At 39.7% G+C, this 125,792-nt stretch overlaps 14 protein-coding genes and 6 long non-coding RNA genes across 30 annotated transcripts; 8 read left to right on the forward strand and 12 right to left on the reverse strand.

Moving 5' to 3' along the window:
- Nucleotides 1-3,057: 3,057 nt before the first annotated feature.
- Nucleotides 3,058-3,780, reverse strand: LOC110186069 (uncharacterized). Its single transcript, XR_015273504.1, has 5 exons — nt 3,604-3,780; nt 3,499-3,542; nt 3,369-3,444; nt 3,266-3,314; nt 3,058-3,199 (listed from the first exon to the last, which is right to left on the reverse strand). It is a non-coding gene; the product is annotated as an uncharacterized LOC110186069 (long non-coding RNA).
- A 5,058-nt stretch (nt 3,781-8,838) lies between these two features.
- Nucleotides 8,839-9,794, reverse strand: LOC110185990 (uncharacterized). Its single transcript, XM_020955017.2, has 2 exons — nt 9,147-9,794; nt 8,839-9,095 (listed from the first exon to the last, which is right to left on the reverse strand). Exons 1-2 carry the CDS (start codon nt 9,772-9,774, stop codon nt 9,004-9,006), a joined length of 720 nt encoding a protein of 239 aa, XP_020810676.2. The 5' UTR covers nt 9,775-9,794; the 3' UTR covers nt 8,839-9,003.
- A 5,660-nt stretch (nt 9,795-15,454) lies between these two features.
- LOC147644767 (uncharacterized) lies at nt 15,455-16,577 on the forward strand. Its single transcript, XR_015273503.1, has 3 exons — nt 15,455-15,638; nt 15,694-15,946; nt 16,489-16,577. It is a non-coding gene; the product is annotated as an uncharacterized LOC147644767 (long non-coding RNA).
- Nucleotides 16,578-17,972: 1,395 nt separating this feature from the next.
- Nucleotides 17,973-20,324, reverse strand: Muc26B (Mucin 26B). The gene is given in 3 exon segments (XM_086840997.1): nt 17,973-19,076; nt 19,079-20,244; nt 20,309-20,324. Coding segments are annotated over 3 exon segments (2,286 nt in total).
- A 2,584-nt stretch (nt 20,325-22,908) lies between these two features.
- On the reverse strand, nt 22,909-23,694 carry LOC110186060 (uncharacterized). The gene has a single exon (XM_020955097.2). It carries the CDS (start codon nt 23,588-23,590, stop codon nt 23,009-23,011), a length of 582 nt encoding a protein of 193 aa, XP_020810756.2. The 5' UTR covers nt 23,591-23,694; the 3' UTR covers nt 22,909-23,008.
- An 11,920-nt stretch (nt 23,695-35,614) lies between these two features.
- Nucleotides 35,615-35,967, reverse strand: LOC110186066 (uncharacterized). Its single transcript, XR_002319821.2, has 3 exons — nt 35,910-35,967; nt 35,785-35,851; nt 35,615-35,723 (listed from the first exon to the last, which is right to left on the reverse strand). It is a non-coding gene; the product is annotated as an uncharacterized LOC110186066 (long non-coding RNA).
- Nucleotides 35,968-37,056: 1,089 nt separating this feature from the next.
- LOC110186054 (uncharacterized) lies at nt 37,057-43,749 on the reverse strand. Of its 4 annotated transcripts, none has more exons than XR_015273505.1 (5): nt 43,626-43,749; nt 37,640-37,768; nt 37,472-37,582; nt 37,241-37,414; nt 37,057-37,186 (listed from the first exon to the last, which is right to left on the reverse strand). It is a non-coding gene; the product is annotated as an uncharacterized LOC110186054 (long non-coding RNA). The 4 variants fall into 4 exon arrangements; XR_015273508.1 differs by lacking the exons at nt 37,640-37,768; nt 43,626-43,749 and adding exons at nt 42,107-42,268; nt 42,526-42,661; XR_015273507.1 differs by lacking the exons at nt 37,640-37,768; nt 43,626-43,749 and adding exons at nt 42,107-42,268; nt 42,353-42,494.
- A 1,703-nt stretch (nt 43,750-45,452) lies between these two features.
- Nucleotides 45,453-51,207, reverse strand: LOC110185926 (uncharacterized). 2 transcript variants are annotated; one of them, XM_020954939.2, is made up of 2 exons: nt 50,958-51,207; nt 45,453-50,881 (listed from the first exon to the last, which is right to left on the reverse strand). In XM_020954939.2, the coding sequence occupies exon 2, from the start codon at nt 50,852-50,854 to the stop codon at nt 45,578-45,580; it is 5,277 nt and encodes a 1,758-aa protein (XP_020810598.2). In that variant the 5' UTR covers nt 50,855-50,881; nt 50,958-51,207; the 3' UTR covers nt 45,453-45,577. The 2 variants fall into 2 exon arrangements, with proteins under 2 accessions (XP_020810598.2, XP_020810597.2); XM_020954938.2 differs by having other exon boundaries at nt 45,453-50,902.
- Nucleotides 51,208-60,197: 8,990 nt separating this feature from the next.
- LOC110185819 (testis-specific serine/threonine-protein kinase 3) lies at nt 60,198-61,758 on the forward strand. Its single transcript, XM_020954824.2, has 4 exons — nt 60,198-60,454; nt 60,510-60,906; nt 61,033-61,343; nt 61,396-61,758. The coding sequence occupies exons 1-4, from the start codon at nt 60,418-60,420 to the stop codon at nt 61,650-61,652; spliced, it is 1,002 nt and encodes a 333-aa protein (XP_020810483.1). The 5' UTR covers nt 60,198-60,417; the 3' UTR covers nt 61,653-61,758.
- Nucleotides 61,759-62,153: 395 nt separating this feature from the next.
- On the forward strand, nt 62,154-64,987 carry B9d2 (B9 domain-containing protein 2). Its single transcript, XM_020954795.2, has 3 exons — nt 62,154-62,368; nt 62,438-62,789; nt 62,848-64,987. Exons 1-3 carry the CDS (start codon nt 62,281-62,283, stop codon nt 62,939-62,941), a joined length of 534 nt encoding a protein of 177 aa, XP_020810454.1. The 5' UTR covers nt 62,154-62,280; the 3' UTR covers nt 62,942-64,987.
- On the forward strand, nt 62,944-64,987 carry tctn (tectonic). Its single transcript, XM_020954794.2, has one exon. It carries the CDS (start codon nt 62,944-62,946, stop codon nt 64,885-64,887), a length of 1,944 nt encoding a protein of 647 aa, XP_020810453.2. The 3' UTR covers nt 64,888-64,987.
- Nucleotides 64,988-65,461: 474 nt separating this feature from the next.
- WDR79 (Telomerase Cajal body protein 1 homolog) lies at nt 65,462-67,503 on the forward strand. Its single transcript, XM_020954575.2, has 3 exons — nt 65,462-66,464; nt 66,527-66,715; nt 66,775-67,503. Exons 1-3 carry the CDS (start codon nt 65,578-65,580, stop codon nt 67,448-67,450), a joined length of 1,752 nt encoding a protein of 583 aa, XP_020810234.2. The 5' UTR covers nt 65,462-65,577; the 3' UTR covers nt 67,451-67,503.
- On the reverse strand, nt 67,462-68,308 carry Arpc4 (Actin-related protein 2/3 complex, subunit 4). Its single transcript, XM_020954576.2, has 2 exons — nt 67,606-68,308; nt 67,462-67,549 (listed from the first exon to the last, which is right to left on the reverse strand). Exon 1 carries the CDS (start codon nt 68,110-68,112, stop codon nt 67,606-67,608), a length of 507 nt encoding a protein of 168 aa, XP_020810235.1. The 5' UTR covers nt 68,113-68,308; the 3' UTR covers nt 67,462-67,549.
- A 1,138-nt stretch (nt 68,309-69,446) lies between these two features.
- On the reverse strand, nt 69,447-102,582 carry stai (stathmin). Of its 6 annotated transcripts, XM_020954562.2 has the most exons (8): nt 102,226-102,582; nt 101,414-101,643; nt 100,233-100,321; nt 72,672-72,841; nt 72,370-72,555; nt 72,169-72,315; nt 71,415-71,570; nt 69,447-71,302 (listed from the first exon to the last, which is right to left on the reverse strand). In XM_020954562.2, the coding sequence occupies exons 3-8, from the start codon at nt 100,258-100,260 to the stop codon at nt 71,216-71,218; spliced, it is 774 nt and encodes a 257-aa protein (XP_020810221.1). In that variant the 5' UTR covers nt 100,261-100,321; nt 101,414-101,643; nt 102,226-102,582; the 3' UTR covers nt 69,447-71,215. The 6 variants fall into 6 exon arrangements, with proteins under 6 accessions (XP_020810221.1, XP_086697154.1, XP_020810220.1 ...); XM_086841028.1 differs by lacking the exon at nt 71,415-71,570 and having other exon boundaries at nt 102,226-102,367; XM_020954561.2 differs by lacking the exons at nt 100,233-100,321; nt 101,414-101,643; nt 102,226-102,582 and adding exons at nt 86,981-87,064; nt 93,248-94,081.
- Nucleotides 74,168-76,344, reverse strand: LOC110185612 (uncharacterized). Its single transcript, XM_020954559.2, has 2 exons — nt 76,206-76,344; nt 74,168-75,895 (listed from the first exon to the last, which is right to left on the reverse strand). Exon 2 carries the CDS (start codon nt 75,889-75,891, stop codon nt 74,287-74,289), a length of 1,605 nt encoding a protein of 534 aa, XP_020810218.2. The 5' UTR covers nt 75,892-75,895; nt 76,206-76,344; the 3' UTR covers nt 74,168-74,286.
- On the forward strand, nt 77,927-78,776 carry LOC110185614 (uncharacterized). Its single transcript, XR_002319799.2, has 4 exons — nt 77,927-78,106; nt 78,167-78,286; nt 78,341-78,436; nt 78,491-78,776. It is a non-coding gene; the product is annotated as an uncharacterized LOC110185614 (long non-coding RNA).
- LOC147644768 (uncharacterized) lies at nt 93,753-95,748 on the forward strand. The gene is made up of 2 exons (XR_015273509.1): nt 93,753-93,889; nt 95,093-95,748. It is a non-coding gene; the product is annotated as an uncharacterized LOC147644768 (long non-coding RNA).
- A 723-nt stretch (nt 102,583-103,305) lies between the features above and the next one.
- LOC110185718 (guanine nucleotide-exchange factor SEC12) lies at nt 103,306-105,596 on the forward strand. The gene is made up of 4 exons (XM_020954696.2): nt 103,306-103,751; nt 103,807-104,736; nt 104,793-104,955; nt 105,020-105,596. The coding sequence occupies exons 1-4, from the start codon at nt 103,608-103,610 to the stop codon at nt 105,103-105,105; spliced, it is 1,323 nt and encodes a 440-aa protein (XP_020810355.2). The 5' UTR covers nt 103,306-103,607; the 3' UTR covers nt 105,106-105,596.
- A 407-nt stretch (nt 105,597-106,003) lies between these two features.
- Nucleotides 106,004-125,266, reverse strand: Kr-h1 (Kruppel homolog 1). Of its 2 annotated transcripts, none has more exons than XM_020954791.2 (4): nt 120,616-125,266; nt 108,890-109,611; nt 107,408-108,828; nt 106,004-107,338 (listed from the first exon to the last, which is right to left on the reverse strand). In XM_020954791.2, exons 2-4 carry the CDS (start codon nt 109,592-109,594, stop codon nt 106,996-106,998), a joined length of 2,469 nt encoding a protein of 822 aa, XP_020810450.2. In that variant the 5' UTR covers nt 109,595-109,611; nt 120,616-125,266; the 3' UTR covers nt 106,004-106,995. The 2 variants fall into 2 exon arrangements, with proteins under 2 accessions (XP_020810450.2, XP_086697155.1); XM_086841029.1 differs by lacking the exon at nt 120,616-125,266 and adding an exon at nt 110,302-110,443.
- On the reverse strand, nt 110,700-110,945 carry LOC110185789 (uncharacterized). Its single transcript, XM_020954792.1, has one exon. It carries the CDS (start codon nt 110,943-110,945, stop codon nt 110,700-110,702), a length of 246 nt encoding a protein of 81 aa, XP_020810451.1.
- Nucleotides 125,267-125,792: the final 526 nt, after the last annotated feature.

Consider the following 125,792-nt stretch of genomic DNA (forward strand, 5'->3'; position numbering starts at 1 on the left):
TGGGTCAGTGAAATTCGATTTTAACAGTTTCCCTGATGGCTCGCGGCCCTCCGCTATCTCGCCCATTGCGCCTCATTAATCAAATTAAATTGCTTGAGAAATGCCGGGACGTATCTCGGCAATGGGGGCATCATAGTCCCTGGGTTAGCGGAGGTCAGTCGATGCGCCCGCAAGTAGGCAACGTTGCGATGCGATGCCCAGAGCAGATAGTGGAGAGAAGAGGTTGGAAACATCCCCTGCTTATGTGGAGCAGGAGCAGTGAATCGCAAAGATTCTGACACAACTTGGGTCTCTAACGGCCTGTCACTTATTAAAGAAACATTTACTGTGTCAAGGCCCTTCAGATGGCACAACTTTAAGAATATTTATAAAGATATATCTGTCCTAGATTTCATAGAGAACTATAGATTCAGAGCTGCTTGAATGATTTCATCTCCTTCCTGCAAATTGCAATTATTCGCTATATAACCAACTTGATTTTCTCTTTCCATTACTCCATTTCTTACCTAAAGTCCTCTTTATTTACCTTCTCCGAATGAGAACTAAATTAAGGCCTTTGCCACCTACTGTACCTGCTCAATAGCCTTGTACTGGTGTTGCTGCTGTCTTGGCACTTTCCTGGAGAGTCTCTCACTGGCTTCCACTCCCATTAATGGCGTTAGCTTGCCAGCTCCGAAGCGAAGTTCCTCTAAGATGCCACCCGGGTGTCAATTGCTAATTGCTTTCGTTTGGAGCGTTCTTGCTCTCCGCAGTGCCAGCGCGCACTCGAGACTTTTAATCAACTTGGGTGAGCCGCCGAGGAACCTGGGCTATCATTGAGCGGGCTTTCACTGGGGCAGCAACAACATATCATTAATGCAATCAACTTGAAGAGCCCGCCGTGGAAACTTCCAAGCAGCCGGAGCTGGGTCGTCCGACAGGTGGCGCCATCTACTCCTTAGCCTGACTTCCTTCGCTCAATTAGGCATCGTCTCTCGTCTCGTCTCTCCTCCCCTGGCAGCATCTAGCTTCACCCAGCATCTCGATTGTCTTTGCCTCGGCGTTCTGTCAACGTGTGGTTACTTGGAGGGACACCTCCTCCCCGGTGGAGCAGAGCTAGCTGCTTGCCAGGCACGCGCGTGTCGCATCGATTACAAAGTCTGCCGCCATCGCTGCATCCCAGCAAACTCGACATCCCAGCATCCCGGCAACCCAGCATCTTGTTGTGTTTTGCATGTAAATACTTGTAATTTGTCATTTAAGTCAACCTGTCACGCCCACCTTTTGTGAAACGCCCCTCTCCTGACAGGTTTCCTTCAAAACGCGACGGTAAACAGCTTTTCAATGGGTCATTGAGTATAGGCAATGGGTGGAGTCAGCGGGAAATGAAGTCGCTAGCTGAAAGTGGGTAAAAGGCAAGTCTAAAGTAAAATAACCAATGAACGTGCAATAAGCAATTATTGATTGATGATTTTGACTGATTTTCCAACAGGTTTGAAAGTGACTTAAAGTCTATCAACTGGAAATTGAATAAAAGTAATGCTTAATCAAATAATAAATGGTAGTTTCTAGGTAAATTCTAACAAGTTTTATATAAGTTTTCAAAGTGCAGCTTTAAGTGCTGCCTGTAGTACTTGGTATGTATTTTCGTTTAAAGAAAAAATCTTGAGGCATTTTGTAGGAGTTTTCTTCACACACGCAAACTTTTAAATCATTTCGCCGCCACGCAACGTCTGCCACATGTGGCCAAACCCCTGATGTTGCCCCGCCTCCGGGCAAAGACTCTTTGCCACCCTACTCACAGCATTGGCATCTGAAGATCGCATGCCACTGAGTGCGAACAGCGGGGACTCCGACCCAAAACTCCCCTTTGGCCTGCAGTGTCAAAACATGCCAAATAAGAGTGGAGGCACTGGAGAACGACATGCTGGCAGGGCCATGGGCTTCATAAATTCCCGCTGTCCGCGCGAATCGTATCTGTATCGCATTTCTTCCGTATCGTGCCAGCAAAATATGCTGCTAATTGAATTGAACTGGCCCTTCCACTCGTTGCCACAGTTCGATGAGTTGCTATTCTTGTGATTTTCGCTGGGACGAAGTGAATGCCATTTCTACTTGAGTAGACAATGCCGGCGGAGCAAGTGCAGTATCAGCCGGAGACTGAAGTTTCCCCCCAAATGAAGGGGCGGGATAAACATGCCTCTTTCAGTTCGCAACCAATTAAACCAGTTTCCTGTGTCGTCTCGTTTCACAGAATCACATACGTTGCTGATTGTGATGCCCTGAAAAAAGGAGTGAGACTTTCCCTCATAATGATTAAGCCATTAAATTACCAAAAGTATATGAAATTCACTTGGTAAATAGAACTACGTTTCATATATATATTTTTATATATACATAGTTCATATATTTAAATACTGCAAATATCTTACTCGAAGAGTATTTAAAAGTCAGCTTGCGATCGCAGCCTGGTGAAATAACAAGGCAACATCGCAGCTGCGTGCACATCAGTGACGCCCTCATAATCAAAGGGGATCCCCACTCCCAAGCCAAGCCAATCCTCCCAAGACTCAGCTTTTGCGCAGTCGCAGACATCGCAATCAACACAGAGATGAAATTGAATAAAAAAAGAGCCACAAAAAAGCCAGCAGCACTTAAACGAAAATTATTTAACGCAAAACGTGCGAATGTTTATTTAAAAGCAAAAAGCAGAGCAGACGACAAACAAGAAGCGAGTCTGCCAGCCAAGTTCAAGTGGAGACGCCTGATATATGGAGATACAGATATAGATGTTAATTGGACAGAGTTCAATTCTTGGAATACGATGGGGAGAGTATTAAAGCCTCGATTTTGGAGTGGAGAGACATCAAATTGGAGCTATATTGTTATTTATGTATAAGCTTGAACGAAATAACTATTGGGTAAATTCACAATTACACCAATTCAATATTAAAAAACAACGTGATCGAATTAAGACTACATTTTTAGTCAAATTTTGACAATTTTAACGATAAATATTTAATAGTAATATTCATTTTAAAGGCAGTGCCCACCAAGAACCAATGAACAAATAAGCACTTTTTAGGTGTAAGTGTATTTTTATTATAATAAAAGTTGCTATATTATTCATTTGTTTGTATGGTGCGTCTGCGTACTGGTCCGAATCCTCGTCCGCGTCCTTTTGATGGAATTTGAATCCAATTTGATGTCATCGGTGCGACTGCAGGGATGATGAATGTTAATGATTTCCCGCCTTACTTGGTTTTCTCTTATTAATATTGTTTACTTAATATTGTATCCTTTAGTGGCCAGCACAGCACAAAAATATCAGCCGGCTAAGAGGGATAACTAGTTAGGGATATTGTAGGAATAGGGATCATCGGTCTTACCATGTCTGGGTAGGTGGCAGATAGTTTTTTTGAATGGTCATACCCGTTATATTGTTTCATAAATATTCTTTTAATTCTGAGAGGGATCACTTGTTAAGGCTTTTGTGGGAATAGGAATTATCAGTCTTACCGTCTTCGTTCTTCAATGGTGTGTTTCTCAGATACTCTCTCGTCCTAAGAGCGCAAAACTTAGAATTAGAATCTTTAAATAAAAAGGTATTCCAAATATTCTTACTTCTTTTTTGGTGACTCCTTACTGCTAAATGAAAATATGTATAAAGTGTTATGCTTAATGCTAGAATAAAAAATTATCACTTTATGCTTAAACCTAGCCGAGAGATATTTTTATATAAATATATTATTTTTGTACTGAGCTGGGAACTGTTCTCGCTCTAGAATTTGGAATTGAACTGAACATTCCAAGCAGCGTTCATAGTCAAGTCGAATTTGGTGCCTATTAGAAAATCATGGACTACTAGTTTTCTTATTTATAAAAAAGCAAGCAAAGAAAGTCGAAATTCTGTACCCTTGCAGTGAAAATCCATCATAACTCAGTCAAAAATTAATTTATTTCCAATCGGAAAGCTTTTCTATGTTTTTAATAAGTTAATAAGTTAATCTGCATACTCAGTTTAAAACCTAACGTTTTTGCAAATTTTTAACAATCTTAACGATGTAACCCCTTATAAAATTTTCAAATTTATTTTCTTCCGGATATGGCTAGATTGACGCGTCAGTTGATGCTGATTTTTGGGGTCGGAAACAACTCCTTCATTGCGTTGCATTCTTTTGACTAAAGTTATAAAACACTTGCAAAGGTTAATATGTTGTTTTACTATTTTTTTATATTACCAAGTCCAATAATTTCATTTTTAATACAAAGATTTAATATAAATAGGAAAAGACCGAAACCATAACTCATTCAGTTAGTCCCAAACTTGTCAGAGCATCATAAAGCGTAGCCATTGGGTTGGAGGGTCTGTGTTGCACGCAACTAAGGGCCAAATCTGAGGGCAGTTTGATAACTGTTGACCAAAGTAAAGTAACCATATGTCCCACCCCTACCCCTCTCCCTTGACATAAAGATCCCCCTCACTGCACCCCCCCGCTTTTGGCTTATTTCAATCAAAATCAAGTGCAGATCTCCATCCGAGCCGTGTTCGTGGCTTGCATGGAAATTACACGCACAAAACACACAAACTAATTTTCCAACAAATTAGACGCGCAAGTAGATGCCACACCCCCTGAACCGCCCACCCCCTGCCAGCGTGCAGCCCCTTGTTCATAATTTATTCGCCATTCTTCTCCGCTTGCTTTCTCTTTTTTTTGTGAGCTTTTTTATTGTCCAGCGCAATTCGTGTGCGTAATTTGCCTCTGTTAAGTTTCATTCGCTTTCCTTTTGCCTGGGAAAACTTTGCTTTGATGGGGTGCGAGGGAGGTCAGTGGGGGGTTACTCCGGCGGCATGCTGATTTTGGGCGCTTGATAATTGCCTGGGAAGTGGGCAAAAGGACCTCGACCTACCCTCGCAGATGTCGTCTCTGGGCAAATGTGCGTGAACATGCGTCGAGACTCTGGATTTCTTTTTGGCCGAAAAGCTGCATTTGATGCGAGAACATTTTCCGGGAGCATGCATGGCCGCACACCCAGGATGATGGGGCCTCGAGTGCAGGCCGGGTCACGTGACCTTAATTAGACCTGCCAAAAACCAAGAAATAAAAAAAAAAAATACAAGAAGAAGGGAAAACAACAAATGCTACAGTCGCAGAGCTCGGTAACCCTTCGGCCGACTCCAGCGTTCCTTTGTGCCGCCTTGCGGCATGGCCTCCTTTGTGCACTTTAAATGGTTAAGCACAATTTCCAGGCGAGTTGCCTGGACTTGAAGCTGGAATTGCCTCCAATTACGGGTTTATGCAATTAACTGCGACCAGCCGCGTTGCCACTGAAATCAGTGGATGCCATCACAATCATTTCATCGAGCTGCGCTTTTCGTCTTCGCTCGCTTTGTGCACCTCCTCCTGGAGAGGGCACTGCGAAATGTAATAAATTTCAATTATTTACTTAAATGCACATTAAGCTAAATTGCCACCGTCTGTCCATGTCTGAGTGGCGCGGAAATGTCTGATAATGAAAACTGCGACCGGTTCAGGCTTCGAGCTTATTATTAAAAGGTTATTTGCATTCAACGCGGCCTGGGGGCAGAGCCTGGTCAAATTGGAACATAACAAGTTCATTAAAGCTAAAGGGGAATACGAACCTATAGTTTGATCGAATTATAAAGTAAATACTATCAGTCTTTCCTTCATTGCTATTAAGCTATTTTTGAACTATTTATTTAAAACAAGAAAGTGTTAGTAATCAATATTCTTAATACTTGCTAATTGTGAATATCTAAACTTATTGACTATTACTAACAAAGTTACCAGGTTACCTGGTTTGGATTAAATTCGAAACCCTGCTCTTCTATTTTCCATTTTCTCTATCCTTTATTCTTTACTGCGTAATTCCAAGGACATAGAAGCAGATTTACGCTTAATCACACACGAAGGATGCAGATTTTTGTGGGCCAACTGAAGAACTCATTCGGAACTAAAGTACATTGGTGCAAGAATCCCTTTTACTTTCCTCTGGAATCTATGTAATAATCGAATAAGAACATAAGTTCTAAATATTTCTTACTAATCAAAATTAACTTCATTTTAAAACTAGAGATATATTAACGTTCCTAGAGGACTCTATGCCATGTTCTGTCTTGAGTTTTTTTAAATGGCCTTCCTTGTTTCTAACTATAATTTATTTTTATAAAATCGAATCTAAGCATAATATTTTTCAATGTTGGAACAAACAAAAAGTGTAATTGATTTTTATCCAGTGTTCGCAGGAACCATGCTGTTTGCTGGCAGGACGAGGTCCTTACCTGGTGGAACGGTTGCTCATTCGCATGCACAAACGCAGACGCTGACTTTGTTCATTAGAAGCTCCATAAGAGCACCATGCTTAACCCTTGTTTGCGTCCGTGTCCGTAGCCCGTAACCACCGAAACGCTCTCAGATTCATCCGTGGTCCTTGCGGTGCTTACAGTTTTTTTTTCTTTTTCTGGGGGTCCTGCCTCTTTTTCGGGCACGAAACGGACTGCCTGCTGTGAGCACTTGGGGCTTTCCCGCCCGCTGTGTGTGTATGTGGCCCCATTAGCCAAAGGATTTATATTACAAGCTCACACATAAAAAGCACCGCAAGATATTTTATTTTATGTGAATTTAATTGTAATTTTACTACGAAAGACGGAGGTTACTCAACATATTTCCACTTGGCTTTACTTCCTCAATCCTTACAGTATATTAATAGGAATGCGCTTTTCATAATAAGATATTTAAGCCCCAAGTATCAGGCAAGGGAAAAGTCGGTCATAATCGAAAAAAAAACCAAACACAAGAAATCTACCAGGAAAGGGTCTCCCAAAACACATCTATAAATTGAAGGGTTCAAAGGATAATTACATATTAAACAAACTAGGTTAGATTAACGAAAATAGTACTGTTTTCTTTTAAATATTTAAAGGAAAATCGGACAACAAAATGAATCATTTAATCTTCTAGGTGCAAGAAAATACAACACAGCAATAATTTTGTTGTTCAATTTCTAATTTGTCTAATGACAGCTATATAATAAACTCCACTATTTCGAAATTTCCATCTATTTAGTTTAAACACAGAGAGAATAGCTTTCTTAGCAACGAAGATTATATATAATTTTCTACTGAAATGTATGGCTTTGTGCAATGACCACTAAATGTTTTCATCAAGACCTACAATGAGTAGAAAATATACAAGTAATAAGGGGTCAGAAAGAATTTTTTGCATACACTTCCGGTTGGTTCCCTAAGCACCCTTCAATGTAGTAAGAAACGACTTATTTACTTGCTCGATATTTTTCACAATAAATATATGTATGTATATTCTAAACTATTTTGCCGAAGAAAGTTACTGCCGGTTACTGATAAAACCACACAAGTAGCACCTGTTTCTTCGGACAGTGAATTTCTTAGAAAAACTTTTTTATAGCAGAAAAGGAAAGCTTGGAAAAGTTTTTGAGTAGAAATATCAACGGAAATATGGAAAACGAAGAACCTCCCTCCTTCATCACAGCCACCCACAAAGAGGCTCAAAGTGCGCACATCCTGCTTAGCCGGGTTTTTGTAATGTGTCCTCGTTGTTGTTCCTGCCGCTCTCAGGACTCTCACAACCACACACACACACCCACACACAACCACGTGGAAAAGGGACAATTTGTTTAAAGGTAACAAACAATTTTGGCGCTCCCAATTTTTTGCGGTGAAGAGAAAGGGAGTTAGCCCAGGGTACAGTCGGAATGCTTTGCATAAAGTTAAGCTGCAAAAGTTGAAAATATTTGTTGCCGCCGAGATATATACAATATTCATATACCCTCAAATTTAGCCTAATGCAGCAACAATAACAAAAGGCAAACAACAAAGATAAAGTTCAAAGGAAATGTGGCACAGGAAAAGGCAAACTGAGAGAGTGAGAGTGAGGGCAAAAAAGAAAAAACAACAAAAGAGGAAGGAGATGAAAAGTAAAACAAAATATTAAGAAAGTTATGCCAGCAAGATGAAAAGTTGTCCTGTGGCCTTAACTTTTCCATATTTTTCGAATGATAAAAACGCATCAGTTGCACATGCATTGGGTCACACACGTGTGGAAAATCTATAATTTAAGGAGACAAAGATGTCCTTTCGCAGAGCTAATTCAAATAACAAATCATATGATCAATATCCTATTGTTCACACATCAATAGAATATTTTCAATATTATTGTGAGATATTACATTGTGTTTCCCAATTATTTTCTCTGTGTATATTATGTGCCTTCATTCACAGTCTTGATTTCCTTCCATAAACAATTAGTTGAAACCCAGAAAATGGCCAACATAAATATTTTCACTTCGCTTTCATTCAACATCTCTCGCCGAGCTGAGTAAATAAAAATCAAGACAACAAAATAATTTGCATATTTTAGGGCGGTATTTTTGGCGCGCTACTTTAAATTGATATTACAAGAGCAATTTGTGTTAGCCGACGGGGAGGAAAATCGGTGGAGCAGGGAGGAGGAGGAAGGGAGAAGGGGGAAGTACATGAAAAAACTGTGCCACGACTCTGTTTGTTGTCGCTGGCGCAGCGACGATGTTATTCCCACTTTTCGTTTCGTTTCAGTCGCTGGGGCGTGTTCATTCATTTCCTGTTGCGCCCTAAGTTATGCAAAGCGTATGGCAAAGTGAGCCAGGATGCGGATGTGGATGTGGATGTAAATGTGCGAGAGGATAAGGCACGGGGAGAACGGGCATTGCCGCCGGATGAAAGCGGAAATGGATGCGATAACATGGATTTTATAGCAACGAGATCTTGGTTAAGGCTTAAAGACAAAGATCTTTAAGGTTGTGGAATTCAATATCAGAGGGTTTAATTTGTTTGTTTTATTTAGTCGGTACGAGTTTAAGGTGATTACAAATCACTGGTAAATTGTAATCTTTTACTTCATTTTATGGGTATATTTCCTCTACAATAGATTGATTTACACATCAAATTCCCTAGTTCGAAACGCGCTCTTTCTTTAAGTGTACTCCTCATTTCCAGTTATGATTTTTGAAAATCTGGTTCCCGGTGAGAAGCTTCTTTGCTATATTCCTGGTCATGATACTGCTTATGGTATCTAAGGCTGTTGAAATGATCAATTTTGGTTCCAATCCCAACAAGAATTCCTACTTACAAGGAATCTTTGCTCTCGAAGAAGCACCATTTACGCATTCGTCCATTAAACTACATATGCCCAGACGGGGAGTAAAAATTCTTCTGTAGGAAAGCTCCTCCGCCAGAGGAGGAACAGGCGCAGTCTCGTGAACTTCAGGCTGACTTTCGGCTTCGTCCTCCTGTTCTTCCTCGGAGCATTCTCCACTCGCATCCTCCTTGAAGAGTGGCATGTAGATATCGACTGCACGTCGCAGCCCCCGAGAGGTGGAGCGCAAATACAGTCTTGCCGGTTTCACATTTGCCGCCTTGGCAACCCGGGCCGCCCTCTTCTCGGCCTCGAGTGTGGAGGGTTTGCGACCCATTTTAAAGCCTATACCAGTTCCTCCGATGGGAGAGTTGCCCAGTGTTGAAGCTGGAGAGCTCACCTTCTTAATCAGGCCGAGAAAGGAACTCCGCTGGCTGAGGACGTTCGGACCAAGGGAAGAATCCATATTGGGTTCAGAAAGTGTAACAATATATTTAACTGGACGATTTTCGACTGGGCTAGGTAGAATTATAAAACTTAATGATACATATACAATTTTGAGATGACTTTTGAGCGCTGATGTGCTTTTCAGATTTTTTAGGAGCCTAATTTTTAATAACATTTTCACTGAGTTCGTGATAGCTTCACTATTGTTATGTTATTTTTACCCACCACATAGTCATACAGTTTATCTCCGTGTAACGAAACAAATTAAACTTCCTGCGGCCCAGGACAACATTTTGTAAGCTAGAAAAAATATGTCATAGTTGATACCCACCAACTAGGAAATTAAAAACCATTAAAATGAAAGCCATAACAATAATTCAAAAGCAGAACGCCCTCAGAAATGGCTGACAGACCCATCCGATCCCCTTGATTAGCATACGGCGAAATCGCAATAATAAAAGTAATTACTTTGATTACATTTCTAACGGACGCTGTGTCAGTGGCTGACGGTGGGAATGTGAACTGGAGAGAAAGGGGGAATTCCAGGACCCTCAAAATTCAACGGGAGAGACACGGACGGGCAGACAGACACATGTATAAATAATAAACACGGCGGCAAAATGAAGAAGGAACAAATGCAAAATGAAGAAAATGTTTCCGCAGGCGGAAATTGGGCGGAGAACACTCACACACACACACACACCCGCCGCTCGCATCAACATTAAAAATGTATTTTAATGTGTCGCCTGCTTTTGCCCATTTCGACTGCCTGCTGTCGGCGTTAATGTCTTTCATTTGGCAGGCAAATATTCCAGAGCCGCGATGGATGGGCGAGCGACCCCACCGCCGACCTCCAAAAACACCACCCACCTGTCAGGCAGGAATAACAGACCATTAGGCCAACAATTTTCATTGCGTTTGTAAATCATAAAATGCTGTCAAATTCCTAAGCTCGCCCCACCCCCTGCCTTTGTGTGTGCTGCCGCCATGTTTGCCTTTGACTTTCAGCTAATTACTTGTGATTTAATTTGAAATTGTAATTAGCCAGCAAAATGTCATTTTTTTGACGGCTCTGACAGGCGGCGGCGTGGCAGTCGAGGCACTGTCTCATATGTTTCTGGTTTAACGCCTCGAAGTCTTTTAATTAGACAGCCACAACAAAAAAAAAGGGAAAAGGGTCTGCAGTGTGGCAAGGATTTAATAAAAGGATTTCCAGAATTTTCCGCACGAGCAGCAGCAATTTCTTGATATTCGATTCGTGCTTATACAGAAAGTTATTTCGTTTCCATTTTGTTTTTAATAAAGTTACATTAATTTTCCGATAATGCTGTTTGTAATATCCTAAAATCAGAAAGGAAGGGTCTGTCTTTGGTTCAGGACTGATAGGAACGCATCAATCGGCAGGGAAAACAAAACATAGACTATGGTAACGGTGCCGCATTGAGACAGAGTCCTGCCAACTGCAGTTGAAACGCCATGGAAATAAATTTGACTTCCACCATGCGATTTTACTGACGAAGAGCAAAGTCCCTTGACGTGCCTCGCCCGAGGCAACAAAAGCACAGCACGAGCCATCGGCTCCTCCCAGAGAGGAATGTGCCCACCTGGACCCCCATCCTTCGGGTCCTCGTCCGAGATAGAGCCAAGCCAAAGCTGTTGATAAAGCGCACATTAAAATATATACGTATCTAAGTATCTCAAAGATACAGCTTTGCTCAGCTCGGGCAGGTGAGGCGGCAGTAGAGCGTCCTTCATCCGCTGCTAGGGGGGAGTAAGGGGCATGAGAAGCATTCAAATAAAAAACCGTGAGAATCAAAGCAGCAGACAAGTGGAGCGGAAAGCTTTCAGTGCGTGGCGTGGCCAAGGACCAAGGACCAAGGGGAAAGCCAGATGAAGTCTGTCCAAACCAAAAAACTGTCGGAGGCACTGAAGCACTCCGGCGATTGTCCGGCGAAGGAGCCGGAGTCACCGTCGTTCGTCCTCCTGTCTTCTGGCGAGTTGTTAAGTTTCGTCCTCTTTCTCTTTTACGTTTCATTTATTACGCAGGGGTTTTCCTTTCGTTCCTTTTTGTAAATTAAGAATTTCCCTGCAGCTTTTTACAGCTTCTCAATGACTGACTATGCCCGTCCCATCTGGCCGCTCATCCCGGAGTCTCTTAGCTGACTGTTGGCGTTATAAAAGCCCAACGCTTCATTGCACAAACATAGTCGAGGACCGGAAGGCAGCCAGGCGGGCATCGTCGATTCCAAAGGCCTAAGGGGACTGAAACAGGAGCAGGGTGTAGGTAGCAGGGAGCAGAAGCGGGAGCGGGAGCGGGAACGGGAGCAGAAGTGGCGTCGGGAAGCGTTCACCACTTAACAGGGCACACAACTTGGCCCACAACTCGGCTCAAGAGTTGGCGATATCGTTTCTGCGCACGTGAGCATAAAATACTTCACGGAAGCCTCTCCCCGGAGTCTGTGGCAAAGACAAGAACTCAAAATGAAATTAATTAAAACAATATAAACAATAAGCGAAAGACATGCGAGCGCTCCCGGTAAAAGCGAAGCGATGAGCATGTAAGGCAGACATGGTGCCGTGATTTCGCTTTACCACATCTTCAGGTTACGTAAATGCCTTGTTAAAGCCGAGTCAATATAGTTATAGAACTTAGTTTAAATGATAGGATATATAAAATTCAAGTTGTTTAAAGCAACGACTGTTCGATTTACATAATGCTTCTCCAGTATCCCATCCTCTAGTATCCCATCACTCAAGCAAAATCAAAGCAAATAAAATAAGCAAATTATGAGCGAGATAAAATAAATTCAGCTTGGGTCTGGCCAAATTGTTGAGTGCAGAAGATTGGACATTGATAGCCTACGTGGTCAGCCAGCTAAGGAGAGGCACGCTGGAGAGACAGGACCAAAAAGGCAGTGCAAAATATGGCAGGGTAAATATGCTTCAAATATTTATGCGTCCATTCTGCCCTTCACCTATTTTTGTGCGGATGCGAGCACTCTTTGTCTTCGGCCTGACAAAAGCCGCGGGTCCCCACGAAGGCTCAGAGACCTCCTCCTTTTGTTGGTCCTTGCGGTTGCCACTTCCATCAGAATGAAGGGGAAACGTCGCCCGAGACACGTTTTGGCAATGAACACGAGAAAGGAACGTGTGTTTATTTTTATTTGTGGGCCCACAAAAGGTGAACGCCAGAGAAAAGGTGTGCCGGAGACTGCGATGTGTTGGCTCCCGGCGCAAAATTTATGGGACAGCCGGGCTCATAAGCGCCACACAGTGTAGTCCTTGCCGCGGAGCAAAGGATACGTGGAAGCTCTGGCTGGGCTGATTGAATTTTCCAATGCATACTTGCGGGCGGCTGTTGTAAATTCTTTTTTTCCCCATCTAATTGGAAGCCTGAAAGGATCCAAGGTGCCGCCATCTTATTTTAAAAATAATTCACTGAACGACAGAACCATCTGAAATAGTTGTCAATATTTGCATGAAGAGCGGAAAGAGATTTTTAATTTTCTGAAGAAATATAAATATTATCCTGTTCAGTACACTTATATTTAAATTGAAGATTTTCCTGCCATCTGTTTGCTTAAGGAATTTTGATTACATTAGAAAAATAATCATTTTGATTGGATTTTTCAAAACTATTCTAATTTAAAACTAAATAGGACTTGTGCGGTAATTTTTATAAATACAAATGAAACTATAAAGTATATATTTTTTAACCAAATAAAAAAAGTTGCTTCCTTATTTTGTATGCTTGCTAAACCTCTTCCTTTCTCAATGTTTTTCCTTGCAAATATTTGCTCAGGTCTCCGGTTACATGTTCACTCACCGACCGAGGATCTGTGCACATAAAATGCAAAGGTAAACAGAATCATTAGAGGCGAACACACCTGAGAGCTGGTTAGGGTTCCAGGGCTTGGGATCGCTCCGCTCGAGCAGATGCGGGCTATTAACAATGTTGCCACTTCATTCAAATTAAGCACGGACCCACGACTCCTTCGTGCCATTCCCCCTGCCCGTTGGCCTACGTGACGGTTACCGCAAAACGTCTTTTGCCTTTCGCCTCAATGTTCAAATTTTAATCGCATTTCTTGGTCGTGGCTGAGTCCTTTTCACTTGCCTTTCCTTTGGCTTCGACACTTGAACGGGGACAGAGCAGCAAAAAAGGGGTTTTTCTGGGCCTGTCCTGTCTGTCCTGTTTCGTCCTTTGGCCCGCACCTCAGTCAGTCATTTGTCTTTGCCCTTGCCGTTTGCTGCGTTTCCCGCAAAACGAAAATGGAAATTGGTTTTCTCTTGGTTACTTACTGTCCTTACCAGAAGCAAAACCCACCAGCACCGACTTTCCACCCAACACCCAACACCCACTCCTACTCCCACCGTCAACGGCCACAATAACATTCATTTAAAATGTAAATAAAGTGACAAATTACCTGAATTAGTGACACAACGTACAGCGCGTTTACGCTGCTCTTTTCGACTCGTCCTGCCATTTCCATTCCCACTTCTTTCTGCTTCCTCCCAAGGTATTTACTTTTGTTTTTAATTTAAGGCTCCCAATTTAGATGTTGACTTTGGTTGGTGAGTAAGTGAGTTGATGCCGTGAGAGAGCTAATCGGCGGGGTAATCGAATGCAGAATCCTTCGGAGGGAATGCTGCGTCGAGAATCTGTGCTGGGGCTTTAAAGAAGATCCTACCTCATCATATTTCCCGCTCAGCAGAAGGGAAGAAACTTTAAAGCCTTTGCCCAGCCAGCTATTAAATTCAATTATTGCCTCAGCACAATATTGAATCAACAGCAGCCGCACCGACGGAACTCTACGCACTTTCGGATGGCGCCCGGGCCCGGGTACGCTTAAGTCCTTCGCACAGCTGTCGAGTAAATATTTAATTTACAAAATTCCATAATAAAATTTTCGTTCAGCACCGCCGCGTCTTGGCCCCCGTCTCGTTCGTCGAGTTTTGTTGTTCTTTAAGGCAGCTGGGTTTTCATTTCGCATGCCAATTGTTTGGCAAGTGTCAAAATAATAACAAGCCACCCCCCCAAAAGCAAGGTGAAGTCCCAGTTGCAACCCCCTTTGGCCAGGACCAGAGGAGGTGGTGCATACCAATGCCAAGTGTCAGAATATTTTGACAAATTTTTTATGTTAATTTCGTATTAATAAAATAAATATTAAATCAGTGCGGCAAGGGATGGCGCCGAGGGTGGCGATGACAAATGGCAAAGGCATTCGGCCCGATGACTATATTAGAGGGCAAAACCACTAATTTATCCCCAGAGAGTGGAGATCCCGGCAGCTGTTACCCTCATTCCAAGGCTGAATCTGAGCTCGTTGAACCCTCCACCAGCCCGCCGTGTTGGCTTTAATTGGAGCTTTGGCCAACTTCTTTCCCTCAGCCGGCATCGGTTTATATTTCGGAAATTTAAAGACCCAATTCCGTTATTATATTATTTAATTTTACACTCTCGACTCGTTGATTTTTATGGGATCTGCGGCATTTTCCCTGCTCAACTCCTTCATCTGCCACAACTGGGAAACCCTTTGGCTAATTATTTGAGCTTAATGCCGTCGCCCAAAAAAAGTTGTTCGACCATTAACAGAACACGAAGTTGCTTTTTGAGATGTGCTTTAAGTATTATTTCCGTTTCCAGGCGGTGTTTAAAAATGTATTTAAAGGCATTTCCATTAACAATTATATTTAAAGCTCAATATGTTCCTATGACTTGGTTGCTACCTAAACATGATCTATGAAATCATAGAACTAGATAGTTGTATTCCCTTGAAGGCTGTTTAAATTTGTATCTGATAAAAGATGTTATTCACCTTTAACTCAATTTAGAAAATGGTGAAGAAAAGTACAAATAGCAGGCTCTGATCGAAACGTCAAAATGCTAAGCATATGAAGTGCTAGATCTATACCATTCAGTAGTAATTTTTATCTGGAGCTCTCAGGTCTTGCCACATAGAACTGAAAGTAAAAAACACCTTCCAACAAAATTTCCACCTGAAGCTTTTTCTTGGCTTCTTTTTCCGTGAAGTTTTGGTGAGTGTTTAAAGAAATCCTTTTCGATAATGTAAGTGTAACATATTCTTTAAAGGACCAACCGACCCAATCATGTGTGGCAGCTTTGGCTTTGGCTGTGGTCCCTATGGCTATGGTCCTTCAGGACCCTGCGGACCTTGGTGCGGTCCGTGGTGCGGTCCCTGTTCGCTGTCACTGGGACCCTGCGGCTACTCGTGCTGCGGCGGACCCAAGGGCTGTGGGCCATCCGGGCCTGCCTGTTGGCCCTACGGTCTGTACACCTGCTAGGCTTCAGAAGGATTTAAGGAACACATCAGCCATAACCCCAGGTGAGGTGTGGTCTTGGGGGGGGGGGGCAAGGGGTGGCAATAAAAATTTCATTCGCTTCCCGTGGATGGATGCTGGTGCGGAGGGTTATCGCAATTCAATAACTGCACAAAGCGAGACGGCGGCTTCGATTGTTTGGCTCGATTGTAAACAAAACTCTAATTTGAATTCTTGAGCCAAAGAGAGGAAAGTCGCATCAGTTGTGCGAGTGTGCAAAGGGGGGAAAGAGCTGATTTCATTTCAGAGGCCTCACCCGGCGTCAGGTGGCGTTGCCAAGAGGAAACCAACAGGCAAGCAAAAGAGACTGGGGACTGCCGTGTGTGTTGGCTTTATTACAAAATTTTTCGTGCTTTTGCCTTTGTTTATTTGAACTGCCGTTCGGCATGCGGCCCGCCTGCAGCGCGTATGAGGCCCATCATCCAATTTGAAGCCCCCCATTGGCTGGGCCTAAATGCGGGAATGTCGGCCATTCCGAAATTTGCAATGTGCACAGCTTGAAGGCTGGGTAATCTCGTACATTAACTTTATTTCATTTTCTTTGCAGGTGGGTCCGTGATAAGCATATGGAAGGAGTGAAATTTGATTACGCAGTCATGGTGCTCATTAAAATTTGGAGCCAATCCTAATACCTAATACATTTGTGTGCTTCCTCGGAGAGGGGGTTGGGAAACTCATTGGCGCCTCTAAATGATCCCAGCCATGAGCAAATTTGTCGCCTAAGCCTTTAACGGCTCTTGGGAATCCGAGGTCTTAGCGTGTCTGTTCGTTTTGGGGAAAGCCAGTAGGCATCTTGCCTTTCACCCCGTAAACCTGTGTACTTCCCATTTGCAAACATGTCTCGGCAAATGGCTGCCGGCTATGACTTCTCTCCCTCGCCGCCTACGAAAAGTCTAAATGAAAACCGAAAGTCAGAGCTTCTTTTGCTAGTAGAGGAAGTTTGGTATCCTCTGTTTCTTTGTAATGTGTCGCGTTATTTACGAGTTTTTCCAGTCACTGAAAACTCTTTCAGGTATGTCGACTTGACGTTTTTAATTTAACGCAAAAGGTACTCCTTCGGGTGACGTTGAGGCACATAGGCTCTAGGTAAGCAGTCGGCACAGCACCGGAATGGCACAGCCTTTGGGATTAAGCAGGCATTTTATGGGCAGGCACAGACATTGGTATCTAATCCGAGGCCAAAACTATCCCCAATTTTCCCACCAGGGTCCAGCTCTTCGATAAGCCTTAAAGCGCATTGTGGTCAGCTTTGGTGCCTTCTGCGGTCTGCATCACATTGCTTTGAGGTCCAGATCTTGATGGGATGTGTGGGGGCTAAAGGGATTCAAAAGCCCAGGTACCGTTGTGTCATATAATGTTGCCAAACATGGGTTTAATATAGTAACCGAATTTTTTACTAGAGCACAGGAATACTATAAGTTTGGAGTACAAGAATTGTAAGTAAGAGGCAGAGGATATTTTCAGATCATGATAAGCATAAGCAGATTGCTTATGTTTACCGACGCCTCAAAAAGTTTAAATTAATAACAATTCAGCTTTGAGAAGTATAGTTCAACCTTCGGACTGCGTCGATCAACAAGAAGTTGGTTAAGTTAGAGAACAAGTACTGCCATCCTGATAAGGCAAGGAGAGTTTACCATCAAAGTTTTTGCTAATTGGCATATGAGGATTACCAATTCCCTATGACGGTCTCAAAGATCCTTGATTTGCTTATAAGAGAGATCACGAATCCCTTCCTTGTAGAAAGCACTGGATCTCAGGCAGATCTTTAGGATGTAAACACGGTTTAGGCACTCCACCTAAGATCAACAGGATCAACTACTAACAGTGACCCTCGGTCCTACTCAGGCTATCAATTCATAAAACATTTTAATTTTTATAGCTTGTATTAGCTTTTGCTTCTATTAAGACATGGTATAAAGTATAATATTTTAAGACTCGATCGCACACACAAGTCAAGGTGGGGTAAGGTGCTCAATCTAATGGTGTTTTTCTCAGGAAATCCGATCCGTATTAGCTTCTCTTCTTTACTTAGGCCTGGGGCTGCACGCATCGTGTGTTCTCAGGCAGATCGCAGATTCCCTTAAGCGCGTTGAAATACTTGTCGCCGCAGCTTACCTGCAGTGGTTTTCCGTAGCGGCAAACATAGTAGTCGGAGCAGCTCTTCAGCGAAGCCAACATGAAGCCGTCGGGCTTATTACGGCACACATACTTTGTGTAGGTGGCGATGCTCATCTCCTGAGCCTGAGGGGCAACCAGCTGAGCGGCCTCCACTAGGGGTCGGGCAGGTCGGATGGGTCTAGCTGGACGCACCTTCATGGATGAGACCTGAGCCTTAGCGGCAGAGTTTCCGCTGCAGGGAGTGGTTACTTCACAGGGTGTCGTAGTCTCGACCGGGCCACAGGTTGTTGTAGTCTCAGCCGGAACACAAATTGTCGTTGTCTGAACGGGACCACAGGTTGTTGTAGTCTCAACTACTGCTGGAGAGCATGTTGTAGTAGTCACAACTTCGGCTGGAGAGCATGTTGTAGTAGTTACAACTACGGCTGGGGAGCATGTTGTAGTAGTTACAATTACGGCTGGAGAGCATGTTGTAGTAGTCACAACTTCGGCTGGAGAGCATGTTGTTGTAGTCACTACTGCTGGAGAGCAGGTTGTAGTAGTCACAACTACTGCTGGAGAGCAGGTTGTTGTAGTCTCTACTGGTGCAGGAGCACAAGCTGTAGTTGTAGCGGTTGTCGTTGTGCAGGTTGTCGTTGTGCAGGTGGTAGTAGTTGCGGTTGTAGTTGTGCAGGTTGTAGTTGTGGCGGTTGTAGTTGTGCAGGTTGTAGTAGTGGCGGTTGTAGTTGTGCACGTTGTAGTTGTAGCGGTTGTAGTTGTGGCGGTTGTAGTTGTGCAGGTTGTAGTTGTGGCGGTTGTAGTTGTGCAGGTTGTAGTAGTGGCGGTTGTAGTTGTGCACGTTGTAGTTGTAGCGGTTGTAGTTGTGGCGGTTGTCGTTGTGCAGGTGGTAGTAGTTGCGGTTGTAGTTGTGCAGGTTGTAGTTGTGGCGGTTGTAGTTGTGCAGGTTGTAGTAGTGGCGGTTGTAGTTGTGCAGGTTGTCGTTGTGGCGGTTGTAGTTGTTGCGGTTGTAGTTGTGCGGTTGTAGTTGTGGCGGTGGTAGTTGTCGCGGTTGTCGTTGTGCAGGTGGTAGTAGTTGCGGTTGTAGTTGTGCAGGTTGTAGTTGTGGCAGTTGTTGTTGTGCAGGTTGTCGTTGTGGCGGTTGTAGTTGTTGCGGTTGTAGTTGTGCAGGTTGTAGTTGTGGCGGTTGTAGTTGTGGCGGTTGTCGTTGTGCAGGTGGTAGTAGTGGCGGTTGTAGTTGTGGCGGTTGTCGTTGTGCAGGTGGTAGTAGTGGCGGTTGTAGTTGTCGCGGTTGTCGTTGTGCAGGTTGTAGTTGTGGCGGTTGTAGTTGTGGCGGTTGTCGTTGTGCAGGTGGTAGTAGGGGCGGTTGTAGTTGTGGCGGTTGTCGTTGTGCAGGTGGTAGTAGTGGCGGTGGTCGTTGTGGCGGTTGTCGTTGTGCAGGTGGTAGTAGTTGCGGTTGTAGTTGTCGCGGTTGTCGTTGTGCAGGTTGTAGTTGTGGCGGTAGTAGTTGTGGCGGTTGTCGTTGTGCAGGTGGTAGTAGTGGCGGTGGTCGTTGTGCATGTTGTTGTAGTCTCTAGTGGTGCTGGAGAGCAGGTTGTTGTAGTCTCAACAGGTGCTGGAGAGCAGGTTGTTGTAGTCTCAACTGGTGCTGGAGAGCAGGTTGTTGTAGTCTCTATTGGTGCTGGAGAGCAGGTTGTTGTAGTCTCAACAGGTGCTGGAGAGCAGGTTGTTGTAGTCTCAACAGGTGCTGGAGAGCAGGTTGTGGTAGTCTCAGCTGGTGTAGGACCGCACGTTGTCGTTGTCTCTACAACACCAGGAGCACAGGTTGTCGTAGTCGTCGCTGCTCCGGGAGCGCAAGTAGTAGTCGTTTCTCCAGCACATGGAGCCGCAGATTCTCCGGCAACTGCAATAGCCGAGGATGAAGGCTGAACCTCAATGCAGCCTGTGTTGTAGTTAACACATCCCTGGACCTTGGAGTCGAAGAAGCGGGAGCAAGTGTTCACAAGGGCCACTCCGGACTGACACTCGTAGTACTGGGAGCAACTTCCCGGGACGAGGGCGCGGAATCCGTCAGGCTTGTGAGCGCACACATAACGCCTGTAGAGCTGATTGTTGATTGTCTTCACAGCGGGCTGCACACTGGCGGCACTGGTGCTGGCCACCAAAATGGCGACACAGGCAATTACTGCAAGAGGAACACGGGTTAGTCTTGGTTCGACCTGGAGGGTCCGAAGTCCTTGGGTCCATACTTATCGCACTGTTCATTCTGTCGGCAGCTATTCCTTTGGGTGGCTTTTTGAAGCTGCGTTAGACTCGTAGGGAGCAATGGGCTCGAATGATTGTTTCGCAAGTGTCGCTGTCTTTTATATGAAAGGTATTCTCAGATGATATGTACCATTGACTGGTCTTATCAGTACTTCTGATATATAGAAGGAACACTAACTGTGCCTTTGGCGGCGACCTTGATTTTGTCTGGGATGCTGATTTGATGGCGTGCGCTATCTCTTGGATACGGATGTCGGCCCCAAAGATTTTAATTTCTTTAATTGTTTGCGCACGTCGGAACCGGCAACACGGGGAATTTCGTACACACGTTTCCCATTTCCTTTCATTGATCATGAGATCTTAATAGAGTTCGCCACTGGCATATAACATGTCAGGTAGCAAAATTTGCGGTAAATGTGCAAAATCAACTTACTGTGTAAGAAGGAGATCCAGCTTCCCTTCACACCAAAACCCAACCAACTCAAGTTCCCATCTCCTTGGAGTACTATCACGCGTATTTGTGTGCGGTTGGGCCTGGTGACGTTAATTTATCAAAGGCATTTACAATTGTTTAATTAATTAGATGCATACTACAGATGCACAAAGGCATTCAATACATAGACAGCGTGCTAAGCAACAAATAGGGTAGCCATGTTTTCAACTCCACATATTTGACATCTCCCTTACGTTGTCCATGACTGTTTCTGCACTTAATTTTACTTATAGATATATCAAAACTATCGCAATGTATTAAAATAATTTAAATGTAAATACTTTCAAAGTGCTACAAGTTTTGGTAGAGGTTAAAGGCTATCACTCAAGGTTAATTTTCTTCAAAGAAAAAATCATCATTTATTTAAATTAATAAAATTATATATCTGACTGATCAGAAAAGTCGGAATTTGTAGTACTTCCTGTAACATTCATTGTACTCAAACTGCTATACCCTTTTACTCTTTAAGACTGTCGATAACAATCAATGCAGTACTCATACAAACAAAATTTATATACATACATATGTATATACATGACACAACATTTAATTTTGATAATGAAACAAGTTTAAGTGCACGTGCAATTTCGTGATCATATCAATTGTGTGTCGGAATCCGTGATAAGTATTTGCATCCCATGTCAAATGAGATACAATTACAGAAGTCAATAACCTCTTGGGTTTTATAATTCGATATTTGAACTTGAATAACAACATCAAATAATAATATTTAATATTAAATTAATTAAATTTATTATTAAAAAACAAGTCATCAGGCTCAGGCAATAGTTGAACATAAAATTCAGTTTCTTGTTCTTAAAGAATTACACCATATAGTAGTAGTTTAACGAATTAAAAAAATAATTAATTAAAAAACAGAATAAGAAATATTTATGGTGGCTTGGTCACCAATCTTGAGAAATTCTTTGTATATATTCAAGAACTTACTTTTGTCTTTCTTGAAACACCGATTAGTTGGTTAAGATTAGAAATAATGTAGGTATCGCGGATAAGCAATCCGTTGTAGTTATTGATTTCAAATTAGAACTTATTCGTCCCAAAATAAGCTGCAAATGATTAAAAGGCCATTAGCGTCGTCAGGAAAATACAATCCAGTATAAATATTTTTTATAAACAATGATAGAAAACTTGTTAACCTAGAAAATGCGTTGCACATTATTTTTCACAATACTTTTAATGTAAAATAATTTATTTGCTTGGGAACAAACCTTAATACAAAAACTCCATATAAATGTAAACATATTTATACACATCCATATATTATAAGTCTTCAGTGAATAACTAATAATGTTTAAAATGTTTCATGTGTTGCAAAAGTGTTTTGGCGACATTATTTTACACTTGACTTCCCAGTGAAAAAGACAAACAAACAAAAGACAAAAAATTACAGAAAGCAAGAGGAATCCCTTAACCCTTGAACGATCCCGACAGATGCGAAATTGACTTGAATTATCGAATTTCGGGCTTAGTCAGGGCTGCGACCCTTTTACACAGCTTGAACTCAAGTTCAGTTGGCAGAATGAAGCGGAGTCAGGCTAGTCCGGGGCTGAAATCAAACGGAATATAAATCAGTTTAATGATTTCTCTGCCAACAAAAAAAAAATACCAAAGGAATGTAGGGAGACCTTGGGTTTGCCTTCTGGCTTGGCGACCGGAACCGGAAGTCGGCAAACTGTTTGGCAAAAACATTGAAACAAATATAAAAATGCTGCTTCTGCTTTAACATTCCCGCAATCTGGAAATCTGTCTGCAAGCGACAGTCTCAGTAACACTATGGCCCCCAATTAATTTCCTGCACTTGCAAAAAGGTGTCTTGTATTATTTGACAAGCATACAAGTTGTTCCAAATATCAATTATTATTATTAAATATTTGTAATATAATGCTTATTATAATAAGTAATTAGTTTGCAGTGTTTCCTTTTACTAAAATTAAGTTTTATCGCATTCCTCGACGTCCTAACTTACTCAAAAGATATAAATAAAGTGTGATAAGTTATCGGAATTGTCATCCCAAATATACTTAGAATCTTTTGATTCTGATTCTAAAAATAACTTTAGGATGTTACAAATGGTATAGAAATCTGAGATATAATTTTATTTGATTGCTAAAAAATTCTAAAACTTGGACAAACTAACATATGTTTAACCTTTTTGTCGAATTTTCTACATTCAATCATTTTCATGATTTTTCCTTCGCTCTAGCTTTTCCTTTTTCCTCTGCACGTACCGCTCCCGTGCTGTATTCCACTGAGCTAGTTTCCGCTGGCTGTGTTCTTTATGGACATCTACCTGTTTCCTTGTCCTAAGCTCGTGCTTTCGTACCTGGTTTTCAGTCTGCACACAACAAATGCGACAACTTCGGCGCATCAACCGCTTCAAATTGAACTTCTTTCTCCTTTTTCTTAGTAGTTTTTCTTGCTGCTCTACAATTTGCTGTCGATCGGTTTTTGTTCTGAGTAGCCGCTGTATACCACACATAAACAGGATTAGGATGGCAAAGATGGCAACGAAGGCTAGGGCCGTTTTGACCTGGTCATCAACTTCCGGGACTTTCCATTCCCAGGTCAGTTCCTCCTTCAGGTTATGACAGTCTGCGGGAGTAACGAAATCCATATCCAAATAGATCGCCGGGGTATGACAAAACCACCCCATCGAAAGATCTTTCGGTGAATTACTGCCAAGGAGATCTTTACACTTGTCATATGCCTTGGTCATCCATTGCTGGCACTCGGGTCTGTTAATAGGACTCATTGTTTGCAATCCGAGTGTTATTTATGAGTTTTTTAGAGCAAGGTGGGTCTTATATATGAGTGATTTCCAACATCCCACTGAGTTTGATTGGTATTATTATTTAAAGTAAATTGAAAAGATCTGAGATTAGGAAATTAAACATAACCTTCCACCAAATGGGAACTACATTTTTCGGGATAACAAAAGTTCATTTAATTATAATTTGTGGTGAATAAATGCAGTGTCCTCTTTTAGAAAGTTGTAACACCGGCTTTGATTTAATGATATTGTTTAATACATTTAACTGGTAACTTGTAACTTAATTCAATCTTAATTTAACAAAACGTGGTTATCTTAATTTAGAACGTCCAAGCAAAACGAGATTCTGGCGGCGAATGCCTTTGCGAGGAGATGCCAGACTTATCTGCAATCGATTACTCCCTTTCAGTATATTCTATCGAAGGGAATCAGAGACTTAGTATGTGAGTCCGCTTCTGGTAACTTTAGGCACCCTACCAACACTACCGGATCCCACATTCGGCCTTCCTGATGCTTGATTCGACCCGAATGGTTTCATATACTCTGCAACTGTCTTAGTCCTATATGGCCCTTCTCCTTGCCCTATTCTCTCCACGTCGTAACGTCCGTGATTATTGACCTTGACTACTTTGTATGGTCCTAAATATTTTCCTTTCAACTTCAAGCCTGTCCCGTATTGGGTGCGTTTAATAGCAACTAAATCATTCAACTCAAACTTACGTTCTACCTTTCTTTTAGAGTCGAATGCCCTTTTATTTTTTGTTTGAATATCCTGAATATTCTGCCTTGCTATCTCTCGTAGCTTTTCCCTTTCATCCTGTAGCTCAGAAATCAGACAATCTCCGATAAGTTCTTTCAATTCCTGATTACTTGAAACACGCATATCCAATCCAGTTAGCAATTTGAACGGGGCGACTTTCGTGCTCCTCGGCTCAGTGTTGTTAATCGCCTGTTGCACTCTGCCTACCTGCTTATACCAGCACCCTGGATTTTCCTGGCTCAGTTTCGATAGCAGCGGGACCACTATCTGATGCATACGCTCTACCTGTCCGTTACCCCTGGGAACTCCTGTCGCGATTAGCAAGTGCTGTATTTTCTCCTTTTCGCAATACTCCTTAAACAGGTGTGAAGTGAATGCAGCCCCTCGATCTGACACGATTCTGTATGGGTTACCGAAAAGAACTGATTGGCGCTCCAAACAACTCAAAACTTCTTCAACCCCAGTGCTCCGTGTAGGGTATAACCATACATACTTTGAGAAAGCATCAACTATGACGAGAATGTGGTTATAGCGCTTCTTAGTTACTTCCATCGGGCCAACATGGTCAATATGGTATGTAACCAACGGCTTGTCCCCTTTGTCTATCGGAGTTAAAAACCCTTCCTGCTTTCCAGCTTTTGTATTCACTAAAATGCACTCTACACAGCTCTCAACAATCTTCGCTATCTTCTCTCTCACCTTGGGAATGAAATAAGACTTCTCGACCAATTCTTGCGTCTTTTTTGATGAAAAGTGTCCTTGCTTGTGGGCGTTTCGTATGATTTCGTCTTCCATAAGCGATGGAACTACAAGCAACTCCCTATTCGGATCTTTGAATAAGATTCCATTTGATATATAGAAATCTTCATACTCTTTCGTTTCGACAACACTCTTCACGGCCTTGGTCCAATCATCTGATAGCTGAGCTGCTCGCAAACGGTGTATTAAGCTATCTGTCACAACGAAACAAAACACCCTGCTCAACGCATCTACATGTCTCATCTTATTACCTGACCTATGTTCAATTTCATAGTCGAAGTCTTGAAGGTACATTGCCCAACGCGAAACCCTGAGCGGAATCTCTTTCTTTCTCATAGTCATGGCAAACGCATTGCAGTCTGTGACTATTTTAAATCTTTTTCCAAGAACGTAGACTCGCCACTTAACCAAAGCTCCAATAACTGCAAGCACTTCCAGTTCATAAGAATGGTACTTCTCTTCGCACGGCTTGGTCTTCCGACTCATATAGAAAATTGGGTGCCACAAGCTATCTTCCTTGTCACGCTGAAGCAACACAGCTCCGAATCCAAATTTTGAAGCGTCAGAATGAATTTCCGTTTCGAGTGAAGGGTCATACAACTTAAGAACAGGCCCATTGATTAGCGCTGTTTTTAATTTATCAAACGCTTCTACTTGCTTTTCTTTGAACTCAAACTTAGCTTCTTTACGTAACAGATCGGACAATGGCTTAGCAATCACAGCGTAATTTTCTACGAACCTTCTGAAATACGAAGTCAAACCTAAGAACCTTTGGATTCCCTTTTTATCTCGTGGGATCGGAAAATTTGCAACCGCTCTTGTTTTCTCTTCACCTGGTTTTATTGTTCCCGACTCCACGATATATCCTAGGAAATTTACTCTGTCCTTCAACATCTGACACTTGCTCCAATTTATACGCAAGCCACTTTCTTCTGCCACTTTCAATACTCGCTTTAATTTCTCCAAGCCCTGTTCTACACTTTTGCTGGCAATGATCACATCGTCCATGTATACTACTGCATCATCGTTTCTTATCGCCTCTCGAAGAACAGCCATTATAAACCTGGTAAACACTGCTGGAGAATTTGTGATACCGAAAGGTACAAACATGAACTCATACTGCCCATTCATGGTTACAAATGATGTGTACTTTTGAGATTCTGGAGACACAGGAACATGAAAGAATCCATTTGTCAAATCCAAAGTTGTGAAAACCTCTCCACCTTGAAGTTTTTCTAAAACGCAATCCATGTGTGCTGTTGGGAAATTATCTCTGACAATCTTTTCGTTCAGTTTCCGGTAATCGCAGCATAAACGCTTCTTCCCATTCTTTTTATCTACCAAAACAATTGGTGAAGCAAACTCTGACGTACTTGGTTTGATTATTTTTTCCCTAAGCCATTCCTCCACTTGATCATCTACAATCTTTTGATCACAATAGGCCAAACGCCTTGGATGTTGAAAAACCGGCAACTCGTCTGTCAGCAAAATTTTCATTTCTACAGGTGAACGATGGTTTTTCATTGGTTTGTAATTTTCCACCAACAACTGTACTTCAACAGCGACATTTTCCTTTAAATGATCCAATTCCAAGCCTGACTTATGATCTTCGGTACTAAACATACAAAGGCTGCCAAATTCGTTCATAAGCTGCATGCAGGAACTTTCCCTTCCCTGAACCTCTGCTGGCTGCACACTTTGAACTCTCTTTGAAAACACGGTTCCTTTCTTTGTGACCATCATATCTACGTTTTCTAAAATTGTAGTGCCTAAAATTGCATCAAACTTCATGTCCTCATCTGGAATCACGTGGAACTCGATCCACATTTCTATGCCATCGATACTAACTGGTGCTTTGAAACTGCCAAAAGTCAGCACCTGACTTTCTCCAATTCCAGTCAAAACTCTTTGCCTGCCAATCAAACTGCCAACGCCTATATCAAGTTTTAAAAATACACACCTACGCATCAAACACAACTCTGCTCCGGTATCTACAAGTCCTTTGAATTCAACATTCGAACAAAATACGGACTTTACTTCTAAACCACAAGATGTATGAGAATGCTTCGGAATTATTTTCTCCGCCTGAACCACGTTAGTTCTTTCTTCCGTTTTGACTTGAGTCCCTACTTTACACTGCGCTGCTCGATGCCCTGGCTGATTACACTTGAAACATTTCGATTGTACTGGACAGTCTCTCTTCATATGAGACGGATCTCCGCACCTAAAACATTTCCTAACCGACTCTGTTGTCTTTTCGTTGACCGACTCTTTAAATACCTTACTGCTTTGGAGAGTGTACTTGTTGTCTGGCTTATACGAGCTTCTTGCCTTCTGGTATGCTTCAATCTGCCACTTCAACTCTTTCAGATTTCTAGCCTGATATAACATCGATTTATTCAATCTAGCATCTGGTATACCTTCTACGAAGTACTCGAGTAGACTTTCGTCTTCCAACCGTATAGGCTTAGCTATCTCCATTAGGGCATATAAATACTCCTGTAAAGATTCACTTTTTTGCTGACGACGCTTTCCTAGCCTGCGATGAATCTCGGCTGTAGAAACCTGCACTCCGAACTCTTGTAGGAGAGCTAACTTCAAACTTTCCCAGTCCTTAATGTTCCTCTGGCTACGTACAAACATTTTGGCTGCTCCACATAGTAGCTGTTTTGCATAAACATACTGCTGCAAAGGGCTCCACTCTACGGTAGCCGAACAATCTTCCATCTCCTCAATCCACAAATCTATATTTGGGACACCTGAGCCAGAAAACTGAGAAACACTTCCTTCTACATCTTTCAAAGTAAACCACGATCTATGTTGGGAAACTTGGCCATGTTGGTTGTCTACTCTGTTGTGGTGGGTGGTTGGTGTGGCTACTGTTGACCTAAACTGTACGGGCTCACCCTCTGTCTCCGACTCACCCTCATCCATTAACCCAAAATGAGTTAGCAATCGTTGTTGTAATTCAGCTTTCAATCCGGTTGTATTCAACTGCAGCTCTGACAGCATCCGTCGCAATTCCTCCACTCGCAATGCCAAGATCTCGCTTCTCTCCATTTTACAAAAATATCCTGTTGAAAATTACAGTTAATATGATGACAAAATTGTGTTTTAACTCTAATCTTTCTCGATACAATTGTAAACAAACTAACAGTCCTGCTTTTGCTTCTTCACACATACATACAATCAGACTGTTACATAGCCTGCGACGACCCTGTTTCGCCTCGTGCTGTCTCGCTTCTTTTCACGTCCACCGCCTTCTGTAGCGTTCGCCTTCTTCTTCACACATACGATCAGACTGCTACTTAGCCTGCGACGACCCTGTTTCGCCTCGTGCTGTCTCGCTTCTTTTCACGTCCACCGCCTTCTTCTTCTTCACACAGCTACCTACTACTTCGCAATGCCTCCAATTGGAATCCAATTTCTGAAGACTTGCAAAACCATGTGCCTTTGCTATGGCCAATAAGGTTCTGCTGATGTTCTACTGCTCCTGCTCCGCACCTTATCCCGCTTCGCCTCTGCTTGTCGAACTCCTGATCTTCTCTAGCTTGATCTGCTGCTTGATCCTCGTGTTCCAGCTCTCTTCCTCCAAGTCTGTGTTCCAATCTTGACATGCACGTTCTTGTCTGCGTGTTCCTCGAACGCCACCAAGTGTCTTGCCTTTCCTCGCCTTGCTTCTATTTTCTCCAGCCAATCCGCTGCTTCTTGAATCTTTGCTCTTTACCAGCCTGATTCGATGCAATCTACATTTAGACGCTGCCACTCGGTTTCGTCGTCGTCACTCGCTGCTTCCGTCTCACTCGCCCATGTGTGTGTCTGCTTTCCGCCTTTCGAAGAATTTCCTTACGCTTTGTGATGAAATTCTTTGCGCGTCCCTTGCTGTCTCTGTCACTCGTTGACCAATTTGCGTGGCTTTTCCGAACTCTTAACCAGTTCCAAAATGTTCTAAATTTGTCATCCACCTCACTGCACAATGTTTCTCGTTGACCAAATTGCGTGTCTTTCCCGAACTCTTAACCAGTTCCAAAATTTTAATTTGTCATCCACCTCACTGCACAGTGTTTTGTTAATTATATTTTATTAAGGTTCAAGTTGTCAAATGCTGGGCAATATCCTCGGTCGAGCCCCTAAAATTGCAGTGTCCTCTTTTAGAAAGTTGTAACACCGGCTTTGATTTAATGATATTGTTTAATACATTTAACTGGTAACTTGTAACTTAATTCAATCTTAATTTAACAAAACGTGGTTATCTTAATTTAGAACGTCCAAGCAAAACGAGATTCTGGCGGCGAATGCCTTTGCGAGGAGATGCCAGACTTATCTGCAATCGATTACTCCCTTTCAGTATATTCTATCGAAGGGAATCAGAGACTTAGTATGTGAGTCCGCTTCTGGTAACTTTAGGCACCCTACCAACACTACCGGATCCCACATAAATAAGTTATGAAATTTATAATTTGATAAAGTCACAAACGTAATATACTTGTAATATAACATAACTAATATACAATTTTGAATCGATCTATTGATCCAATATAACACTTCTTCGTTTCCTTCTTTGTAAAACCAATAAGATTAATCGTTTTGAAGAGGCTTGAGTAGACTCAATCCTAAGATTATTTCTTCTTTACACATCTCTGAAATCAAACTTGTACTCAAATTTCAGGTACATGTCTTCAAGTTCTAAATACTTAATAACTTTCTTATTTCTTTGTTGGAATAATTAAAGTATATTCAGTAAAGGGAAAACGGCTTTACAAGCGACTCCAACTGACACGGTAGCATGAGAAACAGACGTGTTTGAGTTCCAGGTTAATTTATTATTGAAACTAATGTTGTCGTCTATCAGGGGATGGGGGTGGAAAAGGGAGGCAGGCGCAAATTATGAAACTCCACTTGACAAATGTCAGTGACATTAATTAATCGCTAAGATATGACAGAGAAGGGGAAGTACCACAAGGTGAGCTCAGGATCTGCACAGTGTCGGCAAGAACACCGCACATAGTGATTAGGAAGTTACTTTAAAGTTAAGGGCGTTACATTAAATGTGCTATGCCTCAATATTCACAGTTTAAAGAGATAATACCTATTAGGTATTATCAGGGAATCTGAGATACTTCCGATTTTCTGGGGTGAGGTTGAAGGTATGTAAATTATATTTTTGATTTCAATTGGTGTATAAATAAAGTTACTTAGTTAGTAAATTATACAAATAATGGTACTATTTATACTGATATGGGTTCGCTTCTTAATAACTTTCTTAGTTTTTCCCTGTCATAGTTAATTCCACTAAGGAGGAACTCTATATTTTGTGTCCTTCGAAACATTACTGCTTGATTTGCGTTTGGCAAACGACATTGGCCATATGGAAAGGTTATGATTTATGTCAGGCCAAGCACAATCCATATAAAAACTTATTTTTATCATCCTCTCTCTCGTTTGGAGTCATCAGCATTTTGAAGGCACACAAAGCAAATCCCTTGGCAATATCCGAACCCAAAAATTCAGTTCCCCGCATCCCTAAGATATCCCACTCAGCTTTGCTGAGAATATAAAAAACATGCAAACCCATAAAGCCGGTAAGAAACGTGCCCATACGTGAAGGTGTGCCTGTGTGCGAGTGCATAAAAAGTAACACCGAAATAAAAATAACTGAAATATGCGCAGAGGCCCGCCTTTACGATTGCTGAAGGAGTAAAAATTGTAACGGCCCCAGAATGTACAGTGGTGTGTACAGTGTGTACAGTGGAATTTACACGCTAAATGCGTCCCAAAAGAGAGCAAGCCAAAGTCATTAAATGCTTGTTGGCCAGGTAGGCAAGGGGGAGTTACCAACCACGGGGACTCCCCCGAAGACACACTCGTAGGCTCCCGCAAAAAGGTTTTACATGTCATTGCGGCCCAACACCAGCACACACATCCACACACACACCCGTTATAGTGGGGAGCCAGAAATTGACATAAATACATAATGAGCCACAATTTCGTCCCCCACCAACACATCTGAGCAAATCCATGATGGCCGGGCCTGAAGTGCGTGGCACTGTACACGATATGTCTGAGGCTAAAAAGCGTACTTTTACTTTAATTTCCCGCTGGAATTGACCAAGAAACCGAGGCAGCCCACGGCGAAAGTACAGACTAAGCCAAGAAAGCGAGCTGTCAACATTTTGCCATCAAAGCGCCTAGTTGTATGCAATTAATGTGCTTGACTTCAGGAGGGTTTGGGAAACTACCTTCCAAGATGGGCTATATATGGGCCCAAATAGCACGCAGTTGAACTCAGAATACATCGAACTTCAGAGGCCCTTCCAGAACTCGCAAAGATCGTGTCCGACTAATGTGAACAGAGTCAAGCAATTTATTAAGGGAAAATCTGATTTTTATATTAGCTAATTGAGCTGCAACACCGACCTTATCTTATCGAATCAGAAACTTACACCAAAGAAGCACCGCTCAGATCGATATCTGCTGAATCGAAATATTCATATCAGCATTGGTGCGCTGGCAGCATTGCAGATACTTAAGTCGAATCAGGTTCTTCGGTGGAAATACCCTGCTCGTGTATAGAGTACATACCGCCCACGACGACACGGTTTTGGCCTCTGCTCTAATATTAGGGACAAGTTGTTGGCAGGCAAAGTTCACACGAAGCCAAAGCAGCGAACATTCCCGTGAGACATTTTCAATTATTTATTATTTATGCCGGAGCGGGGGGCGGGGGCTGGGGGAGGCGTACTGGCCATATGTGTCGTGTCTTGTTCTATGTGCCCTGTCAGTTGACAAATTTGCAGCCAGGCACTGACGAGCTTTAATGTGGTCCAGGACACAAGGACCTAAAGGTCCTGCAGACAGCCAGACAGCAGAAACGTGGAAATTTCGTTAAGAAAATTATTTACATTTGCAAATTTTATGAGCTTTGTTCCAACTGGAAGAGGGCGGGCAGGTGAGCTCCAAGCTCCAAGCTTCCAGATCCCAGCGCCAAGCTGAAACACGTCTGCATGTTTAATTTAATGCAGTGTGCGAGCGAACCCCACACCGCCTCGGATTCCTGCCATGCAAGCAGGAGATGGAGATGGAGATGGAGATGCTCCTGGCGCCCACTCCACACGTGTGTCGTGCTTTTTAACCGTATTAAATAACATCCCTGTTGGCGTTTATTAATGGCGCAAACTTTTAATGAGAATGTGCATATTTAATTGGAAAGTCAAGAGAGAGTCAGAGAGAATTTTGGCGCTGCCCTAGCAACCGCTAAGATTCTTTTTGTTTAGCTCGGCGGGGTCACCGTTGCCCCATTTCCTCCTAGTGTGAGCTCTTGGCTTACCTTGGCGCACCTGGGAATGGAATGGAAATAGGAGCCGGCGGGGTGGTGCTACCAGTGGGAGAGAGTATGAAATGGGTTCTGGGAATGCTACTTAGCGGCAACATCTCATCAGCATTAATGTGCCCTGGTCGTCGTCATAATCAGCGCTGAGGTCGCAAACCCAAATTGCCTTACCGTTTCCCTGGCTTTTGTTACGTTTTTTGAGGCAGCTGGCAAAAAATTTAAAATGCGAACTAATTTGAAGGGGATATTAAATCCCAGCGAAAAGGGGTTTCATGCCAAAAATGGCAGGCGTGCATATTTGACACAGTTTTGGGTTAAGGTTACACTTAACTGAGTACACTTGGAGTTAGGGGTTAAAGAGTATGTCCTTTTTAAAATGCATGTTTTGAAAACTTTCAAAGTGGCAGATCAACTAGAAATTTCACTTGTCAAATTTGATTGCCTTCGCAATTAAATTAGATATGACAAAAAAAATGAACAGACCGTATTGCTCGAAGTAAAATGTACTAGTTTTATTAAAACATTCTGCCACGAACAAAATCAACTCTCAGATGAAGTGAAACCCTAGCTTTTAGTTTATTTATAGTTAGCCAAAACTATAATTAATCGAGCTGCAGGTAAAACATTTCCCCCTTACTTTGCTTTGGCTTTTTTTCGTTGGTAAACAAAGTTTTGGAAACCCTAACAACACAACACAACATAACATAATTTTTAAAATTCCTTAAATGTTTCGATGTAGCAAATGAAAGCGCCAATCAAGTGCACAGCTGCAGCAAAAATACGTTGCGGACGACGAGGCGTATACGTAACATTTCAACAAATTCGTTCATGAGTTGTGTTAGGTCTGCTCGGGCACTCACAAAAATAAACTGAAATTGTCAAAAAAGAAAAAAATAAAATACAAATGTATGTATTCAAATTCAAGCCAGAGCAGGGAGCGAGGGGGAGCAGTTGAAAGGAGCCAGGACGAGGGCCGCGGCAAGTATCGCGTTTCTGCTGAAAAGTATGCAATGGTAATGGACTTTTAATGTTTGTATTTTTACGATGCTACGTACTGAATACTCCTGCCTGTGACGGTCGGTCGGTGGTTGGGTTAGTGAAGAGCAACGACTCGCTTGACATTATTATTTTTGTAAAAATATAAATTGTAGAATGGTTTGGTGAGAACCTGGTTGCAAAAAAAATCGAGTACTGTACTTGGGAATATTAGAAAATCAAGCTTGTTCTGGATTTTTTCATGCGATTTATTTGGAATTTGTGATGCACTACCTTCGTATTTTTTTATATCAGAAATCTTCATAGCAATCATTTAAATACTTTCTTGGCTAAAGGAAAGTACTGTACGCATTACGGAGTTTCTTAATAATACAATCCAGGTTGCTGGTGAATATATTTAATTTAAAATTAAGCAGAAGGTTAAGCTGCTCTAAAAATAGGTATTAGATAAATATTTAAATATTGAATGACTGAAATCTAAAATTATATTTTCAATTGCTTAATACTTGGCAACAATTTTAAACTGTAGAGTACGCACTTAAATATTATACGTCTCTTAGCGGATTTCTTCTAAGAACTGGAGCTCAATAAAATATCATTAATTAAATAACATGACCTTCTTGTTAAAACCTAAATAGTATTCATCATTGTAGTATAGAAAGATATTTCGAATAACGTATAAAATAAAGAAATGATACGATTCCATGAACCATTCTTTTAAGAATTATGTATGTATCACCATAATCTTTCTTCACATGAGGGAAACCCCCCACGTTACGCTTAATTAAAAAGCACTTGGAAATTTAAATACCTCCATAAATGATACTCCACCATCACGGATGTCTGTGGATATAAATCCCAAGTCGGGCATGCAGACAAATTACGGCCCTTTTCGACCCGCCAATTGTCAACTCGTTTCAACAGCTACTATTCAGAACCCGAAACGCATCCCGGCCTGAACTCATGTGGCATGGCATTAACCCCACCGGCACCGACATCGCAGACCGGCAACAAAAAAATTGTTTGGCAGCAAAAATTATAAACCACTCGAGCATATTTCGTAAGTCCAAAGAGCAGTCACTTCTCCCACCAGCTTCACCCGTTCCGCCAGAGCGAAAAATGTTTCACGAAAGGACGACGCGAAAAATCGAACGACCAAAAAGTTGCAACGGAAATGCGAACGAGCTAAACGGATCTGAGTGAGGGATATACATAAATATATATATTTTTTTGTATGATGTTTGGTTTTTATATAACTGCGATGCATAGTCCAGACCGCGTCGCGCCAACCGATAAATAAAAGAAATGTGGGTCCACCGTAATTCTCTCGCCCGAGAGCAGCAACAAATTTCCCTTCCTCCCCCACCGGACTCGCTTCGGTATTTGCGTTGGGGTTTTGGTTATTAAACAGTGGGGGCGGCCGACTCCCAGGCAGTCACTCTCGAGACTAAGGGAATCCTTTTTAATATATGAGCATACTTTTTGGCTGCTGACAGCCACAGTGCGCCGGGGGACCGGAAGCGAGTGGAATTATTTGTAAACGCTTGCGCGGACCAGCCAGTGTGTGTGTGGGAGCAGTGCCCGTGCCCGCAGAATGTAACGCTATATTACGAAACAAAAGCTGGAAAAATGCCGAACTGCAGCGCCAAGGCTGGAGGGGGGACGAGACGGACGCCTCAAATGTCAGCCATTTATTAAGTTGGCTTGCAGAGCTCCAAAGGCAAAACGCAGTAGACGGGCAAATGGCAAAAGGCAACTGTCATCCCTAACCAGAAGTCGCTATCACTTAGACGAGACGAGTCCAGTTCAGAGACATTTCTGGTTGAAGCCACCGACAGTCTAAAGATACTTACTAGGGATAAATTCGAATACTACAAAATTTAATATTACTAGTAATTAATGTAATCCTTTAAAAACCAACTACTAACAGATTCAAATTACTCTATATTCTGACAATAATAAATAAACAAATAAATTTTTTAGGTGTAAGTGTATTTTTATTATAATAAAGTTGTTATATTATTTGATTTTTGTTTATTGTTGTATTGAATCAGGAATTAGAATATATAGTATCAGGAAGGTATATCAGGAAGGTATATCAGGAAGGTATATCAGGAAGGTATATCAGGAAGGCTGAAATGAGATATCTGTCAGAATATATCCGTATTAGAGTTGAGGACTTACACTTTGTGTCAGTGTATTTTTTTTATAAGCTGTTGCTGCCAATTATTACAGTTTCAGGTGTATTGATTATTAACTTCCTCCATCTGCTGGATTTCGAATCCCGATTATATTTATTTTGATCATTCTGATCTATGAATATATACATACTGTGTTTGTCTCGATTAAACCTTTATTTTTTTTAACGTCTGGACCCGAACCTTTTTATTTACGAATGCTAAAGAAAAATAATATCAATTTAAGTATATTAAGCGAGTAGGGATAATCGGTCTTACCGTTTCGGTGGATAATTGGTGTATACCAAGATACCATTGTAACTTCATTCGGGATCTGAATTAGAATTTGAATAAGAATCCAACAAAATACAAATGTTCAATATAAGCTTACCTGTTAATTTCTTGTATTTATGGTCTGTAAATTGATTACGACGACAGAGCTTGTTTAAGGATTTATTCTTTACTTGTTTAAGAATACTTTAATTACTTGATCAGGTTTCTTTACTAATTATGTTGGCTATTTTCAAAAATAAAAACTATAAAAAATTTGTTCGACTATTTTATTTTCACTTTATGCTTAAATCTAGCCGAAATATAAATAAATACTTTTAAATGTTTTTGTACTGAGCTAGATGTGCTTGCTCTGGAATTTTGAACTAAACTGATTATTCCTGGTACTGTTCAGAGGCAAGTTAAATTTAGGGACGAATAGAAAACCACAGACTACTTAGTTTTATTACCTAATTAAAATAACATATTTGAAGAGGTTATATTTCTAAAGCCGATAAATAAAATAGCAGGGCTCCTGCAAATGTTACAAATGAACACACGTGAGGCAAAAATACGGTAGAGCGACAGGAAAAAAGTAAAAGGACTGAATTTGATTACCAGGGGAAAAACTTTGGAATTTCCACGAAGTTATTGTATGACATTTCGTATATTGCAAGGCATTTAAAAACAAAGAGTTTGATATTTACATAAAGCAATAAGGAGGACTGACTGAAGTCTTGGTTTAAAAAACTACTCAAAACATATTTATAATGGCATAAAATATATGATAACCTGCCACATAAATAAAACAGCAGGGCTCCTGCAAATGTTACAAATGAACACACGTCAGGCAAAAATACATGTAATGGTAAAGCGATAGGGAAAAAGTAAAAGGACTGAAATTGATTACAACCAGAGGAAAAACTTTGGTATTTCTACGCTTCTTTCGAATAAAGTACAGACAGATAGTTTTTCTGCCTAAGTTCGTACACGAAGTTATTGTCTGACATTTCGTATATTGCAAGGCATTTCAAAACAAAGACTTTGATATATTTACTCAAAACATATTTAACTTGGCCCAAATTCGGATTGGCGAAAATGAAACATACTTTCATTGGATAAATTAATAAACTATTTCTAAATAAATAAACCGTTGTTAGGTGTAGGTGTATTTTTATTATAATAAAGTTGTCATATTATTGTCAGTTACACTTGTATGTTTTGTGTGTATCAATTGTTAACTTCCTTCTGGAGTAATTTTGATAAGCCGAAAGCATTCAGGAAAACTGAAATGAAATATAGAATTATATCTGTCAGAATATATATAAATAAATACATACTTCAATCGTTGGTCTTTCTTAATTTTCTTTTTTTTTCTAACAGATGGAGCTATAACAGATTAATTTAATTTAGAAATATCCATTTAACTATATGAAGTGTGTTGGGATCAGTCTTACCGTTTAGGTGGATAGTTGGTGTAAACCTCAGGTGAAACTTGTGGAGTCTATCTGGATCTGAATTAGAATTTGAATTGGAATCTCTTACAATAAAGGTATTTTATATAAGGTTACCTGATAATTTTTGTAATTACGGACTGTATATTGATTACGATGACGAAGCTTGTTTACGGATTTTTTCTTTGCTTGTTTAAGGATTCCCTCATTGGTAGATTCTTTCAGGATCTGAATTAGAATTTGAATTAGAATAAAACAAAGTAAAATGTGTATATAAAAGCTTACCTGTTCACTTTTTGAATTTATGGACATTTAGATTGATTACGATGACGATGAGCTTGTTTAAGGCTTTCCTCTTTTCATATGTTTTGTGGTTCTTGCTATGGTTTCTTAACTAATTGTGTGAACTATTTTCTAAAAATGAAAACCTTACTCTAAGAATATAAAACTATAAAAAAATCGGTTGACTATATATTTTCACTTTATGCTTAAACCTATCCGAAATATAAATAAATACTATTAAATATTTTTGTACTGAGCTAGTAGATGTGCTCGCTCTAGAATTTAGAATTAAACTGAATATTCCTAGCACCGTTCACAGGCAAGTTAAATTTGGGGACGAATAGAAAAAAAACCACAGACTACTTGGTTGATTATTTAAATAAGAAGTCAAGTTTTCTATCATCGGGTCAAGTGATAATTTTTAGGTTTTTCGGAAATCTTAGGAGTTTATTAAAAATTAGCTTTTTGTGATCATTTTTTATAAGATCGATCGCTGTAATCGATTCGGAGAGTCTGAAATATATTTATCATATTTGTTGTTAACAAAGTCAGTAATGACCCATGCATTTACCACTGATATGTATGAATCAAATTTTTAATTTAATTAATTTTTTAGGATCAGACCATTTGTTAGGACGAACGGGTCATAGTTTCATAATAGGATTCAATCTATAAAAATATTATCAAAGTAAATATATATTATAGACCATTCTTGTAACTGTATCTTATTTTGTAATATTATTTTGTATTGCATAAATTCAAGCCCATTTTTTTCAGTTAAATAATCAGGAGCTTGATTTAAAATCAGCCTTAACGGCTTTGGGAAGTTTTTTTTTTTTTGGGTTTAATAATGGGGGGGGGTTGAAAAAATAAATTTTCGCTGGCCAAATTAATTGAAACTTTATTTGGATTATGAAATTAGCACATGGCCAGTGAGTTCTTGCAGCATTAACCGGTTTTTAATTAGGTTTCACTTTTTTCCAGCGGCTACCGATGGGTCGACGGGGCCGGTGGCTTTTGAAGTGGATCTTTAGGATGAGTGCGCCGGGTGGGGTGGCTTCTGAAAAGTCTTTTTCTCAACTTGCGCCAGGCTTTAATTGTGCGGAAAATGTTGGACTAGAGAAAGCAATTGAGGAAATATAGAAATAAAAACAATAATCAAATTCAATTAAACTTTGACTTGAAGGTAATTCGGATGCCAAATCGAAATGGACGGCACAAGGGAGCCGGCAGTCGAGGCAATCAACCGAAAAATGTAAATGAAAATGAACAGAATGGCAATGAAGTTTCCTTGGCAGAACAAAAATCACTTATGAAATTTGATTGACTGCATCAATGAGTATGTGACTTCAACCACTGACAGATGAACCGAAACTCGCAGGGAAAAAGTTTCGTTTTTGTGGCGGAAACATCCTGACAATCCCGACTCAACTTTTCCCACAGCCGAGCGTTCCTCGGTCCTTGGGAGCCCCCCGCCTGCCATCCTAGCGCTCATGGAAATTGACAATCAAATTGCAAATAGCTTTATCTTGTAGTTTGTTTATTTATTTATATCATTTCGTACACTTCCTGTGCACGCCAGGCAACAATGAGCAGGGCCGAGGGGAGTGCCGGCGTGCCGGAGATGGGACAGCTGGCGGCCATAGTTGTTAAGCTCGTCCTGGCCGCCATTTTGCTCGGTGGGGGTGTGGGGGTGCGAGCGGGTGTGTGATTGCCTGTCCTTTTTGGCCTGTTATCCTTGGCTTATGTTTTCAATTAAATTTCCATACAATTTTCATGACATGATGAAATAGCCAGGGCCAGGAACACACATCCAGCGCCAGATCTCGACTCGACTCGACTCAGATGTGACTGACTGGACAATTGCGACTCTGTGTGTGAGAGTGTGTGTCAGTCAATTTATTTAATAACAAACGCACTGCTTGTATGTGTATATGGGCAGTCAGTCACAGGCTGAATGTTACAATAACCCACCTCCGATCCCAATCCTGTTGCATCATAAAAATCGCTGTGGGGATTTCTGAATATACATACATATATCAAGAGCCAAATATTTTATTTAATTTCATTTCATTTCATTTTCACTTTAATAAAGTATCCGAGCAAAAATTAAATAAAATGAAGAATGCCTAGGCAGACTAGTGTACACTGATCAAAAGTGGAAGAGTGAACCACATTTAGTATTTAATTAAACATATATTAACTTAAAGGTAAATAAGTCTATAATTCAGAAATTTAGTGAGCATCCAAAGGATCTTCCGTAAACTAAATACAACTAAAATCAGTTATATGTTGCTAGGAATAATAAACTATTCCTACTTTTATAAACAATAATTCGAAAGCTAAACAATGTTTAAATTTATTTCATTGTCACTTGTTCATATTTTTATTTCTTAGAATTTCTTATTTCTTTTGATTATTTTTATGATGATTTTTAATAATAATATTATTATTACCTATATTAAAAAGTTTACATACTGACCTATTGTCAAAGACTAGAACTAAAGGACACTGAAATCTTTATCACCTATATTTTTCTTCGGTGTATGATGCTATTGGTTAAAAAACAGTTGACTAATAATCTGCCCACTTCTGTGCGAATATTTAAATTTCTTACTGATAGACCAGCTTCTTAAATCTTTAAGTTCCCATATATTTTATAGGCAGAAAATAGGAGTTCCCACTAAAAGAAAAATTCAAGCTCTGGCTTACAAAAACCAACCAAAAATATCCGACTAAATAATAACTATACTCTCAACCAGGAAAAATATGAACTCGGCAAAGACGTACATATCTACATTTGTCAAAAGGAATATAATCTGAATTGGACATATTAGAGTCTTAGTTTTGATGTTAACACATAAGAGTTATTTCAGACCGGAACTGGCATAATAATAAATTAGTTAATACAGTCTCAATATCACCCTTTGAAAAGGCTATTGCAGTTCGATACTTTTGATTAACTTAATTTAGTTTGTTATTTATGTCAATCAACTTTATGAACACCATTTCGGCGTCAAAGGCTTTTCTTTACCATCATACGCGAATTTTTCAAATGAAAACGTCGGAGTGGGAGTGGCAAGCTGCTGATTGACAGACAGGCTTAATAAAATAATAAGCCCAGGCATGTGAGTTGGCCAAAACCATTATTAAACAAAGGGCAAAATGAAAATAATTGAAATTGCAAAAAGTTAATTTCACTTATCTGAATCATTTGACTGTCAAGTGGAGAAACTTTAATGGACGAGGCAGGCAGAAAAGAATCAACCGGAGGGAGTCTCCGGCGGAAGAATGTGTCAGGTGAACAGCCCCTCCTGCGGGTCTCCTGGCCGAAGCATCCGAAGCATCATTTCAATCAAATGTTCTTGTTTATGACAGCCGCAACGAGTATGAGGCCGAGCCATGATTTATCATTATGCGACTCTGCCCGACCCGGAGTCTGCCACTCCCGGGCCTGGCTCTGACCCGGATGTTATGCAACATAAGTATATGTTCAATATATAATGGCATAAAATATATGATAACCTGCCACATAAATAAAACAGCAGGGCTCCTGCAAATGTTACAAATGAACACACGTCAGGCAAAAATACATGTAATGGTAAAGCGATAGGGAAAAAGTAAAAGGACTGAAATTGATTACAACCAGAGGAAAAACTTTGGTATTTCTACGCTTCTTTCGAATAAAGTACAGACAGATAGTTTTTCTGCCTAAGTTCGTACACGAAGTTATTGTCTGACATTTCGTATATTGCAAGGCATTTCAAAACAAAGACTTTGATATATTTACTCAAAACATATTTAACTTGGCCCAAATTCGGATTGGCGAAAATGAAACATACTTTCATTGGATAAATTAATAAACTATTTCTAAATAAATAAACCGTTGTTAGGTGTAGGTGTATTTTTATTATAATAAAGTTGTCATATTATTGTCAGTTACACTTGTATGTTTTGTGTGTATCAATTGTTAACTTCCTTCTGGAGTAATTTTGATAAGCCGAAAGCATTCAGGAAAACTGAAATGAAATATAGAATTATATCTGTCAGAATATAAATAAATATATACATACTTCGTTCGTTGGCCTTTCTTAATTTCTTTTTTTTCGAACAGATGGAGCTATAACAGATTAATTTAATTTAGAAATATCCATTTAACTATATGAAGTGAGTTGGGATCAGTCTTACCGTTTAGGTGGATAGTTGGTGTAAACCTCAGGTGAAACTTGTGGAGTCTATCTGGATCTGAATTAGAATTTGAATTGGAATTTCTTACAATAAAGGTATTTTATATAAGGTTACCTGATAATTTTTGTAATTACGGACTGTATATTGATTACGATGACGAAGCTTGTTTACGGATTATTTCTTTGCTTGTTTAAGAAATCCCTCATTGGTAGATTCTTTCAGGATCTGAATTAGAATTTGAATTAGAATAAAACAATGTAAAAGGTATATATAAAAGCTTACCTGTTCACTTTTCGTATTTATGGATTGTATATTGATTACGATGACGATGAGCTTGTTTAAGGATATTCTCTTTTCATATCTGTTATGGTTCTTATTATGGTTTTTTAACTAATTGTGTGAGCTATTTTCTAAAAATGCAAACCTTACTCTAAGAATATAAAACTAAAAAAAAAAACGGTTGACTATATATTTTTCACTTTATGCTTAAACCTAGCCAAAATATAAATAAATAAAATGTTTTTGTACTGAGCTAGATGTGCTTGCCCTGGAATTTGGAACTAAACTGAATATACCTGGTACTGTTCACAGGCAAGTTAAATTTAGAGACGAATAGAAAATCAGGCTACTTAGATGCATATTTACAACCACAATTTATTCTCGTATCAAACGGTGACGATATAAAACTCAAGTTTTTTTACCTAATTAAATTAACATATTTGTAGAGCTTATATTTCTAAAGCCGATAAATAAAACAGCAGGGCTCCTGCAAATGTTACAAATGAACACACGTCAGGCAAAAATATATGTAATGGTAAAGCGATAGGGAAAAAGTATAAGGACTGAAATTGATTACAACCAGAGGAAAACTTTGGTATTTCTACGCTTCTTTCCAATAAAGTACGAACAGATAGTTTTTCTGACAAAGTTCGTACACGAAGTTATTGTCTGACATTTCGTATATTGTAAAGCATTTCAAAACAAAGAGTTTGATATATTTACATAAGAAAGCAAAAAGGAGAACCGACTGAAGTGTCTTATGCTGTACAAAATCTACTCAAAACCTTTTTAACAAAGCCCAAAATCCGATTGGCGAAACCATTTTTAAAAAAGAATATACCGTTTTTAGGTGTGAGTGTATTTTTATTATAATAAAGTTGTTATATTATTGTCAGATCCGCTTGTACGGGTTCGGGTGTATCAATTGTTTACTTCCTTCCAGAGGAATTTGGATAGGCCGAAAGCATTCAGGCTGGACTTCCTTGGAAATATAGAATAATATCTGTCAGAATATACATATATAAATATATACATACTTTGTTTACATCGTTAACCTTTATTAATTTTGTTTCGAAGAGATGGAGCAGAAGCAGATTAATTTACGAATGCTAAAAAAATATCCATTTAATTATATGAAGCGAGTTGGGATCTGTCTTACCGTTTAGGTGGATAATTGGTGTAAACCTCGGGTGGAACTTGAGTCTATCGGGATCTGAATTAGAATTTGAATTGGAATCTCTTACAATAAAGGTATTTTATATAAGGTTACCTGTTGAATTTTGTTTTTATGGGCTGTATATTGATTACAACGTCACAGCTTGTTTAAGGGTCCATTCTTTACTTGTTTAAGGATTCTTTCTTTTGATATCTGTTCTGGATCTTGTTGTGGTTTCAAATTAATTATGTGAGATATTTTCTAAAAATGAGAACCTTACTCTAAGAATATAAAACTATAAAAAAAATCTGTTGACTATATATTTTTCACTTTATGCTTAAACCTAGCCGAAATATTAATAAATACTTTTAAATATTTTTGTACTGAGCTAGTAGATGTGCTCGCTCTAGAATTTAGAATGAAACTGAATATTCCTAGCACCGTTCACAGGCAGGTTAAATTTGGGGTAGAATAGAAAATCACAGACTACTTGGTTGTTTTATTTAAAACCAAAAATAAATACTCGTATTAAAAGGTGACAATATAAAATTCAAGTCTTATATCTATTACCGAATTAAATTATTTGTAGAGCTTCTCTTTCTAAATCCAAGAGACTATTAATAATAAGCTCGGGTTAATTTAACCACAAAACATATTATGATTTACATTCAAGCTAGGGTGTGACGAAACGCTCTTGAAGCTTAAACTGCCTCTGGTCTAGGCCAGACCTGGTCTTGGTACAACAAATGCCTTCGTTACTTAGTCGAACCCTGAACTTTGACATGTATAGCTTAATTACGTAGAGTGGTCTCAATAAAATCAAATCAAATGTGATAGAATCTGAAGTGAAATTAAAAATCAACTGGCGTCGTCAATTAAAAAGAGCCAATAGATAAAATGAAACTCCATGGCAGTTCAATGGTCAAAAGGCAAACCTACAAGTGGTGAGAGCTCGGCAGTCAGCCGGACAGACGGGGCCATTCGATGGATGGTGTTTATCCAGGATTCAGATGGAATCAATGGCCGGCGCGGCGCGTTTATTGAATGAATTAGACGGCCATCGCATAGAGTAGCCATTCGAAGGGGATTCCATTGACTGGTCAGCCGGCCCGTAAGCCTAATGTAAACCCTCCCCCCGTGCTCCGTCGCGCCGGCAGATGTCGTTGGATCTACACAGAAAACGTCCATTAGCTAAGCAGATTAATTGCTAAAAGGTATTTAATTCGTGATTCCTTTATATTTCAGCGCGCCATCCTCCGCCTCCACCGAGGAGCACTCATCCAGTCATCCATCGCTCCAGCCTGACGCATTTTTCACTCTGCTCCGCTCAGCTTTTCCTTTTATTCCGCTCTACTTTATTTTTCTGCTCCACTCCGCGCTGTGCTTTTTTGAGCTCCTTGGAAATATGGCGTTAAGAATATCCCTGCTCCTGACTTTATTTTTTGTCACTTTTTAATGCTTCATTAGCTGCTAATGGATTCGGGGTTGGGACTACTGAAGGTCGGGGAAAATGTGGCTGTGGCTGTGGCTGTGTCTGTGATTTGCCTTTGTGTGAAATTCGTTTAAAAGATTGTTCGAAAACGTAGCAATACAATGCGGTTTTCCGAACAATTTTTATACATACCAAATATTTGAATTAAAGAAAGGTTACATACCTTTCTACCAATGACATCTGTCAGTGGCACGAATCACAGTTTCGCAAAAGATGTACATACATCTACATAGTCTGCCCATCCATACAAGACAAGAAAGATGGTAAAAAATAGAAAAAACTTTTGTGATTTATGTGCAAATAAAACAGAAAAGCTAGTTTTATGCCCTGCAAAAGGAAAATGAAAAGAGAGGGAGTGCTATTCAGGTGGCAATGAAGTAGGACATCAGGTAGAAAATGAAAATTACCGCTGCAGCTGCTGTCAAGGCAAACAAGCAGAACGGCGCTGCGAGGACAACATTCCAGGAAAACTCTGCAGGCAAGCTCAGGCGGGAGAGCCAAGTTTAGAGCAAAAAGAAAAGGGAAAAGCGTCAGCTGCGCCTAAAGTGAAAGCTTCTCGGCCAAAGTTCGTCAGATTTCATAAAGAAAAAGAAGGAACTATAAAGTTGGAAAATCTAGAAAACAAACTTTTATAGAGTAGGCACAGATGTAAAGAAATAACTGATATAGTATTGAAGTATATATAGTAAGGCTTGAAAGCATATTATTTAATAGATTTATTGCCACAAAAAATTTAGTAAACAGGAAAGCTTGTCAACTTGGTTAGTAGTTTGTATTATTAACTCTGTTTATGGGGTATGTGGTTCGTAGTGCAATCTGAGGCTCATCATATGACATTCTCGTACATCTTTGGATTGCGCTGAATATTCTCTTCCATGATCTTCTTTTGCTGCACATCCAACATCTCCAGCCTGAGCAGGACATCCGGCAGGACCTCGCGCACCTTCAGGCGACTGAACTCCGGGCCGTCACGCATGTCCACATTGGTTCTGAAGTTATAATTGGGCGTGTATCCATTGATCTTGAGGAAGTGGTCAAAGTAGAAGGGCACAATCTGCTCCTGCATGTTGTCCGCAACCAGCAGGGAAGTGTGCGTTCCTTGGTCACCGCTAAAGCCGTCTTCCCTGAAGGCCCGCACAAAGTTCTTTGTATGCTCGGATATCACAATCTCCTCCTTTTTCGGCGGAATAACCCTCTTCTTAAGATAGAGCCTGGGCAGACGTCCTTCACGCTTAGGCTTCTTGTATGGCGGCTCGAGATTTTTGCGTACCTTTTTCATTTCCATTTCAATGCGACGTTCCACCTGGTAGGCCTGGGCCGATATCTTTTCGCGGTAACGTCGCCGCTTGCGCAATTGGGCCTCCAAGGATCGCACCTTCTGTATATCCAGATGCTCGAACTTGGACAATATCTCCATGATTACATCGCTAATGGCGGCCACCATGTCAACGGTGTTGGGCAAAACGTCGCTTGTGCCCCGCACTGAGTCGGGGACCACGCGACGCCACACCTCGGCCAGCACGGCACGATGCTTGTTGTAATCCTCATCAGCAATGGTTTCTTCAATGGGTTTTCCCAAATACTCGTGAACCCTATTCTCCATATCCATGGCACGGTCCTCCATGAAGAACTTCTTGGCTGACTTGCGAGCGACGTAATCCTGCTTCTCCTTTAGGTCCTTGGTGCACCAATCGACAAAGGTCTCCAGGCGGCCCTGTAGCTCGGTGTGAATGGAGAGCGTGAAATGCATTTCCAGCAGCAGCATAAAGGTCTTGGTTTTCAGATTTTCAAGGCCTTGCAGGAAGGCCTCTGCATCGGGGAACACCTGTAAGATTGGGTGAGTCTTCTGCATATAAACGTCATAGTAAAAGGCTCGAATGGCCCAGGCATCGTCCTTGTCCCGCACACGAATATTAACAATAGATCGCTTGGCAATGGATATATCGTACGGCTCCAGCTCCATGTCCTCCTCGTCCCCTTCTTCGGGCGCTTCAGGCTCCTGCTCCTCGGAGCCCTCATTATCGCTGCCGTGACGCTTCGATTTCGGCACCAAATGTATCCAGTCGTGCTCAGCACGCCAGTCCTGGTCCCCCATCAGGTAATGGAAATTCTGCAACATAATGCACCGGATCCAGTGACCCTCGATGAACACAATGTCCATGTTAAGCATCATTAGCTCACGCTCCAGATTACGATACTCCTGCTTCAGCTTGTCCGTGGTCTCGTAGTACGACTTCACCTGATAGACCATTGTCATGGCCGCGTTGTACTCCTTCTTCTGCCACTTGGCAAACAGAGCCTCGTACAGATTCTTCGTGTTCTTCATATCGATCCAGTGACGCTCGTTCATCCGATCATAGATCTTGGTGCGCACCATTTGGCCCTGAATCAGCAGGGATTCGTACTTCAGCCGCATGGCGTCCTTTAAGAGCTGAATGCTTGTCTTGAACTTGAACGGCTTAATGGTGGCGCGACTCTTTAGCTCCTCGATGTAGTTCTCATCGAGGTCCGTGATCACAGCCCCGTAGTATTTGCGAGTCCCGGGTCCTAGGAGAGTTTGGCGCACATCCGGTACCGGCACTTCGAGTCGCAGGCGAAGGGTGTTTCGCAGACGCGTACTGAAGGTAAAAAACGTATCCTTGGGTCCCAGCATATCGGCTTGCTCCTTGTGCTGACCAGAAAATGGAAGCATGCGATAGGGATCCTCGTCCTCTGCATCCACGTCAATTACGGCGGCATGAAAGCGTCCGCGTCGCATCTCCTCGAATGGTACCAACGGCTTCCGGATGTAGTCCAGGGGCAACTTTGTCTTCTCTCCGATTACCATATAGCTGCCACTGTCATTCGATAGATCTGTGCAAGTCGAGCTACTCAAGGAGCTGAGGCAGTTCTCAATACTCTTAAGATCCTCCTCTAGATCGGCAACTACCGCCCGCCGGTCCACCAATAGTCGCTCCTCGCCCGGATCGATGTCCTTCGTCTCGTAAATGGCCTCTCGGGTCTCTCGCAACAGCTCCAAGTACTGCCTTCTTCCGGGAAAATCCAGTTTCGCCAGCTCCTCTGGATCCCGAGAGTGGAAGACAAAGTCGTAAGGGTGACAAAGGTTATGCACAACTTCGCCAGCAGCCTCCTTGTTGTCGGTCCGGGTGACGGCCAAGTGGTCGGCTATCATCTTATTGAAGTCATAGCTGGGCATGGTCAGATCCTTGTCCACATACTTGCTGCTGGGGGGATTAGCCCGTTCGAATTTGGCCACTATTCTAGGTGGCTTCTTTGCCAACTTGGTGATTTCAGGGACCACAGTCTTTGGCTGGTACTGCACATGCACATTCTTCACCTGAGTCGGGGCCCAGTGATCGTGGTGGTGACGTGCCTCCAAGATGTCCGTATACGGACGCTTCTTGGTACGCACATTAGCGAAGCGGAGTTTCTCCGGTTCCGGCTGCTCTAGCAGTGGCAATGTGGACGTCTTTAAAACCTCGTTGAATATGGCCGATGGAATTCGCTCGGCGGCATAGTCGCGCTGTCGTCGGGGGTGAATCGTTAGGGTCTTCTCACGCTCCTTGGGTGCGGGCATATTTCCCCGATAGCGGGCAGGCTGGATCCCACCACCTGCACGGAATCGTCCACGAGTTTTGACTACGGACCGCTGAGTGATCGGAGATCGGGTGAAGCCATGAAGGCTTGGCGGAGCTCGGTCGCAGCCAGCCTCTAGCCGCTCACTGGATTCGGCCTTTACCTCATCCTCCTCCTGGCCCTGGTTCTGGCCCCCATCGTAAGGAGGCTCAGGAACGGGCACCCAATCCAGGTCTAGCTCCTCCTCCGGAGCCAGACATGGATCAGCCAACCGTAATTGCTCCTTCTCGATGCAGGGCAGGCCAAGCAATTGCATGCGGGCCAGCTTCTTCTTTTGACGCTTTGAGTTGGCCAATTGCTGCTTGAGATTAAGGTACTCCAGCGTGGTGCTCACTTTGTTGGCGTCGAGCACCTCCATCTCCTCGACCGGCACCCGATCATCGGGCACCAGAACCTTCTCGGGAAACACATATCGGATGAGATTGAACTTCCTTACGTTGTAGGCCGGCTTCGGTTTGACGAGCTTTAGGTTCTTGCGCAGCCTGCGGTTGTAATGGAGACCCAAGCGCTGATCAATGAACTCTCGCACTGCACTCTGGCGTTCGCGCCGTCTCATCAGCAGCGGCTCGGGAGGGAAAAGGTCCAGGTTGGGATCGTCAGGATCAAGAACCTTAATGATCCCACGCTCGACATCCAGCTTAATGGGCTCCTTGTGGGGCACCAACTGATTCAGCCACTCATCCCGCGTCAGGCAGCCCTTAATCGTCCGCTGTCCTTTCATGATTTGGTGGCGATGTAGCTTCCCGCGGAGGCCGTCTCCGTGCTTAAAGTGGAAGCCGCGCAGCTGAAACTTGTCACCGATTTTGCCCACCTTCAGGTAGTCCTCATCATCGCTGCTCTGCTCGCTGGGCGTGGAGCCAACGCTGCCTTCGATGCTGTCCTCACAACGCAGCTTCTGCTCCGCGTCCGGCAGGTACTTCAGTTTCCCGGTGCGCTCCAGGAAGAACTGCTGGGTGACCTTGGCCTTGTCGCGGCGCACACAGTCTTCGCGGTGCATTTTCGTCTTTAGGCGCTCCGTCTCCGTCAGCGTCTTGGGGAATACCTTTCGCTTCCGGATGACGGGCTTAAGCTCCACATGCTTCCGAAAGCTGCGCTCAATGGCGTCGTCGATGACGGCTACATCGTCGCGAAGATCCTTCTCGGCCACTGTTCGACCTTCGATTTCTTTGATGGCTACCTCCTGCTTGCGTCGCTCCTGGAGCTGTTCCTCCTCGCGTTGTTTCTTTCGCAAGTAAATATCCTTGTAGCGTGCCGCCCGTCGCTTGCCCTCCTCCTCGATCTTGAGCTTGTTGGCCGGCTTGTCCGGACTGCGGTACAAGTACACGAGGCGAGGGGATCGCGGCGAGACCCGCTCCTCCACTGGCTGATCCTTGATCGTGGTATTGAAGCGCTGCGGCACCGCCAGGCGCTCTTCCCTGAGCTCCTTCTCCACATTTACCTTCGTGTTCTTCTTTGCCTTGCGACGCGCCATGTACCGCTGGACACGCCAGAAGGTCAGGGCATTCTGCTCCTCAATCTCGTCCTGCTCATAAGTTGTCTTGTAGTCCATGCCATGGAAGTCCAGGCCCATTGGGTTCTGCAGGTCAATAACCTCGCAGATGTGCGTATCGGAGGTCTCCGATCCTGTGCTGGCACAGAGATTGTCCCCATGCTTGACCAAATTGCTGATCAGGTTGTATTCCTCCTCCTTCGTCAGCGGCTTGTGACGCATAGCCACTGGATTAATCAGACAGTAGGTTTTGCGCGGATCCTGCGTGAGGAAGAACTTCTTGCGTGCCGGCGTCAACTTGGCCAACTGCTCGTAGTCCTTCGGGCAGCGACCGACGCGAGTCCGATGAGCACCAGCCACAAAGCTGGCCGAGCACGGGCGATTCCACTCATCGCCCTGGAAGTTAGGTGGATGGGTCGAAGGCTGATGAGCCGAGTCCACCAGCTCCTCTGAGCCCGGCGCTCCAACTACCATTGGCTTGAAGCTTTGCTGCTGAAGACTTTCGGCCCGCGACTTGTGCGGCGTACTGGCCGCAGAGCAACTGGTCTCTTTGATCTTAACCGTCTCCACTCCGTGCCTGAAGTGGGAATTGCTGGTGCTTCCAAAATCTCGACCCCTGTCCCGGACCACAGTCTTGCCGCACTCATCGCGCTTGGTCAGTTCAGTGCGTGGGATGTTGGCATCCGGAAACTCAAGATTCTGGACCGTCAGTATGTCGTTGGAGTCACGATTACCAAAGAAGTCAATGTTCCGGAAACTTTCAATGGCTCTCTCCTCCTTTGCCTTCCGGCCCGACTGCTTTCGCTGTGGGCAAACCCGCTTTCCAGGGACCTCGTCCTTGGGCTTTGGACTATGCACAACACTTGCGCTATTTGCAGTTTGAAGTTCAGTAATTCTTACCGTTGATCTTTGTTTCGCAGTGAGTTGTGAATTCTTAGAATATCTGGGGTTTCCAGAGATCCTCTTAGTTTGCGACATTCTGAGATTTTTATTAGGATTTTAGATCTAATAAAAAACGAAAAGAAGCTTCATTAAATGGATTAAGCAGAGAAACCAATAAAACTGATGTCTTAATAATTACCTGTAGCTATTTCTTCAAATTGCATTACAAAATATAATACAGTAGCACAGGGACGATAGTTACAGGGAGGGCACAGGCTAGACAGCGCTAACTTGTCTCGGCCTGTCTTTTGACTTGGACTTAATCGGTGAAATCTAATGACATGGCTACTAGGTTAAGGCTACTAGCAAGAAGAAGAAGTGTCAAAGATATACTGAAATTTAAAACAAGTATAAAAGTTAAAAGCTACATGTAAGATATAAATACTACAAATTAAGGGAGAAAGTGGCAATCCAAGCGCATCTCCGGACTTTGACAGATTTTCTAATCTGAGCAATCAAATTCACTCCAAAATCGATTGTTTTTAAAGTAAATTGAAATTAGAGATGAAATTTATTGTTTTATCCATTCCATTTTTTACTTTAGTATCCGAATTTACTTCAACTTTTAGACGACATCCACATTAGTTTTAATATTACATACTAAACTAATCTGTAAACAATTTCTTTACTCTAGCCACAGCCATGTTTTTAATTATTTATTTACACATCAGTTAGCTATTTAAATTGCTTTACTTTTTTTTCAAATATTTTTTTACAACAAGTTACGTTTTGAAATGAATAAAAAACAATCTTAGGTATACATACATATATCCATTCGAGCTGGACAGTTTGATTTACTTTCAGAACCACTACTCGCCACTCATATTGTCGCCCGTCTCTTTGTGGTTGCTTTGCTACTAAAATTAAATCAGGGGAAATTGCCTGGTCTGAGCAGTGGCAAATTTACGTATAATGGAATTTGCACCGCCAATTGCATTGGCCAGTAGCCACACCGACAGGCAGCAGCGATGACAAAGGACCCTGTGGAGGTTATACTTCCTGGGGACATAAAAAGGGCCCAATAGGGAGGATTGCATTGCACTATGGAAAATATACAATTTTACTGACATTATTTATCTTTCTGTATGCTTTTTGAACTACAAATATTTCGTTTGATAACTATGTATAACTGGAGCTATTAGTTAACGTGAAAAAATCTGTTTTTAATCAATTTTTCCGACTCTGCTATATTTAGGGCTCCTCTTTTGTTTTACAAAGTTTTAACCAATATGGAAGTGTCATGGATTTAACCATATACATTACATTTTGCCCATAGTCTGGACAGAAAATACTAGCCGTCGAAGAAGCTTCATGAAATGAAGTGCAAAATGGACGTGACTGATACGATTTCATCATCTGCTTTGTCCGGGTTGCATGAAAATATAATAAACCATAAAAATTACTAAAGACACCGAGTGTCAAACCACCAAAAGTAGACAGAGGTATTTTCAAAGGGATGTTGTTAGAGTGCAGACAAAAATATTTACTTCAGAGTAAGTGCAGACAAAGTAATGCATTATATATAATAACTATAAGATATATTAGATTCTAGTCAAGTTTTTAATATACAAACAACAACGTTGCCTCGCCTTAGGAGCATGCATTCATATAAATAAATAAAAAAACCCAAATGGTTAACATATCAAAAATATTTATTTTCGATTCTTTACCAGAAAAGAAAGCATATATACTCAAATTCCACATTCCGAAAGTTTAACAGGATTGGTGAAGCTCCAGGAACCCATGTGTGACCAGTGCCTGCCTGGCAAGTACACGCCTTCGCCATGCTCTGTGGCTACTGACCAGCCCCAGGACGACATGGGGAGTGATCCTGGGTGGGTGACCAGTGCTTGGCTTTTTGCAGCTGTAATCAATATGCAAACAAACCATTTGCGCAATAATTACAAAGTAATGCAGCCCCAACGCGAAATGTAAAAATAAACGGCAGCTGCCAGCGATTCGCTTGATGACTTGACCAAGGCTTTAGTCAAATGGATGGCGTCCATGGAAATCAGAGCGGATGGGTGGATGAGGTGGTCTGGTGTGGGCTTGTGGCATGGAACATTGAGGCCATGCCATCACAGTGTCTGTTCTGAATGACGGCCAATCGGTTGCCAATGATAAAGCAATTAATTTGTAATTAAATCGATGATGCAATTGCAAATACCATAGGCTAATCGAAACAGGCAACTGTAATTTAAAAATAAAGCACAGAAACAGAACAGGGTGTTACAAAAGGAGTAATAAAAGGAATAATCATTAAACTAATAGAACGTTTAATTGAATATTCTTGATGAAAATTAGTGTTTTGTGTTCTTACTTACTTGAAAATACTCCTGAATTTACCTATAAAATATTGTGCCACTTGGTAATTAATATTAACGTTAAGGAATGGTTCTTTCACGTTTTTTTATACCAAACCGACACTGAAAATCGATTAGTTTTGAAGTCATTAAGACTACCTACTAAAATCTATGCACACAAAAAAAAGAAGGTAAAAACAAAGCATCAAAAAATTATAAAGTAATTATGGATATCAGTATGTTACTAATAAGTTCAATTTATCTTTTAAAGGACTACATACAAACATTTGCATAGGTTATATTATTTTTTATACATAATCAATATTAATATATATATTCAATTTTTTTTAACATTTTGGGGCTTAAGAAAATGTATCTAATATTTCGTATAGTAAACTTTATTTCATGAAAACATTATTTATATTTTCATTTAACATATTGTGTTTTGTCAGTGCATGAGTATGTGGGCGGTCAGTTGTTGAATCGATTTTCCATCAACTTTGGCGGTTATTCAATAAAAAATTACTTTATTTTGTAATTAAATCGTTTATCGGGCCTGGACCTACAGCTGCTCCTGCCTTGTCCCGCCTTCTTCTGCCGCCGAAGGCTCCCAGTCAGCTGTGCGCCGCCATATTGGTTTCGCTGATGTCCTGCCTCCTCCGATATGATGCGGCAACTGTACTCCATAGTTTTGTTAGGAAATCGCTTGGGTTGCATTTTAAAATGCAATTTGTTAGCATGACTTTGTTGTTATTGTTGTCATTATTCCCGACCGCTCCTCCGATGCTCCCCCTTCTAGGACTCTCTATCTCTGGTGGCTGGCACATAAATCACGGCAATTTATTTATGACACTATTTACAGGAAGCCAAGGGACCGGGCGGACGCGGGTGGGGCGACTTGGAGGGGTTGACAACAGCTGGTAGTTGCCGCTCCCCATTCGCTCGGTCGGACTCCACGTGCACTCTACTTAAATAACAATTTCAATATATTGAAATTTACTTTGTCACATGAAAGCTAAACAGCTTGAACTCTGCGGCGTGGCGCAGTCATGACGAAGGAGATCTGTGATGGCATTGGCACTGGCACTGGCACTGGCACCCATACGGCCACGCCTCCGAATGCCACCCGTCCTTGGGTGATGGGTTTTCCATACCCCACATGCCCCTCATGTATGTAGGTATTGGAAAAGTGCTACCGTTGCATGCTTTCATTTTATGCTATTTACATTTTTATATTTTTGCTCTACGACACACCGCAAACAATTTTTACTGCCACTTTCTGGGAGGGAAGGTATAACTGGTTAGTCATTAGGTTTGTGACGTTAGGGAATTAAATAAAAATTTATAATGCGTGTTGGTTAGCTCATTTGGCATTAATTTTGTTTTTAATTACTGTGTAATGTAGGTAAAAATACTTAAAAACTTCAGGTTTATTAAAAGTTAAGTTAAAATACAAAAATATAGTCTTCTCAAATATAGTTTCAATCGGTTTTTAGGTCGTTACCTCTAGTTATCTTAACTTCTAAATGAAACTAGAAAAATAACATTGTAATGATAAACTTTATTTTTAAGTAAACCAGCAATTTGTGAGTGCACATTATTTTATTTCAAAAACTAAACAATCAAAAAGTTATAAGTCTAACTTCTGTTCCTAAAAAACAACCCTTACTTCACCCAAAAGTTTATGATAAATATTCTCCGTAGGGTATTTCCTCTTCTTTATATAAAAGCCTTTATTTTGCTTACGTTTTATTTTTCTTTTTGCAATTTGTTTTTCAATTTTGTTATGTTCTGTTCCCCTCCCCCTGAACGGCCGTACCTTTTTCAGTTTTTGTACCCATTCAGTCGCTGTCTGCAGTTTTTAACATACAAGACTCCATCGTGGCCAGTGCCAGGAAAGGAGCCTGGGTAATGTCGGGGAGCAGAGTGGACTGGTGTGGAGTGGGTTGTGGTGGGTGAATCGTGTTACCGGCATGGGGTCGGCATCCTCTCAAAAAGACATCAGGTGCTGCACGTTGTGCAGCAGCTTATCTCAAATGATTTATAAACTACCAACAGTGGCGAGGCCAAAGCCATTGTCATTGCATAAAATATGCTAACAATACACCAACATCAGCTGGGGGATCCGAAAGGAAGAATTCAAATAGAGATGAGAGCTGAGGAGAAGAGGGAAGTCCATCTAGGCCCATCGGGGAATACCCGTTTCTTTCGATTGATGTGGTAACTGAATATATATTGCAAGTACAAGGATCAAGATCCTGCAACATTTAAAAAGAAAAACAATTTTTCTCATTCTCTAAACTCTTAAAGATACAGTAAGTAACTCAAAAGAAGCTGTTCCATTATAAAAGGAATTATTTATGTTGTTCAATGCAGGGGTCATATACAAGGACTCATGCCATAAGAAGCAGGCATATCATGTGCTAAGCAAGTGAGGCATCTTCAGGTAGATTTACCTCCACCAAGCCTAGCACAGCACTCTCACCACTCTCCAATCTGTAATTGTTACCGAATTTTAATAAAAATCATTTTCATGACGGAAGCTCCTGGCATCCAGCATCCGCCTGTGAAACATAATGCCCTGTCAAATATATTTCAAAGGACCTGAGTTGGTTGCCGTTCGAGATGCCCCCACCAGTCGGAGCTCCTGTTCCTGCACAGTTTCATTTCCCTCTTCAGCCATTCCCGAGATGGTAATGCAGGCGATGGAGTCCTTGTTGCCGATACAGGCTTCGAATTACCCAAAAGAAAATGGCGACAAAAGTACATTTCCACATACAAACTCGACGAAAAAAAATGTGGAAATTGAAAACAAGTCAACACGACTCGCAAGGGGGGGAGTCTTATATATTTTTTTCTTTTTACTGAAATGAAAGTCAGTTAATTTGATTTGAAAATGTAGAATGCTCAGTTGACAAAGTAGGCCCAGAATATAGCTGGAAGCAAAGAGGCCACTAAACAAGGTTGCTATTGTCCCTCAGGTGACATTGTTACACATATAAATATATATTATGAAACATCTAATAGGAATAATATTATTTAAGTAAAATATAAATCCTTCTTTGTTCTCTAAAACTCAATAACATAAGGTATATATACTAAAAGTAAGGCAGCCCGCCCACAAATTTCAATTTCAACTAATTCTGTTCAACAAATTTGCAAATCCACTTAATTAAATTAGTGCTCTGTCTCTGGCTAATTTATGTCAGCACTCGTTGTTCGATTTGAAAGCTTCGTAAATTACAATTGAGTATTAATTGATTTCGAGCTTCAAGTACAGAGGGCACTCGCATGACTGATAAATGCATTTTTGGTTTTGCATTAACCCATTACAAATTATCTCGACAAACAGGCAAACACAACATATGTATGTACATATTTGTGAGTGCATAAATGCCAATTGAAATGGCATCCAAACGAAATTGGAATAAATTCGCCACAAGGAATTATGATGATGGAAATAGAGATGTCGGCTGCATATGTATGGCATTAAGGGAGGTTGAACCGAGTCGGATAAATTGAAGCCATTGCAATTGTTATTTCAATTAATTTTCAATTAAAAATGGGCTTAATATTATATGATCGGAATATTTCCAGACAGGAAAAGTGGGCGGGTTGTGGCATGCGGAAAACTATGAGCATTGAAAGTGGGAGTGGATTTAGAGTGCGGTACAGTTGAGTTTTAAATGTAAATATAAGAAAAGAAAGCTGAAATTTATACAATTTCAAGTTGAATTAAACCATGGGTTAACAGCATATTAACCCTGCAATTGCCAGTCCTTACACATGTTGGTCTGCTCGTCTGAAAGCAGAACTGACCACAACAATGGACTTTGCTTTATTATGCAGAAGCACGACAATAAATGTAAAGAGGCTGCACAATGCGAGAAACAGGGGAAGTTGCAATGGCGGATGGCGGCAGGACCAACTGGATAAGTCAAGAAGAATTGCAGCAAGGATATTCTTTATCGTTCCCATGCAGGCTTGAGCTGACAGTGTCGAAAGCTACAGCTGGCAGGGATGTAATGTGACAGCAGATGGGATACAGCCTGCGGAGAATACACTGACCCAGTCACCTTGTTTGTGCAGCATTCATAGCAGATCCCGATACTCATAATGCGTCCACCTTTAATGGCACTCGCATCCTGATGAAGACCCAATGTGACGCAAACCACAATGCCAGGACTCTGAGCTTGCAGTCAGCTCAGGGTCCATGGGATAACGCAGATCCTGCCGGGCTGCTTTCTGCCGCTCCTTTCTCGCAATTTTCGCCCAGCATCGCATATTTCAGTTGTCATTTTTGCTGTTTTGTCAGTTCTGCTTTTGCCACAACTGGCGATGCAAGGTGGGTGGTGGGTGATGGGTCCTTGAGTCCCCTGTATCTCTGTGTCCAGTGCAGCGGCATTTCCGCTGGCAGGCAACGCAGCTGCGGTGGCAACTGCCACAAACAATTTTGACATTGCCATGCAGAGAGTTTCGGAGTGCAAGCCTCGGGTCCGGCGAGCGGTGCCGCCAGTGCTTCGGACAGGATGTGCAAGGATATTGTGAAATCAACGTAATGGCGGCACATTAACATGGCTGCTCCAAGAGGCAAGGCATGCGGAATCTGCAAAAAAAAATGGAGCCTATCCCGCCTCAGGTAGGAATAACCTAGCCTTTGCTCCCATTTTTTGATATCCTGTGAAAGTAAGCTTAGCTCAGTATAGCAGGATACATGATCATGACTGTAGATCTAAATGAAAACTCATATTTGTAACTTAAATTTAAAGTTATTATCATTTTGTATATAGTTAATAATAGCTCATACCGATCGAAATTTTCCATCAAACTGATATCCTTTATACGAATTTTGGTTACAAGTAAGGCTCACTAGAATTTTTTCTGCGTCCTTACCTGTCACTCTGCTGCATTTTTCAATGCGCTGCAAAGTTTTTAATTGAAAGTTGTAAGCCTTAATTGGTGGTGGCCCAGTGCCGCGCCTCCAGCGCTTGTTACACGACTTCCTTTTTGCGAGTCCTGCGAATCTCTGTGATGATGGAGCTCATCTAGACCGCCGACGCCCGGCAGTGCCTTTTACAGCCACGAAAGTGTGTTAGCTTATGGAAAGCTCTTCAGTGCCGCGTATTGTGGAGTGAAAGGCAAATTTACCTTTTCGGTCCAGGTATAAAATAATTATAATTTGCAAATTTCCCCCTTAGCTCGGAGGTTGTTTAATTTTGTGTGCAAATTGCTAAAAGTTCGCTAAGTCGCCCCGCCATTGCTGAATTATTCTTTTTTTGAATTTTTCAGTCCATTTTTTTTTAACTGCCACGCCCGTGGAGAGGAAATCTCTGGCAAATGGGGGCGGGAATGCATTCCCGAACATTTATTTTTTGTGGCATTTATTTTAATTAAATGAGTTCACAGCTCTTGTGCAGAGCCGCACTGTATGGTGTAGTGTAATAATAACAATATATAAAACTGTTGCTGTTCCGCAACAGAACATCAGAACACCAACAACGTAAACAACTTTTAATAACCAATGATGGCGACGGTAGCCGAGAGGTGAATGGAATTATTAAAAATTGTCTTTCATTCATTTGCAGCCTTGCAAATGCTCTTTTTTGCGTATTTTATAATTCTATTCGATCTATAATTACGTTAAAAAATATATATATATTAAAAAAAAAACATAATTCCTTTCCTGTGAAATTACAATGATGGAAAACTGGGCTAATCAAACAAAAAGGTGTATCTGTTGAATATTTGTAACACTTTTTTGCATTGGTCGTTGCTATTATCTGAAGTGAAATGAAACGATGTCAGAGCAATTTAATTAAATTTAACAGGGGTTAAGTTTTAACAGCCAGATTTATAATTAAGATCCTTAGGTTTATCAAGGGAAAATAAGTATTCAGACTTGGCTGGATAAAGATAAAGAACGCTCCTTTCATTGTCGTACAGACTTCCTGTAAAAAGTATCTTATAATACTTTTTGCAAGAGTATAATTATTCATTATTTTCAGGCGAACATATGTATAAACAAAATGCATTCACTTGAATATACAGTGGCGACGAAAATTATAGCTCTAAAGAAAGCGACTGCATATTGAATTTATTAACATGTTATTTAATGATTAAAAACTTATAAAGTAAACAATAACATCACAATACTTAACATGTTATTTAATGAATCTAAATCTGAATGTAAATATAATATCAGACATTAGTAAAATCATAATAATTTTATTATATATATATAAATATTTAATAATACTTACTGGTTGTTCTAATACCAAAAGGTCCTTTTGGTAACATACCATTGCAGGGTGTTAGAATTTTAGTCAGCAGCTTCAAACGCAGTGAAATAGGCATTTCCGACCCTATAAATCATATATATTCTTGATCAGCATCAACAGCCGAGTTCAACTAGTCACCTCAGGCAGTAAAAAAAATTTTCAATTTTTTCGAATTTTACATCATTAAAAATGAAAAAAAATGGAAAAATTTTAAAATCACTTAAATTTAAAATTGAATACGCAGTTTTGTTAACCTAATAATAAGTAACATACAAAAGCTTTCCGAATTAAAATTAATGCTTTTTTATAGTTATGAGTTTTTTTAAACTTTGATATCCCTATCGATGCTATTATTTTTTCCACATTTGTATAATATACATTGTATATACATATATGTATTTATACGCTTACTTTCGTGTTGATGTGAGAAGGATTTCAGTTTTTAATTAAATTGTTATTGAAGTGCGTCGCAATATGCGGAAATGCTCAGACATTTAAAAGCAAACGACATGAAAAACCAACAAATGGATGACCCACAAAGATCCGCGCTAACCTTTTGCTGACCCCATATCGTCAACCTATTTTTTAAAAAATAAGTCTTCTTCAATGGTATAAAAAAGAAGACCTTTCTTATATATATTTATTTTGTAACTGCCTTTAAAATACAATGCAATTCTTTACAAGATTATATGTAGTATCTCCTTCCAGTAATTTTCTTGCAGATCCAAAGATCAACAAAGTAAGTAAATATATCCGAATTTACATTAAAAACACCTGTTTTAGTGACTAATCTACTTTGATAATGCCTCAAGAGCTTACAAACATTAACTTGACATTGTGTTCCTTGAACGTTTGAAATAATACTCACAAAATGTCAGATTTCTTTTATTGAGACTCTTTCAAAATTCAAAATTTTAGAATATGCTTTCCTTTCTATGATTCTTGGGCACGGCATCCTTTTGAAATATTAGCTGCACACTGGCGAAGTTGCAGAGTAGCACTTTTTGTACCCAATTAAATGGCGGCAGCGCCAAAGCGAAAACCCGAAGGCGAAGGTAAATACTGTAGCGCATCGAAGGCATCACTAAAACGCCCCACGTCCTTTGCTAGTCATCGGAGCCAGCTCATCTCAAGACCTCGTCACTGACCAGAACTCGGGTCGTCGCCAGGAGCAGAAGGTGTACACCTTTAGCGACAGGCCGCAACAAAGGACTTCGTCGACTAGTGGTACCTTAACCAAGAACGATGACAAGACCAAGCCGCAGAAAACTATTCTCGAGGAGCATGGCATCATTCTGGGCAAAGTGATCGGCACGGGAAACTATGCCAAGGTCAAGATCGGTTTCTCCGAGGAATATGGCAAGCGGGTGGCAGTGAAAATCATCTCAAAGGTCAAGGCTCCATCAGAATACACGCAAAAGTTTCTGCCGCGCGAGATTGAAGCAGTTAAGGGTCTTCATCATGAAAACCTAATTACCTTTTACCAGAGTATCGAGACCAGTCACAGGTGAGTCTGTCTTATATACTCTTGAAAAAGGATCTAGCTAACACCTCTTTGTCAGAGGATCTTCTCTATTTCTTAATCTTTATTTATATTTAAATTCCTGGCTCCGTAATTAATCCACATCCATAGGGTTTACCTGATTATGCAGCTGGCAGAGAATGGAACACTGTTGGACTATGTGCGGGAGCGCAAGTTCCTGGATGAACCACAGTCACGGACGCTTTTCAAGCAGCTCATGAGTGCAGTGGAGTATATCCACAGCAAGGGTGTAGTGCATCGCGATATCAAGTGCGAGAATCTGCTGTTGGATGAGAACTGGAACCTGAAACTCATTGACTTTGGGTTTGCTCGCAAAGATACCAGAACCTCCGACAACCAAGTGATCCTATCGAAGACCTTTTGCGGGAGTTATGCTTATGCCAGCCCCGAGATTTTAAAGGGTAAGTATTTTGCCCACTTTAGACTTAATGCTTTAAACTTTGATCTTATTAGGCGTGGCCTATGATCCCTTCATGTCGGACATCTGGGCCAGTGGCGTTGTCTGCTATGCGATGGTATTTGGACGTCTACCCTACGATGGCTCCAATGTGCACATCCTGCTGAAACGCATCAATCAATCGCTGGTCTTCCCAAAGACACCATCAGCTTCCAGCGAGTGCAAGCACATGATCATGCATATTCTAGCGCCCGTCAAGATTCGATACAATATTCCACAGGTGAAGGAAGACCCTTGGTATTCCATGAAGTGATTTATTTGGACTAGTTTCATGATGATGTGCCACATTCCAAATTTAGTTTAAATTATTACACTTTTTTTCCTTTAATTCAGAGAAATTACAAGTTTAAAAGACTTAAGCAACCGTCTCTAAAAGTAATTTTTTGGTCTAAACAGTAGTTCATAGAAATTAAAGCGTTATTTCAAAGCGTTATTTTTGTACTTGCAAAACAGTTAAAAAGAAATAAATATCGGAATTTCGCAAGCTAAAATGTATACTGTTAATTTTATTTAGAAAAGATAACAGATCTTCAGTTGTGGCAGGATTTAAAGTCATAAAATATAATATCCCATAATTATAATTATTATTATATTAAATATCAGGCTATATCCATTTCCCATATGATACTTAGAGGTTATTCTGTCTCTGTGAAAATGAGAAAAGAAATTAAAGTCCTAGACCCACCACCATCCTTAGACCCTTTGAACCAGTTCTCGTACCGGTTGAGTTGGCAGCTCCCAGCCCTGTTGTCGTCCAGGTTACGTTGCCAACGGACAGGTGCCAAAACAGCCAAAACAACAAACCGAAAACTTTACTCTGACTGTCAATCGAAACCTATTCGGTTAGAAGGTATCATTTGGGCATCAAGCTTGATGAATTGATGGCGGAGGTGCACATAATCGGACAGATATTAAAAGCAGTTGACTTTGCCGAGCCGCATCTGTACTGCAAGTGGAGTCTGCAGAGCGGTAAGTGCAGCACAATGCACCTGACCACAAAGCACTTACCCCCGAATCTCTCTCTCCCTCTCCTGGAAGGTAACGCCTGGCGCCTAGTTCAGGGAGAGGTGCAGGGTCAGAGTCACGTGGGCTCCCACCGGCTGCAGAACTGCTCTGACTTTGCCCAGCCACTGGACATTCACCTCAGTGCCGCATCCGTCCTGGGCTGGCCCCGACTCCTGGTGGAGGTGTACGCCGTCAACGTCCTGCAGCAATCCTGGCCGGTGGGCTACGGTTTTGTGCACGTGCCGACCACGCCCGGGTCTCATCGCCTGGAGATTAGCACCTGGAAGGTAGCGCCTAACGGCTGGTGGCAGTCGATTCGCGAGCAATTCGGAGGCGGAGGAGCGGCTCTTAGCAAGACGGATCTACTGTACTCGGGAGTCGAGCGGTAAGATGTGAATCCAAATTAATATATATTTTTTAGACTCTATCTCTGTGTTCCTTAGTTACAAGCTGCACACTCTTAGCTCAGGAAAAGTAATCGTTGATCTTAGCTTAATCTTTAGGAAGTTTGAGGATTACGGTGTGGAATTTAAGTAACCATGAAGAGGCTTTTGGTTATAGCCATGCTGAGCATGGTCACCTTACCCTCACTTACACTTAAAATAGGAATTTCTCACGAATCAAATCCTACATCAACCTCACCACCCACAACTACGGATTTACCAGCTACCACGATTGCCGGCAGCAGCGATTCGGCGAGCTCCATTAGCCCCTTGCCCGAGGTGGTCAGTACCTCTGGAAACATATTTCCTCCCCGCCCCAGGGCTACAGAAGCACCAACAACTACCACAACATCGGCTCCAAAGGCGGAAGTACAACCCCTGAATGCCACCGAGGCTCCCGCCCATCCGCTTATTTTAGGGGAAAACCCAAAATACTATTGCTCCTGCGATCTGCAGACGAGCAAATGCGATCTAAATTGCTGCTGTGACCGTGACTGCCCGCCCGAGACTTTACGGGTCTTCGATTGCCACTCGGACTCGGCTCTGCCACTGCTTCAGTCCAGACTCGAGGACTTTCAGTATATCCACGGTCTGCCCACATGCCAGATCAATGACGGTTGGCTATGTGTCTTTCGCAGCAATACGAAACCCGCCAAGACTCCGTCACTTATTGCAAATTTTGATGCTTCGCATTATCGGAGATGGCCTGACCTTTTGGAAGCCTACGAAACAGATTCCCCTGCGCAGGCTGCATTCCCGGAACCTCATTACAAATTCAGGCAGACATTGCAATTACTGCAGTCAGAGGGCAAACAACTGACAACCTTTGACCTGCCCACTGCCTATGAGGGCCCGCATTGCCAACAGAAGCAGTCCATTCGTCACTTGCAGCCAATGAGCAGCAACTGTCTGATGAGGAACTCTTTCCAACTTCAACAGAGTCTCTGGAGCATCCTCAATCTCACTGCCACACACGAGGTGTTGCCCAAACCCTATGATAGAGACGAGCGGGATGTGGCAGGACTAGCCATTGAGGTGTGTCCAAAAGGGGAGGATGGAAAATTCCATTGCCTAGAGCGGGAAAATGACACACAGATAGATATCTTGGCGGAGAAAGTGGAAATTCAGGTGACCCACAATTTCACAAATATCATAGGGGTCAAAGTCTTGATTGAAGGTGAACTCTTGGCGGGGGATGACAACGAACCCCTGTGGTTGCATTATAAAGTGAATTTCATCGCTCAGAATGAGTCATATGCTAAACCCACTTCAAGTCCACTGGGATACTTGCCAGGCTCGCCCGTAATCATCTCTAGAATTCTGCCACAGAACAACAGCGAGGAGCAAAAGCAATTAAGCTACTTTAATGCGCTACAGAGTTTCGAGGACTTTCACTGGCTGCCCCTGCTCACACGGAAGTCTCGAGAAATGTCCTGTCAATCTACGCTAGATCAGAAAGAAGTCCTACGACTGGGTGTAGATATTGTAAAACAGTGCCAGCTACACCAAGCAGCGCCTCTTCTCCAGGAAAATGCCAACCACACTGAATACTGTGAGAGGTTGCAATCCCAAATATGGAGCCAGCTGTTGCCCTACAATTGCAGCTCCCTGGAGGAGGTGGGCCAGGTATTTATCTCTCAGTTAGGCAGACCCCAGCCGGAAAAGTGGTTGCCTCTGCAACTGCACTACCCCGAGAAGCCCAATGAAACTCCACCATCGGTGCTGGGAGTATACGATAATCTCCAGCAGAGCCTAACCTGTCGGAATATGTTCTTAAGCGTCAGATACGAGTTCCATGTGACGGATCTGGCTTTGCTTGACGGAGCAGCCCCTCATCAACGGGTTCTGCAAAGCGCACGCTTAGTTTTGGGCCATAGGCATGACCTAGAGTTCGATGCTTCCGAGCAGCAGGTGGCCTTGCCCCTGAGCGTCTCTGCCATGTTTTTCCAATTAGAGAAAAGGTCACTAAGCCAGGCATCGGGAGTTTCCATTACAAATCACATAATGCTTTTCGCTATTCTAGCGGCGTTGCACTTTTAGTTGTAGTCTTTGAATTCCATTAAAATATGTGGAGAAGAATTAAATTTCAATTTTTTTTAAATGAGAAATAAACAGTGGCAATAAATTTTATTACATTCTATTATTATCGTTTATTTATTTAAATGAAATTAAAGAAAAGTTTATAGAGTTTAAAAGTATAAAGTTTAAAGCTCTTTTTAGTCAATTCCATAATTATATTATTAAACATAAATTTTAAATTATAATGTTGAATATTTTCTATTAACTACAAAATGTGCGACCAAATTATAATTTTCCAGTCTGCGGACTTTCTATATTTTAATAGGATTTATGTTTTCAGTGTTAATAACTCAACAGGCAATAATAGTCATAGGCAGTTGTTTGAATATAACACCCTTATGGCGGAAAAGCATCGATTCCCTATCGACTTATCGTAAACAAACAAAGACTGTTAAAGTCTGGCAGCGCCAGACTTAAGTTATTTTGGACGAGACGATTATCTAATTTTAACGCTCTATTCTGTTAAATGATCTGCTCAGCGTAAGTTAACAGCCTTCCCCTTTATGGACGGGAGCAGATTGCTTACAAATTTAACTAACGTTTCAAGACATGAATTCTACCCATGTATCTGTAACAGGGTAAAATTGTACACGTGTAAATTTATTATTATACTGGAGTCTTAGTGTGCCCAATTGCCGTGAACGCTGAAATATGCGGTTTTTGTGTACAAAGTTAAACATTATCAACAGAAAGTACGGCGGGCACAATTTAAAGTTTTTTGAGGTAAACAAACCCAAAATACGTAAATACTTCAGTGTTTTCAAGGGAAAGCAAGCCAATATAGGCAACAACTCAAGACACCGCCAGAAAAAAGTGTCCTCCATGGCAGAACTTTCAGGACAAAACCTGAGCACCAGCATGTGCGACATAGAGGAGGATAACGATATGTCGGCATCGCTGCTTAACCACAATGTGAGCTTTAACAGCACCATGGTCACGTCAAGCATGGACATGTCGATGCCCAAGCTGAGTATAACACTCTCGGATGCTGAGAAACTAAAACTAAAGCTACAAGCAGAAAACGCGTCTGTAAACACAACCAAAGCTATGGGGACGAGCCTTTTGGAGGAGATCTCGCTGGCAGACGATGACGAGGACGAGGCAGATGAGAGTGATCGCATCATTGCCATAGAAGACACTTTCGATGCCTCGACGGCAAATATGCCGGCGTCTGCAGAAGGGCGGGATGCGCAGGCGGAAGAGTTAGTTGAGCCAGAGGCAGCTCCTTCTCCAATTGAGTATTTTCAAAGCAGAATAATCGAGTTGGGGCGGCGCTGCTGGACCTCGTCTGCAGATGCACAGCAATATACCAAAGGCTGCTACTGGTCCCCAGACGGAACGTGTCTTCTAGTGCCGGTGCATCTTGACGGCATGCATGTTATGGAGCTGCCCGCAGATCTCTATGCCACACCAACGATGCAGACGACGACACGCGATCTGTCGAAGCTTCAGTCTGCAGTGCACGTTCCGGAAGGAGGAACTGTCTACGACTGTGTATGGTACCCACACATGAACAGCCAGCAACCAGAATCCTGTTTGTGAGTAGTAAACCAGCTTTTAATCCCAATATTATTAAATAACAACTTCCGTATGGCTTTAGCTGGCTAGCCACGCGCCAACACGAACCGATCCACATGTGGGATGCCTTCGACGGGACGCTGCGGTGCAGCTACAGTGGGTACGACGCAGTTGACGAAGTCATGGCAGCCATCTCGCTGGGCTTCTCCGCCGATGGGCAGCGGATCTTTGCGGGCTACAAGCGCTGCATAAAGATTTTCGATACGAACAGGTAAGCGCCATCCACTGGGCCATCTTGCATCGCCTCCTAAATCCTTGACTATATTCCAGGCCCGGCCGAATTTGCGACGATTATCCCGTAAAGTTCGCCATCTCGTGCATTGCGCAAACCAGCGAAAGTCCAAACACCTTGACCTGCGGCAACTGGCACGGCTACATTCAACACTTTGACCTCCGCTGCAGCCCCAAGCAGGGCCCGCTCTTTACTCTAGGAGGCCACAAGGGCGGTATCACCCAGCTGCGATACGCCGAGGGTGCGCCCGGAGAGTGTTATCTTTTCAGCGGAGCACGAAAATGCAGTAAACTCTTGCAATGGGACATGCGAAACTACAAGGCACCGCTGGCCGAGTTCCAGCGTAACGTGGACACCAACCAACGCATCCAGTTTGACTTCACGACAGGTCATAGTTGGATGCTTAGCGGCGACACGACAGGTGCTGTTAATATATGGGATCTTGGTGGTGACAAGGAAGCAACCTCACTTCCTCTGCACACTGATTGCTGCAACGGAATCGCCTTGAATCCAACCCTACCGATTATGGCTACCGGTTCGGGACAGTATCACTTTATCGGTAGCGATGTAGACGACGATATAACCATGAACGGCACGGTAATCGTAGACGAGGCACGAACGCCTCCAGAAGAGGATAAGCTCCGGCCAAATAAGGAAGTGCTTTATGAGAACGCCGTAGTAATGTGGTGGATTGGCCCAAGTACTCCCAATTGAAGACGATTCAGTTTGGGTAAAATACATAATAAAAAGCCGTCTTTATTCTTGAATCCGATATGGAAATACTAAATGCGTCGTAACGAGCCGCCGATTGACCTGGAATGTACATTTGAATGTTTTAGTACATACCTCCAGAAGCCGGAAAGACTCACCTAGAAGCGCTTGAGGAATTCCTCGGCACAGGTGCGAGCCCTGGCGTTGACTGCCAGCTTCATCTCGCTAATCTCCTTGTCGATCTCTTCCATAAAGCTGATGACAAAGTCGACCAGCTTGTGCTTGTACATCTGCTCCGTGTGGAAGTTGGTGATCAGGAAGCTGATGTCATACCCCTCAATGGGCTTCCGTCTCAGAATGATGAAGGATTCGGCGCGGCGCATCATGAATCGCGTGAACTTGTGGCACAGAATGCGCTCGATCTCGTCCGCCTGCTTCACCGCAATGCTAACGCGAACCGAGTTGATCGAGGGCTCGATCAGCACCTTCTCGCGCTCGTTCCGGGAGACGACGACGGGCGTGAGAACCAACTCCTTGCTGGAGCAGATCTCTACCTCCGGCTTGTTGTGTCGCTCGACCACCTGGGACGGGAAGTCTTGCAGGCACATTGCCGCAGTCAGCGAGTGGCGCACGGCGGTAAGGTAGGGCTTTAGGGTGGCGGCCATTGTGTTGTGTATGTGTGTAAGGTGTTTGTTGTGCACTTTTTACTTAATTTTTAACTTTTATTTTGTGATTCACAATTTATCAGGCGCAGTGTAACCGTGTTGCCATTTTCCGAAAAATACCATGGTTTCATTTCGATTTTCCGCCTTGTTGTTCCATTCCGGCATTCCTGTATGGAATTTTACATAATTTGACACTGCAACTTTGACATTTTACAAATTAGTTTTGTCGTTGTAATTTTAGTGTGACCCTTGCTAACAATCCATTTGAATTCAATTTTTTTTTTCGTTTTTTGGTCAATTTTGAAAAATACTGTAATAACGGTTTTTTGTTTGTTTTTTTTTTTTTTAGCTAATTTTCGTTTTTAGTTCTCACCTATTAGCTTAATTTGAATTAATTAAAGTAATCAAACAGAACCAAATTGGTTGCGCCTTACCATTTATTCTGTATATGGGCAATTCTCCAGAAAGGTCTACCGCGGCCAAAAACTTAAAATTGCTTAAAAACGAGTATTTTTAACATGATTACATAAAAAAATGGTCAGGATGATCAAGACTAAGAGAATTTTTCATTTTCTAAAAAAAGTTTAAAAAAAATCGATGTCAAACACGCGCAAACGCAAGAAAATGTTGTTTTTATAAAAAAAAAAGGCATAAAAAATGGCATGTTTTGTTTTGATGCCAATCTCTTAAACCGAAGCATTTTGCTTCGACTTTTGGTTTCTAGTATGACATAAAAAACCCAAAGAGTCAATATAAAATGCAAAAGAACATATGCGATTACCAATAGTCGTACAGTTTTAATTTAAATTATCGCTTTCCAAAATGTCGCGTGCGACCGGGACTAAAATTGAATTTAAAAAATAACTACTTAATATTTTAAAATCAAACAACATACATTATTAAGAGAATTCATTGCGTAATTCATTAAAATGTATTGTACTACAATTTTTCATCACGTTTCGCTGAAATCCGAGCTTAAGCTTTGCAAATGTAACTTCTATTTTTGTCGCGTCCGAACGCAGTACATTTTAGTGAATATCTTGAAAACAAACAAGGGTTCAAAATCGACCTTAGCACCAATTATAGTGCTAACCAAGAGCTATTCGTTTCAATTTGTAGTTTTTTTTTAGTTTGAATGCGTACGAATGTCGCATTCGACACCAGAGAATTGCCCATATATATATATTATAACCATCTTCCGTGTATAAGCGAATGTATGAAATAACATTTTTAGGCATATTTTTTTCCATCAATTTATAAAAGTTTAAATTTGCAGTTCAAAGACCAAGTAAAAAGCCACCACAAAAACGTTAAAAAATCAAAATTGCGAATGATTTATATACCAATTATAAATATCTCATTTATTTATATTATGCAGTTTTATTATACATTTATTATAAGAGTTTTTGCTTGCTTATATAATCATTTATTTGTTGGTTGCTTATGTAATCTTAATTAATGTTATGCAAGCAACTTAGAAATCAAGTTTCGTAAGCAATCGAATTTTACTGGGTTATGTATCGAGAACATCGATGTGATAAATGTAAACACAAACGTTTTCATTTTGCATACAAAAGTTTTTATCGGCTTAAATATTGCATTTGATTATATATATATATATAAATACATAGTAAATTGAGTAAATATCGAAGCATTTTATCAATTGTATTGATTCACTTGCAATGGTTTACCTTTTTTTCTCTTTTCAGAAATGTTATTGGGAAAGCTTTCACATGTCTTAGGTAAGTGGTTTTTCGGTGCCTGTGCGTGTAGAGTTGTGTTGTGTTGCGAATGCCGTATTATATATTTTATTTTGGGAGAGAGCAGTTTGCGTGGGGTTATTCAATTGTATTAGCCATATGTAGTTTTACACGAATACACAATTTATACGGTTTAAGAGATATAAGCTTAAGCTAACCTGGCAGAGCCTTCAGGTGGCGAAATAAAAACGGAAGAGCTCTCAGGTCTTGCGCCAAAAATTTTGCCTAAATGTTCGTCTTGCTTGTTCTTCAACTTATTCCCCACTAAATTTTGAATTAACCCATAATGCCGAGGCCCAAAAACCCTCGCCTCGCCTTTTTTTCTAAATACTTGACGTTAGACAAAATATGCATTTTCATATATTTTACATATATGAATATGTTTGTAAGTATTTTTATTGTATCGTGTTTTGTTTGTTTATATTAATGCCTAATACTTAATGCTTTTTTGTAAATAAAACAAAAATGCCTTCTGTTTAGTATCTTGTATTCAATTGTTCTGTTTTTATTTAATTTTATAAGCATTTCTTATGTATTTCCTCAGCATGACACTTATGCATTTATATGTAGATACAAAATGCGAACACATAAAAAATATATACGTTACGTTTGCTTATTTTGATTGTTATTCTTTTTATTTTGTGAAAATTAATAAATTAAATTATACATATACTTCATATAAATGAAAGATCAGATGAAAAAATTTCCTTGCAAAAGCAACTACAATTTAAAGAGGCAATTACATTTCAAGTACACATGGCTTTTTGGGCTTTCTTGCAAATTATTTCAAAATAAATTCATATCGAACATCGATCAATAAAGCAAAAATGAACTATAAATTTAAAAATGAAAATCAATGGGAAAGCAGAAAAGTTTTAACTTTAAAGGAGCAGAACAAAATAACATGAAATTTAAAGCGAATTCATGAAATTAAATGGGCGGCTCTTGATTTTTTTCACCAGGCCCTTCTTTTTTAAGTGTTTAGTTGTAAATTTCCTTTAATAAATGTATTTTGCATTAATTTGCAGTATGCAATAGTTTTTCTTGTGTTGCTTTTCCATTTGATGTTCGTGACTCCCAGCACGCTTGTCGGGGTCTTGAGCCTTTCCACTCGTCGCCTTTCCGTTTCTCTTTTTTATAATACTTGAAATTTTTGTTGAAGCTTATTTGTTTCTGCTTAAATGTGTTTTTGTTCTTATTTTTTTGTTTGGGAAATATGTTTTCGTGTTTGCAGTGTGGTTGTTGTTGTAGCTGTTGTTTTTGTCGTAGTTGCTTTTACTTGCAGTAGTAGTAATGTGGATCCATGCTCAGCATAGCTCTCTCGGTGCATGGCGGCCTGCACTCTAACCGGAGGAGGCAATAGGGCTCTGCTGTCCGTCCACATCCTGGGCCTGGGCCTTATTCTGGCGCACCAATTCGGCGCGACGCTCCTGCAAAGATAAAAGAGAGTTTAAGGTAAGAATTATTTTGCAAGTAATGCAACAAAGTTTGCTAATAAGACGTAGTCCAAGGAAAAGGTTTAATTTTGTAGCAGAAACGTACTAGTTTTTGAACTTTTTCAATTTTTTTCTGTAATTCCTGTTCACGCTTCAGTTCGGCGGCGAACAATTTGTTCTCATAGAGGCGTGCCTTCTCCTCGAGCTTTTGACATTCCAATTGATCGTTCTGCGATTTGATTTCGGCAATTTTGATTGTGTTCTAAATGAGAGGATATAAGAGAAATGAAACCAAATAAATGATATGATAATGAGATCAAACATAAATATTTACATCTAGAATATACACAAACAAACACTCATTAATATGCTAATTATGTTGTTAACTGAAAAATTGTTTTAACTTTTTTGAGGGATGTATTTTTTCTATATTCAATTTTTCGGCTATTTAAATTTTAAACAAGAGGATGTCACGTCTGTTTTTCAGTTTTTCCTACTTGCTATTAAAGTGGAGTACTTAAATATATCATAAAATATGATATTTATTTATTTATATAAAGCTAGCGGCTGGTAAAATATGATATATATTTTCAAAAATATATATAATAATGTTATTGAATTTATGAATATGGATTTTTCGTACACCTATTTTAAAGATGTAATACCGATCGTATATAGTATTTCGCTTCCAATATCGAAATAGTATTGATTTTAAGTTTGAAGATAAATTCTTCGAAAACTTTGACCAGTTTTTAACTCAATACCTATTTAAATTAAATTAACATGAATAAAAGTAAGGTAGAAGCTTTAAATATATAATGGGTGATGAATATGAAGTGGTCTTTTTCTTAGAGACTCACATGCTCCTTTAGACGATCCAACATTTTCTTGATATTCTCATCGCGCAGCGATTGGGCAATCTTTAACTTCTCCTCGATAGCCTTTTGCTCATTGGCCTTCTGCTGCTCTAAAGTTTCACGCGTCTTCTCAATCTCCTGGGCATGGATCTGCAAGAAAACCAATTATTATAAATAGCAGAGTTAACTAATAATACAATGTACCTTTAGTTTCTCCTTCATATCGCTAATAATGGCTTCTCTCTTCTCCACATGCTGTTCCATTTTTGACTCCAGTTGCTCCTTGGTCTGAGTGATGAACTCATTAGTGATTTCATCCTTTTTGCGAGTGGCCTCCTCAACCTTGGCTAGCTTATTCGAGATATCGGCCATTTTCTTGGCCTCCAGAGACTGAAAGATAAAGTAACATGATATTTCGTTATTATTCCTAAATGCAAAACGGTTTTGGTGTAAGAAAAAATAAGATAACAGAGAATCATTTATATGTATATACTATATGTACTTACGATGCGACGCTCTTCGGCCGCCTTTAGCTTTTGCTCAATCTCCTCAACGCTGACGTTCTTGCCGGGGGTGACCGGACGCTTAGGCACGGCAACATTGGGTGCCGGTTCGGCCAGGATGACCTCATAGCTCAGGCCTCCACGGGACTTCTCCTGGCAGCGAATTTCAGTGGCTGTGTGGCGAAAAGAATAAGAGATGGAGGCTTGGTTACAGTAATTCAATATTTGTGCATTGGGGTGCCGCCTTGGATAGTTGCGGTTGAGGGTGGACGGTCTTTGGTTGTAACCCTTAGCTCAGCTTTTTATTTTTTTTCCCCATCTGAGCACAGTGACGTCATTTTTGCAGTTTCGTTATTCCCTTGCAAGGGGTATGATGATATTAGTCACGAAGTTTGCAACGCAGGGAAGGGAGATTCATAAAAAATATATATATATTTATTTTGGGAGCATCAACTATTATATGCAAGCACTAAGCAGCCGTTTTTGTGATAGTACTTTTTGGTACTGTTTGACACCTCTATGTATTTCTTGCTTAGTGATGCAAGGCATTCTGTCTTTTTTGAAATGCAAAAGAAAGTCAAAAAGATCTTAACACTTTTCTTATATGACTACAATCTAACAATCGTGTCTTAAGCTTTTGTAATTAGGAACCTTGACCTTATTCTACACAAAATTATATAGTAATTATAATAGCAAATACATCCTTAAGGAAGACATGTATCATTTCGCTTCCTGGCCCTTGCAGAAGAAGAAACCCGACCCCTATTGCAATTGCTTACACTCACCCTTAATGTCTTCCCCCGACAATTTCTTAACACTGGCAAACACAGCCTTGCCCTCTCCAGTCTCCGGCTGGTTTATGACCTCCAGAATGGCCAGCAGGGCAGGACCATCAGTATGCTCGCCGTGCTTCACTGTCACATGCACCTGCAACTCCTCACCGGTGAAGCCCATCTCATCACAAAAGGGGCACTTATAGCTCTGCGGAGCTTCGCCATTCTCTTGAATTTCGCCATGGAAGAATAGGTCGAAATCGGGCTGACTGTAAATGGCCTTCATGGGATGATAGTACATGTGGTTGAGCGTCGGACTATTGCGGCCTTCGTCGAAGCAGGGGCCGCAATAGGTGACCTCCGGTCCGCACAAACAGCACTCGTATCGGCGCCCCAAGCCTTCCTGGGACAGGCAGCCTAGGCACCTTAGTTGCAACGCCGGAAAATTGGAACTCATTTTGTTCAACAACAGAGCACAAAACAAAAAAAAAAAAGAAAACTGAGATACTGGATACTCCGATAGATATTTTTTCTAACAAGCTTTAACGATCAATATCGGCGAAAACTTTTGATAATATAAACAAAACACAGCACTGCTGGTTGAATGGGAAAAGCTCTGATGACTTGATTTCAAAAGTAGTATTTACATTTAAAAAAAAAAGGTTGATCGACCTGTCTAATATCTTGGAAATCTAGTTTTAGGACATTTACAAGGGAATATATGGGTTTTTTTTTGGCAGTCGATGTTTTTATTATTATTATTGTTTTTATTCAAATTACAAATTAATTCTTCATTCTGTTCGTGACTGCGCTTTTAATTGGATGATCCTTCAGTTTTAAGTACATCAAAAATCGATGTCATCGTTGATGATGGCATCTATGCCCTGAATGATACGGGCCATGGTCAATTCCAATACTTCAAAGTCCGATCTAGCTTCTGGAATTTCTGGGTTGACTCCCGAAGCCGATTCATTCGCGTTTCCTTGGTTACCAGCCCCATCACCATCCCCATTCGACTCGGCAGAGTCATCCATGAATGAAAATTGATCATTATTCGAATTGTTGGGCTCCTCTGCAGTATCCTTATCCTTATCTGCGTCTGTCGAAGGATTTAGATTATCCATTTTGTTCTTGTATACGTCAAGGGCCTTGTAAAAACGTAACATTTCATTCATATATGGCATCTGCACTGGCAAATTATTTGTCACTGTGCTTTGATGTGGTTTCCAGGAAATGATGGTTAATTTTTTCTGGCGCTCCGCATCCTGACTCTTCAGATCACCTAAGGAAAACGGCTCGAATGTCGATGGACCGAGCTCTTCATCTGCCAGCATTGAGCAAAGTAGGGACTCAATGAACGTCGTCTTTAGCTGAGTGTTGACGACGCGGCTGCGGTTTGTGGACTTGTTGCCCACCAAGAATTTGGAGCAGAGAAAGCGATTCTTGTCAGAGGCCTCAGTTTTCTCCTCATGGTCTTTGGTATCCTGCGAGACCTTCGGGTGCTTTGATGACCCGAGGGCTTGGCGATATTTGCCAGATCCCACCACGCCAGGAAATTCAGAGTCTTCGTTGATGATCAGTGTGCGACTGGTCTCCGAGGATGTGGCAGGGGTACGCACTGTCTCTGATCCATTGGAAGCGGGCAGAACGATCATTGCACCGTTCCGTTGAATTACGCGCATGGATGATGTGCGACTAAGACGTTGACGGCGCTCGCAGAGACCGGCGGCCACCTCATGCTCAATTAGATTAACATATTTCTCCGCAGTCTTCACAACATCACGACCACTCTGCTGCGATTGAAGCGAATGGGCCCGCTTCAGGATGTCCACACAACGAATGGGAAAGTCTGGGGCAGTTAGATTAAGCATTTTCAATTGCACCAGCAGCTGAGCCATGGTCAAGCCATCTTCGCAAAAGCCCCTGCGGGAATGGGTCGAGCGCCTTGCCTGCTCCGGCGGCAATAGAAAGTCAACAATAGCACGGCTATCTTGCGAATCCTGCTCCTCATCCTGCAGCGAGGCGGTCGGTGGCGTCATGGAGTTTTCAGATTGGTTATAGATGTACACCATATCGGCGTACTCGTTATAATCCCGATGGGAACGATGATACTTCGAGAGATGCTTGTACAATTGGCCGCTAGTCAGGCCACGGACATGGCACAGAGCACATTTGTAGCTCTGGAGCGAGGGGTTGTTTATGGAATATCTCTCGGTTTCGCCATTGAAGTACAGCTGGAGTGCGGTGCGTGTGTAATATACCTTTAGAGGATGGTAGTATAGATGATTGTCAACTTCCGGGCCAAGATTGGCGTCAAAGCAATCGCCACACAAGTTGTACGTTGTGCATACGGCGCAACTATAGCGGCGACCCGGAAAGTTGGACGCCAAACAGCTGAGGCACTGGAATCCAAAGTGGCGCTCCGGAGGAACTTGCTGACCGCTGGCCATTTCACTGAGGGGGGAAGGAAGGTTTAAGAAGCTATCCAAGCGAATTCTAAAACAAGTGCAGGGCGGCGTAGCACCTCTTTTAAGCTTGACAAATTTTAGCAGATTGGAAAAAAGGTACTTGACATTCGATAATCTTTACCAGAATGTGTATGTACTTACATATGCACAGTATTTAGTGAGAAATTCAGAAAATGGATGCCCTTTTCCAGAATTTCTGTGTTTACGAAATGCGATGCGATTCAAAGCCGGCAAGAGAGAAAAAGCTCTTGCCCTGCCTTTTGCACTATTTCTTTAGATTTATTTACTCAACTTACATGTATCGGAATAAGCCTTAGATAATGTAGGAATATATTCTTCAACTAACAGAAACTAGACGGCGGCCTTTTTAACAAATATTTTATGAAAGCTAAAGCTGGGCGCACAGGTTTGTATTTTCTTGACAGCGGTGCTGCCAACTCCGTTCGTTTTCTGATCGCGAAAATCCCAAAAAATTAGGGAGTCTTGCACGTGGATATTTTGGATTATTAACTGGTCGAATATTGTGAGTTTCTTTCAAAGTTTTGCCTGATTTATAAAGCAAGGCATCTTAAAAAGTGCTTTTAGGAATCTTTATGTTTACTTTTTAGAGTTGATATTAAATTTATTAACCAGAATTTGTTAGATATTAATACATATGCATTTATTTGATGAAGAATAATATTTTGCATTATTTATTCATGATATGGTTTTTCAACTTTATAAAAATGAATAAAGTTCGATGTCAGAGTAATAAAAATGTCTGCCTTATCAAACAAATGATGTTTGCGTAGTAAAGGTATTAATAATAATAATAATATGCTGTTTTAAAAAATTTTTGAGCACATACTTGACTTTTATAGGTTTCATGGAAATCTGTAACATTTCCACTGGAAGCTCGTGAAACCTACAACCGCAGGCTAAAAAAGCAAATTTGTAAAGAAATACATGAAGATGCAGGCCAAATGGAAACACACTCCGTTTTTATACATAGTATAGTTGGAATTGACATATAATGGATTTGCACAATTTTCATATTGTCAATTTGTTGCATAAAAACTTCGCCTTAATTTCAAAGCATTTATGAAATGTTTCAGCATCAAACATACTTAACATAAATTTAGTATATACCCCTGTACTCGACGAGTACCTGTAAGAGCAGCAGCATAAAATTCGTTCACATTCAGACCCACCAACACACAAATTGTTGACCTCAATTAAACATTTTTGCACCTTTTTCCGGAAGAAAAAGCCAGAAAGCGAGTTTTTATGCCACTTGTCCACAAAAGCGGAAATAATATGAGCAGTTGACATTTCGCATTTTTTAATTACAAAATCCTGACCAGAACGTGTGCCAATTCAGATCAAACAAGCATTTGGTTGGGGATAACATCCAAAATGACTCCTAAGGGGTTTGTTTTTGAATAAAACTATTTAATGGACCTCGAATCAAAAGGGGGAACATTTTATGTCATTATATATGTTTATACATAACATGTATAGAAATATAATCAAGCCTACGTATGTTATTTAGGCTTGATTTTTAAATCAGCTAAGAAACACTTGTTTTAAATGCTTAACTCTTTTAAACTTGCAGGGTATTATAAGTTCCGTCAGAACCTTATTACGCTATGAAAGAATCATTTCCGACCCTATAAATCATATATATTCTTGATCAGCATCAACTAACGAGTCAATCTAGCCCTGTCCGGAAGAAAACAAATTTTTTCCATTTTTTTTTAATTTTATAAGGGGTTACATCGTTAAAATGTTCAAAGATTGGCAAAATCCTTAGGTTTTAAACTGAGTATGCACATTTGTTAACCTATTAAAAACCAATACAGAAAAGCTTTCCGATTGAAAATAAATGAATTTTTGACTGAGTTATGGTGGATTTTCACTGCAAGGGTATAGAATTTCAACTTCCTTTGCTTGCTTGCTTTATAAATAAGAAAACTAGTAGTCCTTGGTTTTCTAATAGGCACAAAATTCGACTTGGCTATGAACGCTGCTCGGAATATTCAGTTCAAATCCAAATTCTAGAGCGAGCACAGCTCCCAGCTCAGTACAAAAATATTATTTTTATATAAAAATATCTTTCGGCTAGGTTTAAGCATAAAGTGATAATTTTTTATTCTAGCATTAAGTATAACACTTTATACATATTTTCATCTAGCAGTAAGGAGTCACCAAAAAAGAAGTAAGAATATTTCAAATACTTTTTATTTTAAGATTGTATTTCTAAGTTTTGCGCTCTTAGGACAAGAGAGTATCTGAGTTACGCGTCATGGAAGAGATAAAGTATCGGAACGAACACGGTAAAACCCAAAAGGAGAGTTCTCTAGAGTATCTAAGGGCTACACCATTTAAGAAGACGAAGGTAAGACTGAAAATTCCTAATCCTAGAAAGGACTTAACTAGTGATACCTCTTAGAATTAGGAGAATATTTATAAAACAATATAAGACAAATCGAAATAAGAAGAAACATTCAAAAAAAAGAAACCATCTGTCACCTACCACCCAGCCAGAGTAAGACCGATGATCCCTGTTCCTACAGTAGCCCTAACTTGTTATCCCTTTTAGCATTCTCCACACTTACGGATACAACATCAAGAAAACAATAATAATAAGAGAAAACCAAATAAGGCGGAGATTCACTCATATTCAACATACAGGCAGGACAGTCTTGCCAATGTCGGGTTCTAATTCCAGCAAAAGGACGCGGTTGAGAACGCGGTTGAGGACGCGATTGAGGACGCGGATGAGGACGCGGAAGAGGATTCGGACCAGTACGCAAACGCACCATACAAACAAATTAATAATAATATAGCAACTTTAATTATAATAAAAATACACTTACACCTAAAAAGTGCTTATTTGTTCATTGGTTCTATGTGGGCACTGCCGTTAAAATGAAAATTTCTATTAAACATAATTCGTTAAAAATGTCAGAATTTGACTAAAAATGTAGTCTTAAATCGATCACGTTGTTTTATAATATTGTATCGGTGTACCTGTGAATTTACCCAATAGTTATTTCGTTCAAGCTTATACATAAATAACAATATGCATAGCTCCAATTTGAGGACTCTCCACTCAAAAATCTAAGCTCTAATGCTCTCTCTCACCATCGTATTCCAAGAATTAAACTGGGTCCAATTAACATTTACATCTGAATCTCCATATATCAGGCGTCTCCACTTGAACTTTGCTAGCAACTTACTTCGTTAAAATTTACAAATATTGAACACAATTTTAATTACACTTTACGAGATAATAATAACGAAAAGTTTTGATATCACTTCCATTTTAAAATGTATGTAAAAAAGCATATGTAAAGCCAAATTTTAACTTAATAAAGTATGCAATAACTATTTTCATTATTTAGCATTAAAAACTTTTCGTTGAAACTCTTGTGTGTTCGTAAGAGCAAAAACTATAAGAGCCTTCTTCTGTTGCCACTTAAATAATTTTCATAAAAGCATTTTAATTTATATTTAATTGCTTTTATTCGTCTGAGTCAGCAGAGTTGTGATGTTGTCGTAGAAAGTGGATGGATGCATGGGCGTGGTGCCAGGCCAACTTCCTTCCACCTCATTATCCCCGTTTTGGAGAACATATCAAGGCAGAGAAACTTTATTGGTAGTACCACGCAAGCTCTGCTGTTGGCTCGAAGGTTTTAATTAAAATGTGCCAACGAAGGAAATTTGCTTTACAAATTCCAGAAGTAATAAAATATAGACTATCCGTTGTGCAGCAGAGCAGTTAGATCGATGTCTGGTTAACGACTTTACTTACTATTCAAGTTCAAATAGATGGCCACCATTTTGGATCACAGGAAAACCGGAAATAGTTGCTTATTTAGTGTCGAACTAAGCTGACAAATTGTTAAATCCTTTCAACTTTTTGGGGCTTTACTTTTCCTCTTCCAGTAAACTGAACGAATAGAGCAACTGAGCGGAAGTGAGAAGGACTTTGCAACTGTGATGCCGGCAACGGACTACATCCAAGCGACACAAAAAATGAATCATGAATGCCTTGGGCCGTTTCTGCAACGTGGTTGTCCTAGCTAAATGTAGTTTCAATTTTTGTCGCGTAGCGTGTCCTTTTTGGCATGCGCTGCAAAGCCAATATCAAACGGTGGCTGCTGTCGCTTTTAGGGTAAAACTCGTACTTGTTTTTCCCAGTTTTCGGCGACAGTTTTACGTCTGGCTGGTGGACATACAAAAAAACACACTCAACATCCTTCAGTCTTTTTGTCTGCCTCGCCTCGAAGCGAGTCGATTTGTGGCGCTTAATTGCATTCGGTTGCCAGTTGAAAACAACAATATGGCCAAAACGAGTGGATAAGAAAGGAAATTCTAAGAAAATCTTAGGCATTTAGCCTATTTGCACAAAGACAATCTACACATTCAGTTATATATCATGGTAGAGAATCATTCTAATGAGAAATATAGAGAAAATTCTATCATTGTCAAGTCATTGTTTCAATTGAAAAACAAAAGAATACATGGAAAAACAATTTATAATCCTTTACTTGGCATACCCAGTACTCAATATTTTCTTATAAATATAAACTCTACACAGTCCCTATACCAACAGTGATCTATGTATATTTGAAAAGCTGTATTCTTACACTTGGGTACTATATCCACAAAAGTGTGTGAATAATTTAAACATTAATGCAAATAGAAGAATTATAAAATAAGTATGTACATATACACTTCAATTTAGATCACAGTAGAAGTTACTAATCATAGTAACAGTCTATTTTTTCTTCACAATAAAAATATTTTCAATACATACAACTAGATGCCACCATAAACACTCTTGTTGAGATAGTTTTTAAAGATTTTCAGGTGCCTCTAAGGGGTAAACTTTCCCAGACCTTTGATTGCGAAAACTTACCTGTAAAGAAAGAGAAATAAATCAATAATTAGCAAGATAAACCAAAAAAGGAGGAGATAAATTGGAGACTTTACACAGTAAATTAACGATCTTCTTTGAATTTGTATACATTTTGATTAAGGAGTAAAGTTAGTTAAATCTTAGGTGGTATCTTAAATATCTTACAGCCAATCTATTATGGTTTTATTTAATTAATTTATATAAATGTATACAAAACTTGTATAAAATAACTTTCTATTGAGCATTTCGATATATTTTTATAATCTTATTTTACAGGAAAAACATTTCTTTTCCATCGGTTTGTTGCCTGTGACCTCTTCCGCTCTAGACACTTACATAACCAAATGGCAGAAGAAACCTCCTGCCGTTTCAAGCCACCTTTATTGCATTGCCTTTCAACACGTGACTGTGCAGAAAGTCTTGACTTGGGCTAGACATAATCAAATCGGAAATATATATATACATATATCTGTACTTATGTACATATATGCAGGTATATACTCCTTTCTTTTCGACAACTGCAAATGACGTCGTCTCGTAAAGTGTTTATTTTTGGCGATAAAAACCTGCCAACATGAAAAGTCCCTTGAAGGCCTGAAAACCAAATTTAAGTTATCAAGTCTCCTGGTTCGCCACTGCAGTATTTCTCCTTGGGAATTTGGCTTATGCGCTTTACAACTACATCCACTAACTTGGCTGTAAATGCATACATACTTGAAATAGTTTTTTTTTATATATATGGAAAAGGTCATAGCACTATTGATTTTCCAATAGTTTTCGCAGTTGCTCCATTGCACATTTCCTTGCCGGCTTTTCTGGTTTTACATGGATTGTAAACGTCGCGACGTTAAGTGAGCCCTCTAAACAGTTGGATTATTTGTTAATTAATGGAAGTTGTAATGATGTTAATATCAGTCCTACATTGAGAAGAGAGCTTAAGCTCTTCTCCCATATGTGTATCAGAAATCCATTCCATTTCCGATTAAACACACTCATCTCTTTTAGGTTTGTGGGTGAACTAAGATCTCTCTTTAATCATAAAACACATATTTCCTAAAAATCCACAAATTTCCTTTAAAATTGAAGCTTTATCTATACACAGCAACGAAAACATAACGTCAATGCCCTCGTAACCACTTGGGGAAGCCAACAAACTTGCGGGCTGGGCAAACAACAATCCTGTTTATAGGGGGAAATCCGCCCCATAGTTTGCACTGCTGGCAGCTAATAACAGTATCAAACCAAACAACAAAACAGTGCAAAGAACACAAGTACAAGTACGCAACTTGTATTATTTCCTACAATTCAGCAGTTGAAACGAAATTAGCAACAAAGCAAGCCCGCATTTCACCAAAAGTACAGAATTATTTCTGACGAATGTAAGCACGTGTGGGGCATTATTAAGGACAACAAATGGGCAAGGATACGCAAAGCAGAGTGGAAAAATTTAAGCACACTACAAGCGTCTAAATGAAGAAAACGGAACAATAGCACCCATTTACATGCTGTTGTTGCCATAAACGGAAGTAAAAGGGGGAAAACAAAAAAGAAAATAGGAAATGTGAAAGCTGAAAGCTGAAGGAATTTACACGAGCTACGCCCCAAGACTGAAAACTTAATTTCTGTTGAATGTGTCGCCGCCGGTTTTGGTGGATACACAAAGGAAATAAAGATGAAACGCTTGGGGAGGTCGAAGAAGAACAGCACAGAGAACGGACTAGAATTTTTTGTAAATTACCGTATGTTTTTAAATGTGTTTTACACAAAGATAAAATGTGTTAAAAAAAAGTTTTCTAACATCTGAAAGTTTTTATGCACGGGTATATCAATCAATGCTTGCTGGTCTATTGAAAGTCCTTAAAGATCAGGCAGGTCTGTACATATTCTTGATCATAATCTTAATTCTTATAAGCTATGTTTAAACTAAGAGCTAGGGCTTGGTAGCTTTGTAACATTATAATGTTTTTTAGACGTTTTGTATAAATTTTAGTGAGATAAACATAAATGTTACAAAACAATCTTTAATCTCGAATCGAATATTAGTCGCTTTCTGAATTCATAGTTTGTCAAACGATGTTTGCCGAGAAGATATGACAAGATCCCATATAAAATATAGACAAATATATCTCGCTTTTGAATTAAAGTACAGTTTGATACATTGAATATCTCAAAGTTTGATATATTGCAAATTTAAATATCTGATATTTTAGGTATATTTAGAATCAAATAAATCTGATTGAATTTTTCAAGCTTAGTTTTGGTAACCCCTTTTATATTTGTATAAAATCTTCTTTGGCTGAGTCCGATATATCAAACGGAATATAGATCTATCGTATAAATATCAGGTAAAAAACGATTTAGTTATCGATAATACAATGTCCTTATATACAAATTTTTGTCTGTCATCTTTGCTAGTATATCATAGCAAATGTTCAACTCCAATGGAACTTTTTTATTAAAATCAAAAGCAAAGTGTTCAGACAACCTGGTTCACCTATCTTCTGACTAAAACTTGATGTAAGTGATGTGTCATATAGTCTAGTCACCACTTCTCTATACTAAATCAAACCGACTAGACCTCGATTAAGCAAAAAACCCCATATTATTTCTGCTGGCGTAGCTTAATACAACTTTGTTGGAAACACAAAAAAAAAACATCAAAAATTCAGTATTCAGGATAACTACCAGGGCTCAGACAGTTAAGATCCGGTGTATATTGTCAATATATCCAGTGCATCTTAGTTACGCCTCGGGGAAAACATTTTTTTTGTTGCTTTGTTTTATAAGCGTTTAAATTAGTTTGTTGGTGTAACGCTTGTTGTTGCCTTTCTTTTTTTGTTGTGGTTGTCATCGCCGATTGTTGCAAACCGGTTCAGCCCTTGTGACCATGCCTGAAGGTCCTCTTTTGGTCCTCCTCTGCGCTCTATGTGTGTGTGTGTGTCCGTTTCCCCCCCTCTTGGTACCAAGATTGTTTTATGGCCAATAGCAATTTAGTTTATTAGCCGCCAACATGCAGGTGAAGTATAAATCCTCCCCCAGAGCGCAGGACTCAGCCAGGGCAGGCAGATTGTGTGCGTGCCCAAGGGGTGTGGTGGATTGTCGGTGGTAATTAAACCTGAAACTATGAAGCCTTATAGTGGAAACGTTCGTCAATGTGGCGCCGCACGTTGATATTTGCCGCAAATCGAATGCTTCATACTTCCGGTGGATTTTCGATGACGAATGAGCTCACCCAATGCTAGACTTGCCTTTAAGACAAACTCTACATATTATGTAAAAGGACATTTTTTTCGAAATTAAAATTTCCTAAAAGTTTTCTCCAAGTGCAACAAATTCTGCAGTAACAACGAAACCAGAAGAATATAAGGCTTAAGGGAGATATGTAGCTGTCAGAAAGGGGAGCTGCAGGCAGACCGCTTTTCAAAAGAAGGAAAATGTGTGAAAATCATACGTTCAATGAAAATATTTGCCATCATCACACAGGGGGGCAGGAGGTAGGATTCTAAAGCTGGGAACAAGGGAGAATGCAGATGGTGTCCTGCCCTTTAGCTATATATGTACATATATATGCAGAATTATGTTCCTCTGGGCTTAGACCAACCGCAATGCAATTTTGCGGTAACACACACATAGACTGTTGGCTTACGAGCAAGGACTCGTTCGTAGCAGCAGCTCACTTGAATGCGATAACAGCAGGAAAAGGTCCTTGCCATTTCCGTGCGTGTGAAATAATCAAGAGAATAAGAGCGCTCACATTTAATATTAGAAATAACTTTAAAATTCAGCAAAAATATATTATCTCATTCCAAGGAACAAATGAACCATTTTCAAAGAGAAGCAAAATGTAAGCACTTTATTATTGCCACAAAAACCCCAACTTTATTTCTATTATCAGGGTAAAATCAGTAATAAGCATTAGCATAGATAATTTCATCAGTCTGACCCACAACAACACATCTGAACACTCCCACACTGACGATATTATTACTATTCAATTGGCGTTTTAGCAAATTTTCATATAATAAAAGCAAACTCAGCACCAATTTGCTATATTTTTGGTATGCCAAGTTAGCCTCCTGCACTTCCCTCTAACCATATGCTCTATATCCTATATGTACAGCATATGCAAATGCCAAACTGCCCAGAGAGAGAGAGAGAAACCAGGACCAGTGTCCAGTAATCCTGATTGGGGGGGGAGGGAGATTGGTTTTGCTCTTGATGTTATCCTGGCACAAACATCCTGCCATGGCTTGGATAATTTGTCAGTCCAAGCATCATGGCAAGCTTTTTAGACCAAACTATAGCCCCTCCTCTGCTATCCTTGTTTCCCCATTTCCTATGTACCCATTGGCACTCTTAATGCATAATTGAAGTTTTCGGTGGTTCGAGCACAGAAAGTTTTTGCCTGTGGCCACACGGAAATGCTCCCCCAGAACAAACAGTTCCAGACAAATACAACTTTCAGCACTTGAAATATAAATATATTTCCTGTTTCTGTCAGAAGATTTCTATGGCTGAAGCTCAATGGAGAATGCAATTCAAATGCTTTAAGGTTATAAAGATATTTCATTTAATGTAAGAATTTCTATCAATAATCTACAATTACTGTTTAAAATCAATATATACAAATAATCGATATATTTCTCCAAAGGTTAACTATTTTAATTCGTTCCCCGCTGAAACCCACTGATTTCTATTTATTTATAACGCACATCTGACCTTCTTCTTTCACATTTAATCGCACGTTGGACAAAGTTTGCTTTCTTGATTAGATCTAATAAGGCATTGAAACTGTCTGATAGACAATACGTGCTCTCCGAGCAGACCAGGACAAGAATAATATATAATTTCTGGAGTAAATGAATCCAAGGCAGGTGAAAAAAGTAAGGGGCGAAAACTAAAACGTGGAACCACGGCACTGCCGACGGTACCCGAAGGACCAAATTGAGTCATTCTACCCACACTCTTATTTTATGTTATTTTTTGTGTGCGTTTCAGTTGTTGCTTTTGGCTTTTGTGTGGTAATAAAATGTCAAAATCGTCTGGACGGCGTCAGGGATAACGAAGTAGACTTGGCCAAAGCCCTTGACTCCGGCATTGGTTCCCCTAGGAACCTAGGGCGTATACGTGTTAAAATTTGTATATAATATTTTCCCTGTGCTGAGATTTTCTTTTTCACACTTAGGAATGTGTATCTAAAGAAAACCTTCAATGTTATACATCAGTAAAAACAGGGGAAAATATTTTATAACAAATGGAAAACTTTGATAAGTTTACCCATATTTTGAATATTAAATACAATCGCCTTTAACATTGATGTATCAATATTATAAAAAACAAGAAAGGAAACTAACTTTGGGAAGCCAAAATCTATATACTCCTGCAGTTTACAGTTAAATTTGCATTCTTTGAATCGATATTTATAGATATTTTTATATGACATATCAAAACATAAATACCACATAACTAAGCCAAAAGTGCATTAATTTTAATTCGGAAAGCTTTCCTATGTTAGTTTTTATTAGGTTAATAAATTTGCATACTCAATTTAAAATTTAAAAAAATTAAATTTTTTGCCAATTTTTTTAAATTTTAATGATGTAACCCCTTATAAAATTTTCAAAATTTGAAAAAATTTCGAAAATTTATATTTTGGCCGAACATTCCTAGATCGATTCAGCTGTTCATTCTGATCAATAATATATATGATTTATAGGGTCGGAAATGATTCCTTCATAGGGTTACAAGCGTTTGGCTGAAATTATAATACCCTGCAACGGGAAAACAAAGTGTTGAATATATGTTAACTAAGTTAACCTTATCATTCACTTTATTTAATAAACTTATTAATTTATACATGTGTAACATTGATAAAATATCTATTTATTTCTTGAATTTTCCTTCTTTAAAAGATAGTCCAGTTTTTTTTTAAGTACGATATTAAGATTTTGCTATTATATTTAGCATTTTATAAAATGAATAACCAGGAACTCCTTAATATGAGGGTAAAATACTTCATAAAATTAAATAAAAAACTATCTAATTTTTCCACCTATTCGAGTACATTTCAGGAAAATTTAAGGCTGCTTTTTTAAATTTGTATCGTATTCGTATCTAATACATTTCGGTCTTAGAACAAACACATAATTTTTATTTCATACTTACTTATAAATTTGACCTTTTTGATGAGTCGCGGCTGCTTAGAGCGGATTTTATTATTTTTCTTGATTGGCGCAGATCTTCTTGAGACTATCACAATATTTCAAAGTTGAGGAAAGCATGTATAGAATGTAGATAATATTATTATAAGGGTGATATGCTAAAATAGCATTCGAATTGGTAACAGTTTGAAATTTTTCGATGAAGACACAAAAGATAAGTCAAGGCAAGAAGACAACAAAATATTCAAAAAACAAAGAACTCAAATATTTAAATTAAAATTTTAAATGTTTAGGATATAGAGATTTCGATGTTTGCTGAGGATGAACACAGTGTAAACCTAATTTGTTTTTACATGATACTTTTATACGTTGCAAGGAGTAAACTCTACTAGTTATAATTAAGATCCATCTTTAAAGATTTATATGACGTTTTGTAGACCCTACATTATTCTATAACTTCTATATATTTTCCTAAATATTTTCCAAGCCAGGCAAGCAAGAATCTTTTCCACATTTACAATAATGCCGTCGACATTTGCAAAATGTTTTAAGGGTGATAAGAAAGGGTTAATGGAAAATCATTACACAAATGGAGGATGCTCATTTTAAACAGCTGTTGATGGTTGCTTTTTGTTTTCCTTTTAGCTTGAATAAGAAGATAAACATTTTTCTTCTTGTTTGTTTATTTCTGTTTTTTGCTGTTGCAACACAAAAATGAAGGGTATGGCTAACCACAAACCAAGGTCAAGCCAAAATAGTTTGAACAATAACATTTAATTTTTATTAAAAAGCTGGAAAAGGCAATCTGCCGAGTGTCCTTTATGCGTATAAGCTTTTATGCTAATTACATTGAAAGTGGTTTCACAGAAGATAAGGCAAAGTGAGAAATGAGGACGCCAGAAGCTAAAAGTTTCGGTGGTCTATGAAAGCCACTTGGGTACATCAACATTTCATGGTCGAAGGAAGAAAGTCCTTTTAATATTTGTACTATCTGCTAACAGCAGAAAAGTATGCAATGACTTTGTTGGGATATTTGTGAAAGTATACAAATCAAATTATAAGGGAGTAAATTTATTGCATTTTTCAAATAAATACAGAAAGAATCCTAGCTTTTGATCTGAGAACGTGCCCAATCTAAAAATATCTCTGAATACAAAATGTGTTTTTTGCAATTTACAAGCATTTGAGGAAGGGGGGTAAAAGTGCAGTCATCAAGCATTTATATCCAGAGGCCAGCATTGTGCCACCATCACCATATACCATGGTACGGCAGAAACGAGCGCCATATGCGAATGTCAGTGTCATTGTTGAAGTGTTTAATTTCTGGCTTGTCATGGCAAAGCCAGAGGGGGAGGAGGATGTGGATGGGCGGCGTAATGAGAGTGGAAAGCATGTATGAATTATTTAACAGCCTCCAGCGGAGAGGAGAAGGTAAAACATTTGACATTTGATGGGAACTAACTAACCCAACTAAGGTACGAGTAATTTCTCTCCCCAAAAAGGATAAATGGAAAAAAACCTAGTGTAAATGCAATGTACACCCAAACAAAGGAGAACAAAAATGCGAAATAATAAACCCAAACATAAGACCGAATGCTATAAAAGGGAAATGTTCCTGAAACAGTATACCGAAAATGGGGGTGCTAGAGTTGAAAGAAAATTGAATTAAGGCAACAGACGGCGAAACAGAATCACGTAGGATGCCAGGGGAATACAGACATTGTTCCCTCCAGAGGAAACTCCAGAAAATAAACACGTTTTGTCTGTAGAATATCTACCCATATCAGAGCTTAAACAACACATCAGGTGGAACTGTCGTCTCGAGTCACAAGACTCATTTAGTGTCACAATAATAGTCTCTCATAATAACACAAAATACCATAAGTTTAACATTCTCACTCCTCTGTATTGTTTGATTGACTGATGATGACATATAGCAATAGAGAGATGTCTCCTCTGTCCACTTCCTTGCCATGTTTATTGACCAATCTTTCATCACATTATCAGTACATGTAAATATTCAAGGAAACAAAAGTTCAAGTCCAATATATATTGGCTTTCACTGGGCTCACTGTCGCTGAAATTTGAAATTTGTAAGAGCAAAGGCGAAAGCCTGGGAAACCAACAAAATAAATGAAAATTAAGTTTCGTTATGTATGCGTCTGTTACGTGAGTAACATGCACAAGCCGCCGCCGGCGGAAAAACAAAAGAAAAGCGCAGGAGCCTACTGGTGCTGGGATAATATGGAAAAATGTTACCCAGTACGTGACAGAGTGTCCCCACATAATATACTACCACCCAGAGGATGCTGTTCCAGGAGCAGCAATGTGATCAACATATATCCCGCAAACCGAGTTAAAAAAGTTGCTCGGAGGCTTTGCCAAGAATACAGAAACTAACTAAATAAGATTACGTTTTCTGGGGCAAGTTGATGGATGTGGAAGCAGTACTCCAGAGTATCCAGTGTTTCCAGAGACTCTTATTTAACATTGACCAATAATTACTGGATAGAACAGATGGTCTTTGCCGAATACTTTGAGTGTTTTTGTAAACTTGTTTCATCTAAGTTTGCATATGCTTTGTGCATATTTTGTGTTTCTTCTACATATGTCTTTCAGTCTATTCAACATACTTTTTAAAAGTATACCAATTTCCTATATAAACACCTTAACCCTATTCAAAAATATGAAAAAATGCTCGACTTAGTCATCATACATCCGAATTGCTGCTTTTTTATTTGAAGAATGGCAAGCTTCAATACATTAAAAAAAAATCAATAATGGATCAATATGTCTATGCTGACATCTTAGACCTTCCAGCAGGAAAACGACCAAGGAGGTAAATGCCATGGATAAGGACGCAGCTCCCAGACATAATCTCTATGGAAAATCTTTTAAGTGCTGTCGGAAAATATGACTCCAAATCCTATTGTTCACGAGCAATGTAAACTTCTTTATGAAAAAATACAAAAAGGAAGAATGCACGAGTTTGATGAACTCAAAGACTAGACGTTATGCCGCATTTGTTGCGACAAATATCAACTTTTATGTAAAGATGTAAAGTAAACTCAGCAATTTAGTTTGTGAATTAAATATGATTTGTTTAAGTATTTATTAAAACCTAGAAAGCTAAATTTACCTATAGTCCTAAAACGTACAATTGCCGGAATTAATTAACGAATCCTATTCCCCGCTTTAATCTCACGAATTCATTTATCATCAACCCTTCTTGGTTTCATGATTTCAAATTTAATTCCTTTTTACAATATTTCTATCCTCGAGCCTTTCATCATTAGGCAGAACCCTTGATTTCGTATTCGTTTTGCACTTGCGATGCCACTAATTGTCACAGACTCAAGGGGGCATGCCACACCAGCATATTTCTCCCCTTTATTTGTGGGGGAAAACACTTAACCTTCTATATAACCCCTCTTTTATACCTCTTTCTGCTCAATGTTCTAGCCTTTTTCGCCTTTCGTTTGGAAAATTTGATTTCCCTGCTACGAAATTGCTATTAAAAAAATTATTTTTTTTTGGCTGCTGCTACTTCAATTTGTTGGCAGCGGAAAGCAAGCCAAGTGCTGAAAGGAAATTGGGGGGAATCCTTTTTTTGTATATGTATTCACAATTTCTACTGGTAGATTGCCAAAAAGGAAATTTTACTTTTGGTAGCAAATTCAATAAAGAACCAGGAGGTCACGGTTTTAAAATTAATGTATGAGAACACGAACGGTTTCTAGTTCTCATAAAACGTAAAAGTAATTAAAAACTGACGAGTTATTATAGCCAGAATTACGTGCCTTTTATTAAAAGCTCTGAAATCAAATTTCATACGCTCTTTTGGAATGGCTTTTTCGAGTTTGTATGTACATATATCTTAATAAAGATAAATTGCAGGGCAGAAAGGACAATGAAATCCAGAGTGACAAATCAACTCAATGTGACATATGTGAGAATTTAATGTGATTTATTTGGCATGCTGTTGCCAGGATCTGAATGCTTTTGGGTTGGAATTTTCACTGGCTTTAGAAACTAAATATAAATGCATTTATCTAATAAAGATATGTGTCCCTCATTTACCAGCTGCGATAATTAATAGAATATCAACATTAATTCTAATCAGTATTTGCAGAGAGTGACACCTGAATAGCTTTCCTGGTAAAAGCAAAGTAGATTGTACACAGGACCTCCTGAACTTATCTTCTGACAAAAAGGATATAGTATAGTTTTGATTTATTTATATTACATCGAAAAGGAAAATCCCCGAAAACTACAATTTTGCGTGCATAGTTTATTATCGTAATTCAGAAAACGTTTATCTTAATTGGTTTAGTACAAGGTTTGCGCACTTGATATATAATTACAACAATTTCAAGGTATGCATTGTACCCAGGCACCTAAATACTCGATGCCCCATCGCCTTCATCAAAATAATAGGCAAATTCTCAATTTTTTTCGCATTTTCTTTTACCACTAAAGCACCGGTCTTTACTTGACGCTTTTCATTGATACCCTTTCCAGGGTGAATAAACATTAGAAGGACACGTTCGTAGTGTTAATAAATAATAATAGTACAAAAAACACTATAATTCATATTATTTTTTACTGTTAATTAGGCAAACTTAACTGTCTAGTTTATCATGTTCCGTAATTAATAAAAACTCTGGAGCTAAATCTTTAATACATTCTAGCTGCCATAGGAACAATCTATATCATTTTATTGACCAATTAATTGTTCAACAAGGGTACCAGCACTTCGGTTTGAATAAAACCTCGTACTTTTTTTTCTCGTTTTTATATAAGAGGCGGTTAATAAATCAATAAATGCCGTCCTTTGTCGTCACTTTGCTTGTGTGTTCGCTGGTCCGTGTGCATATTGCGCAATCGTATCGCTTAAAATGTATGTGAGTATGTGTTTGCGATTGTTTGCGGCGATTACTCCAGCTTTAATATTCCAATAAAATACATATAAGTAGGTAAATCCAATCATTATTGAATGCTCTCCTTATTAAGACATTCCAAAGGCATAAAGTGCAGCAAGGAGAGGGCTTTCTTTCGGCTGTATTGTGTGTGACGACTACACTTCAATTTCATGCCTAAATAAGTTGGAATCGTAGACTCCCAGCTCCGACATTGGATTTCAATGGTGACTCATCGGTTGCCGGCTGACTGGCGCCCCATGCGATGTACACACGCCGTGTAACAACGCAAGCAAAATACCGAAAATAGTCTAGTTCCCCGGCTGGTGGGGCAAACAAAATTATTATTGCCTACTTTCTAACGTTTTATATAGATAGTTTTTTATCCTTTGATTCAGCCAAATTACAAAAATGTAAATGGATTTTATATCCTCTTAAAATGTGTCAAAAAATATAGATTATGAAGAGTATTTTTTTATTGAAAATGACTTTGTAGCATCATTCTATACACTGTTTCTATTGTTTTCACGCCCTCAGCAATTTATATCTAGTTTGTTTTTCAAGCGAAATTGATTTTTCGACTGTCATAGATGTTTGTATTACATATTAGTGATTCACCGATGACTTAATTTATCTCCAGGCAAGCTGTAGAGTGAGGTTTTGAATGATTAATGAGTTGATTGAGATGTTAATGTGGAATAGCTGTTGGCCATAAATGTCTGACAAATAGGAAAACAGAAAATCAAGATGAAATATGATGTGGAGCAGTGAAACAATTTTCATGATTTATTTTTGAATAATTAACTTTTGCAACCAATTAATTGGAGTTAAATATCCTTTCAAACTGAACAAATAATAAACCAGAGTAAAATAAACACAAATTTTGTAGCAAACAGGGCTCACAAAGTAAGATTTCTGTGGGAAAAACCTTTGTACCAGGCAAGGACATGCTAAAACAAATTTGTTTTAGGAGGAAGGAGCAAAGGAGTAACAGAATGTTGATTGGTAGCAAAAAGGGGTTTACTATATGGGATGGTATATTCATTAGAAGCAGAGTAGAATGGGTTGACCATGACTTTTAGGTGACCCTTAATAAACCACAAATGAAACAAATTTGCGTGACCTCTTCCTGCAAGGATATGCAAATAGAAAACAAAACTACAGAAAAGGAGTTTCAAATTAGCAGATATGCCGTGTTCTGGTATACCTTTAATATAATTAAAGTAGAAAATAGTAACTAGATAAGAAAATAAGACAATGAAATCATACTCTTAATACATTTCATTTTAACTATTTTTCCCTCAAACTGTTACCAATTTCGAATGCACAAACTTGGGATGCCGAGTGCTTACCTGCTGGCAGAATACCGGGTGCTCGGCACGTATGGCAGAAGCACTGCATCACCGAATCGCGAACTAATCCAATCAGCATGATGATAATGAGCTCTGTTTTCTATCTTTTGCTAAATAAGTTGTTGTGAAACTCTGGTAGTGGATGGCTGGGGATATGTTTGGATTAATTGTTGGCTTTCCGTTTTTGCTACTTGCAGCAAAAAGCAATCACTCGCTTTTGCGTTTCAATTCGGACTTTTTGGAGGGGGCGGGGCAACCACTTGCTGCTGTATTGTATATTTATGAATATAAAACTCGTAAGCAATTCAGCAGTTCTGTGTTATGGTTATTTGGATGGGTTCTTTTACGCGGCGTAATTTGTTTGTATTGATTTAGCAGTGACTACTTTTCTTGCTGTTGTTGTTGTTGTTTTCAACGAAATCCTTTTGAAAATGGATCAAGGCACCGACGAAATGTAACGAACGCAGCGAACGACAAAGACCAACTAAATAAATGTCGATGTTAATTTTTCAACAGTACGCGAACGACTGACAACCGATATCGGGCTCCAGCTCCATCGCTGCGCCGACGTGAGCGTCAGCGCCGTCTCAAGGCAAGGACAAAAAGCACATACAAAAAAGGACATGCCCCGCAACGGGGGCGGTAAGTCAAAAAGAGAGAGAGAGAGTCGCAGAATGTGGGGAGCGTTACTGTTATTTTAGGGGTTGACATTCGATATTCGGCAGTCAGCAAAAACAAAAGAAATGCAAAGAAAATTATAAACTTGACCACAAATAAATTTTGAGTTTCTCAAAGGGTTGCATATTCTTATTTCCCGTCTTGCTTTAAACATCTAATTTGGCTCAAAGTTTCATGTCTTGCTTATTTAAATATTTTACTATTTCGATAAAGCCGATTTCGAATTTCGACGACTGCGCAGTGCAAAAATTGGGGAGCAGCTTGAGAGGCAAGAATGAGGAGCTAAAGAGTGGAAGAGCTAAAAGTGCATTGAATATAGCCGGCTGATTTCATAATACCGGACTATTTGCACCTTAACCCAGAAGCAGGGCCAAAAATATTCAACCAAATAGAGAAAACTATAATCTATTAAACATAAACAAAATATTTTTTTTATGAAAATATTTAAAATGAAAAGGTGCTAAAGTAATATTTCTAAACACAAACATTTTGGGAACGTTATAGATTAAATAATAAATAAAACTTTTGCGTATTTTTGACAATTTATGCTATGTCATTTTTCTAAATATAATGATGGGAATACAAGCTGTTGAACCCCAGTACTTAATAAAAAATATTAATTCTGAAATATTCTAACAAAAAATATTTAACCATTAGTTTATATTTTTGACATTAACACTATTCGTTTAACTTTGTCTGAGGAACGTAAACTTTGATCTGGCAATGCCGCAGACAGACAATTGAGAGAGATTCGAAAATCCGTTTTCGAAAATCGAAAAACTATTAACTACAATTAAATGAGACGCGCTAAAAATGTCTGAGAGAAAGTTGCTACTAAAAAGAGAGGGAGAGAGAGGAAAAGCAGAGCAGCTGTCAAAGAATAATAAATAAAATGGCGATGACTCAAAAAGCAGTCAAAAGCCGAAAACACAGCAAAACGGAATCGAAGTCCAAAGCAGTGTTACCAATTTAGCTGTTTTTCATCTAGACCAAGCTTTTAACAAGGAAAAATTCTTTATAAAATATAAAAAAATTTATGCTATTAAATCATTTTGAAAACATCTTTTATACTTTACAAAGTCATACTTAAATGTCGCTTAACAAGGAACTTTCACTGAGACTTTTGCTTCTTGTTTTAATAATATGGTTACTTTTTGCTTATTTTAGGAGCCAGCTTAGCTTTTCTACGGCCCAAAGAGTTGGCAACACTGTTCCGGAGTCAGAGGACCGGAGTGTGAAGCTGGCGACGCGTCGGGTTCCGCTGGCACCCAGGACACGGAAAGGGGACAAGGATATAGAGCGGCAATTTGAATAGCAGAACGGCGCCAGCTGAACAAACCGCACTTGGAGTCACCGATGAGTCACAACATGGCCCAAAGGAGGGAGAGGAAAATAGTAAAATGGGCAGAGAGGCAGAGAGAGGCCCAACGTAGAGGCCTGCCGGGAATTGCTATTGTCCCTCCGTTTCTGGTTTGGTTTAAACAACAACAAAATGTTGGGTCAAATACACGGAAACACACATTTAAAATGTGCCAGCAATAACAATAAATATTAAACGTTAGGGAATTAGGGCTAATTTCTTAAAACTGATCCTATCATTTTCTAAAAAAAAAGACAGTATTTGATTTATTTTAGTAAAATTAAATCGAAGGTCTCTGAACGAATGATTAATGATTTCATGGAACAATGAGTTTATATTAAGGATAGAAATATATGTGTGTATATTGGGAAAATGATTTCGATATGATGTACCGGAAAAAATATCCTGCAAAATATGATATATTGAAATGTTAGATATATGAATAAATAATAATAATAATAAATTGGTTTTTTCTATTAGAGATATTATTGTATAGAGATAGTATTTTATTGTATTATTATATTTTTATTAGAGAAATTAACCTCAAGCTGATTACCTTTCTTCAGAATGCAAACATCGCTAAAATATTGATAGTCATAATATCTAAATGATCCATAGATTCCCAGTTCCTTCAAAGCTTTGCAAGTTTCTGGTTAAGATTACACCGGTTAAGATTACACCTGATAAAAACCAAAATATATAAATCATAGAGCCGCAAAATATAATTTTGATATCTGTGGAAATAAATTTAACGGATAGATATGCCTTAATGCGACATCTGTTTAACTAAACAAAAATGGTAAAATGGTTTACAAGACAGCTACTGAGATACTATCAAATATACATCAAACAAATATCTCTCGTAATGCAAGTATATATTTGTATCACTCAAAGTTAAGGTAAGGAATCCATTAAAATTTCAGAAAATATTTCCATTAGGATTTCAATAATTAATAAAATTATAATACATTTTAAGTCAATAAAGTCCCCCCAGGTCTTGTGTATTAAAGAAAAGCCAACCCCTACTTATAGTGAAGCAGGTACACATGTGCAGGTATATTTCCGATGCCTGTTGCAGACTTTTTTTCGTCAACTTCTTTTTGTATGACTCACAGCCTTAGCCTTCCTTCTCCCATAACCACCCTCAAAGGAAATGTTGACTAAAAACAATCTTCACCGTTGCACAGTGGCATATTTGACCCCAAAAAAGGGCGGATTAAATAAGGGGAACGCAATGTGAGCAAGGATATTAACCCATATGGAAAATGGATATGAAATAAAGTAATCAAATTATTTTACAATATATTTATTTATGCAATGTATTCAATAGTTTTGTAAGAAAACATTAAAGAATATACATTATTAAATATTTATATTAATTTGTTGTCAGTTTTTAATGGAAGCAAGATACAATTTGACAGATTACTCTGCTTCTTTATGTTGGCAAAGATAATGCTTTCATGGAATTTACCCAAACATTTTGGGGTCAAATACCCCACTGTGAGCGACGTCTTTGTATTTGTAGTCTCGTCGTTGGAAAATGATACCGACAACCCCCAGGAGAAGTGCACCTACTAACCTCCCAGATCGGATTTCCAGCCCCCCGTGTACGAAGAGCTAAGCCAAATGAACAACAGAGCAGCGGTTGAAGTTCGATTATACTGCAAGTAGATTTACCATAAATACACACGACTTTGTAGACATTATGCATGTCTTGCAGTGCATGCATTAAGTTTGAATTAAATTAAAAACTTCTTGGTTTTCTCTCAGTATTGTTTGCCTTTTACCTGTACAAGATCCAGTCTTAGTTTAATTTTATTTAAATGTTCCTCAACTAAATCTTCTATTTCAAATTTTCACTTAAATATATTTTTATAAAAACTTCATTTGTATTTTTTCTTTTCACCAATCTAACAATAATAAAGGTAAGCTTTTAAAATGGAATTTTCTACGCTCAAAAATCACTTAATTCTGACTGCAATTAAATCCCAAAATCATCTTATTAGCAAAACAAAACATCCCCAATTCCAAAGGCCTTCACTTTCACCTCCTCATACCCTCCACATAAACTAGAACATAACGTGCTACAAATTTTATAAATTAAGAAGCTTTGCCAGTTTAATTGAAATTATTGCGCTTCTTGTTTTTTTATTTTGTTAGGACTTGGGCTTAGTTTTACTAAGGGATGCTGCCAGTTTGTTAGGGATTGTTGTGCCGTAGTACTTCCGGCGAAAGAGCAGCCCGGAAACGGAAAACAGAAACTATGAGGAACTCTAGGTTTGGGGACCTCGACACCATTTTACACACCTATAGGTATGAATAAAAAATCAACATCCTCAAGAGATTTGAGTTGAAGATGCAGGACGTGTCCGGGAAAAAAAGAAAGGGAAGCTGGGGCAAGCAGCAACAATTCAGTCAGGAGTAAAGTACTCTGAGCTATAGCAACTCCGGCTATAAAAGTTCTTTAATGTTCCACCTTCTACGTCTGCGCCACCGATGACCATACACATATAGGAGTCAATGGTACTACGTCCATGAGTATTCGCCGAGCAGTTACCCTGGGTTATAATATAACGTGGATTTGAAAAATATGCTAAAGTTGTATTGGAAAGGCATGAACCTTTTAAAAATCTTAAAAAGCTTACGAACCCAAATTCTTAGAACTTTATTTAAGGGGGAATATGTACCCACTTATTTTTTTATAATTTGAATTTAAGTATTAACTATCGTCTAACGCAACTACTTGTAAACACGTGACGCATTACGTGATATGCGTTCCATACCGTGCTTGGTGCCCACACATCATTATTAATGCATTGCCCAAAGTACAGAAAGGGGAATGGGTTTTCTGGGGGGAAAAAATGGATAAAGTCCCCTTCAACCCCAAAAAGCACTTGGTCTTTTAACCGATAATGCGCAAATATACAGGTTGGGGCCTCAAATATCATACATTTGTTTTGACCAAATAGAGACTTAAGAATAACACACTGGACTTTGATCGAAATTTAATAAAATAAACCTTAAATTTTGTATTTTGTTCATGGTCTTATATCATTTGCCCTAAAAGTTGGACTTCAATTTATAAAATATGATTTATTTTAGTAAAAAATCGTTGTAAATTTCAGTCAAACAAGCAATGAACATCCGTAATAAAAAGCACATCCTCAACACAGAGCCCACTGAAGCACTTATGTTTCTGGTCTATGCTTCAGTTTTATATATACATATTTGTATTTATATATTTACACAGTACATGACCACAACAAAGGGGTGTGTACAACAAACGACAAGTACCAGCAACTACACCACAAAATGTCCACTTTAATGAAAGTTTCGCAGAAACTCTTTTGCACTGCCTACTAATGCATGCATATGCGGCACCCATAATTATTGAAGGCATGCAATGTGAATATTTGTCAGTTTAGCCCCACATTATTTCGGAACATATGTTTGTAACAGCTATGTGGGGGATGTCTATTCTATTCTTTTCTGCTTGATTTGGATTGCATGTTTTCCATTAACTTGAAGGAAAGGAAACAGCAACTTCATAATGTTAGTGCTTAAGCTCCAGAGAATCATATGGACCAAAATTAAGCAAGTCTGAAGAAGATACATATGCATGCATATATATAGATTTAATTTTGTTGTTATTTAACTATATATATATATTAACTTAAAGAAAGTGTGTCCCCAGTTCGACTCTCCTCCTTTCCTTTTGCAATTTTTCAGCATTTTACAGAAGGAGCCTACGCGTTCAACTTCCAGTTCAATAAACTTTTGCGAAAAGCGTTTGCCTACATAGTTTGTGGCTCAGCTTGTTTATACACTTCCACAGGGTAAATTTTGGAATGAAATTGGAAAATCAGAAAAGAAAATATTTTGGTCCCTATTAAAAATATAAGCCAGATCAACTGATGAATCGATCTAAGCATACGAGAATCTTATCAAATATGAATTGTGTTAAAAATTTACTCAATAAAACTTGGATACAATCTTTAAAAAATTTGTATTATTATTATATATTATTTAATTAATATAATATTATTTAATTAATCCCATAAACAGCAGGCAAAAAATATAGGTGTCCGAGAAACTACGCTCCTATTTCCTATTTTTTTACTATCCCCTTTCTTTCTCCTGCGTTATATAGTATTATATATATAATAATAACGATTTTTCTTTACTGCACTTTGCAGTTGTATATACGAGTGCTGTGTGAGTACAACTGACGTTTATTAACTCGTTTTATATATGTAGAGGTCCTGGTCGGACAGTGTAAGTTTGTAAGTGCGGAAAAAGTTGTACTGCAGCGTTCCAGGCGACTTGTAAAGAAAAGGACACCAAGGAAGGCAGTCGAATGATATGAAAGGTCCACTGACCGCTGTTGGTGGTGTGGCGGCAATAGTAATTGTTCTTTGGCTTTTAACAAATCGATTCCCCATTGCCACTAGCCGCAAATTGCAGCCTTTACTGCCTGCATTGCAACAACTGAAAACTGAAGGAATTAACAACAAATACTGAATAGTTGTAAAAGACTTAATTGCCGGAGAGAGGTTCCCGACAAAGATTGTTGCAGGCATTTAATTTCGATCCATATTCAGATTTAAACAACGACCATAAGCACAAGTAATATGCAGTTAAGTTAAAATGAGGAGTTAATGAATACTATTTTGATGGAACTTATATATATTTAATATTAAATAAACTAGAAAAACTAAATAAACTATAATAACTTATTTGATAAACGAATAACACTTACTGTCCTTTTAATATATAAACATAATTCTTAGATGTCAAGTTTTTATATTACTTTCTACTCAATTTTAATTAATTTGTTGCTTCTTACTATTCGACATCCCATTTGGATTCGTTTAAAATTATAGAGAACCAATAAAAACAATTTAAAAATAAAATATATTAAAATAAGAGATCAAAATAAAAACATACCTTCGCCATCAACAGTATTGTTAACCATTTTATATTATTTTTCGGTGGAATTTAAAACCGAAAAATTTAAGAAAAATCACATAAAATCTCTGAAAAAAACAAAATGAAAAAAGATACAAAAATTAGGTCTTTAATTTGCAAATAAAAGAATTACATAAAATACAAAATTCTATTATTTATTATTTGATGGAAAGTTTTGTGAAATTGAAGTCATATAAAGGGGTAAAACCATGGACTATATAGAAAAAGAGCTATAATTTTTGCCTTATATTTATTCAAGTATTTCTATGACATCGAGTCCGATTCGAATGTTAAAATATACATACATATGTACAAATACCACTTAAAGATGACATACATTCGAACACATGTACATACATATGTACAGAAGAAATTTAAACAAATTGAACTCTTATTTAAGTTAATTTACGACCTTCAACCAACCTGATTTCTTTACGCTGATTGAAACTAATGGCGACTAGAACCCCAAGATGCCATAACTAAAATTTATCCTCTTTATTCTTTTCTCTCTCTCTCTCCGTGTTTTCTTGCATGTAAAGTTCCTTTTTATACCCTTGCAGGAAATATTAATATTAATATTATATTCGGAAGCAGAATGATTTTTTTACCAAGTTTCCTATAATTAAATATTTACACATACATATGTATATTAAAAATAAATAAATTCAAATTTGTTTTTAACTTTCTGATCGGATAAAATATCCTTGTAGTTCTATTATTTCTACCTCAACTGTAAGTGCATGCATACACAATTGAATATATGTATGTATGTATATGTATGGATGTATTTTGCCACAAGCTGTGTCCCAGAATTGGCATGCCCTAAGTCTCCCCTGCTTTTGCCCTTACAGAGGAACAGGCTATGTATGTACATACACACATAATGTATGTACATATATGACATATGTGTAAGCAAACAAAGCATCATTCCAATAAGAAAGCAATAAAACCCACGCAGCTTACACACATACATACATACATATAGCGAGCACATCATTACAGCAACAAAAAATACAGTAATAAAGTGCAAGGGCAAAAAGCAGCAGAGACAAGAAGAACGCCAAGTTACTGTTGTTTGGCAACTGCGCAGTGGGCGAATACAAAAAAAAAGGGATCTTGCACCGGCGCAAACCGGATTCAAAGAGTTTAAGCGAACTTACCGACAACAAAATGCTCGCACTGAACGCCGACTGCAGCGTTTGTTGTTAATAACTATATAGAACACGGAAACACAAAGTTTAAAGTATTAAAATGTTAACAAATCGACAAATTGAACAGATCTTCGGCCAGCGGTGCGATCGCGTCGATGAAAAAAACACAAATGCGCCTGGAAGCAGCACAAAGCAGAAAGGAAAACGAAGCAGCGATGTATCGTCCGTGCAAATGTACACTGAAAGAAAAATGTTTCGAAATTTAAGATTATTGATTATAATATTGATTAAATAATATAGAGATAATATTGGTTAAAGTATTGTTGGCTGGTTTTGCTCATTATTTAAGATTTTTATTTTATTTCTTTATATATATTTATTGTCGCCTAAATCGTTCAGAGCCATTTAACATAATCGGCCGTTTAGAAGATGGGGAGGTGAATATGCTACACATGGGATATTTCCAATTTATGGACAATTTAAAATTAATTACAATCTTATTGTACAAAACGGGTGGAGTCTCTTTAACCTTCTAAGAGGTTGCAGGAAAGTCATTCTAAATTCAATAATTAGTACATTCTAAATGAATATTTAAGCTTCAATGAAAACCAATAAAACAATATGATAATAATAAGACATTGAAATTCTTAACATACAACTGTTTTAAGTCATTTAGTAAATAAAGTTATTTGAAAAACTAAGTATGGTTAAAATTGCATTCTTATTAATAATTTTTGATCTTATGTTGGAAATAAAATTTAATAACGCATAAAATCTTATATGGTGACATTATTTTTATCAGTGCATATATCAATACATACATATGGACGTCGCGGTCGGTGGACACCAGCTGTGCTTTGTTGTTGGTGGGAAGCTGCGCTTTCGAAATGGGAAATATAACAGCTGTCGATATGTTTGTATGTTGCTTTTTGGCGGTTGCAATTCAAATGACAATTTTAAACTGAACGGCAGTTTATCGGCAAGCAGGTTTTGAGGCGCCGAAAGTAAAGCCAAGTCTACCTAACCCAATTGAATCATTTCTTTCTTCTCAGCTTGTTTTCTTTGTTGCGACTTATTATTAACTCTACACTTAGAAATTTTTTATTGTATTAATTTATTTCTGAATTTTAATAACGCCATTTAAAGGTTTAATTCAAGGCGGATCGATTCGTATTTCGGCAAAGCTTAAAATGAATTAAACATAAAAATAAAATTACATAAAATATATACAAAATATAAAAAAAAATGGTATTGGTTTGTCAACCCTTATCATGGTTGTGTATTGTATGTATATATACATATAATCGATCCGAATCACCGATGAGTCACAAGCACTTGAAGAATTTTTTTTTTTTCTTTAAGTGTCGGAGCTGATATCAATTAAAAGATCTTTAGAAAACTACCTGAGCTCTGATGCGATACACATGTTTAAATAATAAAACGCTTAAGTGTAACTTATAAATTATACAGATTATTGGTGAACAAAACCTTTATTAAATATATAAGTACAAATAAAAATCAATGTAAGACTGGAAAAACTTTGGGAAATATTACATTTTATTCAAAGTCTTCAACCATTGCATCAATAAATTTCCCTTACGCCTTTATCAAAGTTTTAAACCCTTCCTTATAACAGTTGAAGTGGTTCCATTCCCAATTCGTATAATATTGTATAAAACAGAATTAGTGAAGGAACATTTTCGATATTTAATAACATTTGAATAATAGTATATCGATGTTAACTACTAAAACTTGTTAATAACAAAACTGATGCATTTTCTGCTAGTTCAGTAAGCAATGATGTTTTTTTAAATAAATGATAATAAATCCATGATATTATATACAGAAACTGAGACAATAAGAATGTAACGATATAAATATTTACTTATTTGATACAACCTATCGGTATTGGTATTTTGACACGATTGCCCATCTCTAATTAAGTGTACGTGGATTTTTGACTAAACGCTCGGCCTAAAAACAGAGACGGTACAGGTGCACCTTGAAGTCCCTTGAGTAGAACAAGCTATGAGGAGCAGTGACCACTGAGCGGCCCCCACCAGCAGTGCCCAGCCAGCGTTAGCCGGACTTTGTCAGCGCCTCGACCCAATTAGATGTGCCCGCACCGCCGCTGCTTCAGCTGATAAAAGTCGAGTCCCCGTCCGCTGTTCGTTCGGTCGATTGTCATCCATTATTGATAATAATGGCCCCCACCCGTCGCCGTGCTAGCGACGGCTTGCTGGCCCGTGTAAACTTTCCCCTGTATGCCGTCGATATGCTGACCAGCCGCCACATCCTGGTGGCCGGTGGTGGCGGCTCCAGCAAGACGGGCGTGGCGAACGGCTTTGTAAGGATAACCAAAACCACTCGCTGGGCGTTTCTAATGACTGATTCTCTTGCAGGAGATTTACGAGCTGTATCACAACGGCAGCCACTTCTGTGCGGAGGAGGTTCTGCGCCATGAGACCGGCGCCAATGTGGTGATGAACTTTGCCGTGAGTAACGGCGGCCGAAGAGGCTATCTATGCGCCGGCCAGGAGGCTCACTGTCAGATGTACTACGTTCAGCCACGAGTGGAGTCCGAGGAGGATGCCAACGGAAATGGAAAGCCGGCCCCGACAGAACGGCCACATGAAAACGGAAATGTGCGACAGCGCAATGCACACTCGGGTGTGGAGCCAGTGGCCAACGGACATAAACCGCCAGCCTCCGCGGCCGATATTCTGCGGCAGTTCCAACGCCTGCGCTTCGACATTCAGGCGGCGGATGTGGTGCAAACGGATTTCTTGAAGGGCGCCGAGCCGCTGCAGCGTGTGGTGCGCATTAGTGGCAATGGACGCTTAATGGCCACCGGCGGCACAGACGGAAAGCTGCGTGTTTGGACTTTCCCGCAAATGACCCTGGGCGCCGAGCTGGCGGCGCACACCAAGGAAATCGATGACCTGGATTTTAGTCCCGACAGCAAGCGCATTGCCAGCATCTCCAAGGATGGCCAGGGACTGGTGTGGGATCTCGCCAGTGGAAAATTGCAGCACAAGCTGCAGTGGCAAACACCCGAGGGGGCCAAGTACCTGTTCAAGCGATGCCGTTATGGAACTGTCGAGGCACAAAAGGATCAATACCGCCTCTTCACCATCGCCAATCCATTGGGAAAAGTTGGAAAACAGCGGGGATTTCTGCAGCATTGGGACTGCACTAGTGGCGAGTTGCGTCAGGCTGTGGCCATCGACGAGAGTCTGTCGTCGCTCGCGGTCCGGGATGACGGGCGATTTGTGGCAGTTGGCACGATGTTCTCGGGCAGCGTATCCATGTACATAGCATTCAGTTTGCAGGTGAGAATCGGACTTCGAAATGTAATCCGCTGTATACTCACATTTCCATTTTGTAGCGCGTGCTCCACATTCCCCATGCACACTCCATGTTCGTGACGGGTCTTCAGTTCCTGCCCATCACCAATGAGGAGGGGCCGCCCATCAGCAGCGACACGGAAGCAGCGGTGCTTTCCATCTCGGTGGATAACAAAGTTTGCATTCACAGTTTGCCCCAAAGGCGTAAGCAAGGAATCTCCAAAATTAAGGAAAAACTATCTAATTCTCCCTTTATGATCTCTTGTAGGTACAATTCCCGCCTGGGTTGCCATTATCTTCATTGTCGTCATGATTTTCGCCGTATTTGTGCTGTGCTCCTACGTTGGAATCTAATGAAGATGATGATGATGATGATGATGGCGTCTTGTCTCTCGGTGGCAACAAGTTTAATTTGCATTATTAGTTTGTAAACTCGGTTTAGTTTCTTTGTCTTCGCCCCTTCCCCGACTTACTCATTTGTTAATTAATTTAAGGGTATTGTTTGTGCCGGCTGCCTTATCTCTTACACTAATTGCACTTATCGCTTAGTTGTACCATAATTTGCCTTATCTCTCTATAGCCTCCCTGTAGGCCGTCTGTGGCTTGAACGAATCGTCATTTGTACATGATTTCCCTTGCTTTCCCTTCCCGTTTAAATATATTGAAAAGAAAGAACAGGTTAAAGGACAGGACGTACCGGTTCTTTAAGTCAAATTAAATATATGTAGAATCCTTTTTATAATAATAAAAAAAAAGATTGTTACCAGAACTATGGAACAGTATAGTCACAAATGAATGATTTGTAAACAAAAAAAATAGACAATTATATAATGGGAAACAAATTATTTAAAAGATTTTTTCCTTTAAATAAGGTTTACAGCTCAGGGCATTAACAACTGCTGCAACTATGCTCAATTGGTGGAAAAGATTCCAAGATAATGGAGGGTACTAAGAGATTGAGTATCCTGGAAAATATTCCTGTGCTGATGGGTCAATTTGGATCGTTTCCTGACACAGCTGAGTTGGTCCCCTAAGATGGGAAAACTTTGAAGAACATAATGGGGCATCGTGAGCCAACAGAGCGGCGAGTTTTAATAGAAGAGTGGAACTTTGGGTTGACTTTTATGTCTTATAGTATCCAGAGCGTGACTTACATTTCCTATAGTATCCACAGTATCAAAATTTACCATTAAATATACCATATATTTGCTCTCGAGATTAACGTTCCACCATAATAAGTGATCAATTCTTGTAAGTATATATGTAGAGATTATTACACATTTTTTTTTATTGAATTTCATATTTGTTTTTGCATTTTTTCGTTCAATATTTGATGCTACAATTTAGGCCTAAATATTAACTTATACATTAACATAGCGTTTACAAAAAATTATTATGTTTTGACGCCAATAATTTTAATTGTTATCTTGTTGTTGCTTTTTGCTTATCAGTTCAATATTCTCCGTATTGTAAAATGTTATATTTATGATTACCGCTTCTGTTTTTGTTTTCGTTTTTTTGTGTTTATTTTTATTTTGTTTACTTCTCAATGACTTGTTTGTTTAGTGTATGTTTCGTATATAAAATATAAAATGCATATCAAATGGCGGATAGATGATGTGGATTGATGGTGTTGGGGAAGAGGGTTGGAGTTTGGCGAGCAGGATTCTCATTTCAGTAATAAATAAGTGTTATAGTTATCATATATGTATATACATATATTAAATGCCAATATGGCCTTACATACGTTATTTCATTATTATGCGCATTAATTAATGCACGTAGTGTATTATTGTGTACGGTTTACGGTTGGGTCTCATTAAGTAAAAATAGTGATGCAAATGCTTAATACCCATTATAATGCCAATCGTTGCAATTTGACTAAAAGTGACAACACAGGGAATATACATAGGTATATCTACCAAATAATAATGCAAAAAAATTTACATACAAGGTATAATTTCATTTAAAAAAACAAATCATAGATTTAACAAAAATCGATTCAAGAAATCTTGAGTTTTAGGGAGCAAAAGAAATTTTTAAAAACAAATTTTCTCTCTCTTTATAATACTTTTGGCATTTTCTCTTTTGCTGCTAAAAAAATCCTCTCACTCTCTTATCTATTCTCTTTCTATGTAGGCCCAACCTCGAACCTCGAACGTCGAAAGAAGTAACTAAAACTAATTTCAGTTAAAATTTGTTTGGACAGTCTTTATGCTGGTTGGGCGGATCGACCGGACCCATTCACGAGGCCTTTGCAAACTGGATAACCGAGCTCATCCTCATCACCTTGGACCCCGATCCGGTCCCGTCCCCTACGCCAGCTGTATCGTTGATGCCGGACGACGCGATTGCCTCATCCCCGCCAGATCCCAGACCCTTGTCCGTCGCCTCGCCCTGGCTGCCTCCATCGCCCTTGTTCATATAGTGCTTGCGCTTGCGCAACGGCAGGGTCATCACATTGCGGTCGGCCATCATCAGGGAATCACTCTCCGGCGAGGAACTTCTCTCAGGTGACTCCGTACTTGACCGCAGTCCAATGGCAGCCTCCACGCGGCGCACAATATCCGGATTGGGCAGGGCGGATCTGTAAGTGGAAAAAATATAAGAGTTTAGTAACAGTTTGAGTTAATTAAATAGAAATTCATCAACTTACTCGTACTTTGGCACCGGAGCGTATCCCTTGTGCAGTCCATGACGGGCTAAATCACCCCGCTTAAAGTGCTCAATCAGTACGGTGGCCTCATGGGTGTCATCATAGTTGGCCGCCAGGTCACTGACGTGCAACGTGGGCTGTTGCTGTTGCAGCATCTGAGGTGGCATCTCCTGCTCTTGGGGTTGGGGAGGCGAGGCCGCATGACCACGACGCAGCTGCATCATTTGCCAGGCAGCGGCATGCACGTCCTCATCCTGCACCTGATGATCACCATTGTGATCGTGATGACGACGCGCCATGTTGGCCGCCTCAAGCAGCGCTGGATTGATCGTGAGACCAGGGGCAGCATGAGGCTGCAGCTCCAAAAGACTGGGCGCCTGCTCTGGGTAATAGCTAGTCTTCACCTGGCTCGGCGGCACCTGACTCTGGCCCTGTTGTTGCTGCATGCTCAGGTCCGTGGGCAGCTCCTCTTCTGGATAACTAATGTGAGCTGTCGGCTGGGCACTTGCCACTCCACTGTCCCGACTCCGAGCATCTGGTTCCACGTGTCCGTTCAGATAATGAGCCGAGGTGGGCGGTGGCGAGGCCAGGCTGCTGGCTGATGGCGAGTACGTGGAGCTAAGGGAACTGGGCGAGAGTGGCGAAGAGGAGGCGTTGACAGTAGCTGCTGCCGCTGCTGCTGCTGCAGCTGCCGCTGCTTTAGCTCCACGTGGCTGACGCGGCTGACGAGATTTTTTCGTGGCCGGCGGAGATCCTGGAGGCGAGTTATTGCTGCTTTCCGAATTGCTGCTTACACCTTGCGAGGACGGAGAACCGGCCGAAGAGGAGCCCGTTGATGCCGTGGCCGCTGCTGCTGCCGCCTCCACATCATCGTCGGGTATCTCATTGGCGTGACCCTTGATATGGGCCTCCATCTCCTTCTTGTTTTTAAATGTCTCGTCACAGATGGTGCACTTGTAGCACTTGGAGCCGTAATGCTGAACGCGATGCAGCTTCAGCACATGATTGTAGCCAAAGTCCCGAAAACAGATGTCACAATGATAGGGCTTCTCGCCCGTATGCGTGCGCGAGTGCACCTTGAGTTGCTTGGAGCAAGTGAAGCCCTTGCCGCAACCGGGCTCCGGGCACTTGTATGGCTTCTCGCCGGTGTGCGTGCGCATGTGGATCACCAGTTGGCCGGACTGTATGAAGGTCTTCTCGCACACGGAGCACTTATGCGGTCGCTCGCCGGTATGGATGCGCATGTGACGATGCAGCTTCCCGGAGTGCTCGAAGGCACGACCGCATACATCGCACTTGTATGGACGCTCTTTGGTGTGAATGCGTCGGTGTACCTGCAGGTTCTCCTTGACGCTGAAGAGCTTATGACAGAACTCACACTCAAAGGGTCTCTCGCCGGTATGGGTGCGGTAGTGTCGGATCTGGATGGAAGAAAAAAGGAGTTAATGCATGCTTTTTTTGGTTGCTTAGTTGGAAACTTACCAGCCTGGCAGGCACGGCGAAGGTCTTCTGGCACACATTGCACTGGTAGGGATCGGCACCGGCAGCCACATTGGCCAGTGGCTTGATAGTTGGACTCTTGGGTATGCCCACCGGCAGACCAGCCTCGTTAAGCTCAATGGCCGGAGAGGATGACGATACAACACCGGCAACCAAGCCACCGTTCAACGACAGCTCAGCGTTCTTGGCATGCGACTTGGTGTGCGATGTGTGTGCCGACTTGCTGCCAAAGGTCATGCCACATTGCTCGCACTTGAACTGTGGCTTATTGGCGGCAGGCTTGCGCTGTTGCGTCGTCGTTGGCGCCGTCGATGTGGTCGGGAATCCAGTGACCGGTGGCTCTGTCTTGATCCTCTGAGCCGCCGTGGGGGAAGCGGTTGTTATAATACTTTCGTGTTGCTGCTGCTGCTGTTGCTGCTGGATGGTCAGCTGATAGCTGACGAATTGTTGCTGCTGCTCCTGCTGACGATGATGTTGCTGCTGCTGCTGTTGCTGCTGGAGTTGCAGCTGTCGCTGCTGTGGGGTTTGGAGGAGTTCATAGTGCTCTGGTTGGGCGCCCGAGGAGGTGACCATGCCTGCCGCACTGGTGCTCATTGCCGTCAGCGGAGGCGGCACTTGGAGGCAAAATTGCGCCTGACTGGGTTGCTCCGTTTTTATGAGCAATTGATTAGCGGGATAGTAAACCATGTTGGTTCCGTCTGAATCTGAAATGAGGAAGAAGGAAAATTAAATTTACAATTCAAAGCATAAATTTTAAATAAATTTAAATTATATCTCAAGTTTTGTTTAAGTCTAAGTATATATTTATACAGATTATACAGATACTCCCTTAATTATTATAATAATATACATAAGTTTATAGAAGACACCTCACCTGCCCAGCAGGTTATCCTGATCATGATCCTGCGTCACGGAAAAGAAAAAACCAGAAACAAACAACGAAAACCCCCCAGCAAACCTCAAAAGTTAGATACGGGTGGATGGGTGGAAAAGCCTCGCGTAGAGGGGGTTAAGGAAAAACCCACCCCGGGAATTTTTACTACTACGCACTTTCTGTTATTGCCGGCCGGAGTTTTCCGAGGAGACAAACTTATGGGAGAGAAGGAAACGGAAATAAAGGGAAGGGAAATTCATTGAGAGATACGCTACGCACTTTTTGAATTACAAAGAATTTCCCTTTAAGGGATTTTCACCCAACCCAGCGAGAGCTTTCCAACCGGCATTTCTTTTCCCACTTCCTCTCTCACTCTCACTCTCTTTCTCCTTAAGCTGATATAAAACCCCCAAAAACCTCCCCCCAAAGCCCAATTTTCGTATACCAAAACAAGATGGCGTCAAGAGAAGAGGGGGGAGTTTGTATGGAGTTTTCCGGAAAAACATTCTCAATTAGTTACCTTTTGCAGGCGGTTTCTTGACTGCACCTTTAGTCTTGGTCTTGGTTATATCCATCAGTTCAGTGCCCGATTTATTGAGAACATCCTTAATCCATATTTGCTTGGTTGTCCAAGTCTTGGTATTATTCCTACTCTCAGTCATTTTGTTTCCTTTCGATAAACTCAATGATTTATCCGTTTTGATTGATTAAAATCCAGTTGCATAGAGAATTGTAAACATTTCCTCAAGTTTTATGGGAGATCTTGTTGTGTTGCTTAAACTATATAGTATCTACTAGGCTGATTAATCGGATTTGGATTGCAAAATCAGACTTTAGGAGAACATTTGTCAGTCCCTTGAGTTCATGTACATCTATAGGCAGCAGTCTTAGGATTAATATTGATTCAGTACTCAAATTTTAGACAAGAATTTTCATTTGCCGTGTGATCTTCTCCTTGATCAGATTCTTCTTAATGATTTTGATGATTTTCTTCAAATCCTTGGATTGTTGCACGGGATAGGTGTGCTGATAGACTTGAATATTTTGCGGTGGCTGATGGCGATGGTTATGGTATTGATGGTGGTGACCGCATTGACCCGATCCTTTATTCATTCGCATTTTTCTAAACGATCTTAAGATTTCGTTCATTGAGAAATCGGTCATTTTCGAGCGTACACACACACATCTATCTACGCACAACACAACACACGAATTACACACACGAGTGGCAGAGTTACGGACGGCACACGAGGTTCTATTCTGTTCGATGGTGCAACGGAGACTGGTGGGTGAGTTGTCAAAAATTGGGCCTCAAACCCAGGAAAGAGCATGGGAAAACCAACCACCATCAACAACTCCCCCCAATTCGATCTGAAAATTCCCTCAATGGGAAATTCCATTTGGAAAATGTTTGAGCCGAGGGAATTATTCGAGTGAATTTCCGTTTGAGTAGTTTTGCTACTCTAGATAAGGGAAATTATACCGTACATCATAAATTCCCTTTGCGCGGCAGAGTAAAGCCCATTCTTATCAATGTTTTATTTGTGGAACTTTGTTAGTCATGACGAGTATGATATTTTAATCAATAGAGATATATACAAATATATATGTATATATGTATATTCCCACCAGGCATTTCCGAACTAAAATAAATATAGCCCGTAATCGCCTTTAAAGATAAGCTTTTATATTTTCAACCGACATACCTAACCAAATATGACAGTAGAGTTGGAGGGATTAAGATAAATTGTATAATAAATTTATAATATAATATATATGAACATATTTATGTATAATAAAAAATGTTTTAATGTTTTAGTTAAATTTTATTTGTATAATTAATCTCGAATATTCAAATATTCCACGCTTCTATGAAACCCAATCCCCACCCTTAAACTATTCCCAACTATATAAAACAAAAGGCAAACGCCAAAAACACAAATGTTAAAATACAATATTTTCCATGAAGGCAAGTTCAAAAAACTTTTTTCGGCTTGTTCTTGTTGTTGTTGTTGTTAGTCTTCCCAATGTTTATTCGTCAGAGCGTTAAACTAGCACAAAAGTTCATTAACATTCGACACAAAAAAATAAAAAACTATTTCTGTGTGAGTGTTATTGTGAAGGCGAAGAAGAAGTGAGAGCAGCGGACGCGTTCTCCTCTGGGGGCTACCCAACTAAAAAGTATCTGAAGGTATGGACAACAACAACAGAACAAAAAAATGAAATGTTTTCGGGGGAAAACACAACACAACACAACACATTTATCTATTATGAGGTCAAAAGCATGGCCGAGCTTAGCGTTCGGTCAATGATCGTGGTGATTTCCGAGTGCAGAGCACGACGGATAAGTCGAAACACCGTTATATTGTTGGGATAGCTCGGAAACTGGTCTCTGGTAAAGTGGTTAGAGATCGAGAGAGATCATGTTTGGATAGATCAGTGAGGTTGCTCTGGGGGAGGCCATAACCACTCAGTTCTTGGGGATATCAGTAATAAAGAGGTATTTATTACTGATTGGTGTTATTAAATTTTATATTATTATTTAGAAAATATATATATTCCCATCTCCTTCAGCCTGTTAAATACCAGGTATAACATCCTCCTCTATCTATTTATATCCTCATCCATCCACTTAAGCTTTCATAAACAACTCAATACACCATCCCATATCTCTCGCCTCGCACTCAACTCTACCTTTACCTTGCCCAGATCCAGATACAGATACAGATTTATATAGTATGTTTTTTCGGTGGTGCTTTAGGTTTTGGTGTTTGCTGTTGGCGTCTTCTTTCGTGGACTTTCTTGGAGGTCAATGAACATTTAAATATAAGCAAAGTGTAAGCTTTTCTCCCTCACTCTCTCCCTTTTCTCAAGTTGAGTGTTTTCTGCTCTAATATCGGTAATATTATTTATAGTAGTGTCTGGGTAGAGTTCTTATTACCTTTAAACATTTCCTAAAAAAGGAATACACGCTAAAATTTAATTCAGACATTAGATATTTAAATAAAATGTGGCAATAGTATTTTTTTTTTTTTAGCTTAAGGTGAGCAACGCGCGTGGCTTACATTTGAAACACATTTAAACTCTATTGAATTTATACTCCACGTGTTTGAAATATATTAACCTTTTCTATTTCCTAATTTGAAGGATCAAATGTAGACCAAGATCAAGAATAAATCAATTTGATTACTTAGTATTTGTCTGAAAAGTATTTGCCAAAAGCTTTTCAAAACAGGAAACCCAAACAAGAACTATTAAAAGCGATAAGATACGTTTACTATTGAAATTAAAGCGTGTTGGAAATTCCCAAAGGGCAACCTATGCTTACAGGAAAGGCAAATAATTTGGCGGAAAGTTCCATTGCTTTCATTGATTAAATTTTGTTTAAATATCATGACGTATGTACATATTTGAAATGAGACTGATTTGCGGATTGTGAAAACTTTTGAGACTTTTTAAAATTCTCCAAAATAATCATGAATTAATGTATTATATTCCTTGTGTTCGGTCTCCCAAAGGCTATAGTTTGCTTTTTATATACAAATCTATATTGCGAAGGTCTAGACAAGTTGTCGAAGCGTGTGCTGCTCTGCCGCTGCCGCTGTCTCAGCCGACGTCAACGTCTACGCCAAGGAGCACGCACAATTTGCGTGGGGAGGCAACGGCAGCGGCGGTGCGGTTAGCCTAGGTCAAAAAGCGAAAAAGACAGAGCGTTGTCAGCGAGTTACAGTTGAGCGAGAACGCACACGCACATACACTCATACTGCTAATGACGCAGTTCTGGGTTCGGGGTTGGGGGAAATTTGCCAGCGTAGAGATACCGCGCGTGCAAATGATATAATACGTAAAGTACCAAATATGGCGTAATCTTCTCAGCTAGTGTTGCGCTAGTTGGCGAAATTAAATACTTGCGGTAAAAACAATGTGAGTATTAAAGAGTCGTGTGCAGAAACAGCAACCCCCATGACGTGTTTCACTTCTCTAGCAACATCAAATATGTATATATATATGTACATACATTAATACATACTGACATCTGTATGTATATAAATGGCGCAGCAAGAGCACCTTCCCTTTCGTTTGACATTCCACCCCCCACACCCACACTCGCTGCTACTGCACTCACTGCAGAGAGCAACACAGCGAGAGAGAGAGAGAATGAGAGACTATGAAAGAGAGAGGGTGGGTGGGTGAGCGAGTCAGCACGCGCATTGATTGTGTGGCTGTCGAAAACCGAGGCACGGCCTCCTTATGGCAACGCTTGGTATAGTATCGCACTGAGGCTGTCGAAAACTCATGCACGCCCTCCACGTGTAGTTCAAGTTCAAGACAACAATGAGAACGAGTGGATGCGCGAGTGTGAGAGTGCAGCACTGTCACAGTCGCTGCCTGCGCTGGCGCTGCAGTTGACGCTGCAGTCGGAAATCAATGTGCGTCTGTGTGCGTGTGTGAGCTTGCTTTTTGCCAATTTCGCATTGCATACTTTTTTCGAGCCCTTAAAGAGATTGCATTCAATCAAAGAGTTCGAAGTAAAGTTTCAGAGTAATCAAAGGGCCAAATATGGCTCTTTTGCATTAATTACAAATACTCAATGAGAAACAACCGCCATCATTAAGCGGCAGCAACGACGTCGCAGAACAACCTCAATCCAACAAAAGGGTCAACGAACTACGAAAAAAAGCTCGCAACGATACTTTTCTCGAAAAGTGTAAAGAGAAGAAAGAAGAATTGAGTTTATGTGTGTGTGTGTGTGTGCTGCGATCGCAGCAGGGGCAACGACAACAACCACAGGCACTCTTAATACATACAATTTGTTTTTGGAAACCCCAAAAGCAAATACAATAAGTAATAAAGGCGAAAAAAGAGACAACCAGCAGCAGCAGCAGCAGAACAACAAAGGGGGCTGCATGCACAAGTGTTTCTTTTTTTTATGTTCCGAATTTCTTTCTTTCGCCCTCTCTTTCTCTCTCCGGGCATATTGTATAAACTTTACATTATTTTTTTTTTGTTCTCGAACAATATCGAAATACATTTTTACGGCGACTTAAAAATAATTATAATCAGTCACTCGGACTCGGGTGAACTTTTTCTGGGGGAGTGCCGCCAGTCCCTTTGGTTCTGGAAATCTTTGAAATCGCCTTCAGGCAGAAAAACGAGTTTTTCAAAAGCTTCCGGTGACAATATATCGAAAGGGCGTTTTCCGGGGGCGTGTTTTGTGCAAAAGTGGTTCAATTTTCGGCTTTCAAAATGCATTTCCGCCACACATTTAATTTTACCCGATCAAATACTTCCTTGCTGCGAAAGTATATGAAATACATGTACAGTTGCTTCAATTACAAAAAATCATGTCCTTATCGAGTGATATTTAAACTCTAATTTATAAACTTTATTGTTAAATTAAAATTTTTACTAAAAACCATAATTAGAAAACTGTTTCTAAGTAAGAAATATAACTTCCAAAATATGTCCTTGTAGATTTAGAAGTGAATTAAATTCAAGCGAGGACAAGAACCCAATGAACAAGTGAACAATTCATTTTCGTTTCTCAACTCTGTATATATTTGGTTCCGTTGTCGCTCGCACAGAATTGAGCTAGCAGAGCGAGTATCTTGCAGATACCAAACACAGAACGCTTTATGTACACAAATATGTAGTTTTTATTTTTTGGCAAAACACGTTTGACAGGTTGCCTGCCCGCCAGCAGCGACCACTAGCCCCGCAAAGCCTGAAAATGTTAGAATTATTCCGTTCTGTTTCCAATAAAATCACTGACCAAACGTAAGCAACAAAATGTTATCGGCTGATTTCGCTAATTTAGCAAAATTACTGACTGGCCTTCGTGCAGTCCGGGGAGAGATGATACTGAGAAAATGAATAGCAACGCACACACACACTCAAATTTTTAGTGAGTGAATGCTAATTTCGCGCCAGAAAGAGATGGCATTAGCATCACGACGCCTTGAACTTGAATTTCGGAGAGAGGGAAAAAAAGTACAGACCTTCAATCGAAGCTCGGTACAGCCGAAAAATTGGAAATTTAATAAAAAGCATAACATAACAAGGCGAGAGCGAGAGTGGCAAAAGGGAACTTGCAGCAGGAGTGCAGCAGGCGCTCAATATTTCGAGCAGCGAGCAGCAGCAGCAGCGGCGGGCAGCATCAAAGTGACGCGTTGCCTGCTGCAGCCTTGTCCTTGAACTTGGCAAACATTTTTTTGTTGCTGTACCTATGTATGTGTATGTTTGTATATTGCAAGTTTAAGGACACAAACACACTGGCAATGCGCTTTCAAACATATAAGTTGAGAGCTGCAGCTGCAAAAGCTGGCAGAGGGCACACTTTGTTCATATAGGGCTTCATGAGTAAATGAATGCATATGTACATATATATTCATATACTTTTATCGCATTAGCTACATATGTACGTTAATACATATATGGATACAGAAAGCAAGACGCCATTTTTGCAGTTGAACTGAAAGAATACGAGATCCTACAGTAATTTCGTACGATCAAATAGCTTTCAATTAGCAATTAGGTACATAATTGCTGTTGTAGGGATTCGATTTTACGATTTTCCGAATTATCAAATTTACACCATCAGCAAGACTAGATTTAGTAAATTTTATTTTTATTAAATTAAATTTTAAAATAATGCAATTAAAAAAATCAGATTGCTGCAACAAGAGCTAATGTTAATGATCAGGCTTAGGATCGAATCGAAGCCTCTGTTTTACGGGTTTAATTTTTAAATAATTTGGTACATTACAGATGTACTAAATATTTTTCAAATCCCACCCGTATAGTCGGGTTTCAATAACTGACAATAACAGAAGATTTATTTATACCCTTTGCTGTACTTGCCCCATGACAAACGATCTTCGTGTGATCTATGTGATTTAAGTTTTTATTTATAATGAATTTTTATAAAAATATAGATTTAAAAAATTATATATACTTATCTATTTGAGAATATTTCAATGGCAATTTGGCTCTGGTATATTTTTTTAAACGGTATAAAACGAAATTTTTTAATTCAAAATATGTTATAATAAAAGATCTATAGATCATTAATATTTCTTGTTAAAATGGTGAAATTAAACAGTGAACTAGTACCTAAATTTTAAATTTGCACAAAATATTTGTAGTGCTTAGAATCTTTTTGAATCTGATCGAGTCATTAAACCAAAAGAAACAGAACAAAACAAAAAACAGATATACAGACGGATTGTTAACCAAGGTCAAACGTTTTTATTTATAAAAGAATTTAATAAAAAAGAAACAGCAAATTGGAGGAAAAAGAAGGAGCGCGAGAATGAGAGAGGTGATATGGACAACCATTAGATACATAAAGACAAACCAACAGACATACGAGTGATTATACAATTTATATCAAAGATACCTTGATAAACAAACAACAATTCTAAATAACGTTCCAAAGCGTCAGCAACAATAACAAATTCCCAAAAAAAATATGGATGGTGGATTTTTTGATGCGCCAGAGGGTGGTGCTGCGGGGGAGTGTGCTTCTACAGATACAGAACTTTTTGGGCGCACAGCACACAAAAAGATACAGATACAAAGGCACGCACACCAGTGGCTTGGATTTTACGCATGTCTGCGAACCGGCTTTTTTGCCTTCTTCCCTATCATTCCCCTCCCGGAATTAAACATTTGCGTTAGAATAAATACTTCAGCAAGCTCGCCGCCAGAATGTATCTGTATCCCTCTCAATGATATATATCCAAAGTGGCAAAAGTATCTGCCGGCCGTAGTTGTTGCTGGGGCGTTCCAATACGAAAATTACTGGGGTAGGCAAAGGGTTGGTTTCGTTGTTCAGAGGCATATATAAATCGACGATTCTGGCTTCTACAATGCTCACGAGTTTGTCATGTGATTTTTTGTGTTCTTTGCCGCCGATAAGCGGAAATTTTGTGAATAGACTGCAAAAAAATGCCCAAAAATAATGCGAGTTCTTTGCGAAATCGGAGAACGGAGAACGAAGAAAAGGCTGATAAGGTTTTAATTGTATTTTCCCACTTTTAATTACAGTGCACACTGGATATAATGAAACTAACTGAGTTTTAGTTAATAGAATAGAATATCTTAAACATAACATAAGACGGTTTTATTTTAATACAAGTATTTGTAAATAAATCTTTATTTTGGAAACTATATTTTCTTGTGCTCATATATTCTAGAGTCTACTGTACTTTGCACTCTTTTATAGCAAATAACACCTAAAATTCTTGCTGTGTTGTGTTCTATAAATAAATATCGGTTATTTGCCTTACTGCAAAAAAACCAAGTTGAAAGTACTAAAAATACTTGACTTGGCAATTATCGAGCATAAACGGGGTCCAAAGATGAATACCTGAACGATAAAGTAACAAACAAAAGAATAAATTGCATCATTAAGTCGTTGTCATATGATATAATATGGATTATATGATCATGCATACGAGTGAAGGCAATTTTCTGAAATATTTTAAAGAAAAATTCGAAGAAATATTATAGATGCCAATGTGAGATACTTTTAAGCAAAATTGATATGAATTTAACCAGAAGTTGGCAAGATAGTGAAGAAGGTTCTCTTTAAAGGGTCGAAACAAGATCAATTTCGTGAAATAATGTTGCTACCAAGGTTTAGTTCGGCACTTAAGTTATCAACTGTTGAATTTCCGCCTTTCAGTTATTGCTTATAAATCAGTTTACAATCATCCCGTTCCGCCCACCACCCTACCGCCCTACCTACCTACCGATGAAGAATTATAATTTAAGCACGGCTCCATTCATTAAAGCGAAGCGAGATAAACTTGAGCGTTTTCCACTTGAATACTCGAACATTTGAATATCGCCCAGAGTGTGATAAGAACTCAGTTGGCTTCGGGCTCCGATAAGTGGCAACAGGTGGAACGTGAATGAACGCAGCTACGACAACGCAAGCTAGCGCGACCCGAAAAGAAAAGCGAATCAAATCAACTTGCCAATTTTTGCGATAGCACCATTAACGTTGTTCATTTTTTTTCTTTTGTTTTATAATCGGTATTTTTTTGCTTTTGCGCCCACCACGACAACAATTTCCTGTGCACATAAATACCTCAATATCAAGTTCCAGAGATTAAAAAACAAAATAAAAAAAGAATGAATTCTTTTGCCAGTTAAAGTTCTTTTCTGATTTCTTTCGGTTTGTTTATAAGTTTTACCCACCGCCGCCTGACGTTGGCACTGACCTTCGGACACGAAATAAGCGGCTATATCTTTTTATAATGCAACAATTTGCCCGCTACAATGTTAAAGGCTCGTGTCTTACTGGATCCTTATCTGGTGGCCAAAATGACAGATCTTAAACTGATTTCATTTATAATCGAAATGAAAGTCAATTGAGTTCTGTAATTGTTATTATATAATATGCATAGTATGGGTTGACCTTAGAGTGTTATCAAAAATTTGTGTGTGGTCATGATTATGAGGATTTCTGATGAAGTCCTGCCAGCACCACGGGTATCATTCCTATCTGGTTTCTGGTTAAGAACACCTGTTGATACCTACATATGTAGATTAGCTAAATGATCCTTTCAAGTGGCAAGCTTTTATGGGTGACTCACCCTCGGTCAGTGGTGACTCACGACTGCGTAGGAAACCCCTCTTGAAAATCGAATCATTATCAAAAACGGCGAATACCTAGAACAATATAATATTGGACTATTGTCATGATGACTCACTAAGCTCCCTGATTTCTAATTCCATTGACTCATCATTATTACGACTTGAGAACCTGGCCCAATACTACCCAGGGGGTGTGTGTGAGTGTCCTGGCCTGTCTTTTTCACTTTCCAACCAGATTCTAATCGGTGAAATACCTGTGTGATTTTTTTCCTGATGGCGTATGTGTTTATAGATCTGTTTTGATATTTTTATGAGCTAATCATTGACGTAAGGGGTTGGGTGTTGATTAAATTATATTTGTATTTATTTATTTAATAAGGGGTTTTTACGTATGCGTATGTATATTGTTGTAATACATTTAGGGGTTGGACTTATGTATAACAGAATTAAAAGGTTTACCTATTTTATAAAGTTTATACTTTAATAACTTTAGTTGCAATAATATGAGTGCTGAAGCTTTCATTTGTATCTCTTACTATATATTTTTATTACTTTAAATGCTTTTAACGTATTCCCAAAATTAGTATTTTTAATAAGATATGTACATATATATATTTTTGTGGATTTTTTGGATTTTAAAAGGGCTTTCCTATGCATAAAAAAATGATCGCTTTAGGTTTTTATTTAAATATACACATATATAATATATTAAAATTACTTTACGGACTTTTAATATAGTATAAATTTTATAGGTTTTAAAATATGGTTCCTTTGAATGCTATATAAAATTGGATGACTAGTCCACGCATTTCATTAGCTTGTCAGAGAATGAATGATGAAATCATAAGTCTGATTTGTCAAAAAAGCTTAATATTAATCATTTGATATGTAAGGATTAAATTCTTAAGTTCAAGGTACTGTTCTTTTTAAAATAATAAATTAGCTTATTAATCCTTTGTTACCGTCTAGCGTAAGTTTAGAACTTATACCTTACATTTCAGTTATTATGAAAGATTCAAATATTTTTCAGTTCCAACAGATATTTATTTGTAAGACCTTAAGAGTACTTCCAAATTCGATCAAATTGCAGTTTTTTTTTTTGTTAAAAATAACCTCTTTATTTAAATAAATTATTTTGCTAAATTTCTAATTAAGTTTATAAAAAAAAAATATTTTAAAAATTATGCACATTATGTTAGAATTAGTTAAAACTGTATTTTAAACTCACCATAAAATGTAACTGCAAAACAGATCTTCGAATGCAATGTGTAATCCAAATGGGAGGCTTGTGATACTTTTTGCCGATTGCTTAACACTTGTTGGGTGGCTGATTAGCTTGTTGTTCTGGGGGAGTCGCGCGTCTAAACACGCGCGTCGACCAGCGGCAAGTGTTTTCCGCCGAAACTGCGAAACAGACCCGTAGCCGTATCCGTACCCGTACCCGTTACCCGTAATCACAATTGTGTTGCGACAATTCTCTCGCTCTCACTCGCCCGCCGATGACCAATTACAAAATACACACGCCGTTAGAACAGGACCACTTCTGTTTTCTTTTTCTGTTTTATAAGTTTTCACTGTTTTCTGTTTTCTTGTTTTTCTGGTAGTGGTTCGGGTTGGTTATTGTCGTTGTTGTAGCTGAAGAGAGCTGCTGCTGATCGGACAGCGGACGATCGTACGTATACGCGATGCGGGCCCGAAGCTTTCGGGTGTTTGTTCGGGCGTTCGGCTTTTCTCGTCCGAGCTTACTCGCCGTTGCCAGCGGAGGCAGCGCAGCCTTCAATATATATTATAAAATTATTATTTTCAGCTTTTAGAATCGTGCTGCTCTCCGTCCCGCTCTCTCTCTTAGGCTCTCGTCTCTGCCTTCCGATTTCCGTGTATATGTATGAACGGCTCTAATCACGAGTGTGAGTACAAGTGTATTTGTGTGTGGGCCTGCTATTTATTATCTAGCACTCATTGTTGTCTTTGCGCACATTCACACGCCACTATAAACAATATTGACCTAGGTTGTTTCTGTATGTATGTACATATATGTATGTATGTAGCGGATATTATATCTAATGAAGGTTCACGAACGAATATGTTATCGCACTTCTTGATTCTGAGCAATTTTCCACGAAAACACTGCTTTTTGATTTTGCCTCAGTCAGTCTTTAGTTGAAAAAAAACCACAAACTCACATACACAGAGTTAAAAAATTGCACTTGGAACTAAACTTTAGTATTGTTGTTGCTCAGTGTGATTTCAGTTAAGGCAAATGAGATCAATTGGTATTATGTCGCGCACTGTATGTGATTTGTTCCTTCTTCTGCAGGGAATATAGCTTTAGCGTTAGCTACTCGAGTTTTTTTTACGTTTAAAGAACGTGTCCGTCCGCGTCGCCTGCTCGTCGAGAAATACGAGAACCGAAAAATTTGCCGAGAACAAAGCTCACAGTGGCAGAGCAGCGACGGAGGCGGCAGCGACTGAGACAGCGACGCCGACTGCGCGGCATTGGTGCAGAATGAAAGTCGCTCGGAACGGATGTCTGTGTGTGTGTGTGTGTTGTGTGAGCCGGCATTTGCCGCAGCTGCCTCTCACACAGGCAAAGGTGCGCCGTTTTCGCAGTTGTTGTACTTATTCGGCAATCGTTGTTGTTGTTCTTGTTGTTGCTCTCGTTGCTGCTTTGGGCTGGCATCGACGCTCAACTTACTCAATAAAATTTTTATTATGATATCTCTACACGCACACGTTCGAAACGTCGACGCTTTCGGACGGATTGTGGCCGCTGGGCTTTCAGCTTTCCGTTCTTATCGCCGTTTACTTCTGGGCGTATGACGTTTTCCGTCCGAAACTGGCCCGAACCTACGATTTGTTAACAAAGAAGATGGCCACGACGACCCTGGGGACAGGAAGAGTTGCCAGTCACTGTCCAAGGTTCGCACAATATGTGATTTGAACTAGCATTGGAACACGTCAAATATTAAGTTATATTTTAAGACATCGGTTATAAAAATTCGTACTAAACAAGAACTAAGTGGTCAAGAAGAAGTGTCAAGAAAGAGTGCTTTTAGTGGCTCTTAATGCTCTTGCTGCTCTCTTAAAGCTGATCATAAATATATTTTGTACAAGTTGAAAAGCATCTCCATTCCCCATCCATTCTACCACGCCCTTGTGTTTCTGTTAGTATCGGATATATAAATATAATTTGGAAACGAGAGCAGGGCTGATACATTCCTTTGTTGCTACGAAAAGAGTGTATTGACCTGAAGTAAACGGAGCAGCGACAAAAATAAAAAATAAACCAAGATACATATGTATAAAGCTATAGTCAGTGCCTCGACGTTGAGTTACTGTGTATATCATTATAGTATTTTCTACAAATGTCTGTATTTAATATGGCTAATATTGTACAGTAACATTTGGTATAAAAATTAAAAAGGAACTCAGAAATTGCTTGTCCCGATCACGGAATACCCGACCCCAAAGCATTGCCTACTTTTTGGGCGTCAACTGTAATCACACTTTTGTCCTTCTGCTCGAATACAATACACCCTGTTACTCTACGATTTACCCTGTATAATTAGACAACAAAATAATGCATAAATTAATCAGGTGCTGAATTCGGCGAATTCATAAAATTAAGAAATTTCAGTTGACGCATGACTGAGATGCGGCGACGCTGGCAGCGGCAAAAGAAAAAGTTGCAGCAACGCTGAACGCATTTCCTGCGCTGCTGCAGATCAGGGGGAGGAAGTCGGGGGCCGGGGCTAAGCCGGGAGGGCTGGAGGGGCGGAGGCGCGATAAATTAAAGCTTCATCCCTTGTGCGACTACGGCAACGACCAACACCAACAGAAATGGCCGAGGCCGAGAGCCACAAGCGAAAACCCCCAAACCCAAGGCGTCTGGCAACGTTGCAAAAAGGGCAACGGCAACGCAAGCAGCGTAGTCAGCGTCAGAGCCGAGCAGCAACCAGAGGCCGCGTGGCGGCCGTGCAACGGCTTTCAACAGCATCGCGAGGACGTGCCACTATTTTCGACACATGCTGCACATGCACATTGGGGGAGGGGGGCAAGCAACAGAGCTCGTGTAGCTCATGCAACGAGCGTACACGAATCTCTTCGTGTCTGTAGCCATGTTTATGCCTCGGATTTAGTGTACTCAAAAGTACATGAAACTAAAATGTGTATCATGATTATCGTATAATATATATCCTTGGAAATATCCAAATGAATTTCAAGTAAAATTGGTACATTTTTATTACTAAGCTTACAATAATATGGAATGCATTCTAAAACTTAAATGATATAGAATTTATAACAGTTTTAAAAAAGGTATTACTTTTCGTGACTAGATCACTTCGGAAAGCACAAGTTGCATGCAGTTTTAAAATTAATTATAGGATTGTATCTGAATTCAATTATTATTTAAATTAATATTTATCGAGATTTTTATATGAAAATTGTATCGACAAATCAAATATTAAAAAACTTATAACTAAGCCAAATGTTGATTAGTTTCAATTCGGAAGGCTTTCCTGTGTTAGCTTTTATTAAGGTTTTAAGTCTTCATAAGTACTTAAAGTAAAAAAATAAGCAACATTTTTAAATTTTTGACAATTTTAATGATGTAACCCCTTATAAAATTTTAAAAAAATTTAAAAAAATTTGTTTCCACCGGCCATGGCTAAATCAATTCCACTGTTGATGCTGACCATGAATATATATGGTTTATAGGGTCGGAAATGACTCCTGTCACAGCATTACAAGCTCCTTAAAATGATAATTATAATTATAAAATTATAATACACTGCAAATAAAATAATATCAAATCGCATAAACGCAATCTGTGTATTTACCCGAAACTTTTCATGGTTTTTGTGGGCGTGAATGTTGCGTCGGCTGTCAAGAACTCGAATATCTTTTCTTTGACTGGGTGGGAGGACATCCGTTGAATGTTTGAATTTGTAAATGTATATTTTGGGAGCTCCCTCTGCGAAATTCTTGAAATCAAAATACCTTGCCAAAACTGTCAAATGTTATAAATCAAGATATAAAACTTCGAAATGCATTTCCTCATTAACATCTACAAGATAAAATGATTAGATTCTTACCGTATTGATAATAACTTTAACAATAAGTCTATGCCGAAATATTTAGCCATATTTCAGTTTCAAAACTGAGGATGACGAATAGTTTGTTATTTATTTTATAAAAAGTGTTGTCATAGGTTGTTTAAAAGGCCCTACTTGAATGCTTCACCGGTCTTTATGAAGTTATCTTACATATTGTTTAACTAACGACCTTATATAATATTTGTTTTAGAAGTATGAATATGCAAGTAAACAACAGATATTAAAAAAAAAAACTAAAATAGTTAGATACTTAATTATGTCATAAAAATCATTGCAAGACCTGACTTGTTATGCACTTTTTCCATATAGATAACATCGAAAATAAAATGCGCAGCCAAATTTGCGATTACAATTTGAAAAGAATGGGCTCACGTAATCAGGGAGTAAATATTTTGAATCTGTAAGTAATGTCAACACTTGTGTGGAGCTATTAGTTACATCTTCTGAGGCGCAACAAGTTTAGATTGTCGTTGCGACTACCACAACTTTGTAATATTCCCTATTAGATAGGGTAGCCAGGGTCCGGACTCGGCTCCAGAAAATGCTTATCGCCCCGGAGGTTGCATAACTTGGCTGGAATTCATGTAACCAATTACCCTTACACTTGCACCGGGCAATTTATGGCATATAGGTATGAAATGTCAAATAGACTCATTTGTATACATTTGTATATCCGCAGTCGTGGTCTAAGTACAATAATGCCTTATCCAATCTGATGTAATTCCTATTATTGCGATTGTAATAAATTTGTTTACCAAGATGCAAAAGCAAAACAGTCCGATTATTGGATGGAAGGGAAGGGAAGGGATGGAAAATACTTGAGAAAAATAGTGTGGATGGAAAATGATCTTGCCGCTCTCTTTTCTATACCTTTTACTTACCTGTTTGTTATTAGGACTTGTAGATGTTTGCTTAAATCATTACATTGTCCCAAGTTAGTAGAGTGCTAAACTACTATACCCCTTTCCGTTCTGAATATGTATTCATAGGTTCATGGTTTATATATCGAGTTATTTTAAACCAAACGGGTTCTTAATTATTCTTTAAAAACTTGAAGTTATAATTCCGAAAACCATAAACTATGCATGAAGAGAGAGGTTGCTTAATTCTAAGTTGAAACTAAGAGTTAAATCAACACTAGAACCGCCTATAAATACTTTGTATTAACCGAAGGTCAAATATACCTCTAAATTTAATACTATATAGAAAAGCAAATACAGGGTTGCTCTAGTTAAAGTATCATTTCTCATATTAATAATAATTATTATTGACCCTCAATTGGTTATCT

This window comes from Drosophila serrata, unplaced genomic scaffold, assembly GCF_035046125.1.
Source record: "Drosophila serrata isolate PLE 108 unplaced genomic scaffold, ASM3504612v1 contig_100, whole genome shotgun sequence".
NCBI lineage: Eukaryota > Metazoa > Arthropoda > Insecta > Diptera > Drosophilidae > Drosophila > Drosophila serrata.

Coding starts and splice junctions, on each gene's coding strand:
- LOC110185990 (XM_020955017.2), bottom strand. CDS start 9,774: ATGTTATTAAAAATTAGGCTCCTAAAAAATCTGAAAAGCACATCAGCG. Junction 9,096..9,146: donor TTCGAGAGCAAAGATTCCTT/GTAAGTAGGAAT, acceptor TCATTTCAACAG/CCTTAGATACCATAAGCAGT.
- LOC110186060 (XM_020955097.2), bottom strand. CDS start 23,590: ATGAGTCCTATTAACAGACCCGAGTGCCAGCAATGGATGACCAAGGCA.
- LOC110185926 (XM_020954939.2), bottom strand. CDS start 50,854: ATGTCGCAAACTAAGAGGATCTCTGGAAACCCCAGATATTCTAAGAAT.
- LOC110185819 (XM_020954824.2), top strand. CDS start 60,418: ATGGCGGCAGCGCCAAAGCGAAAACCCGAAGGCGAAG. Junction 60,907..61,032: donor AGTATCGAGACCAGTCACAG/GTGAGTCTGTCT, acceptor CCACATCCATAG/GGTTTACCTGATTATGCAGC. Junction 61,344..61,395: donor CAGCCCCGAGATTTTAAAGG/GTAAGTATTTTG, acceptor TGATCTTATTAG/GCGTGGCCTATGATCCCTTC.
- B9d2 (XM_020954795.2), top strand. CDS start 62,281: ATGGCGGAGGTGCACATAATCGGACAGATATTAAAAGCAGTTGACTTT. Junction 62,369..62,437: donor CAAGTGGAGTCTGCAGAGCG/GTAAGTGCAGCA, acceptor CTCTCCTGGAAG/GTAACGCCTGGCGCCTAGTT. Junction 62,790..62,847: donor CTGTACTCGGGAGTCGAGCG/GTAAGATGTGAA, acceptor TGTGTTCCTTAG/TTACAAGCTGCACACTCTTA.
- tctn (XM_020954794.2), top strand. CDS start 62,944: ATGAAGAGGCTTTTGGTTATAGCCATGCTGAGCATGGTCACCTTACCC.
- WDR79 (XM_020954575.2), top strand. CDS start 65,578: ATGCGGTTTTTGTGTACAAAGTTAAACATTATCAACAGAAAGTACGGC. Junction 66,465..66,526: donor CAGCAACCAGAATCCTGTTT/GTGAGTAGTAAA, acceptor GTATGGCTTTAG/CTGGCTAGCCACGCGCCAAC. Junction 66,716..66,774: donor AAGATTTTCGATACGAACAG/GTAAGCGCCATC, acceptor ACTATATTCCAG/GCCCGGCCGAATTTGCGACG.
- Arpc4 (XM_020954576.2), bottom strand. CDS start 68,112: ATGGCCGCCACCCTAAAGCCCTACCTTACCGCCGTGCGCCACTCGCTG.
- stai (XM_020954560.2), bottom strand. CDS start 73,898: ATGAGTTCCAATTTTCCGGCGTTGCAACTAAGGTGCCTAGGCTGCCTG. Junction 72,842..73,453: donor GTCGGGGGAAGACATTAAGG/GTGAGTGTAAGC, acceptor TTCGCCACACAG/CCACTGAAATTCGCTGCCAG. Junction 71,571..72,168: donor TGGATCGTCTAAAGGAGCAT/GTGAGTCTCTAA, acceptor CCTCTCATTTAG/AACACAATCAAAATTGCCGA.
- LOC110185612 (XM_020954559.2), bottom strand. CDS start 75,891: ATGGCCAGCGGTCAGCAAGTTCCTCCGGAGCGCCACTTTGGATTCCAG.
- LOC110185718 (XM_020954696.2), top strand. CDS start 103,608: ATGGCCCCCACCCGTCGCCGTGCTAGCGACGGCTTGCTGGCCCGTGTA. Junction 104,737..104,792: donor ACATAGCATTCAGTTTGCAG/GTGAGAATCGGA, acceptor TCCATTTTGTAG/CGCGTGCTCCACATTCCCCA. Junction 104,956..105,019: donor TCACAGTTTGCCCCAAAGGC/GTAAGCAAGGAA, acceptor GATCTCTTGTAG/GTACAATTCCCGCCTGGGTT.
- Kr-h1 (XM_086841029.1), bottom strand. CDS start 110,443: ATGACTGAGAGTAGGAATAATACCAAGACTTGGACAACCAAGCAAATA. Junction 108,829..108,889: donor TCGCCGTGCCTGCCAGGCTG/GTAAGTTTCCAA, acceptor TCTTCCATCCAG/ATCCGACACTACCGCACCCA. Junction 107,339..107,407: donor GCTCCGGTGCCAAAGTACGA/GTAAGTTGATGA, acceptor TTCCACTTACAG/ATCCGCCCTGCCCAATCCGG.
- LOC110185789 (XM_020954792.1), bottom strand. CDS start 110,945: ATGACCGATTTCTCAATGAACGAAATCTTAAGATCGTTTAGAAAAATG.